The sequence below is a fragment of the Camelus bactrianus genome, chromosome 8 (genome assembly GCF_048773025.1).
Source record: "Camelus bactrianus isolate YW-2024 breed Bactrian camel chromosome 8, ASM4877302v1, whole genome shotgun sequence".
Lineage (NCBI taxonomy): Eukaryota > Metazoa > Chordata > Mammalia > Artiodactyla > Camelidae > Camelus > Camelus bactrianus.
In genome coordinates this window covers 59,839,042-59,960,937 of record NC_133546.1, presented here as the reverse complement: position 1 = coordinate 59,960,937, position 121,896 = coordinate 59,839,042, and the positions used below count along the sequence as shown (strand labels likewise).

Genomic DNA, 121,896 nt, shown 5'->3' with positions numbered 1-121,896 from the left:
AAAGACCTAGAATTGCCAAAGCATTACTGAAGAGAAAGGAAGAGGCTGGAGGAATAACCTCCCAGACTTCAGACAATACTATAGAGCTACAGTCATCAAGACAGCATGGTATTGGTACCAAAACAGACATATAGACCAATGGAACAGAATAGAGAGCTCAGAAATGAACCCACAAACTTTTGGTCAACTCATCTTTGACAAAGGAGGCAAGAATATACATTGGAATAAAGACAGTCTCTTCAGCAAATGGTGTTGGGAAAACTGGACAGCAGCACGTAAAACAATGAAGCTAGAACACTCCCTTACACCATATACAAAAATCAACTCAAAATGGATTAAAGACTTAAACATAAGACAAGGTACAATAAACCTCCTAGAGGGAAACATAGGCAAAACATTATCTGACATACATTTAAAAAATTTTCTCCTAGAAGAAATAAAAGCAAGAATAAACAAATGGGACCTAATGAAACTTACAAGCTTCTGCACAGCAAAGGAAACCAGAAGTAAAACAAGAAGAAAACCTACGGAATGGGAGAAAATTTTTGCAAGTGAAACCGACAAAGGCTTGATCTCCAGAATATATAAGCAGCTCATACAACTCAATAAGAAAAAAATAAACAACCCAATCCAAAAATGGGCAGAAGACCTAAACAAGCAATTCTCCAAGGAAGACATACGAATGATCAAAAAGCGCATGAAAAAATGCTCAATATCACTAATTATCAGAGAAATGCAAATCAAAACTACAATGAGGTATCACCTCACACCAGTCAGAATGGCCGTCATTCAAAAATCCACAAATGACAAATGCTGGAGAGGCTGTGGAGAAAGGGGAACCCTCCTACACTGCTGGTGGGAATGCAGTTTGGTGCAGCCACTATGGAAAACAGTGTGGAGATTCCTCAAAAGACGAGGAATAGACTTACCATATGACCCAGGAATCCCACTCCTGGGCTTGTATCCAGAAGGAAATCTACTTCAGGATGACACCTGCACCCCAATGTTCATAGCAGCACTATTTACAATAGCCAAAACATGGAAACAGCCTAAATGTCCATCAACAGATGACTGGATAAAGAAGCAGTGGTATATTTATACAATGGAATACTACTCAGCCATAAAAACCAACAACATAATGCCATTTGCAGCAACATGGATGCTCCTGGAGAATGTCATTCTAAGTGAAGTAAGCCAGAAAGAGAAAGAAAAATACCATATGAGATCGCTCATATGTGGAATCTAAAAACCAAAACCAAAAACAAAGAGTAAATAAAGGACAGAAATAGACTCACAGACAGAGAATACAGACTTGTGGTTACCAGGGGGGTGGAGGGTGGGAAGGGATAGACTGGGATTTCAAAATTGTAGAATAGACTACACTGTATAGCACAGGGAAATATACACAAAATGTTATGATAACTCACAGAGAAAAAAATGTGACAATGAGTGTGTATATGTCCATGAATAACTGAAAAACTGTGCTGAACACTGGAATTTGACACAACATTGTAAAATGATTATAAATCAATAAAAACTGTTAAAAAAAAAAAAAAAAAAAAAGAGGCTTTGGGGCCAGAAGTCCCAGTTTCAGTCCTGACCTGTAACTTGCCATCTTTACCTCTTATTGCCTGTAAACCCTACTTCACTGCGCTCTTGGAAGGATTAAAGGACCGGGTTCCTGTAAAAGTATCTGCTCAGAGCAGCTGAAGTATCCACTGTTGGTTTGCCCAAGATCAGGATGAACAAATTGCTGGGAAAAGAGGAAGGGTTCTCTTCCTTCTCACTGTCCCCTCCTGGCTGGGTCCACTGCCTTGTCCCCCACGCTCCATTCATTCCTGTCCTCCCATCTCCCACCCCTGGAGCTGACCCTAAAGCACCCCCAGAGAACCCCTTGGGTCCCAGGGAACACGGTGTGAAAACCACACAATACTCTCCCAGAGAAATTTATTTCAGACGTTAGTACCAGCCTTTTAAAAATAGTTGTGTTAACAACAACAACGAGCTGGGACTACCATGAAATCAGGAATTCTGGGCGAGGGGCTCAGGCGCTGAGTTTTTTTTTTCAAAAGCTCCCCAGGTGACTAAACCAGGGCTGGGAAGAGCAGATTAAGGAGAATAATCACAACATAAAGTGCTTTGGAAACACAGGTGAGTTAAACATGAATTATTCTTGGGAAGGGAGAGGATGTCAGAAAAAGCCACAGAGGGGAGGTGACATTTGAGCTCAACTTTAAATGCTAAGGGGTTGGCCTCTAGGGCTTTCCGATTTGAGGCCTGGTGAGCTGACCGACATCCCCTGGATGACTGTTAGAAATGCATACTCCCCCCCACCCCCCCCCCCCGTCCCCTCCCAAACCTGCTGAATCAGAATCTGCATTTCAACAAGATCCCCGGGTTATTAATCGGTTCCTTAAAGTCTGAGATGCCTTGGGGCTCAACGGACCAGGTGAAGAGCTTTCATCGTCATAAACTTGGCCAGTTTAAACAATGGTTTTCTACACCTGAGGTTTGCTTTTCAATTTATCTTTTAAAATAAATCCCAAACCTAATGTTCTCAAAGGCTGACCCAGATGTCGTTTCATAATGACATGTGCAGGTCTGAAGGTGAGGACTGAGTGTCTTAGTCAATTTGCTAATGGCAGGTGTTTTTATACACAGTGTGCACATGCTCCGATTGGTCTGCAGGTTACACAGGCTGGGACACAGGGCTTTTCTGGCATAGCATTTAGATCTCAGTGCAAATAGGCCAGCGTGCTAGCCCTCAGACCCATGTCGGGCACACCGTCTTCCTCGTGGGTACCATTCTAACTCATGTCACGTTTCTTCATGATTGGAGGGGGCTGGGGGTTGAGGGTGGGGAGAAGGCGGTCCCCAATGGCTGCTTGTCCCCAGGCCAGCTCCCAGCCTCAAGGAGCTAAACCCATATCCTAGTTTAACTCCGAGTTCCACCGGGTGTAGGGATAACTCCATGCCAACAAGTTTCATGCCAGACCAGCTTGGGTTTTCTTCTCAGCCTCCGTCCATCTAAGTAAGGGGAGAAATCACCCTTTTCCTGAAAATACTGTGAGAAATGAATTGTTCCATACAAAGCCTGCCTACCTAGACGTGTTGAACACAGCTATGGAAGGCAGCATGCTTCAGTGCGCCTGCAGTGAGGGAAATCCCTCCCACCTCGGCGGGGTTTACATGAGAACTGAGTTAGGACCCGTACATCCCACTCTCACCGTGATGCCAAGCACAGAGAACCCACTCGATATTCAGCCCTTTACACAACGCAGTTGCTTTAATGTCTGTCCTCCCATCTTCTGTGATGGCTGAGGCAGTGGCCACTCTCTCCTGTGTCCACCCCGTGTGTGCAGACGGAGGATGGCGCCTGGGTCCTCATGACTGCTGCTTCCCAGGAACCTGGTAACCAAGTTATGAACACTGTTCTTGGACCACTCCCCCAGATTCCAATAGAAGAGTTTGGGGAACCAACCACTGAGACCACAACCCTCAGCCAGGCCAGGTGTGCCATAGTGTTATTTTTAAATCCTCCAAGAAAACAAGAGTCTAAAATAGTCTTTCCACAGTAAATAGCAGTAGTTCTCAGTAGTTTTTCCTTCTGCCTACGTAAACCCCTTGTGCTTGAGAGAATGATCCCTGTTCTTTGCAAGGAAAGCCGTCTACCTGAGTGATCTATCCCACCAAACCTCCGGCCTCCAGTTCACCACGTCGGTTCACAGCCTTCGCCCTTCTCAGTTTGGGGGCCTGTAATTTGCCCCCAGCCCTACCCTCCTCCACATGAGAGTCTCCCTTCTTTCTGTATCTATGACATAGTCTTCTGGTTCTCCTTCTATTTCCCTCCTCAGCCCTTCTCTTCCCACCTAAATAAATACTCCCAAGCTCTGGGCTGCAGACCCCTTCTCCTCGGCTTTTCTCCTTCAGGAGTTTTGTCCACTTTGATAGCTCCATTGAGCACATTTGGGAGGGTAGTCCCAAAACTTTACCTTCCTCCAGCCTCGGACCAGCGTTTATAACTTTTTATTCGCCATCTCTATGTGCTAACCAAACTCAAACTCCTCCCCTTCCGCGTGGAATAGCTCCTCCCCTGGCCTCCCGGCCTCTGTTCCTGTCAGCGCGCAGGCTGCAGCTCTCACACATCACCGAGCTTAACACGAACTTTCTCCATTATTACAATCATTGTTGTCCTGCCTCGTTTGTTCCCTGAAACTAAGCAGCTTTCCATTTTTTGAATTCATGGTCTCCCTTCTACAGAGATTGACAGAAAGATTGAACCAAGTCAAAGTGGTTTTGAAGAGATCTGACTTTCTACATTTACACACAGCCCAGAGCTCTTATCATCTTTGACATACATGGGCCCAGACCAGACCAGTCCAGTTTCTTCCCCAGATTTACTCTAAGTGGAATGAACCTAGGACCCTTGACACCAAGGTCATAGAACCAGGATGAGAACCCAAGACTTCTGTGCATTTGGTAGGTGCCTGCTCACTGTTCCCTGAACACGCTCAAGCTTTCCTTCTGACGTGTTAACATCCCCTCCCCTCCTTTCTGCTAGTTGAAGTTATATCTAAACAGTGATCAAAAGTTACCATAAACAGAATTTACTCCTCAAATTCTGTGATCTCTCCCTCTTATGAACAATGCCTACTCCAGTGTGAGTTTCTTAATGAATGAAAGGTGTTTCCCATTCATTTCTTTAGCTGTCACCACCCCATCTCCAACCCAGGCACAAGGCCTGAAGACAAGTGCACAATAGATGTTGGCTCCTTGGTGTTAAAGAAATATGTCTGATCATCAGGTTTTGTATAATATCTATTTCTCTTATTCTAATATGTGCATTTTTCACAATTTAATATTGTCAGGATTCATCTTATCATCATTGGTGTGCTATAATTTAATTAGCAGCATTTTTTTTCTTAGATATGAGTACATAAGATACGGGTGCATCTTACATTTGATGGTGTCTTAGATTCAGTGAAATAAAGTATCATTCAAGCATCTCTGATAACAATTATGTTTACTCCTCTGTCCTCCTGTCTCTAAGGTGATTGTTCCATGTCTGCATTGCTCAAAAGTTCCTGTTTTCTACTCCTACTGCGTTGCCTCCTTACCTCATTTAATTTTCTATTTGTCTCGAGTAGAGTCAGATTATTACACTGCAGTAAGGCTGTGCTAAATCCTGGCGTCATTGCTTCATGGCCCCACATGATAAAATGCTGTTTACAATTCTGAATGTTTGCTATAGAGTGAACTCAAGCTCACTATACAAGCTAGTTAAATACATCTTTTTTTTTTTTTTTAGTATAAGTACACCATAATTTATGAGTCTCAATTTATGAAGACAATGCAGTTCAGAAGCAGAGTAGTGTTGGAATTAAATAAGACAACCAAAGCAATGTGATGTATTTAACAACACTGTAATTATCATTTTTTGAGCATCACTGTGGCCTAAGAGAGTCTCCAGACAGTTAAGGTTTCTAAACATGTCCAGATGCCTTGTGCCATCCCATTTCTTTGCTTACTTACTTTCATTCTTCATTTATTTATGAAGCTGGGAGATCCGCTGGTCTTGGGCCAGGCAACCCCATGGAAGGGAAGCTGTCCTCATTACCACTGGCATGGAGGGGAGGGGACCTGCCGTGACCCCCAGTGTGGTAGAAATAGCTGGACTGTTACCTCCTGTTCCTGTAGCCCAGGACCCAGCCAAAACCGATGGCTTGTCCTTCGAACTCTATACTCCGCAATCCTGACAGTCCCTGCCTCTTTTATGCCTTTGCTCAGGCCAGTCCTTTCATCCAGAGCAGCAGTGTCTAATAGGACTCTCTGTGGTTGTGGAAATGTTCTATAGATCCATGCTATCCACACTTGAGCTGTGTGTGGCCAGTGCAATGTGGCAAGAATGGAGTTTTAAATTTAATTTACTTTAACTAACCTAAATTTAAGTAGATACATGACCAGTGGCTACCGTATTGGACAGCACAAATCTAGCATGTACTTTTCTACATGTGCACCCAACATGAACATTTCTCCTCCAAATCTGTAACCTTCAAGGGGCAGCTCAGAGGCTCCAGGGGATCCAGTCATCCACTGAAAGTCATTCTTTCCTTCTTCAGAATTCCCTTTACACTTTGAACCATTTTTATTGCACTTAACGCCTTTCAATGTATAAATAATTGTATATCATATCCTCTACCAGTCCTTTCTCTGAGAGTTGTATAAGAATAAGACTATCTCCTTTTCTTAATTTGCACACCCCCATACCTAGTGCAGGGATGTTTTAAAATGTTTGTTGCATGAATCTTAACAGCAGCACAGTAATTAACATTAACAATGAGAAATTGACAAGGGTTGCTGGGCAGTAAAGGGTTAACTGTGCCAGAAGAAAGGTTTGGGCCTTCCTTGGCCACCAGCTCCTGGGAGGTAACTTCTAAACTCTTGGAATGCCCTATCTGATAGGAGGGTCTTTGTTTACCTGGGGGCTACAGCCGTGCCAGATGGTCTAGGCTAATGATTTATGATGATGGGGGCCTTGGGCTATGAGTTATCAGCTCAACCTCTGGAGGAGCTGGAGACTAAGGTCAGACATACTAGCAGTCAGCTGTGTCTAGATGACCAACCCCCAGTAAAAACTCTGTACACCTTGATGTGTTTGGGTGATGTTTCCCTGGTTGGCAATACTCAGTGCACATTGTCACACATCATTGCTGAGAAAAATAAGCACTGGCACAGGGTGGGTGCTCAATATTTAATGAATGGTTGAATGGATGGACGAATGATGTCCTCTAATATTGCAAAATCATGGGAGTTGCCAGACTCAGGTCAGATCAGATCAGACCCAGGCCGAATCATTTCCTGTCTGGGATCCAAGATTTTTTTCTTTCCTAGGTAGGCACTTAGTCCAGGTGTAGGGTTTACAGGTACTTTAATTCCTATTTTGAACCTAACTTCCTGTCTCCCATCCAGAATGCCCTAAGCTTGCCGTTCATTTTCCCCTTCCCTTTACAACTGAATCTTAGGCTTCATACAGGTCTCAGAATGTTCGTCTGGGAGGTATTTGAGTCTTTTTTTTTTTTTTTTAATTGGAGAGGGGCTCTCGTGAAGCTATTCACACCCAGGAACAGAAGAAGACAGTCCCAGAGAGGCATGAAGTGGGACACAACACAGCATGAATGATCATCAAGCCCATGAGGTCTGGGGAAGGGCAGCTGGGGGGCTCCTGGGCTCCTCCAGGAGCGAGGATGCTGCTCCACTTGGTCCCGGAGCTGCTGCTCTGTCTGTGAGGGAACACAGTCAGCAGTTCCTTGTGTGGGCGGCTGGCCAGACCTCATCGATGTCTAGGCCCTTTCCCAGGCACAGCCTCAGAACCCCTAGGCAAACACTGACCAATAAATTAAGTTGAAAAATATGTAAGAGGCCGGGAATATCAACCGGGAGTATTTGTCAATGGCGTGGGTGTTCTGGAAGATGCGACGACCCATCTGGCCCTTCAGAAGCCCCTTCTTCCTGGAGGAGTTGGATTCATTGCTCAGGGCCAGGTGGACCACTATTTTGTCTTGCCTTTCTTCTTCTGTGAGAATGTGGCTTCGTGGGTACCCTGCCAGGCTGTTGGCCTCAGACTCACTGTAGCTTCCATCCAGCGTCATGGTTCTTGAGGGAAGCATTCCACACATGCAAGGGAACTGCAGGTGACAAACACAAGCGGGCATGTCAGGTAGGTTCAGTCCTGTGAGGGGGCAGAGGAGGCAGCCTGGGCTGAGAGTAAAGCCCGTGGCTACTCAGAACCAGCCAAAGGCAGGACTTAGAAGCATCTCCAAAGATCACTTTGTCCAACGAGTCTTCACCCCGGCTGCATAGTAAAAATCACTTGGGGGGCTCTTTAAATGGCCATGCCCAGGTGATTAATTTATTAATTAATCTAAGGCTCCCAGGTGATTCTACTACACAGCCAGGGTCCAGAACCACTGATTTAGTTCAAATGTCCTCAAATGCAGAGGCAAAGACTAAGACCAAGACAGAGGATATACAATCATCCTGAGAGCACACAGCTAGTGTCAGAGTCAGGACTTTAAACCCACGCATTCTGGAATCTAAAAAAAAAAGACAAATGAACTTATTTACAAAACAGAAACAGACTCACAGTCATAGAAAACAAACTTACGGTTACCGGCAGGGAAGGGGGTGGGAAGGAATAAATTAGGAGTTTAAGATTTGCAGATATTAAAATACAAAAAATAGATAAACAACAAGTTCATGCTGTATAGCACAGGGAACTATATTCTATATCTTGAAGTAACTTAAGGTGAAAAAGAATATGAAAATGAATGTATGTATGTTCATGTATGACTGAAGCATTGTGCTGTACACCAGAAACTGACTATACCTCAATAAAAATACATTAAAAATAAATAAATAAAAATAAATAAATAAACCCACGCAGTCTGAGTCCAGTCACGGGCCCCCACTTCTGTGTGTATGAATCCAAAGCTGATTAGGGAAGAGCATGTCCTTACTCTAAAGAGTTACATTTAAGAATAAAGGGCATGGTGCCTGTCATGTATTTTTAAATGGTTCAACTGTGCCATCAAAAATATGTTTCTATGAGAAAAAGCTCACACAAAAATGGCAAAATGGTAACAATGTTGGATGGAGGGGCGAGGTGTATGAATATGCATTATTCTATTTTTTTCAACTGTTTCTGCAAGTCTGAAAATGTTTATAAGAAATTATAAGTTGGAGGGAAGGAAATGGTTTTGCTTAACTCCTCCTCACAATTTGAGTCAGCAAAGCTGGCGCCGGTTTACAGTTGGTTCATGAGCTCATATTTGTTGGATGAAGGCTTTGCTATATTTTGAACGACTCTATACAGGAAAGTCCAATGGATGATAAATCCAAAGTATTTAAAGATAATCCAAAGGCATTTGATCAACATAGCAGATTAGTGAAAACTTAAACAAGAATTCACAGGTTTGTGTTTGGTCGGTGTTGGCCAAAAGCGTGACGCCTGCCTGATCCAGCCAGCTGAACTTGGGTTTATTCTTCTCAACCTTTTGGCTTTAATATGTTCCTAACCTGGCTCTCAGCCCCGCAGTGCTTCTGTTTTTCCATCTGGGAAAGTGAAATAATGATATTTCACACCCTGTCTCTTTCACACCCTACTGTCATGGGTCTTGAAATACGCAGATGGATACCAGGAAACTTTAGAATGCAAAAACAGATGAATGATTTTACGTCAAATCAGAATTAATTGAAGTATTTTTACGTATGAAAGAATCTTCTGTGGCTTGGGGAGCTATTGTTTTTTAAATCAGGCATGATTGTTTCATTATTATTTCTATGTCTTGTCCCATCAGCCACAATAATTAAGTAGCACATTAATACATTCCTAGAATAATTAACTCATGGATTTTAAGGATAAAAGGTCAGTAAGAGGTCATCTATTCAAGTCTTTGCATCTAGATATAATCACACCCAAACTTTGATGAAATGGGAGAGATTGGTATATTATTCAGGAATTTTTTTTTAAGACACTGGTCTCTACTTCTTTTCCTTGCTCTAAACTGAAATTTTTTCTGCTAAAATGAAAACAAATTTTTCTCTTAAGGTTTTGAGTTAGAATCAGGAAATGCCAAAAATTATGAAAAATCTCTAATTTTCACATCAACTTGTTTCTAAGAAAAGTTGAGTGGCTCCTGGCACACTGGACAGGTCTGGATAGACAGCCAGAGAATTCGAGCACATGCAGGCGAAGCAGACCCCGTGTTCCCAAACTCCCCCTGCAGCTTCAACCCAAAGCAGTGCGGGCACCACATCTGAGCCAGGATAAACGAGCAGGCTGTTCGGCAGAGCAGAAGTCCAACTTCAGTGAGCATCAGTATCGCCTGGGAGCTGGCCAGCAATGCCAGTGCCAGGGTACCATCTCCAGAGATTCTGAATTAGTAGGTCTGGGGTGCAGCCCCAGAATCTTCATCTTTAGTAGGCTGAGAAGGTGAAGCTAGGCCAGGAACCTCTGGTCTCCCACTTTAGGAACCTCAGCTCCACTGGGGGCTACAAAAATGGTCCTGAATAGTGGTTTCTCTGTGGGGCAATGCAAGAGAGATTTTGTGTCTTCCCACTAGTCCATCCTCCAGCCACCACACCTTCTCAGACTTAAATCGTCTGGTGACAGGTTAATGAACTGCCCAAGTACAAGTTATGCATGGTCAATGGTTCACGGGCCCGTATTTGCCAGATGAAGGCATTGCTATTTTTTGAACAGCTCTACATAGGAGAATCTAACAGATTATAAATCAAAAATGTTTAACTATAATCCAACGGCATTTGCTGATGGTCAACGTATAGATTATTGAAAATTTGAATGAATACTCAAATGCTGAAACAAAGAAGTTTTGAAGATAATTTAAAATATAAATTCTTAAAACAATCTAGCATACTTGAAGATAATGTGGAAATATTTAACAGGTACAATGTGGGCATTAAAAGACTATTTTGGGAGGTCGGTAGCTCAAGTGGTAGAGCGCATGCTTAGCATGCACGAGGTCCTGGGTTCAATCTCCAGCACCTCCATTAAAATAAATAAAGAGAAATCCTAATTACCCCCCCCAAAATTTAAAAGACTACCTTTGAAAAGGCAACATATCCTCTATTCCTAAAATTTAAAGCTCCCTTATGCTAAGCAGCTCTCAGCCACCTAGACGTGCATAAATATGGGGTTTTCATGTGCCCTGATCTCTACCCTTGTTAGAGCACTCATTTTGATTAGTGCAATGATTAGCAAGGATTTGGTAACAAGTTGGCATTTTATTTCTTAACTATATTAAAACGAGCCTGCATAGGAATAGAATAGACTTTCCCTCTCCACCCAGGCACACTGGCCTGAATTCCCCATTTGCTTTCTACGCCACAGTACAGTTCAGTAAAGAGCAGTACGGTATAGATTGCATACTATTTCCAGTGAGTCTAAAGGCTAAAGTTGTGCGTGCCTAGATTTTTCACTGATAAACACAGGAACTTTTTATTCTGGAACTTTCCCCTCATCTGCTCATAAGACATGGAAGCAATTTCCCTAGACATATTCAGTAATAAGTGATACTTCATGTGTGCCTGGAACCACACAGTTTCAAAACAACTTCCATATACATTATCTCATCTGACCCTTACAATAACCCTGGGAGGGAGGGGGCGGGGGCCGGAGTCAGAGTTTGGTTATACTTTTTTTTTTTAACAGATGAGGAAACATCAGTGGCAGAGTTGGGTCTAAGAACCCAAGTCATCCTGCTGTTTGTCCCGAGACTTACTACTTTCTGGGATCCTTTGTGGTAGAAGCTGGAACCTACTCTAAAATCAGTCTCCTCCTTTTGCACAAATACCTCTTTTTCCTCCATGCAGCCCCCTCCCCGACTCTCATCCAACCAGCAGCACTGGCTCCGACAAGGATGTGAATGAAACTTCTCTCACCTTCTCCTGCAGCTTCCTCTCCTTCCTCTCCTGCACAGTGGTCAGGTAGTTGACGGCTGCGTACTCCAGCACCGAGAGGAACACGAACACGAAGCTGACCCAGAGGTAGATGTCCACCGCCTTGATGTAGGAGACGCGGGGCATGGAGGCGTTCACGCCGGTGATGATGGTGGACATGGTCAGCACCGTGGTGATCCCTGCAACATCCAGCTCTCGTTCAGCCACTGACAAGGATACACAGCTGCCCCACGTTTCACCAGGTCATCATTTTACATTCTCTCCCTCAAATCTAACAAGAAGTCCCCAAGGCACATTGCCACTTCGTAGAGGTGTGAGGATCTGGCGAGCGAGCCACCTGTCTCCTTTCACTCCAGCCCCATTGGGGGCCTGGGTGTCTGTGATGTGGCTGCCCAGATCAGGGGTGCTTCACAAAGGACCTGCTCAGACGTGGAATATAAAACTGCAACTAAAGGATACCTCAAAAGGAACCTGCTCAAACCTCAAGGAAAGAACACATACCCCCCCCCCATCTAAGTCAGGGAAGACTGGAAATTCCATGGTGTCTTTCATGTTCCTTATTCTCCGTGCCTTGCTGGTTAAATCCTCATGTCTCAGGGCCCAGCCTGATTTTGTCCAAACTGACAATGATGTGTTGCAAACACTCACTCTGGAATTCAGGGTCTGCAAAGGACTAGACCACAGCTCCGGGGAGTGCAGCCCTCTCCTTCTCAGAAATTATGAAATATGAGCCCTGCTCCCAAACTCTGTGTCTAAATAAGGCCAACAAACAAAGTTTTTGTATTTACAGAGTAAGTTTGGGCACTTGTAGAATTGTCTTATTTATCAAAGCACTGAGCTCTGGTACTGCCGGTGGTGGGAGTAATGCCCCAAACAGACACTGTCTTTCTGAAATGGTTCCAGCAAAGTTGATGTAGTTGGAGCTCCCTGTGGCTTTCACAGTGAGTCTGGGAAACAGATGACAGCATGTGAATGGAAAGCAAGAGGCAGGAGGGAACTTAGCTCCTAGTGACTCTGACAGCCCTCAGTTGAGAACCCTGAATAATGATATCACTATTTCTTTTCAACTGAAAAGCTGAAAAACCACCCTGCCACACCTTATCCAATGCTTTTACCCAGTGAGACTCTGGCGGGCACGGCTCTGCGGTCGATCCAGAAGGACACCCAGGACAGCATGACCATCAGGGTGGCAGGGAAGTAGGTTTGGAGCAAGAAGAAGAAGATGTGGCGACGTAACGTGAAGTTAATGTACAGACGGTTGTACCAGCCTGGGGGGCACAGGAAGGAGAGAGAACACACATCATAGCCACTCAGCTCCTTCATAAAACACACTTTATTCAGGGAATCATAAATGCCTCAGGCATGCCCCTGGAACCTTACCATTCCTCTATTAAGTGGAAGTGAGAAAAACCATGGAAGAGAGTGATGCCGTGATAACCCACACTATGTGGATGCGTCCATCTCAAGACTCATCGGCCCCTGTCCTATACGTAACAGGAGCCCCTTGAGAAGGCCGTTTAAGACTCTCATTACTCAGACTGTGACACCGGGCCCAGAAGCATCGCCATGACTTGGTTGCTTGTTAGAAATGCAGACTCTTGGGCCCCACCCCAGATCTCCTGAATCAGAACTTCCATTTAACACTCCTCCCCACGTGGTTCATATACAGATTAAAGCTTGAGATGCATGGATTTAACAACTCCCTTTGGAGTTCTTTACGGGGGAGAGTGAGTGTGAAGTTAAAATACCAAGCTAAGCACAACACTGCATTTAGGAACAGAGGGAACCATCACAGGTTTATGATCAATGCTTTAGCTGCACCTTGGTGTTCTTTGTAAGGAAAAAGTATGCACGGAGGAGTTGAAAGGAAAGGGACAATGATGGAAGGAAAAGGAAAAGGCAGGATAAGCTTGCAACGACTAAGGCTGAAAGTAAAAGGTGGACTTGGCAACAGGAACTGGAACACTTGGCATGCAGGACAGTTACAGTGCGACAGTCATAACTGTTCCAGAAAGTGATTGCAGAGGAGCTGCAGACTGAATGTGTGTCCTCCCTAAATTTACATGTCAAAACCTCAGAATAGCATGTAAACTCTGACCCCACTTTTGTAAAATTACATAATTAAAGCAAAATGTCTGCAAGGCGTTTGCTGAATTGTTCAGAATGACTCCCTCTGGCCATGGGATTTCAGTGCTCAGCAACTTTTTAAAATCTCTGCTTTTAAGTGCTGTCTGTGTGTTGTTAGACTAGGCATTATCATAATGATAAAAAGTTATTTGGACTGAAAGAGGGAAAGCTTAAGGCTGAAGAATTCTAATGTGTTTTCTTCCACATTTGAATCAGACTGTGGCAAAAGTTAGGTACCAGTGCTGCTGTAGAAGGCCAGTCTGGACGTGGTGTGAAATTTCTGAATCAGAAACTGAGACAGGGAGATCTTCTCATCTGTTTTCAGGGATTCGTCCCCATTCTTCCAATACAGCATCAGATCTTCATCCGTGTATGCATCTTTGGGGGAGAGGAAAATAAGTTAATTTGACTCCTTTTCTTCTGAAGCAGGGTGGAGCCACAGGGCAATCCTGCACCAGCCTAGGAGTAAACAGGCCTTCACGCTGGCAGGCTGTGCCTGGTCTCATGGTTACTAAAATGGCACAAAGAGGAAATAAGGCAAAGATTTGCCGAAAGGAGTACGGATACTTACAGCTTTCCAGCTCCAAAGAACAGGTCTGGGAGTCCAGGGGAAAGTGGCTGAAGTCCATGTTGCACATGGCAGTGACCGTAATCCTAGAACCCACAAAACATGTCAGCTGGTGCAGTGAGTTATTGGCTCACATGCCTGCCTGGAGTAAGAACGCAGATACAACCAAGAGCGGCTGCCTCCTCACATCTGCTTCAGAAGTTTGGAAACCCAGGTATCTATCTAAGTTGCGGAACCTTAACTTTTAGAGTTTCGTCTTCTGTAGATGAAGCTGTTTGCTCAGCCCAGATCCCAGCTACCGGGGCTGTCAGCTGTGAATGGCCCACACCTGCCCCCTTACCTGGGCATTGCCCTCAGCCAACAAGCCGCCTTCCCCAGAGATGCCTGGAGGTTATGCCCCACCTCCCCAGCCCCCGCTCAAAGCAGTTAACATCTCATTCTGGCAGACTGCACAAACAGGCCTGGGGGCTGTGGCGTAAGACTGCGTCATCACGCACATGAGCTCGGAAGCCAGTCTGCACTGGCACTCAAGAAACAGTAGTTATTGTTATTGTCTTGATGTTTATTACCAGTAAGCTTGGGTCATAGTCTCTCAGGGGTGGAGGGTACAAAGAAGGTCATTGTCTCTCTCAATTCATTCGGGCTCAATTAGTCTCCCAACCCAAGCTTAAGATCCTCGATGACAGGGAAGTCATGACCACTACGGTGGCCGTTTCATCTTTAGAGAAATCTAATTATCATCAGAAGGTTCAGACCTTCCCAGGTAGCCCACAGACCCAACTCCAGTGACAGAGTCTTCAGGGCCAAAGGAACAGAGCATGCATAGACTTTTTTTTTTTTTTAATAGAGGGTTTTTTTTGTTGTGGTTTTTAAAACAAGACTTGACTAGCTAATTCATTCAGCAAATACTGTTTTCTCACCTCCTGAGAAAATCACAGTTCAGCTCTGACGATCCAGTGGTACATCATTAAAACCATGCCCGGCATAGTCCACACACATGAGAATGGCACTGGACACAGGGACAGTGGCCCCATGGACAGTTACCTCATGCTGTACAGCACCTGCCCATCCGGGAACACCCTCAGCATGATGTTGTCTGTGGTGGTGTCGTGGATGAATGACCTTTTGGAGTGAACAAAGAAGACATCGGGGACCCAGATCTTCTTCACCAGCCGGCCGTCAAAGGTCATGCTCTTGTTGCTGGTGCTGGGGAAGGCCAGCCGCTCATCCTTCCAGTAATGCCGCAGGTACAAGGTCATGGTGAAGTCCTGGGAGAACCAGGGTGAGACCGGACAGAATCAGCATACAGAGCTCTCTTCCTTACAGTAGACCCTCCATCCCCCACTGTGATGGACACTGCAGGCTCAGCCTCCAGAGTCAGAGGTGACAGTTTTGCAGCCCTGCAGGACCACGGGCGAGGCACTGATGCTATTGCCCCAGGAAAGAGAATGGTGAGGGGAGGGTATAGGTCAGCGGTAGAGCGCATGCTTAGCATACACAAGGTCCTGGGTTCAATCCCCAGTACCTCCTCTAAAAATAAACAGACATAATGACCTTCACCCACCAAAAAAAAGAAGGAAAGAAAGAAAGAGAATGGCTCGTTTTCATGCCTCGTGAGGTTGGAGCCTGGGCTGTTGCGCAGCCCGTCCTTCAGGCTCTGCACATGAACCACTGCTGTGATGCCCACTGCCTGGCCAGGGGGTCAGCAGGGTAGGATTTCCCCAAAGCCCTTCTTTCTCTCATTTAGACCTTTGCACACATTTGGCTAACCATTCAATTCAACTTAGCAGATGCTTCTAGAAACCCAGATAATCAAGTGTCCCATGTAGGAGGGTTTCTACCATCAGACTTATAAGATCTTTGAAGGCAGAATTGTACCCTGTCCACCATCAAAGCTCCGGACCCTAGTTTAGTCTGGCAAGGCACAATAGTAGATGCTCGATAAATATTTGCAGGTTGGGAAAATGGGGGGAATGAACGATGAGATGACGGGCAGCTGCATACCTAGGATAATTTCAGCCTGAAGGCTTGTCCTGTTAAAAAGCTCCTTAACCCAAGAGTGTAGCCCTTATGCTGTAGCCAGGGCTAAGACACAAGTGCACATGAGTAAGTCCCTTCCCAAAGAGCTTCTGCTGGGAGCCGGTGAAGGAAGGATGGAAGGATGCAAGCGGTGGCAGGTTCAGAGCGTAGTGCCCGCCTCGAGCCTACCAACCACACCCAGACACCCCTGTTGTCCTGCAGGGTCCGCCTGTGGAGGGGAGCACTGCCCCACCCGCCCACCTCTTCCAGCCCCCTTCCCTCCATTTTGGATGCTTCTCTTTCAGTTTGCAAACTCCCTGTTTCTTCTGCCTCAGAGACCCACATACACACTCTTGCTCGGCCCTCCCATGGCTGTCAAGTCTCAGCTGAAACGATGGTTCTTTGGAGAACCTTTCATCCACCTGAACTTGCTGGGCCTTGCCAGACAATGAGAAGGGAGCTTTGCTCCCAGCAGGCATTGGTGATCAGAGACCTGCAGAATTTCCAAGTGAACAGGTCCACCTTCTGTGCTCCTCCAAGTGGGGTTCATCCGACCCCTCACATCACTTGAGGAGTGTGTTGAAAATGGAAGGGACTAAGCCTCACTCCCAGAGACTGAATCAGGAAGCCTGGGATGCGGGTCTGCAGTTCACCAACCCCTCAGGTTACTTTTACCCACGAAGCTTGGGAATCCCTGTTCTAGATTTTACTGCACCTGGGCCAACCTCTAAGTCCCAGTTTTAGCCCCTCCAGTTCCTGGCTCCGCCCACCTGCCTTGCCCAACCTGACCGACCCAAGATATCACAGGACCTCAGCCACACAATCCCACGCTGGAGCTGCCCACCAAGGGCACCACGTACCATGTCCACCTCTGAGATGCTGTCCAGGCTCTCCACCTGCACATCCATGCCCACCGGGATAGCAGGGCCTGCAGAAGGGCGAAGACAGCTAGTTAAGGTGCATTCCTCTCTAGCACTGGGCTGGGAGACAGCCCCAGCCCCCTTCCCCGGGGAGCCTGAGTGGAGCAGGGCTGAGGCAGTGGCTTAGAATTCCATGAGGGTTTTCTTGCCACTTCCTGACATATTGGGTGTCTGAACTTTCTCCATGAGGGCAGGGACTGTGTCTACCTCAAGTGCATTTCCTAAGGCAATGTGGGTGGTTTTATCCATGCTTGTTGCACGAGTGGACGAGCTGGATTGCTACTTTCTATATTCCAGGGCTGTCTCCACAGGGCAGAGGAACATTAGTTGCTCTAGTGCTGGAGTGTAGGCCCTGGTCATTCGTTCTAGAAAGGACAGAAAGAGCCTCTGACGCAGGGTTGGTGCACCAGCACACCCAGGGTGGATTCATTCATCATTTGAACTATACCTAAGGTACCTAACAGACAGCTGGGGTACTGCCCTCTAGAAGACTTCAACCTGGTATAAGACAAGATCTTCTGTGTACACGCTTAGATCACAGAGAAAGCAACAGTGTATGAGATTCTGAAATCCTTTCAGGACGTGTCAGATGAGAAGTACCAGAATACATAGCACAGAAGCTTGGCACTCAATTTTATCTGACCCACAACAAGGTTTCTAATACTGTGTTTATCTGTGGGTCCTGTTTTACTTCTTGGGCTGGGTGACAACCATTGATAAATTCACTTTGTGATAACTTTGTGGGCTGAAAACTTATGCAGTTGACCCTTGAACATCACAAGTTTGAACTGCACAAGTCCAATTAGACATGGATTTTTTTCCAATAAATATGTTGGAAACATTTTTGGAGATTTACAACAATTTGAAAAAACTCATGGATGAACCACAGAGCCTAGAAATATTAAAAAAAATTTTAAGTTAGGTTCATCATAAATGCATAAAATATACATAGATACTAGTCGATCATCACATAGGCAGAAGGTGAGTGGTATTTCATACAAAAGTAATGATGTGTTAGTTTTCCTACTGGTTAATAACTTTGCATCCAAAGAATTACAATACCATAAAAGATGCCTGTCTCCTAACCGGAGTAACTATATATCAGATTATCATCGCAGGTAAGTGGCTTTTAAAAAATATAAGAACATTTCCAATGCTGTATTATGAAATGACTGTGATACAGTATGCACGATTTCTCCTCACAAACAGAGGGGAAACCTCAGGCCTCTAGATGCTCTCCTAACCGGGACACACCACCGAACCAGGCAGCTGGGAGCTTAGACAAGATATTTTTGTTTCAACTGATCCCTGGGATTATTAGGGAGCTGCTAAATTTTTAATCTTTTCTTTTTCCAGACTGAAAAGGTCATCCAAGGGGTATACCATCTTAGGCAAATTCCTCTCTATCGATTATTTTAACATGTGAGTTCACAGGGAAGCCCCTCTTTGAGAAACAAGTTAGGAAGAGAAGACAGAGATGGGAACACATACCCCACAAGTGTTGAGGGACAGCTCGTTCGCAAGGCCTGCTGAGTGTGCAGGGGTGGGAAGGAGGGGATGTAAGCCTGGGTCAGGGGCCTGGCATACAGCTGCCTCCTCCGAGGACAGCGGGCTCTGTTATTCACACAGGGTCACCTATGTGCTGTCTGCCAGCCTCCTTCCTCAGAGGCACATCCACCCCCTGGCCAGTGCCCCCTATCCAAGAATGAGGTGCTGGGCAGAGTGGAGACCATCCGGAGCACCTGCCAAGAAGACTTCTTGGCTTTAAACCATCTCCAGATGCTCCCAGGGGTGAGGGATTATACCAACCATTGGACCCCAGGTGGTGAGAAGCCTCCTCCTGTGATGGTCCCATCTGGCCTGCCAGGACTCTGGGATTTGCAAAGCTTCTTCCATGTATGTACCTCACCGTGTGCTCTCCTTGCCCTATTTCATCCAAGTGACTTCTAGACATCCAGGAAAGTCCTGCAAGGGCAAAAAGGTGCCCAGAGGACCAACCGCCCTAGGGGAGGAGGTTAGAAAGAAGGAAGAGCACCCCCACCCTTTGCTTTGGTGACTGAGATCTTGACAGCTGATGTGTAAGAGTCTCGGATCTTATTGTGCCTGCTGGAGGTGACACCTCCTTCGCCTGCAATCAGGGCTCTTCCCTGCCTCAGAAGCTTACTCAGGCAGAATCAGGGGACTGTCCTGATCTCCCACACTCTGGGGGACCTTGCTGATGGGCTCAGCAGCTGGAGAGATCAGGGTACAGGAAGTCTAGTTCGCTCCCCCTAGACCCCAGGCTCTTCTGTAAACTGAAGGTCCTGACCAGGTGATTGATTGCTCGGGCTCCTGCCAGCAACAGCAGACTCCGTTAGAAAGTTACAATGGGGCAGGGGGAGGGGGAGGGTACAGCTTAGTGGTAGAGTGTATGCTCAGCATGTGTGAGGCCCTGGGTTCAATCCCCAGTACCTCCATTAAAAATAATAATAATAAACTTAATTACCCACCCCTCAAAAAAGAAAATTACAATGCATTATTCAGAGGATCACCCAGATAAACACAGCTGCCCCACAAAACTGTTCATTGAGGCAGGGCGATGTTACTTTTGAGGGCCCTGGGTACTTTTGCCCTCCTGGGCCCTTCCACCATAAAAAATTATACACAGATGTAGAAAACAAACTTCTGGTGCCAGGGAGAAGAAGGGTGGGGAGGGATATATTGGGAGTTCGGGATTTGCAAATACTAACTACTATATATAAAATAGATAAACAACAAATCCTACTGTATAATGCAGGGAACTATATTCAATACCTTGTAGTAACATATAATGAAAAAAGATATGAAAAGGAATATGCGTATGTTCATGTGTGACTGAAACATTATGCTGTACACCAGAAACTGAGACAGCATTGTAAACCAACTGTATTTCAATCAAAAGGGGAAGAAATCATATTTTACAAGTGTGTTGGTCTAAAGATGAATATGTTAATATTATCTATTAACATTTCTTCTACCTAAAATTTTGGTTTTTTCTTCTGACTTTAAATTAGATTAAAATATTTTCAGCGTATTGGTTGTGAATCCTACTCTACCTAATGATTATGTGGGCCGTGCACTGGGGGATGTGTGGGTCAAGGGGGCAGAAGGGAAACCCAGCTAGGAGGCAGGGCCGACTCAGCAGCTGTGTGACCTAGGCCACTCACCTTACCTCTCTGTGCCTCAGTTTCCCCATCAGGGCCTCACGCTAGTATCTACTTCACGGAGTTGTTGTGAGGACTGAAGTGAGATTGTGTCTGTAAGGACCCCAATTAGAATGGTGCCTGGCACAGAAATCACTAGAAAAGTGTTCGTGGTCCTTGGTGCTATTGTTTGTCATCCTTGCTCTGGCCACCTCGCTGACTCTCTGCATCTTACCTGACCCTCTACAAGAAAAGCAAAGGGGGACTTCCTGCTTACAGGACGTTTGCTTGGACCTCCTGGAGCACGTAAAGCTATTTTAGAGCAGCTTATCCAGGCAAACATTATTGAATTTCAGAAAATTCCTCGGTGGCATTACCCAAAACGAGGCCTCCAGGACGCCAGAACTCCCAGGGAGATGGTGGCCTCCTGGCCTGAGCTCCTGGTGAGCAAGTCTCTGGGCAGGAAAAAGAGGTGGAGACTGTCATCTGTCACCTGCTTTCTCCTCCTCCTCAGCAGGTGTCAGAGCTCAGGGAACTGAGTGGGAGGTTTTGAGTCCTTTTAAAAAAGGGAAGGCCTCTGGGATAAATTAATGTCTTAATTCCCTCTCAGTCACACAAGAGGGAGGCCTGACAGCTGGATTTTTCTAAGGGACCGTGAACCCATATGTGCCAGGGGCTTTACATACATTATCTCGTCTAATCCGGACAGCCACCCCAGATGGATGGATTACTATCCTCATTTCACCAACCAGCAAGCAGAGGCTCAGAGAGGGTCAGTGACTAGCGCACAAGTCACCCCTACTCCTTCCTGCCGCCGCAGGCACCTCAGAGAAGTTCAAGAGCAGAGGTAAAGGGGACACGATAGCCTGCCTGGGTCTCTCTGGCCAGGGCCCATCGGCGGCCGCGCTCCCAGCTTCAGTGCCCCACATGCACAAGGGGGCCATCAGCCCCGTGCCTCATGCATTCTGCTCTTTTCTTCCCTCTCCCTGCCTGGTGGGAGCAGATGGCAGGCTCCTTTCCTGCCCCACTACCCCCACCCCATGGCATTTCTCCAGTTCCTGAAAGGGACATCCACTGGCATGCCACCCCTCCCTGACCCCCAAACACGGAGGCTCCTTTGGCAGCAAATCTGCAAGGGGGCTTTGTAATGGGTTAAACTGATGCTACGTTGGCAAGCAGGTGGCACCCTCAGAACCCCCTAATTCCCAGCCAGGCAGAGGCCAGCAGAGCAGGGGAGCCGGCTTCTGTGGGAGACACCCCACCCCCCTAGCTTGCTCTTATTTTTTTAGGAAAGGACAGTTGGCAGCTGCAGGGCTGGTCCTTCCTGAGTGTAAACGCTGTCAGCTCCTTTTCAGCTCACAGCCCCTCCACTGACTGCCTTCCAGCTCTTTTCTCCTGGGGAGGATTAGTGACTCCGAGCAAGCGGGGCTTCTCTGGGTGTGAGTGGGAAAATCAGGGCCCCCCAAGGAGGGCTGTGCCTGAGGGACCTGACGGAACAGCAGCAGCAGGCAGCCCCGGGGCCAGGTCCCAGAGGGCCGAGGGGAGGACACAGTCCTACCTCCAAAGGCGGGCCTCATAGTGAAGTCATGGTCATCCACTCTGAGAAGCGGCTGAGGTTTTCCATTTGGGATTTTGGTCATGTCGAAGTTCTTCTTATGTAGGTGACTGCAAAGGCAGCAAGAAACAGTTTTCATCAGCCCACCGCAGCCTTGTGCAAGACGATTTGGGGAGATTGCTCCCTGAAGGACCTACCCACTGGGCACCTTTTCCCCATCCTACCATCTCCTCCCCTGAAGGGAGGTCGAGATATAGGATTCCCTCTACTTGCCCTCACCACGCAGGCCTTTGCAAGCAGGCTGACCTGAGGACCTGGCCCTTCCAGAAGTAGATCCCTCCCGTCAGGGCACCATTCTACCTTGGCAATAATTTTTTCTCTAATGGAGGTACTGAGGATTGAACCCAGGATCTCGTGCATGCTAAGCAGGCACTCTACCACTGAGCTATGCCCACCCCGCTACCTTGGCAAGTTTTTAATTGTCTTGCCAAAAGTTATGATTGGATGACCAAGGGTTGGGCTGAATGGTGGAGAATTACAATGACTGTTTTTTCTTTCCTTTTTAAATATTTCTTTGATGTTGTTATAATATTGGGTTTGTGATAAATAAAATGTCTGAGACAAATGTAGTTAAAGTTTTAAAATGCTGGCTTTATCCTAGCTGGACCTGTGCTCCATCCAGTTGGCAGCAGTCTGCAGAGTCCACCTTGGTGGGGAAAGCCTCAACCCCTGGGAGAACAGGTCACAGCCAGTGGGTGTCAAGGCCACAGTGGGGCTCAGAGGTGCTCTGACATCCAGCCAGGTGGTAGCCCAGCCGGAGCCCAAGTCAGCAGACGTGGTTCCCTCTCCTTTAACCCAGAGGACACAGGAGTCATTTTCCCTTCCTTCTCGTTCACACTCGTCTTTCCAGATTGTTTTCTTTTTCCCCACCAAACCATACATCATCTTAAAGCAGTCAAATTCAAAGCATTCTAAAGCAATATTCTACTGACAGGATTATCACTAAACAAGAATAAGAAAGAGGGGAGGGTGAAAGAGAGGGAGAGGAAGGAAGGAAGAAGGCAGGCAGGCTTTTTGAACATTAGCGTCTGACAGGATGTGAGCTCTAATTCTTGACAGAAGAAAATAACCTTATAAGAAGTCAGTGTTACTATAGTATCTGTCACATGTAGGCTGTTGAAAGTTTTAGAAACAAATGAAGATTTGGTTTTTCAAGTGTTGTTTGGTTGTTTATATATACGCCTATTTACTCTCCGTATTCTTACCACACTTCATTTATTTTTTAGAAAAACAAGCATATTTCCTGTTTAAACTCTGAAAGAGGAAAGTGACGTATTTCCTGTCTTGAAGACCTGTTCTTTGAGACATCTTCCTCTGAAATCCTTCTTAACTTTCATTCTCTACCAGCTCTGCCCAGATGGTATCGTCTGATGGGAGCTCTAAAGCTGTGCTGATCAAGAAATTACTCACTAGGCACATGGGGCTGTTTCAATTTAAGATAATCAAGATTAAGTAAAATTAGTATTCAGTTCCTCAGTTACGCGAGCCATACTTATGTGCTCAAGGGCCATGTGTGGCTGGTGGTTACTACACTGGACAGTGCAGATATATGACATTTCTACAACTGTAAAAAGTTGTGTTATTAGGGCTGGTCTAAAGGTTAACCTGGGGGAAGGGTATAGCTCAGTGGCAGAGCTCGTGCTTAACTCTTAGAGCTCATGGTTCAATCCCCAGGACCTCCACTAAAAAAAAAGATAAAATAAATTAAAAAAAATTTTTTTTAAATAAATAAATAAAGGTTGACCTGTCCCTTCAACCACCCTCCCTACCCAAGGAGCAGATTCCCCGGTGAGCTGGGCCTTCCCACCTTACAGCCTGACTCCTGGAGCCCCCTGGCCCAGCTCCTCACAGCTCCAGACCCTCCTGCTTCTGGGAGGCCTCTGGCATCACCTATCTTTCTCTCTGTTCAGTTCCTCCAGTCAGTCTTGGGGATGTCAGCATCCACACTATAGGGGAGCAGAACTAGCCACCCTAAAACGTGTCTCTTTGGCATGTGGATTATTTCCAGCTGAAATAACCAAGGTCCAAAAGACCCAGGAAGAAACTTTGACCTCCTTCCTAACCGCTTAAAAGAATTTCTGTAGCGGGCCTATTCTGGAATAGAGCCATCCCCAGAGTTATCTGCAAAGAGTAGGGGCCAGGTATGGTGGAGGAGACTCTCCACATGGCCTAGAGATCAGTACTCTACGTCCCACTGTTTCTGCTAGTGGGTAGGGGGAGAGGGGCAGCGGCAAACCACTGGTTTACCAAACATCTGCATGTGAATTGCCTTCCTCCCCTTTGAAGTCCTAAACCACTCCTCCCAACATCCTCTTTTGTCTCTAGTGGAAGATGGTATTTAAGGTGAGGGTTTCACCGTTTGGGTGAATTCCTCAGTTTTCCTAGGTCTCTCCCATGGATACAGGTTATTAAACTTTTGTTTGATTTTTCTCCTGTTAATCTGGCTCATGTCAATTTCATTCTTAGAGCAGCCAGAAGAACTTAGCAGGACAGAGGAAAATTTCTTCCACCCAGACAGTATGGGCAGCCATCCTGCACTCTGGTTGCACAAGTCTTCAATTCCTGGACTCAAATTTATTTGCTCAACACATCTCTACGGGGCACCTACTCTGACCAAACATGGCTCACTCAAGTCATGGGGAAACATATATTCACTGCCCCTATAGAGTTGATAACCTAGGGCGGGAGCTAGATGATAAACAAGTGCATAGGTAAATAATGTAATTTCAGAAAGTGCTAAGTGCCAATAAAAATATAACAAAGCAGAGTAAGGAATAAGAGAGAGATGAGTTGGTGTGGAAGGTGGTCAGGGAAGCCTTCTGAGCCCTGGAGAGGGTGTGGGAGCCATGAGAAGGTCTGAAGAAAGTGTTCTGAGAATGGAATAGCAAGTGCAAATGTCCTGAGGTGAGTCTGGCTTGCTTGAGGAACAGTAAGAAAACCAATGAGCGTAGAATAAGGAAAAGGAAAGCAGTAAGAAAGGAGGTGGGAGACAAGGCCAGGGACTAGATAATGAGACCCTCGGAGGAATTCTGAGCAGGGGAGTCACAAGGTCTGATTTGGGACCTGAGAAGTACTCTTGGCTCCTGTGTGGAGGAGACTGAGGAGGACAGAGCAGAAACAGGAAACCATTAGGAGACTTGGTGAGGCAGTGTGTGGGGGTGTGCATAGAGAAGTGATCAGATCTGAGGGAGGTGGAAAGGCCTTGCTGATGGGTCAGGTGAGGGGTATGAGGGGAACAGAGAGGCAAGATGGCCCAGGTTTATGACTTCAGCGCCTGGATGAATGGTGAGGACGTTCACTGAGATGGTAACGGGGGAGTGGCATGTTTGTGGGGAGGATGGTACCTCAGCTTCTGAAGAGCCATCTTGATTTCCCGATGCCTGAGAGACACCAGGCGAGACACCAGGTAGAAAGTGCAGACAGGGTGGGGGCAACTCAGAAGGCAGTAGCAGTAGCAGAATTTTCACTTCCCTCAGTCTTATAGGGGGTCACGGGGCTCTCAACAGAGGTGCCTGACCCTCCTCCTCCCTCTGACCTCTGCCCTCAAGCACCCTCGCCCGGCTTCCTCAGCCTCTCTGCTTCCCACCACTCACTCTCAGCGGCGTTCAAACTGGAGTCGAGGCCCCGTCACCTTGAACCAAAACTAAGCAGAAAATCTGTCTACACCTCACACCCCCCCTCACATAAAATTCAGTGGAAAGTGCTAGTGGGACCGTGCTGGTAGTTATACTCTTCTTTGACCTTTTCCTTTTTAATAAAACATCTCTCCTCCTTCCCCCATAAAGAAATAACTTTCCCAAAATGCTGCTGCCATGTCCTCACTCCCAAGTTCTCCCTGACCTACTTGTGCCTGAGCCGAGGCCCCACAGGTGCTCTTGCTGAGGGTCAGGGAGGACCAACTGTTAGAGCAGGCAGATAGCTAGATATGAACGGAGAAAGGGGACGCAGGCCAAACAGCAGGAACTGGGTAGAAAAGAGGGGCACGGGGCCAAATACAGGAAACCATACATCATGTAAGCACCAGGGGTCCCTGGGCAGAGAAAGTAAAGCAAGAACCTCTGGGCTGATAAGTGGTCACAACTTTTGGGGTGATGAGTGGCCCGGAGGTTGATAAAGAAGGGTGGGAAAAGGCAGGAACCTCCAGTGTCCGAATGTAGCCTTTTGCTCATTATGCTCTCTTTTCAATAAATCGCCCTTGCAGGTTAGAAGGACCCATCGTGCACCAACACCATGACACTTCTGATCCAGACTAAATAAGGACAAAAATCCCTCCTCCCTTCAAGAAGGTGGAGTTGGGAAGAAAATCTGGGAATAGACCCCAAACTCTTCCCTCCCCAATGAATATTCTCCCCATTCATTTTTACACTCTATGTAACCAACTTGCTAAAAAAACTCAAGGCAGCCGCTCACCTGAGCCTGCCCGCTCTCCCCTTGAGAGTGTACTATCCGTCCCTTAATAAATCTCCACTTTACTTTCTTAACCTCTGTTTTGTCTCTGAATTGTTTCTGGGTTGGGGCAAGAACCTACATCTACCAGCAACACAGCCTCTGCTGGAAACTTCGTCTTCCAGGACAGGGCCCTGGTCCTCCCCAGCCTCCACTAAAGCCTCATCCTCCTTCTCAGCCTGACTCTTTTTTTTTTTTTAATTGAGGTATAGTCAAGTTTACAATGTTGTGTTAATTTCTGGTGTACATTTAGTACATATATTAATTTTCATATTACTTTTCACCATAAGCTACTACAAGCTATTGAATATATTTCCCTGTGCTACATAGTATAAACTTGTTTATCTATTTTATATATACCAGTAAGTATCTGCAAATCTCAAACTCCCAGTTTATCCCTTCCCACCCTGCTCCCCCGGGCAACCACAAGTCTGCATTCTATGTGAGTCTGTTCCTGTTTTATGTATAAGTTCATTTGCCTTTTTTTTTTTTTTTTTTTTTTTTTTTAGATTCCACATATGAGTGATATATGGTATTTTTCTTTCTCTTTCTGGCTTACTTCACTTAGAATGACATTCTCCAGAGCCATCCATGTTGCTGCAAATGGCATTATTCTATCATTTTTTATGTCAGCCTGACTCTTAAATGCCAGTGTCCCCAGGACTCTGTCTCAGATGCCTTCTCTTCCCTCTCCATGCGTTCCTGGGCAGTGGCTCCAATTGTCAGTCACTTGCTTACAGTTCCTGAATCTATGCCCCCTGCTCTAGACCTTTATATCCAATCGTCTAACTGAGTGTCCCCAGCTGGGGATCCTATAGGCATTTAAACGCCAGATGTCCATTGTTTGGGGACCCGCTGAGTGTGAGATGACCCAGCTGAAGGACGGGTGGGCGTTAGCGGAAACCGGAGGGAGGCAGGAGGGGTCCGGCGGAAACAGACAGACCGAGGCTACAGGGGCAAGCAGAGCCCGGACAGGCAGAGCCTTGCAGATCGTGTTAAAACTTTTATCCTTATCCAAAGGCAAAGGGAAAACACAGAGGGTGTGGGGCAATCGGAGGAAAAAGCCATGATGAGATTTGCTTTTGGACAACCCTGCTGCAGCCACACACTCCGAGGAGGAAAGGCCAATCCATGGCTTCTTCCCCTTCAGCTGGAAGGCGGGACCTAAGTCAGCTCCCTAGAAGCACGTGTGGTCATGGAGCGGCCCCTCAGAGGAGCTTCTGCCCTCTCCGGCCTCTTGCCCAAGAAGTGAAGGGTGGGCCGCCCGGCATCCTGCACAGCGGCTGCTGATGGAGCGGTGTTCAGAAGCCCCAGCAGAGACACGCCGGGAACGCGGAGGCAGAGCTCAGCCTGAGGACTTGGCAGATCACAGACTTTAAGTAGTGAGTACAGCCGGCTCGTTCCCGGCCACCCCCACCGCCGCCACCACGCGCTGCCCAGGGAGCAAATCCCTCCGCGTCAGCAGTTTCTCCATTTAGAGGGGAGGATTGGGGAGCAGAAGTGCCAGAGTGCCAGGACCCTAGCAGGAGGGAGGGGACTGAGGTCCCAGTGCCAACACCAAGGCCCCGGAATTTTTCTTAAGAGCCCAGTTACTGGATAACTCAGGCCACTGAAATCCTGAGCTTGGGCTATTTGTGCGAACTGGATGCCCTTTGTCCATCCTTCACAGGAGATGCCTGGCGCTGTCCGCATGCCTCAGCCCTCGGACCGCAGATTCCGGGGGCCATATGTGGAGCCCAGCCCCACAGTGGGGCCACCAGAACCTCCACAGAACCTCAGACCCATCCTTGTCGAGGTGAGGGGTTTAGAGAGAAGGAAAATGTGTTCCCTGTGCCTTTGAGAAGCAGGGCTGGTGCCACCGTATTGAGGGTTATTTGGCCGCAGTAAGAACAGCAACTGTAATGACCTCGCCCCTGTAAATCGCTCCTCACTGCACAGGTCCCACGCTGCGGTCACCTCATCCTCCAGTGAGGACGGTCTCAACACCTCCCCTTCTCAATTGGAGAAATGAGATTCAGAAAGATCGGGAAACACAACCACGCGGCCCGGGAGCATTAGAAGCAAGGTCTGAACCTGTTTCCCTGACTTTCCGACCCCTACTTCTTTTCCCAGACCCTCTGAAATGTGGGGGTCCCTGGGTCCCGCACAACTGGGGCCTTGATGCAGACAGAGGATGGCCAAGGCCAGGCAGAACCAAGGGGGCAGCAAATCAGAAGGGAAAGATGAAACGGGACCCCAGGCTCAGGACCAGCAGTGGAGAGACAGTGTTATCAGGGAAGAGCCCTGGCTCCCAGCGCCCAGAGCTTGGTGTATTTTCAGATCTCAAGGGAGAAGGGCCACTCTTGGCAGGAAAGCAATCACGTGGTCAGGAGGCTGACTTAGGCAGCAGTGCGGGGAGGAGTTGAAATAAAGCTGGGAGGCTAGGCTGAGAGGCAGGAAGAACAGAACAAAAGAGAGCCAAGAGCAAACAGGCTCACTTGGCAGCGATTCAATAAAGAGGGACACAAAGGATCAGAAAAGCGGAAGCAGTTTTGAAAAAGCAGCTGCTGGGCAGAATAACTGCTTTGTGAGGGTGTGCTGGCCAGCATGATGCAGACAGTTTACAGGTTAGAAGAGGTCCTATCAGTGTGTATGAGTATGTGTGTGACTGTGAGAAACCCTATGTGGTATATGGTGTGTGTGTGTATGACCGTCTGAGAAAAGAAGTTACTCTACAGAGAAGATAAGCTCTAAGACTGTAATGAGAAAAGGTCTGGACATTTTCTATCTATTTATTAGTATAGCTTAACTCTTGTGTCAATAATGAATGTACTTTTTAGTCAGATGCTTGGCTGAAATTTTTCACAGACAGACGCATGTAGCTCTATGATTGTCTGAGCATGTGCACTTTCTGGAACCATGTTCCCTGATGTGACATTTTCTCTATCCTTCCCCCAGCTTCTGTTCAATAATTATTTTATATTCTTTGAATGTGCATGTTTATCTTTCCATCCACTTTAACACCTCATGGGATAGACTTCAAGAAATTCTCCTCACCCCTAAGGGTAAAATTCAGTCTGTTCATAAACAGTGTGGAGTTTCCTCAAAGAACTAAAAATAGAACTATCATATGACCCAGCAATTCCACTCCTGGGTATATATCAGAAGAAAATGAAAACACTAATTAGAAACGATACATGCACCCCAAGGTTCATAGAAGCATTATTTACAATTGTAAAGATACAGAAACAAAGTGTCCATCAACAGATGAATGGATAAAGAAGATGTGGTCTATATATACAATGGAATACTACTCAGCCATAAAAAAGAATGAAATTTTGCCATTTGCAACAACATGCTAAGTGAAATAGGATATTATGCTAAGTGAAATAAATTGGACAGAGAAAGGCAAATAGATGATATTACTTCTATGTGGAATCTAAAGAATACAACAAACTAGTGACTATAACAAAAAAAAAAAAAAAAAAAAAAAAGCAGACTCACAGATATAGAGAAGAAACTAGTGGTTACCAGTGGGGAGAAGGAAGGGTGGAGGGGGAAGGTAGGTAGGGGTAGGGAATTAAGAAATACAAACTACTATGTATAAAATAAATAAGCTCAAGGATGTATTGTACAGCACAGGGAATGTAGCCAATATTTCATAATAACTGTAAATGGAGTATAATCTATAAAAATTTGAATTGCTATGCTATACAGCTGAAACTAATATAACATTGTAAATCAACTATACTGCAATTAAAAATTTTTTTAAATAAATTCAATCTGTCCACCAGCTCACGCAGGTGTCTGGGAATGGGACTGTGGGTCTTCTGAGGAGTGACAGACATGCTATAACTGCCCAGGCTGCCGAGTGGAATCCCTGAGGGGCCCTGAGGGGCCCTTCCTGAAGTCCAGCACCACTGTTAGAGCATAGTCAAGTTCAGACAACTCTTTTCCTCCAGCCTGAGTAAATCAGGAGCCTACGTTCTGGTCCTGTCAAGCCACTAGAGAGCTGTGCAAATTCCTTGTGCCTTTGAGCCCACATTTTGGCATCTGTGAAATGAGTCAGTGTTTCCCCATGTGTGCTCTGTGGCATATGAATCCCACAAGGTAGTCCAAAAAAAGTTCTTTTTTTTCTTTCTTTATTATTATATTTTTTTTGGAGAAACACTGCATAATTTATCCCCCTCTTCAATTCAAGATTCACAATGTCTATTTGCTTAATAAAGTTCTATACATTCTGTTATAAAATCATCTATTTAGAATGGTCCAAAACAGGATTTCCTAAGCTTCTTTAACTCTGGAGCCCCCTTTTCACACACCAGCTACTCACAGTTCACAGTATTAGAACTCATGGGACTTGCTGATGATCTCTGAGGTTCAACAGCCTACGATTCTGATAGCATAACCAGGATGAGTCTTCAGAAAAGTGCCTCCTTCTGGTCATCCTGGACGATTTGTATCTGTTTGCTTTCTGACCGAGTAGAGTTAGACCCACCTGATATTCACATCTCTCAGAGCAGCAGTCTCCAAACTAGGGGCACTCCCCAGAGGGCTCAAGATGGTCTACTGGGGTGCAGGAAGTAGAGATAGTAACTCTTATCTATAGTTAGTTTATGTATAAAAATAAGGAAGCTATTAAGCTTTAATGTATTTATTTTTTTAATTTATTTTTTTCCTTTAATTAAAAAAATTTTTTTTACTTTATTACATTTTTGTTTGTTTTTGGAGGGTTTTGGGGGGGCAGTAATCAGGATTTTTTTTTTTTAATGGAGGTATTGGGGATTGAACCAAGGACCTTGCGCATGCTAAGCACACACTCTACCACTGCACTATCTATACCCTCCCCCAGGCTTTAATTTAATATACATATTTATAATAGTACATGGATGTAATTTGTGTGTGGGGGGTATATATATATATATATATAGGAGGTACAGTTTCAAAAAATTGTCGCTGATAGTGGTGCTGATTAAAAAGGGAAACCAGTGACCTAGAAACTGTGCCTCAAGATGTTAGTTTATATTCCAAATCACTAGTTCATGCAATGCCTAGTAGAACGGAAAACAGACATCTCACTTAGAGTGTTGATATCTCAGCTGCTTGCTCTTTTCTTCATGCTGAACAGTCCTCATGTCTACATCAGGTCTAGAGTACCATGCTTGGCACATTGGTTCAAAACAAACATGTTAAGGAACTTCAGTTTGTGATGTAAATGATACTGAGTGCAAATTCTGGGCCTAACCAGTATCTCATCATGATATGTCATTCACTGTTATCCACTGGTCTATTTCTGATAACCAAGCAAATTTCAAACACCTTTCCTAAGATTCAAAAAATGAAACCCGATACCATTATAAAAATTGTTCCCAATCAAACCATTTAAAGAAGACAACTCCCAGTTACGTTTTTTCTTAATAGTTCAAACAAAATTCCTATGTACAGTTCCCCTCCAAAAAAAAAAAAAGTCAGTGTAATTACTTAGCAGGCCATCTGTGGTCCCTACAGGACATAATCCTGAGAAACAATAGCACAATCTGAGAAGCACAGAGATGCTCTACCCACTGTCTTCAACTACCTGCCTTAAATGAAAATGCTTTGGCCGAATACAGACATCAGAATGAAGGGCTCAAACTAGTCGAGCTTTGCTTTCTCACTGCTGATGACACAACAGCCTATCTGTACCCAGAGAGAGGCTGTTTTCAGTGAAGTCAAGGTCCTGTCTACCTCCGGCTGGAAAGCAGATTCCGACAGGACGATCTAACCCCAGGTCTCCCGGGAGCTGTCCCACTGGGTGATGCTGCCGCTGCTGCCACGGTGAGTGACCTCTCTCCCCCCACCCCACCCATGACTTTACCTTGGCTTGGACGTTTCCAGCTGCCCTGTCCATCTCCTCTTCTTGGGCTTTCTGCTCTCCACGAGAACCATCAGGCAAAACAAGAACAAAATGAGTCTTGTAAAATAAGGCATTCTGTGAATGTCCGTGATGCCCCAAGCTGCTTTCCAGGAAGCTGCAGCAGGGCAGATCCCCTCCAGGCTTAACCATTGGTTCAGTATGCTGCCTCGGGCTGGGGCTGCAAGGGTGCAGCTGGCCAGGCTGAGGTTCCCAATTGAATATTTGATACTGTTGCTTGTCCCACCCCACTCCCCACCCCCAGGCCGTGACACAAACACCAAGGCTTTACCCTCCCCGCTACTTAGTGATTGGCTATTAGTCAATAAGTTTGTCCTGTGAAACTCAGCTTCCACTGAGTCCTAGAACAGCTTTGGCTAAAACTGTTATATATAAAAAAAAAAAAAATTAAATCTCTTGGACATGCCAGCTTTTTGCTGAGATCGTTAATCCATCTCTCTGGCTGCATAAAGCCAGTCTGTCACACCCGCCAGGGAGCAGGTTGGATTCTGAGTGGATTTACAGGGAAGACTTGGTGGACATGGGGATGAGCCCATGGATGTGCTCAGGAAATGCTGAGTAAACACACAAATGGCCTCTTTCACAGCGCTGCTTCATTTCTTGCTCTGTGCTGTACCTGTGGCCAAGGGTACTTGCTTTTCCCCCAAATATGCATCTTTTTTTTCCCCAATGAAAACACACCTTAAAACACATTTTGATATTGAAGGAAAGCATAAACCAAAGGAGAATTCATGATTACACAAGCTCTTCTTCCTAGCACGAGCATGAGATTAATTTTCGTCTTTAATCCTAAAATATATAATGTCATCATAAATTAGGCTTGATTCCCTTCCTGGGCTGTGGAATTATGAACATTAGAAGTGAAAAGATACATGTGGTTATGTTCGACTCGACAGAAAAAAATGTTTAAAATGTTTTCTTCTAAGAGTTTTTGCTCTTACATTAAGGCCTTAGATTCATTTTGAGTTAATTTTGTCTGTGGTGTGAGGCAGTGATGTATTAACATTAACATTTGTTTATTTCTATTGATTTTTTTTCTTACACAAGAAGCTCTTCTGATCCCTTTAAGAAAAGCGGAATGACACTTTTTTAAAAGGACTTCCCAACTAGGATCAGTTGGGTCAGAGAAGTTATAATTATAGAAGAGGATAAGGTCTTGCCCTAGGGGAGGGAAAGAGAGGGAAGATGGAAGAATGAGAGAGTCAAGGTATCACTGAAGTAGAATCTCCATGGTGACTGAATAGAGTAGGAGGTAGGAGAAGTCAGTGATATCTCAGATTCTACTTTGAAGGTATCTCTGGTTGGTACCACCATTTTCTGACATCCCTTAGAGGTGGACAAGTTTGGTGGAGGGATGAGATAAATTTCAACTTGTGGAGTCTGAGGTGTCATGGGACATTCAGATGCCCAGCAGACAGCTGAAGTATGAGCCTGGAGCTCAGGAGAAAGGTGTGGATTGAAGAAATAGATCTGGAGTCATCATTGTAATGGTAGTGTTTTAACCACAGGAAAAGTGAGATCTTTCTGGGGAACAGAAGAGGTCAGAGTCTAAGCACAGAATCCTGGAGAATATATTCTCTTAAAAGATGGATGGGCAGTCAGAACACAGGCATAGGAGACCTAGCAGAGAGGTTGACTACAGACTTTTGGGAGGAGGGTAGTCAACAGTCAGTACTGGGAAGAAGTAAGGGCACAAAACAGGTTCCTGGACCTGGGGACCGGAACACTGCCCCTCACTTCAGTGAACTGTAGCCAGAGTTGCGAGATGTGGCAAGAAGCCAAATTACAGTGGGTTAAATAGGAATTTGGGAGTCTGAATAATTTAGTCTGGGGACTGATTCAGTGGTTACCAAATCTGGCCACTCCTCAGAATTATCCAGGTAATTTGTTTAGAAGTCCCACTCCTGCTGAGGACTGAGCAGGGAAGAGATGAGACCTGTTAAAGTTCTTTTCCATAAATTTTGTTCAAAAGATCTCTTTTCTTTTCTTCCATTTGGATTAGGCCCATCAAGGGCTGACTGACTGCAACCCTAGAATTGTGCACGGATGTTGCTGGTTTTTAAAAAAAAATACTTGTTTTGTTGCATTCTAGATGCAACTTAAGGTCCTACCAATTTTTTTTAATCTTATTTTTAGTAGTTCAATTATTGTGATTATAGTAGGGAGAAAAGCCAGTTGGAGATAAGTGTAACTTTTTTTAAAATAACAATTTTATTGAAATGTCATTCACATACCATAAATTTCCCCCTTTAAAATGAGGTTTTTAGTTTTTGTGCAATTATCACTACCACCTAATTTTAGAATGTTTTCATCTCCCTCAAAAGAAAATTCACCCAGTAGCAGTCACTCTCCATTCCCCATTCCCTTCAGCCCCTGGAAATCAGTCTACTTTCCATCTCTATGGATTTGCCTCTGCTGGATATTTCATATAAATGGAATCATGCAATATGTAGCCTTTTGTGTCTGGCTTCACTCAGTATGTTTTCAAGATTCATTCATGTTGAAGCATGTATTATAACTTCATTCTTTTTATTGCCAAGTAATATTCCACTCTATAGATATAACACATCATGTTTATCCACTTATCAGTTGATGGATATTTGCATTTCCAATTGGGGGCTCTTACAATAATGCTATGAATATTCATGTACAAGTTTGAGTGAACATGTTTTCATTTGTCTTGAATATATACCTAGGTGTGAAATTATTGGGTCATATGGTAACTCTATGTTTAACTTTTTGAAGGACTACTGAATGGTTTTTCTAAGTGGCTGCACCATTTTGTATTCCTATTAAAAATGTATGAGGGTTCCAATTTCTTCACTTCCTCTAGCCATCATAGTGGGTGTGAAATATCTCACTGTAGTTCTTTTTCTTTTTAGGATTTTTAAAAAATTTATTTTAATTGAAATAGTTGATTTACATTGACTATAGTTTTCATATGCATTTCCCTAATGACTAATGATCCATGTATCTTCTTTGTACCAATGTCTGTTCAAATCCTTTGCCACGGTCAACCAGGTCATTTGCCTTTATTATTGAGTTATAAGAGTTCTTTAGACATTCTCAATACAACTCTCATTCAGATATATGATCTGCAAATATTTTCTCCCATTGTTTTCATTTATTAATGCTGTTCTCTGAAACACAAAGGGTTTTTTTTATTTTGATGAAGTGTAATTTATCTTTTTCTTTGGTTGCTTGTACTTTTGACCTTGTATCTAAGAAACCACTGCTTAACCCACAGTCACAAAGATTTACTATGTTTTCTTCTAAGAGTTTTTGCTCCTACATTAAGGTCTTAGATCCATTTTGAGTTAATTTTGTATGTGGTGTGAGGCAGTGGATTTATGTTAAAATTTATTTCTCAGGACAGAGGATGGGCCCCAGTGGCTCAAGCTGAGAGTTGTGAAAAGGCCCCAGTAAGCATTTGCTACCAGATTAGGCCACAGAGCTATGTGGGACTCTGGTTATACACAGCCATGTGTCTTACACTGAGGGTTTAGACCTATCTTAAGAGCAATGGGAGAGAAGGGACGAGATCTGTACTATGCACTGGAGAAGACTCTCGCAGCAGTGTGCAGAATGCGGCAAGAATGGAGACTTCTCTAACTCAGAGAAGATTGGTGGCTAATTAGGGTAGTGGCAGTGAGCATGAAGAGAAGTGGAAAAATGCAAGAGAATATTCAAGGAGGTAAAATGAACAGGAGATAAGACCAAATGACGTAAAGAATTCAAAACAAGGTACAAATAAATAAAGTCATGGGTTTTATTGAGCAGCTCAAACTAGTTCTGAAGGCAACTGTTAAAAAGAGGAATTCCAAACAGCTTTTGAGTATTTACAGCCTCCCACAAAGGCTGTAATAGTACGCCTTAATGTACACATTATTCTTTGTTAAGGTTCACTAAATGCATTCACCTTTCATTACTTCTTTGCAAGTAATAAAACAATAGAGGCCTTTCAATACTTCAGCCTAGGTTTCTGCACAAGTCCAATTGTGTGAGGTTTGCTTGTTTACTGATTCTGCTCTATAAAAATGGGAGGTTGCAAGGTACCAGAAAGTTATTCATAGCCAAAAGTAACAAAAAGATTTCTTATTCTCCCAAAACAGGAAATTTTATGTTTTCATAATCAAAATAATAATTTTTAGAAGTTTTTTTAAAAAATTAGTTGAGAATTTTGCAGGAATTCATTTATTTCAGTAGAATAAAACAATAAGCAGCATGAAAATGTAAAGTGCTACATTAAAAGCCCCATGATACATAAAATTTGAAGTTCCATTTGCTTAGACAGTTACACGTGAAACAGACATTATGTGTTTTTCCAAGCATGCTATTTTAACTACCTTGATATGTCTTTATGTGCTATGTTGGTCAAAGAAGAAGCCATGAGTTACCTAAATGTGAGGATTGGGGGAAGGAGCTCTAAGCCTTTACCTGCCGGATCCCACATCTGGTGTCAGCCTCATGCTGTAAATAAGGGGTTAAAGTGGGGCTTGAAAAATAATAGTTTTCTGAAGAGACCCTTCAAGTGGGATGAGTAAAAATGCCAAAGACCACTTTTGCTCATTAACTCAACAATGGGGGGTCAGATAAACAACTTAAGGATTTTTAGGGAGCAACAGGAGCTGAAAAGGGAGGAACAAAAAAGATATGCCACTTTCAGATACATGTATCAGGTGCTCAACAAACAAGAAGATGGCCCAGCCGCTGATGGGTGAGGGAAGAGAGGCAACTCAGAGGAGGGTCTGTACAATGCAAAATCTTCTTGGCTTGATCAGTTTTAAAGTATAGGTGCATCCTATGGAAACAGGTAACAAGATCACATCAATCAAGAAGCTGGCTCAGCGTGACTGAGAGGAAAAGGAGGGAAGATTGTTCCAAGCACACGATTAATCTCAGCACAGAAGGGATTTCCTTTTTCTCAGGTAATAACATTACCTGGTCTCCCCAGGTGAGTTGGTGACCTTTTGCTAGGAGACCACCGACCACTGAACCAATATTTCTAAATATCTTACATTCCAAACCAAGACTTCAGAATGTATTTTCTCATGGCAATAAAGTTATAAAATGGTAACTTGTAATTTTCCTGACACATGAGGTCATCATAAAGTCCTTGAGCTTTTTAGACTTTACCAACTTCAGCTGTAGATATAACAGAAACAATCTGTAAACACTTTTAAAATGCTAATTTATTAAAATTTAATAAAACCAGGTATTATTTAATAGTATACAATATGTTCTTATTTTAGATGCAGACATAAACTGGCTATCAAATGAAAATAGAAATTGTGTCTGATAATTAACAGAACCAAAGTCCTATCATAGCAGGAGTAAAAATTAAATTTGCCTTTAAAATCATTTTACAAATTGCCTCTGTCTTGCCCATAATTTCAGTTAGTTAAAACCACATAAGGACTTTATAAATAATATCCCCCAAATTATTCAAGATACATCATGGACTAACTTTTGTGGCCTTGTCTAGAACCTAAAGACCATTTTACAACACTGGGTTGTAAAAAAAAATTAACTTACAAATGCACTTTTAGAGCATAACCTGTTTGAAAGCTGGGGATTGCCTGTATTTAAAAATGAAATTTTCATTAACAGTACTCTCAAGAGTGCCCTCAATGCTGCTACTGAACATGCTGAAGACAGTATTTCTCTGTGATTATATGTTCTCACCAGGCATTACTTATGATAATAAAATTATCTACTAGTCTGTGGAGCTAGCTAGCACTAAGTTATATATTGATTTTGCACTGAAAATTCCCTCTTGGGCTTTGATTAGGTGGACAATCCTAAGGGAGGCTTTTCTAATTTCTATTACTGTTCCTTGGGCCCTGAGTTTTCTATTAAAATGGTACATGAAATATTTCAATATTATGCACATTCCTGGAATAATTAAATTTATAATTATAAAGCAAGGCATATAATACATCTCAAAAGATATACAATTCAAAGCTGAGCAAACATTCAAATCTTAAGATCCTCCTATTTAACTCCTGGAAGAAAATCAAGTGACTTCCTGGCTCGGATGCTTCCTTCCTTAAAACACAGATCTATGGAGGACTGTTTTCCCTCTTTCTTTTTTAAATCTTGCGTGTGAACTGTAGAGAAGGGGATAACAGCATATCAAAGTGGTTACAAAGCATCATTCCCTTTTCAAGTAACATCCAATAATACAGATGTAATCTCATTTCCCTGGAAATGTTAGACCGAAATAGTTACTTTCACTGAAGAATGTTTAGGACACAAAGTCAGCCATAAATTGGGCAATCCCAGTATGTCTCATATGAATCCATTTTAAGCAACCTATTTGAGGGGTTTTATTTTCCCCTTTCAACTCTAATCCCTGTATCATTCTACATAAGTAGAAGCAGAGTACTCAATAAATGGCATTGAGTAACTAGTAATACTCAATGGAACTTAAAACACCATCTTTTCAAGGGCTATACAGAAAAGTATCATAAATTTACATAAAAAGAAGCTGAGGCATGAAAAACAATAAGTTATCTCCCTGTAAAGCAGGTCATGTAGAGACAAGGGACTTTTGACTTCCAGTCCCTAAAACTAAGCAAGACAGAGTCTGAATGTCTAGCTATATTTATACTGAATTTATAAGGATCAAAAAAGGAATGAAGGATAAATACAAAATAATCTTTTTTGTAAACAATTCTTAGATTATACCCAATGCAGAATGTTTAATGAAGCAGTTGAGTCACAGCTCTTAAGACACAAAACAGTATTACAACTCAAAGTCAAATATGTACTCATTGGCTAGATATATTCGTCGGAATATAAGAGCTGCCAATGCCAAAGTCAAGATGACAATCAATACAGCGGATCCACCATGATCAGTGTGGTTGTCTCTTGGCTGCTGGGCCTGGATTACATCTGGTGACACAGACGACCTTCTCTGACTCTGCTGCTGGGCCCGGCGCTGTCGAGGGCTCATGGAGGTATTCTTAGCTACAGGCTGGGCAGGTTGCTGAAGGGGTGCTGTTGTGGGGTTCTGAACTCCATACTATGAAATTTAAAGAAATTTTGTTTGAAATTGGCAAAGAAAACTTACATACATACAGGCTATCTATTCAATAGTACACAGAATCTCAGAGCACTAAATATGACTAAGGGCAGAACTACCGAGAATTCTCTGAATGCTGAGATGAATAACTCACCCTCCTGAATAAGCCAGCAGCACAACTTATCTAGTGCTCATCACGTGGAGGAGGAACTTATCAGCAACAAATAAGAAAAGGACAGAGTTTATCCATATTCTCCAGAGATGGCTTTCTACTCTCCTCCAGCTGCAACTCCAACAGTATCTGTGAGGCATCTAGGTACCTCCCTTCTTTTGGGAGAGTCAATGTGGGAAGCAATTTGATTTCCACCTTCTACTTAACAGTCTGCCATTGTAAATGGCAAAAAAGGGGCAACTCTCAACAGTGTTCTTCCTCCAATATTATCTAACTACATCAACAATCACACAGGACAGGAAATAATTTCAAACCATGTTTTTCACAGTAATATTGTTATAAATATTAGATACAGTTTTCAAACGAGGCTTATCCTTTCTCACAACTCCTGTCAACTGAACTGAGCACAAGTCTAGAAGAACCCTTTACTGTGTTTTGGAACTGTGTTACTTTATGTATGTAAAGCATGACCTATTGTCAAGAGTTCCCTAGGTATGTGCTGAGAAGAAAGTGGAGGCGGTTATAGCAGATCCAATGTATCCTCTACTTTGGCACACCTGAAAAGCACTGGACGTCAACTGCTTCCTATCCTTTCAATGAACGCTTGGTCAAAGCATTACCACGATGTGGCACCAAGTGATTCAAAATCGTAAATGTGGTTTATAGACAAGAAAGCGCTACAAAATATGAATTTCACTTCATTTATATAGACACTTTAACTCTACCTGTAATAACCCAATAGCCTTTCTTGTATTGAACACAACTTTATACTGATTATAATAGTATCAGTATACATTCTTTCAAATTAAAAATAAGAATGCATGTTTTATTCGGAATAACTTTTTAAATAGAGTAAATACAAAAGATTTAAAATACTTTTCATTATAGAAGATTTCAATATTTAGAAGAAAAAAGAACATAATAATGTAATTCAACTACTTCTTACAAAGGTAAAAGAATGCGCTACATCCTGGCAACAATATAACATTAGGGGAAAAACTACTCATCTAAATTACCTGCAGAAGAAATTACATTTTAAATCTGACATCACCTCAACATTAAATGGTTTAAATAATCTGAGTTTCTTAAAACTATCCTTTAGAACACTCAAATGTAGTGACCCCTAATACAAAGGTAGAAAGTTAGAAGTAAAAGTTAGTGCTGATACTGAATTAGAGTAGCATGAACTTGGACTTCCAAACTCCAGGGCAGGAACAGTGTGCTCACTGAAGAGCAGATACACCAAGCAGATGCATTTTACGAGGTCTTAGGTGTCACAGGTGTCATACCCATGGAGTGGAACAGAATTACAGTAGCCAGTTCAGCAGCAACATTCCATTTGAAATCTCCCATTCTTCCAACTGTTCTGCCAGAGAAGATAGAAGTGTCTGACAGAGCAAAAGCACTCAAGACTTATAGGGAAATGCGTTTTTAAGGAAAATAAAAAACAAGATGGTATTATCAATCCAGAAATTAGCACAAGAGATTGACTTATCTTAAAGCTTTTATTTTATACATGTTGTTTTTTCCATGAGCTTGAGGGGAGAACACTGCCCTGCCCACATACCTGACTAAAACAGGGAGCCTTAGCCTCACTAGGCTGGCTTCACCCCTTTGTAGATGTGTGACCCTAAGCAAGCTATTTAACCTAAGACTCAATTCCCTCACCTGTACAAGGATGTACTAATATTACTATCACTATATCCCTTTGAAGACCCTAGATTTAGGTCAAAAAAAGTCATGACTTTATTTAGGACTGCTTTTCAGACCTTCATTAGTATGGTTAGTATATTTAGAACAAAAATCCTTGAAAACATTGACTTTAGATGACATTTTAGTATGTGTACTTAATGGAAATATTTATATAGATATACTGCTTTAAATAGGATCCTATGTTTCAATGCCTTTTGGATGATATATCCCTGACTAAAATTTAGTGCTGTGATATTATAAAATTATAAAATGCTTCCTATTTAAAACAATTACATCAAGAGAAAACTGTATGACCCCAAGGTTATAGACCCAGAGGAACCAGGATTATCTGGAGGTGAAGGACTAGCTGGGCTAAATTTTGGCAGTTCATATTGAACTGCACATGGAGAATCGAGTTGGTGTCAGCATCTGCAAACCGCTGTAGGTTTGGTGGTAGGATGTTTACATCTTTGCTATTTGCCTAAACTTGTCCAACACACATACTGCAGAATGAAGACTTAAGTCGTAACAGTTTCCATTTCCTTCGTTAAGATCATGAAGATGATTTCCTTCATTAAGATCATTTCTGGGAATGTAAAAGTATGTAACATTTGTATTTAATTATGTATATAAGTATGTGTGTGTGTGTATATATATATAAATCACAGTCACAGATAATTCCCTTGTAATACATATAAATTTTTCTTTAATAACCTAGAATAACAAGCAACTCTGAGGGAGTTTTGTGTCTGTGTTTTAATACAAAATGGAATGGTTTATTCAGAACCTCAATCCCTGGGAAGAAGGAAAAATCTAATAGACTGGAAGAACATCAAACAACCATCAGTATTGTTCCAGTTTCTACACAGCTAAAAAATCTGCATCAAAAGCAACAGATGGCCTGATGTTATCTGCTATATTTAGACTTTGGGCAATCTCTCGCCCCCTCAAGGCTAAAAAAACATAGCTGATCTGGGATTTAACGTATAACATCTTAGTGAATTTACTACACTTGCACATAAAGCAGTTACCTCTAACCAAAACCAGGTTTTAGTTAATTCCATAGTGATCAAATTATATAATCATACTCAGATAATTTACATATAAATGTAATTAACAGCTTAACTTGCAATTCTATGCAACTTATTACTTGTCAGTATTTTAATCAGAATTGATATCAACTAATTACCTGTATCTACGGAAAAGAATTCTGTTTTATGTACTTTAAAATCAAAATGGGTGGTGATCATTCTCTAATGTATAGAAATATCGAATCACTATGTTTTGTACCAGAAACTAACATAATGTTATAGGTCAATTGTACTTCAAACAACAAACTCATAGAAAAAGAGACCAGATATGTGGTTACCAGAGGCAGTGCGGTGGAGGGAGGGGAACTGGATGAAGGTGGCCAAAAGGTACAAACCTCCAGTTATAAGGTAAATAAGTACTAGAGATGTAATGTACAATAAGCTTAATATAATTAACACCGTGTTTGTTATAAATGAAAGTTGTTAAGAGAGTAAATCCTAAGAGTTCTCATCACAAGGAAGAAATATTTTCCTTTTTTCTTTTATTTGTATCTATGAGATATTAGATGTTCACTAAACTTGTGGTAATTATTTTGTGGTTATGTAACCCAGATCATTATGCTCTACACCTTAAACTTACACAGTGCTGTATGTCAACTATATTGCAATAAAACTGGAAGAAAAAGTAAGAAAAAAATCAAAATGGAAAAGACTATTGTAATAACAAAACTACTGTTTGTGCAATGTAACTTACTAAACTCCTTGATTTCTTTGCCTGTATTCCTAGTATTTTTTAATAGTGCCAATCCTAAGATTCATTTATTCAACCAACAAATGTAAACTGACTATCTATTATAAACAAGGCACTATGTCAGGCACTGAGGAGACAGTGCAGGACAAAGAGCGTGCTGATCCTCATGGAACTTACATTCTGGGAAGTGAGACAGATAATAAATAACTAATTATAAGCTAAATTACAACTGGAGTAAGTTTAACTGGAATATGCAACAGAGAACTTGACATAGATTTAAAAGGGACTGAAGACAGATTTAAATACATCACAAATATTAGGAGACTATCCTTACAGGTGAAAGAAGATTACTACCCTCCTCTTTAACAGGATGGTTCTACTTTTTAAAAACTACTTATGATATAAAAACCAATTAGAATTCTAAAACAAAAAGAATTTGAAAAGTAATCTAAATATGCTTTTAATATTTCAAGCTAAAACATATACTGACTAAAATTAATTCAATATATCCCTCTATAATTCATAAAATTACATGGGGAACACATGAAAATGATTTAACTCTTAACATACACTTTTTTCTTATACCTCCCTCTCCAGTCCTCCAAGAACTTCCTTTAGAGCACCCCGTCCCCTGCTTTCTTCAACTTACTTCTTTCTGCCCATCTCACTCTCTGCATGAAAAAGGACTACTCAGTCCAACTTTTTAATGAGTTATTCGTGAGTAAAAAGCAAATCTGTATTTGCCCAGCCTCTATTTCCATTTTCCTGACCCTTTAAAATCTTCTACAAACTAGAAGGCCTCCCTGGGGTGTTGAGTGGGGGGAGGGAGATATAGCTACTCAACCAAACTATCTGTTATGAAAAAGACAGTTCGTGACTTATACATAGAAAGGAAAGTCAATGTTTTCCCTCATAATCATAATCCTAATGATTTAGCAACAATCCAGTCACATTTTCTTAATCAGTCTCTCCAACAACCAAGGCCCACCAGCGTTTAAACAACAGGTCAGGGCACAACTAACAAGACCCACAGCACCCATGTAATCTTTCATTCAAAATTTATTAGACACAACGTACAATGGAGCATTGTCCAACAGAAGTTTTTGAGATGATGATAATGTCTGGTATCTATGCTGTCCAAAATGGTAGCCACTAGCCACATGTGGCTATTGATTACTTAAAATGTGGCCAGTATGACTAAGGAATTGAATGTTTAATTTAGTTTAATTATGAATAATTTCAATATAAATTTAGATAGCCACATGTGGCTTGTGCTACTGTATTGCACAGAGATGGTCTAAGGCAAATCTTTGATTCCAGGCCTTTTAGGTCAGTGCCTTAATGCAGCTTAACTAACCTGCCAAAGACAGAGTGCCTATTTAGAAAGTAGCTAATGTATGTATATTTTATATTATTCAGAGTCTAGCACTATATTGAAACTAACTTTTTTAGAAAAGTCATAGAATTCTGCAAGGACAACAGAACATAAAATTTATTTAGTCAGCCTCATTTAACAAAAAAGAAGGCTCAGAAAATATGAATACCTTGCTTAAGACACTATAATTCATTAGCGAGAGAGGTAGGCTAGAATCCAACTGTTAGGAGAACCAAGATACTTAGATATTTCATCACGAGATCTCCTCTTCTATTGCAAATAATGACAACGGCACAGATACAGATATAGATGTAAAAGACAAGACCCATACCGATGTACTTGCTGTAGCACCCTGGAATGTTGTAGGTATATCATCCTGTAAATCATTTAGGGAAAAAGAGTGGTTTACGTCCGACTCAGCGATAGTCTTTCCAGATGAACTGACTTCTGCCTATATAAAAAAGATACACCCAGGAGCAGTGTTACAAGAGGAGATGTACAGAATAACCCATAACCTACTAAGTCCTCTCTTGGATTTATTTTAATTGCTACTTTAATATCAACTATCAATCAGTTAAGTACTGATTACTCATGTGTCTAAAGCTGTGCTAGGTACTTTAGGGAGAGGAGTAGACAATACATATTCTCAGGGAGCTGGTACTTGGCGAGGGGACAAAACTAACACCCGTGGTTCACAACCCACTCCAAAGAGCTCTAAAAACTTGTAATTTTCAGGCAAAGTCTGATATGTGAGGCTATTAATAGTCTTTATTGAACATTACTGTAAATATTCCCAGGTTTGTTGATGAAATAGTAACAGATTTGATTATGGGGTGCTGCTCCAGGTCCCACTACAGGGATTAGTATAGGGTCAATATTTTCTGATATCTGAAATTCTGATGTACAAAAGACATCTGACCCTACCTAAGATTTTCAGAGAAGTAATGTTAAGTACAATAGGAATCCTCAGAAGAAAATAACCAACATATTCAGCAGCTCCTCTTCCAGGAACCACAATAAAATAGAAGGAAAAATTTCTCCCAAGAACTGGAAATGGAAGGATATTCAGGATGTAGGGAGGTGGAGAAAAGGGAGGAGGCGGCATATCGTCTAATGCAAGTTGACACTTTTTTATGGAGCTAATTAAATTCCAGAAGTAATCATATGTTTGGGTAAAACATGCAGAACAAAAGGATATGAGAGATATATCAAAATATTAACAGCATAGGGGAGGGTGTAGCTCAGTGGTAGAGCACACGCTTTGCATGTACAAGGTTCTGGGTTCAATCCCCAGTACCTCCATTAAAACAACAACAACAAAATATTAACAGCAGCTATTTCTTGGGGATGGGATTATGTATGATTGTTGTTTTCTTCCTATTGCTTATCTATGTTTTCTACAATAATAGTTAATTTTTTTTAATGGAAACAAGTCTTTATAAAGTCACTTTTAATATCAGAAAAATAAAACTCCTATAATTCTCTTTATAGCAAATATATAATATCAGTGCTTTGGCTATCTTAAGTTAAAGGCTCTTTATCCTAAAATATATGATCTTAAACTTTACTCAAATTGAATTTATAATCCCCATCACTTCCCTCCATATACATAACAAAAGAATGTAGTAAAATTAGCAAATAATTAAACTAATAGTTCAAATTTATTAAGCACCAGGGACAGTTCTAAATGCAATACATTTAAGTGAGTATTACTAACTCAATCCTCCTAAGAATCCTACAGGTTAAGTAGCATTATTATTTACAGATGAGGAAAAGGTACAGTGTAAGTAACGTCTGGTGTCCTACTACTAACAAGCAGCAAAGCTGAGCTCTGACCTGGCGTTGTACACCAGAGTCTGAGCTTCTAAACACTGCTAGGATATAGTGCTTCTTCTATGAATATATATTATTAGTTTGTAATAAAAAAAAATTATTTATAAAAACCTCAGTGCAACAGGACTATATTGCTTTACTTTCCATCCAGAAGTTGGCAATAAATAAAAGGTCTACATAATTAGAATTTATCTATAAATTTAGAGTACCTTAAAACTGATTTGTCTAGCCAGTTCCTTGGCTTCTTGGTCAGCCTGGCTTGAATCGCTTCCAGATTTTAAAGGCAACAGGACATCCTTCATGGCAAAGCCACATCCGTCACAACAGAAATCTTGTGATCTGGTTGGAAATAATTTTTTTTTCGATGGGTATAAACCAAATACTTGAAAGTTAATTCAAGACACTCAAATACTGAATGATTAAATTTAAAAGAAAAGAACACTGGACAACTATATATCATATTCATCTACACGTAAATTAGAACATTTTGGTAACAATTATAGTTCTGAGACAAATACACAAGTTAGGTTGGTTTAAAAAAAAATCCATGTCACTTATATCTCAATTTAAAAAATCTAAAATTAAAAAAAAAATCCAGAGCTTAGAATTCATTTTTTCCCCAATATACTATCTAAAGATAAATAAGCTTTAGATCTATGAAACAAAACATACAAACTGTCTAACTGCATTGTCCTTAAGATCACACAAAATAAGCCTACGTTAAGTCTGTGGAAAAAAAGTCCATTTCAAAGCTCAGGTCATCTTCAGCAGAAACATATAAAACAGAAAGAAAGAAGCCAATTTAAAATATAATTTACAGGTTATTTCCAGGGAAAAATCTCACAAACCCTACTCATCTAAACAGTAGTAGTTATCATCATCATTTATAATAAGTAGTAGTACAACTTGAAAGATAGAGAACGCGTGTGAAATCCAAAGACACTGCAATCTATCATTATCATTTATAGTAAGTAGAGGTTCAAGATTAGCCTGTTAGCTAGATTATTTCCTAAGACTGATTTGTTTTTCTGTTTTCATTTTCTCCTCTGTATGACTGGAAGTAAATATGTATAATGTGTAAAAATATATATTGTTATATTGCTGAACTTCTTAAAAACCTATTTATTTTGTCATACATCTAGTTCAACATAAAAAAAGACTGAGACCTTGAAGATCATATTATTTATAAATTCATGTAAACAAAATACATGTAAAGTTGTACTAATTTAGAATCAACTATACTTCAATAAAAAAGTTATATTAATTTAGTATTTATTGATGAATATTTTTTATCTCACCAGAAGTTGCACATTGCTGTCTATGTCCTTTTGAAAATCAGTTGTATCCAAATTATTTGCCTTAAAATATATTCACTTTTAACTGAGCAGCCAGATGAAACTCAGAGGAGAAAGTTTATTTTTAATATATTAGTTTATCCACAAGGATAGTATGCTACCATGGTTGAATGCAAAATCATGTTTTCAGAAAGCCTCTAGACTATGAATCTAGAATATACACAGTGAGAAGTCTAAACAAAAAAAGTTTTTGTTTTTTTTAACCTGTACATGAACTGGATAGAAAGTCAACATAGAAAATGAAATAAAAACAAATGCTATGTATTCAAAGTACATATTATAGTTTATGAAAAGTAGTTGAAAGTAACGTATATCCTGAATTTAGGAATAAGAAAAGTTGTTGATAAAACAAGGAGCCTATCAAATCTTCCAGACACTAAAACCTATCTGATTCGACAAAAATCTATGGAGGGCCAATTCTGGGCTGTGCTAGTGTAAGATAAACTATAATTTATTAATGTAATATGTCTGAAGGGTGGCAGGCAGCAGAGTCCAGAACAGGACAATGATCAAAATCAAGAACTAGTCTTAGCACTACTCAAAGGAGAGACTACTCTGAGTCTAATGGCAAGTCTGGGTTACACAGACAGAAGATAGGTACTTGAAAAAGTCAAAAAGGCAATACCACGGGAAACTATGATTTGATAAAGAAAATCTCCCTTGGTTTCTTCCAGATCATTTATTGAGCACTTGCTATGAAGCAGATGCTACAGACACAAAGGTGACAAAGTGGATTCCCTCCCTGCCTTCAAGGAGTTTTTAAAACTTCCATGGAAAGCTTCATCTGTATCATTGTTCTGGCTCTTTTCCATCTATAATACTGCCCAAGTGGAGATAAGTGACCAGTACTGTTTTCTAGAAGATACTTCCCACTGTAGGTTGATACCATCAACTACTTTTTAAAACTAGATAGCACAAAATCAATTCTTCATAGTCTGGTTGCCCTTGGAAAAATTGATCAACCGAATTTCTAAGACAGCAAAACTAAGACTAGATCTGTAGAGACAAGGTAAGTCACAAAGAGACAGAGCCCATCTCCTGATAGCCATTATCCAGAACAGTATTCAGATCTTAACAAATAATGAAATGCAAAACTTACTTTTTGGCAAGCGCTCTTCTTTCCTCAGGTGTGTAATCTAGAGAACCTATGGCTCCCTCTCCTTTTGTTGGCATAAACCCAATGATGGCTAATAATGCTGTTCTTACTGAAATAAAAAGTAAACATCAATCTAAGCTGCTTTGTAAAGAACTGGGTTTACTCTGGAAAGAGAAAGAAAAAAGACTCATAGGGTTTCACTGAAGAGGTACATGTAGGGGTATATGTATTAAAATGATGCAAAAATCTAGATAAGGAAAAGCATATTTATTATTTATTTATTCAGTGATATCAAATTACTTGTCCAAAACAGCTTCAATCTCAAGAGAGTCTTATACTTTATGACTATGAACTGACTAAAGTTACGTACGATTTATATTCACTTTAAATACTCACTACTCCATGAAGGCTGCCAAGTTTCAGGATGATGTCCTGAGATGCTCAAACAGATTTTCTTGCCTACTTCAAATCGTCCATTTGCCTTAGGAATAAATAAGGTATTTTAGAAATTTTATATGTGCGTGTTTACTGTTTTACACATTATAAATATAAATATATTTTATATATAAATAACTTTTAAAGATAGTTTTTAGTGAACTTTAAAAGAATGGAATCTCCAAGAGGACACAGATTTTTGTCCTCTTATAGATACTCTACAAATATATTTGTTGGATTCTGAATGAATATAAAAGCTGTTTTTAGAAGTTGTAGCACCTTTTAAAAACTGAGTTGCACAACTGAAATCTATTGATCTATAAAGATGTCCTGATATCTGCCTCTGTGCCTAGTACGGTCCTAGGCTCTGGGAAGGATCTAAAAGAGGAGACACGCAGAAACGTGGATAAAACCTAAGTACCTAGTGTCCCCAACTAGATTTGGAGAGGAAGGCTCTGAGATGAGAGTGATTCTCAGAAGGATGATGGAATTTCATATAGGAACACAGAAGTGAAAGATGAGAAAGAATGATTTCAATTTTGTCTTGGTAGAAGAGCTACTGATGATATCCAGTAGGCAGGTAGAAATTTAGACATGCTGATGTTAGAAGAAGATAATACATTTTTGGTACCTGACTTCACAAAGGTGATCGTTGAAACCATTTCATAGAAATAAGAGAGAACAGCTGTAATCTGAACTTACAGAATATATTCATACTTAGGGGAAAGGTAAGGAAGAAGAAGTAGGAAGTTAGAATATAAGCTCCACATGGGCTAAGAATTTGACTTCTCTGCCACACCCACAGGGTGTGTGATATGTGTTTAATAAATATTTGCTGAATGAAGGTTTGAGAAGACTTTCAAAGGAGAGGAAGTGAACCAGAAAGAGCAAATACTAAAAATCAATGTATATGACCGCACCATTGGTGAACAGCTGTTGCCCCAACTTCCCCCACCAGTCTCCCCATGCGCCAGCCCCCGCTTCAGACCACTCAGCTCTCCCCATTATTTAACAACTAAAAGAAGAGATCCCTAACCCTGCAGGGCCTCTCCAGGGCCTCCAGCTCCAGACCCGCCGCCAGCATTCACAACTCTCAACAGCACCTAGTGTTTATTAAGCAGCTCTATGTACCAGGAACTGTATGGTGTAATTATGTTTACCACACCACACACATCCCTTTTGACAAATGAGAAAACTGAATTTCAAAGGGATTATGTAACCTGCCTGTGGTGTAATGGAAACAGCACTGGCCAGAATCAAGGTTTATTGGTTCCAAAACTAGTGCTCTTTCCACTGCACCAAACACTATATACAAAAGTAACCTTAACTTGGTAATGATGGATACCTTTATCTTCACCATTTGCTACCTCATGTGTCAGATGTTTAACTTAGGTGAATAGGATGAAGACTGAGAAGAGGGAGTGGGATTTCTCAAACTGGCTTCTGAGATTGGTGAAGTAAGCATGTTTCAGCAGGGTGCTATGTGTGGGAACCAGAATGCAAGAGGTTAAACCAGAATAAGGATGTCCTGAAGGTGACCAAAGAGAAAAATGGGACAGAAGCTCAAAGTGGTAGCAGAGCTACAGAAAGGTTTTTGTGTTTTGTTTTTTGCTTCTTGCAAGGTTACAGGATAATTATAAACACATAAATGAAAGGAAAGGAAAGCTTAACAAGTAGGAGAAGAATTTACTGATGGAATAATATCCCAGGAAAGATAAGAGAAAACTGGGTCAATAGTTTTCCTTCACATGGAGATAAAATATGTGAAGATGGAGAGAAATTCTGAAATATAAACAGTAATAACGCAGCTAACATTTATTAAGGACTCTGTGTCAGTTCTTATTCTAAGAGCTATAGGCAAAGATGAGGAAGTTGAAGAGCAGAGAGCATAAGAAAGGTGAGAAGCTGAAGAAGATGATGTGATTAAGAGGTACAATAACAGTAACTCCCCTTTACTGTGTACTCACCACATGCCAGGCACTGTGCCTAGCATATTGTGTGCATTAATTCATTGAATCCTAACAACCACACTATGGCAATTAGCATCACTAGTACTTCTCAGATGCTTCAACTTCCTAGAAATTTTTTTTTCCAGAAAAAAATATAGTCCAAGGTCTGGTCTCTAAAGACAAAATAATAATAATGGTCCACTTTATTTCTTTCTTTTTCACTTTATTTCTTAACGAAAATGAGTCTGCAGACTATACTTTACAGCCACCATGAAGAGTTAAACCAGAAGCATTCGAAAAAGCCAAGAATTCTTACCGTTAGGAGAATAATGCTTGGTGGTTTCATGGGATACTCTGGTGGTAGTACTATTCGTCCATGATACACTCCTCCATCAAAATCAGAATCTGGGGGCCCTCTAACTGTGAAGTGCCATTCAAAAAGGTTATCCTGAACAAAAATAATAACCAGCAAAAATCAGTAACATTAAAAATCTGGATCATTTTTATCAGTGAGTATTAGAAATATTCGGTGAGAAAAATTCACATTTTATATTATTGCTAGAACAGTTTCTAATGCACCAAATGCCTCACGTATAAAAGTTATAAATAAAAGCTATTTAGGGAGGAAGGTATAGCTCAAGTGGTAGGGCACATGCTTAGCATGAATAAGGTTCTGGGTTCAATCCCGGTACCTCCTCTAAAAATAAGTAAATAAATAGACCTAATTACCTCCCTCCACCCCCCAAAAAAACTATTTAATCTAGCTTTCATGTCCCATAAGGGCTAAAATCTTTTTTAAACAAATGTATTTTAAAATGTCTGAGGGTTGTTATATAGTAATAAATAAGATTATAGATTTATGTATTTCCTATTACATTAGTTCCATTTATTTTCTCTGAAAAATCTCTTTTGGAGCCCTGAAGTTTTAATCTAGACTAATTGCTTTCTTGACACATTCCAAAATTCTTGAGTGTCTTCTGGGTTTACTGGAATCTCAGTCTTCCTCTGTGTTTTTTGGTTTGTTTGGTTAGTTGGTTTTTGCATTATTTTGTTGTAGTTTATTGTCAACTATCTTCCTCTGAATGGGCTATAAGGAAGAAAATCTGTGTTCTTGCATGTCTGAAACTATTTATTTCGACGTCACACTTGATTGTTTTTTGATGGGGACAAAATAAATGAATAACATTATTGAAAGTCACTTAATCTTAGAACAGATTACAGATTTAATTAAACTGGAAACTAATCCTTGAATCTCAATTAGTGATAATTACTATTTATATAATCAAATAATTTACTATAAATTTGGATTATTTTAACAAACTTTTAAAACTATCCCTCCTAGATGCCTAAAAGCTTATTAGTAAGTGGTCAGTAATATTAACACATACACTGTTAACATCATCTTACAGTTCCCAGTAGTTCATCATTTACAATATTTGCACACAAATTACTATATTTTATTCTATTACCGAGAAAGCCAGACTGGGCACATTTAACTAACTTCCTTTCACAGATGAGAAGACTGAATGAAGAGAGGCAGAGATGTTTGTACCAAAAGCCCAGAGACGAGCTGTAGAGACCCCTCGAAGGGCTAAGTCTTCCAAACTGTAGTCTGGGGTTCCTTCCACTTTTCCTCACTCATACTTAAGACCTAAAACAAATTTAGTATCTGAGGCCCATTTTATAGAGATCAGAAATGTGTTTCTTCTAAACTATCTGATCTGAGTGCCTAATAGAATTATTCAGGAAATATAGGGAATAAAATACATCAATAAACCATATCAAACACATCTGTAATGACTCAAAGCAGTGCAAAAACAATTTTAAGGAACTTCTTTAAAATAGTTAAGAATTAAAATTCCATATGTAGAAGACAGAGATAGAGACTGACCTCTAAAGGCTGTGCATGGTAATGATCTGTTGGATCTTTCAATTCTGCTGCTTCTTTCATTAAACGTTTAACAGCTAAAATAAAATTCATAAGATAGATTCATTTAAAATATGCTTTTCCAAGTGATTTACAGCACAGATTTACAAACCTAATGAAAAAGTTTCTACTTCAACAAAACGTATAGAGGACTAGTTCAACAAAGCATATGATTTAATTATAGGATAATAGTAATAATGGAGGGGAGGAAATGGTAGCTAGGCATTAGAAGAGTTACATATTAAATTAAACATATAGGGAAGTCTCATAAAGACAGTGTTTTTATTTAGTAAGTACTTATATACATTTCCTATATGGTAGCACTCAAATTATTAGTTCATGTAATCCTCAAAGCAACTCTATGAGATAGGTGCTATTTTTACTCCCATTTTCCAGATGAAGAAACTGAGACATGGAGAGATTATATAGCATATCCAAGGTCACACAGCTGGTAAATGGCAGAGCTAGGATTCCAACACAGGCAGTCCAACTCGACCTTGATAAAATATCTATATTAACAAAAACGTGCCCTCTGGAATTTGTGCTCATGAACTCCTTATATCCTCAGTCTCTTGGGACTTTCTACTCACTATCTTGCGTTAACTTAATGGCACTGTCCCCTGAGGTCACTGAAATCTCCACAGTCCTAATCCTTTTTGAAATGATTCTTCGCTTAATTTAAACCTCCAATCCACTGACGCCATAACTTTCTTCACCCCACCTCTACCTATACCTATATTAACTTCCCTCTTTATCCACACTCTTGGCTCTTGGGAGTTCCTCTTTCACACTTCCCTAATAAAATTCAATTCTGGCTGACCCAACCCAATTATCTTCTTATTTGGAGTCTATATCCAAACAGCTGAGCATTACTCAAGGGGGTTTAAAAATCACAGCGACAGGCACACTGATGCTATAATAGAGTTATTATCTCAGCTTCCATTGGGACACAATGCCACCCAGGTCAGAAATGGACTGGGATATAAGGCCCTTTCAGTGATTCTCCCTGATTCAAAACCAGGCCTTGAGCATATGAAGTTGGCCACATGGCATAGCTCTCTGGTTCCCAGAAAGAAATATCACTGTTATGGAATAGTCAAGATTCAAAGTACTGCCTGGACCTAGGGCTAGAGCACAGTCTGCCCCTCCTGCTACTCCATTTCTTGCTACCACAGGGCTAGTGAGAAACTTTTTCCACTCCAGCTCTTCTCTTATCTCTGCAAGGTTACAATGGAACTCTCCAACCACGGTAAGATAAGTGTGCCAGGGAAGGGAAGGAGGGTGGGGAGCGCCTGCACTCCTACTCCCATTCTTCCTTTTCATGGAGGCCACATGATCACTCTGGATCCCAGCTCTAGGCTCCATGGGCCTCCACATTAGCATTCTTCACATGCTCAGGTAGCTCACTGGACTTTGGAGACAAAGCTCCAGCTAAAAGGATCTTTTACAGGTCACTGTCTCATGCATCTGTTTCTCTTGGAAAGCAAGTATCTTGATATTATCAATCTCCAAAGCATCAGTAAAATGCAGGAGACAGGTATATTGGAGGATGTGAATCCACTGTCATGCTCCCCAGCCGCCCCTTCCTACTCCCATAGTGAAGGCATTTAAGCAAATATTTAAAGACTAATGTTTCTGCCTAGGAAGACCCTGCAAAGGTATCCATTCAACAAATATTTAAAGAACATCTGAGCCATGGAGATAGAAGAATGACCAAGACCTGCTTCTAGCCTTCAAAAATCTTGCAGTGAGAAAGACATGAAAACAATTACAATATAAATAATGGCCAAGTATGTACAAATATAGGGACTATTAGTCTGCCTAGGGGAGCTGGACAAGGCAGAACCTTAAAGAAACTGGAAGGATTAATAGGAATTTCAGATGGGAAGGCATTCCAAGCAGAGGTTCCAACAGGGACCACGGCATAGAAGTGAGAAGAACTGCTCCACCTGGAGATTAACTTGGGCAAAATGGATAGATGGTGAAAATGCAAAGGAGCGTAGGAGTGGTGGGAGATGAGGCCGGGGAGGAAGGCAAGGATCAAATCATGTGCTGCCCTGTAGACCAAGCTAAACAGCTTACTTTCAACTTTATCCATAGCTCCTGCAGTTTTTTCAGTTTGAAGAGTGACCTAATCAGCTTTTAATTTGTTTTATCTGATCTCGTGACAATAGTAACTGATTAGATATATGTATGACTGTGTGTAGTGGCGCCCACATACAAATGCACGTGTGTGCGTGTGTGCTTCAGGGTAGAGGACGGAGTAAAGGAGTAGACCAAGAGACCAAAGATGACTCCCATGGGTTCCTGAGTGGCTATAAATTCCTGGGATAAGAAATATTAGTTTGAGGGAGGAGAGAAAACTGATTAGTTTGATTTGGTGTTTTCATATCTTGGAGAGATGTTTTCAATCTGTGGGCAATTCGGGTAAACATATTAAATCACCAGTAAGTTCCAGGTATCTACAGCCTAGGAGAAGGGTCTGAATTAGACGTGAAAGCTTGAGAATGATCAGCATGAAGGGGCAGTGGACGCCTTGGGCATGGATAGGATAACTCCTAGGTTTCTGAAGGAGGCAGTGGGTGCCTTTGCACCCAGCCTTCATATGCCAATCACCTGCTGAACATGCCCAGAGGCCCTTCTGAAGAAATCTGCCACAGGAGGTCTCCCTACTTGTACTCTGAGACCTTACTACCTTGGCCGGAAGAGACTCAAAAGGAGATCAGAGAGCTTGATCCAAAGGCAACTACTGATGGACTAGTCAGAGGCTTAGGAGGTGCCCCCACATAGAGGTCTGCCCACAACCACAGGTCCATTCCAGAAAAATCATAAAGAAATGTTTTCCTATCTATAAAACGGACAAACTTACTAACCATTTGCTAACACACTGGCCCCTAACCAGTTATTTGTATTGTCTTAACTTAATTTTCCCATCCATACCTCTAAGACAACTCCACATCAGATAAGGAGAAAAAGGGTTCTATCTCTTACATTGCGCAGTGTTTTTAACCACCTCCTTTTACACAAGCATTACTCTAGAAATGCAAGACTGAGAATAAAACGAAGGAAACGTTTTCACTATGCCTCCTAGCACTCTGAAAAAGTCCCATATCTCATCTCATTCACCTTCTTCATGAACTCCAAATGATCTGCATAATAACCAAAAAAGGTTTTAAAAAATTCTTTTTCAGAATAGCAACACTCCCTTAGAGGAAATGAAACCAAAAGGAGGAAGCAATTTATTACATAGCTAGAAGCACGTCTACCAAAGCTTAGCCAGCTGTCAGCAGGTCATTGAATCTAGAAACGTACAAAATTCTGCAGCATTTTTAAATACGTATCACAATCTCAGGTATGATAACTTATCAAAACTGAGCAATGTCCTCTGACAACAATCTCTTGGGACCTACCAATCCTCCATTCCAAACTGCACTGTTACTCAAATTTTCATTTATTCTCTGAATATTCCACTAAGGAACTTGGTATCATGTGACAAGCAGTCATTCTACATTTTTACCTACACAGATTTATTAAAATCTAGCACAATCTTAACAATTTAATCATCTGACCATCTAACCACCTTAAAATCAAGCTTTTCTTTTCCTCTCTTCCTTTGATCTCCCTTTTCACCCTCCAGGTGTTCTGTAGGAGATGAGCTGGGGGCAGGGGTCATAAATCCACTGAAACGGAATCATATAAATGTATTTCTTGGAGAGTCCACAGGCTTCATCACATTTTTAAAAGAGTCTGTGGCCTCTCAAATGTTATGACAGATTGTACAACACTTGGTTACCTAGAATGTTTCTTAGCCTGAGAGCACTCAAGTTAACACAGCTCTGTTCAATCAGTACCCTCAGGCTTTCCTGGAATCTTTGCATATTTTTAAGTTATTTAAAAATCAAGGATTCACAACATCAATTCTTTCCATGAGCATGCTAATCTTACTGATTCTTAATGAGAAGTTGCTTCTTTGGAAATAAAAAAAAAAAAAAAAGCAGCAGCTGCAAGAGTTGGCCAAACCATTACTAACATCCTAGGACCACCTCTTAGAGCAGAAAAGTGGGATTTCTCCCTCCTAACAAATTTATCAAGGTACAGATAAATACCATTTGTAGAACCCAATGATTTGTTTCAAGCTTGCCTTAATCTGAGAGAGCTGATTATTTCCTTGCACCCTTAAATACACCAGAAAAGAATTTGAGGCTAAGACTGTTCGGCTGCTTCTGTGCATGAAGCAGGGGCACTAAATATAGGAAAAGAAGTCTCTATGATTGATCACAGATAATACACCACATTAGTCAGTATAGCAAAACTCACGGTTAGCTCTAAAGTATACGGCTCAACTAGTTTTCTCAGCTTTTTGATTAAATGGCTTAGTCCGGAACATTTCCTTTGTGTTTGTAATTCCGTACGCCGCAAATGCTACAAACCGGACATTTACACAACTAAATCGTCAGATGCCAGTAGGTCAAACAGCTTCTAAAAGTCCGGTGGCGGCGACGGGGTAGGGCTAACGACCGTGTCCAGGGCGCAGGTAAGGCGAGGGGCTGTTAACTATTACCCACCGACATCACTACACCTGTTCTCGGGAGGCGTTGAAAACCCAGCTCTACGCGACGAAAAGGAGGAAAGGGCAGTCGGGGTGCGGCGGGACGACGGCCAGTTCCCAGCTTTGGCAGCCGGTGCCCGGCCCGCCGCCCTGCCCCGCGGCCTGCACCACCTCGGCAGGCGGCGGTCTCGCGTAGAGCGCGAAACCGGGAGCGCAGCCGCAAGTGGCGGCGGACGCGAGCGGACCGCGGCGCGGGCCCCGAGGTCCGAGCCACTCCTCCCTCCCTGTCCCGGTGCAGCGCCGCCCCCCGCTCGCAGCCCCGCTCACCCGGACTCTTCAGGTTGTAGCGGGTCTCCATGGCGGGTCGCTGGCCCGGCTCCGGCCTCCCGGCCCGCCGCCGCCTCCTTTCCGCGCCGCCGCCGCCCGGGTCTGACCGCAGCTCGGGCCGACCGAGCCCGGCAGAGGAGCCTCCGCGGAAACCGCCCAGCCCTGGCTGGGATTGCGGGAGGGACGGGAGGCTGCGGGTGAGGCGCAGGCTTCGCGGTGGCGCCGCCTCCTCCGCTTCTCCCCCGCCTCCCTGAGGGCTGGGCAGGCGCCGGCGCCGGCCGGGGTGTCGCTGAAGCGGGGGCCCGGGCTGCAGGTCACCCTCCTCGTCTGGCCGCGAGCCCAAGCCCGCCGCGGCCGCCTGGCCTGCGTCACCCGCCCTCGCCTGGGTTTTGTGAAGTTGCCCTGACGTGGCAGTCGCTTCGTGGCCGGCGGTCGGCGCGCCCGCGGGTCAGTTCGCCGGGCCCGCGAAGCCCGCCCCAAGATCTGCAAGAGCGGGCGGCGTCCAGATTCTCTCGCTGCGGCTCCCCGGGGGCCGCCCTTCTGCCCGGCGCATCCGGGGACCCCTGGCGCTCGCGGGTCTCACCGCGGAGCCGCGGGGTCGGAAGCACCCGGCCCCACTCGCGGCGGGCGGAGTCCGGCGCGGGCCCTGGAGATCGGGTTGCCAGCGGCGTCTGCCAAGTGCTTTGTTTTCAGTAGCTGTTTGGGTGAAAGCAGTTCAGTCAGGAAGGGAGAATCTGGTGATAAGGAAAAGGGATTCTATAGCATTTTCCCCCCTGACACAAGTGCTTAGGTGAAGGCACTTAAGCGTTTGAGGGACTTTTAATGAAATAATTGAATTGGGGGAAGCATACAAATATGAAAGGTTTAAACTCAAAGAACACTCTTCATGCTTCATTGTCTAAAGAATGGGATAGAGAAAAAAGGACAGGACTGGATTCTGAAGTCTTAAAGGAAGAGCAAAGACTTGGGAAAACAGGGAGGGATTGGGGTGGTGCAGAGAATGAAAAGGAAGGAAAGAATTCTAGCCGGGATGACGAGGGTTAATCAGATTGGGCAAGTTTTATTTTGTTATGTAAAAACAGAAAATTTTATTTTTGAAAGGTAGCAGAATATACCACCCCAAAATATGCCTCTTTGGTATAAGGAGTATTTTAAACTGATTATTTTTGAGAAAGAGCAGGCTCAGAAGCTCTGAAAACGGAGTAGAGGTTACCCTTTTGTAAGGAAAATTTACATTTGTGTCTCCCTCTCTGTACCTGGAAGAGAAGGTTGATTAACTTGCAAGAGAATCTCAATGGAGAAGGCACTGACACCTGTGCAAAACCTCCATTTCCCCTTCAGCTTTCTTTTGTTTTTAGTTGAAGGTGGTATTTAAGGTGGTGGCTTTTGGAGTTACTCCATTTACTGAGGTATTCGTCTTAACGTGGCTTGTTTTTCTTTTGTTCATCTATTACAAGGGATTTCAGACAAGAACTAATAAGGTAGAGGGAAAATTATTTTTCCTCCCCTACATTTTGTTGTTAAAACTAAGAATCTAAAGTAAATTGAGGTCTTAGTATCTGATTGTATCAGCCCTTTATGAAAAGTGAAATTTGGAGGGTATGGGGGGAGGAAGTGGAGGATATTGAAAATAAAACTAGATAGTATCTTTTAAACTGTTCTGTGATGCTGTTTTCTGAAAAGTAAATTGATAACCTGATTGGCCCAGATATGCATCCAAAACCAAACCCTAGTGTTATGCTTCACTCACTCTGTGTTGAATCTTCAAATTGTCTAACACTTGACACGTTTACCATACCACAGCTCTGCAAAAGCTGGTGTTTGTGCGATAGTCCTCACAATAAAAAGGCTTCTGAAGCAGGTACTGTCATTCCCATCTTGTAGAACCCAAGTTTGTGTGCCTGGCGCACAGTGAACAAACTAAAATGGAGTTTGGAGCAGAGACAGGTTTATCACAGGGCCAAGCAAGGAGAACAGACCGCTCATGCTCAAAAGACTCAAAACACTCTGATGGCTTTCAGGGAGGAGTTTTTAAAGGCAACATTTGGGGTGAGGGCTGCTGGGTGTAGGGCTTTCTTCTGATTGGTTGGTGGTGACGTAACTGGGTGGTTGGTGTTCCAGGAATCTCAGTCTTCAACCTTCTGGTTCTGGCCAGTCTGGGCTCTCAGCAGCTAGTTACTAACTTCCACCTGGTTGGGAGCCTTAGTTCCCAGAGAACGGCTCAAAGATCTGTATCAGATTATTATGTATATCTTTTGAGGAGGAACTAGGACTCTGTTTTATTACTGCTTTTCCTTTGTTTCTGCATTCCCTCACTCCCCTAATTAGTAACTGAATCTACAGTTTGGAACTCAGAGAAGGTCTAGGAGGCTGAAGCCTCTTTCCTACAAACAAGATAACGGGAGACACAGCAAGGCTTTTGTACCCAGGAGGGCCCCACGGGAACTTGCTTAGTTTCAACCTGAGAACAGAGTTCTGGAAGCACTAGGAACCCCTTTGGTTACTCAGCCTCCAGGCTCATCAGTCAAGTTCTGGATACAACAGTCCTGTACAGCTCTCATTTCTCTCCTCTCCACAGATAGGGACATTTTGCTTTTCTTTCATTTTAAAAGTCGCCACCGGCTAGTCTGCTCCTTGGGGCCCTTCTCCCCCTAAGTCTGACTCAGTAGGGTTTGTTACTGAGACAGGAAAGAAGGGGACAGGGCACGGCCATTCAAAGAATGACACAGCAATTAACACCAAGATGGAGACAAATTCAACTCCCAGTAGGGCTTGAGGCCCAGGATGGAGGGAGATTTGACTTCTAGTAGACCTTGAGCGTCATTATACACTCTTTGTAATTTACTAACATGGTGAATGACACTCCCACAGGTGCCATGACAGTTCCGAGGCTGCCCGTAAAAGGTCCAAAAGTGGGCAGTGGCCCAATTCCTGGGAATTGCCACCCATTCCCCAAAGTAGTTGGAATAATCCTCCCACTTGTTAGTATATGAAGTTACCAGGCCCATGAAAACTAACAACCCCCACACCTCCTGGCCATCTCCCTTCTGAGTGAGACGGCCCGCACTCTGTCTATGGAGTAACTACTTTTACTTTAAACTAAGCACCCAACCCCTACACGTTGTGGCCTTTCTCTTGCCTTCTGTAACAGCCTGCACTCTGTGTAAGGAGTATGTATCTCTGAATAAATCTACCTTTACTCAGCTGTGGCTTGCTCTTGACTTCTTTCCTGCATGCAGTCAAGGACCCACACTTGGAGGGGCACATCCCAGGGACTCAACAGAGACCTGAGACACGACCATCCTCTCGCCCCACATTTTTCCTGTGTCATAATCTCTCCTTTCTTGGTTAAAAACAAACTAAAAATCTACTCTGACAATTTGGTTGTGGGCACATGTTAAACTTTATTACAATCTTGCTACAGGAGCTAAGACCTTAAGTAAGCCAATTCAGATCTCTCCCATCAGAGACATTTATAGAGGAAAAGAGTATTGAGGGGTGCAGAATTTGCCACTCTAGAATGTATTTCTTTGGAATATTAAGCTGGTTATTTTCTAAGAAACAGCAGACATGTGAAAAACTCTAAATCAAGTAGGAGTTACCCTTTCTGTAAGGAACATTTACATTTATAAAGGAAATGTCCATTGGTGTCTCCCTGCAGTAAACCTTTCTTTGCTCCAAACCCCAACAGTTCGGTTTCTTTGGCCTCACTGCATCGGGTACACGATCTTGTGTTGGGCAACAACACCACAATCCTTGACCTATTTAGTTCCTGTTTTGTTTAGATAGTCACCAGAAGCCCTCTGAAGGATAGATCCCTCTCCATTATCATTTGCACCCTGGAGGGGACTATAGTTTTTGAGCATTTACTGTGTGTTGGCTCCTGTATTGGACACTTAACTTACATCAACTCTTCACAACAGCCCTGGCAGTGCCATAGGTTATTTGTACCAATTTTATGGATAAAGAGAGCTGAGATCACAGAGAAATTGAGCCATTTCCTTAAACTCTCGGTTCTTTCAACTACATTACAAGTTCTTATCTGTGGACCCAAAAAATGTTGCCTACCGTTTCAGTAAACAAAGAATGTTGCAGCCATCAAGCCATCAGCCACTGCAGCTGCCCCCGAAGGTGAGCCCTGAGGGGATTCAGGATGAAGAAAAACAGGATCCTGGCCCTAGGTAGTTAAGAATCACATCAAAAGAGTAATTTCAATAAGCTCAGACTCTTGCATCTTCCTGTACATAGAAAAGCACTAAAATCATTGACTTGAGATGTCTGGTTTTTTGTGATTAGCAGTAATCTTTTATGTTTGACTACATGTTTTTTACATTTTTTAAAACTCCTGTATACCTTGGCTCCTCCCTTACCTCTTTGGAACAGCCCTTCAGAGCTATCTGAGAGGCTGTCTCCAGGGCTATAGTTCTCAGTAAGGCCACCAAGTAAAACAATTCTCAACTTTTAGATTGTGTGTTTTTTTCAGTTGACATATCTTTTTGACATAGTCCTTTTTTTTTTATTATATTGATGAAAGGGAATCTTTCTACATTTTCATTAATTTCTTGATTTGAATACTTTGAAATCCAATTTAGAGGTTCTGAAAGTTTCATTGACTTATTCAAGGCTAGTTACCTAGAAAGGGGAAGAACTCTGATTCAGGTCCAGGTCTTTTGACTCTGAAACTGGGATTGTTTTCGCTACACTAAAAAGGAATCAGGCTGCCTTGTGTCCTACAAGGCCTTATTTCCCTACCGTTTGAAAGCAGGGACATGCTTCTTAGAACCTCAGTGTATTACTTTACTGTTGTCAAATGCAAGTTCCAGTGCCTGACACACAGTGAGGCCAACAAACCAAAATGCCAGAGTTTAGACCAGAGAACAGTTTATTCCAAGCAAGGAGCGAGCTCTTGTTTTAAAAAAACCTGAATTCCCCTGCTGGTTTTTAGGGGAGAGTTTTAGGGCTGCAGACTGTATGACTTTCTTCTGATTGGTTGGTGGTGAGGTAACAGGGTGGTGTTCCAGGAATTTTGTGCTCAGCCTGAAGTTACCATCTTCCACCTGAATGGGGACTTTAGTTCCAAAAGAACTCAAAGATACTGTTCCTTCTGGAGGAACCAGGACCTTACCGCATAGTTGCACTGTTTTTTCTTGACTGCTCCTTCTTTGTTTCTGCATTCCCTCCCTTCCCTGATTAGCAACTGTTTGAATCTGCCCTTTTTGGAACTCAGGGAAAGTCTAGGAAGCTGAAGCCCCTTTTCTACAAACAAGAAACTGAGGACACAGAGAGGCTTTTGTACGCAAGAGGGCCCCACAGGGTCCTGCTCAGTTTTAAGACCATGTACTTTAAGATAATTTTTCTTCAGCATTAAAAACTTTTCTTATTTTTTAAAATGATTTTTTTCTTGATCATAGAAGTAATGCACGATTATTGTTCAACATTTTGAATATGAACAAAATGCAAACCTTCCATGGTTCTGCTCAGAAATGGCCATGATTAACATTTTAATGTATTTACCTTTGTTACTCCAAAAGGGAAAGGGAAAAGAGCCCAGTTCTTGTCATACCCAAAAGATAAGAATACAGACCAGAAATGATGCATTGTGTAGCAGAAGATTTTAAAGGATTTATTTAGAAAAGGAAAAGTATACCTCCAAGAATGGGAGGTGGGCTGATCCAAGGGAGGAAAAAAGCAGCGGTCTTTGCCCTTTTTTTTTTATACTCTCACTTAGAGGGGGTCTTTTGATTGATTGACAGCTTATGCCCCTGGAATGCTTAGTCACGTTTGTCCCCTTTGTGCATATCCTTACCCATGATGCACATAGAAAAACCCATGGTAGGGGGAGCTAAACTGCAATGTTAATTATATTGCAGTGAGCACTGGGTCACGTCCAATTGAGTCCTTGCTGCTGTGCAGTTGCGGCTGTTGGGTTCTAACCGGCTTCTTGCTGGCACTCATTTAGAAGAAGTAAAGTCCCTTTGTGCTGGAGGCTACATAATGCCATCTTCCAGACCATCCTCCCTCTCCTCCACCTACCTGCCCGGTGCCCCGACTTATCTGTCTGACACCTTGGGCCTTTGTTTCCAAAGCATAGGTATTTTAACAAGGTTGAAATTCTATTGTTTATACTTTTTTAGACTAAAAATATCTGCCATCAGCTAACTGGTTTACTTATTTTGCAACTAGCAGTGCTATTATGACTTGTATTGTTAAAAAAGAAATGACAGTCCCAAAATGGAGTCACTTCTACTAAGACACACGTCATTAAACCAAGACTTACTACCTAACCTAATTGCAGTTACAACCTCCTCTGGGAATGTATCCTTAAATGGCTAGTCTGGAATATTCCGGTCAGTGCCGATGAGGTATTCTGCCACATAGCTCCCTGCCATCCCAGGAGGTAGATTATCTAAAACTGAAACCATCCACTCTTTTCCCCTCTTCTGCCTCTAAATCCTTCCATTTTGTACAACTTCTTGCAACTCTTTTCTGTTTGCTAGGTGGGATCCATGAATCATTCAGTAAAGCCAATTAGATCCTTAAAATTAACTCCAGTGAATTTTGGTTTTTTTTTTTTTTCAGTTTGAATTGACAAATTTTAGGTCGTCTTCCTAGAGTATAATTCAAAGTGAAAAACACCTTGGAAAGCCATATATGAACTTTATTGTAAACATTTTATGAATTACTTTGAGTATTTCATGAGCTTTTTATTTTTTATTAAAAAAAAATGCCACAGTTTTCCTGTTGTCCCCCCCACCCCACCCCCGGATTTCCCCTTTGGGACCGTTAATAAGAAAGATGGTACTAATTTCCCCATGGGGATGCAGCTGGCTGGTATTAATGTTCAGAGATGTTGGTGATTATTAGGGACACAAGTTTAAACTCTGGTTACCTAAACAGCAAAAGTCAGCCAGGAAGGAGCTCTTTGTAGTTTGTACGCCACACCTCACTGCATCGCAGGTCGAATAGCTCTGCTTTTGTCTACCATCTGCTGGCCAGCTGAGACATGCAGAGAGAAACTGCCTCTTCATTTTTTTCTTTTTCAGTTTCTGCTGTATTTAAGATAGTCTTTCCTGCTCATTCTGTTTGAACACTTTCCTAAGACTCTATTCCAGAAAAAAAATATCATGGAGAGATAGCAAGTGAGTTTATTTGAAACCCTGTGGAGTGCTTACAGTACTAGGGTAGTGGGGTTCTTCCACCAGATGACTTGTATGTACCTCATTTTAAAAGGTTTTTCCCTGTTAATAAGCAAAGGAGCATTTTCTAAATACAGTACTTAATAGTCGTTTGCAACATTATTAAAACCATTTTTACTGTGGTTTTTAAAAAAATCTTGTCTTTTCTTGGAGACCTAATTTGCTACCATAGCTTTGAATTATCTGTGACATCTCCCCCGAAATTACAGCCCGTTGGTATTAGGGATGAGGAAAAGGAAACCTGTGCTTTTGCTTTATTTGTATGGATTGCATTTCTGTTTTGTTTTTTTTTTTCCATAATAAATGTGCTTTTAGAATTAGCAACAAAAATTACAATGCTCCTATTCCTTACTCCTTAGCTCTAGTGAACCTGAGTTTGACAAGGAAGCTTTCATTTGCTAAACTTAGCTCTGAAGGAAACACCTGCAACTAAGATAAAACTGTTGTTCATGGGTGAAAGAACAGGTATTTCATGATGCTCCAGCAGAGAGCCCTGCACAGCTGCGTCTTCTCCTTCCTGCCTTCTGAGTCCTCTCCTTATAGCTCTGCTGGGCACTGTCCCTCTGCCAGTCTGTCTATGCCTTTTTTCTTTCTTGTGTCCCTACATCCTGTCACCCCAACCTGTCATTCTCTGGACCCCTTCTAGCCACTTGCTGATGGAGGAAACTTAGCTACGAACCAGCCAGAATAGAACAGAAAAACTCTACCTTCCGAGCAGTTTCAGTTTCTGTTCATTGGGAAAATGCAAAATGACACAAAATTACTCTGAGTTCAGTACTTTTAAACAAGCTTGTATTTTATTTATCACTATAGCATCCACAAACTTCCAAAAAAAAAATAGTTCATAGACATGTGAAGCATTCTAGTCTACAGTCGATGCTCAGGGCACAGAGGAATAGAGTAATTGTGCAGCCACAGAGCATTTAGGTAATATTATTCACGTCTCTAGAACAAAAGTTACTTCCTGGTTACTATCTGGTTGATGAAGTTGGAGCACTCCGGGGTGAGCTATCCACAGGCCGGAGGCAGAGAGAACTGGTCAGCAGCCAAAGGGACTTGGGTAATAATAGAAGTGGGAAGCAAAGAGAAATAGCTTGTAGGAATGGAATTCTCCACAGTGGTGGAGGGGGTTAGCATGGAAAAGGCCAGGTCTTAATTGCTCTACTGTAGTTGTCCATTCAGGGGAAGGGCCTTAGTTTTTTGACTCTCAGTTTGGGGACTAGAAGGATCCCCGTTGCCCCAGCAGCTTAATAGTACAGATAGAGACATCAGGGTGGTCAAGGTCTCAGGCAGTTGGATGGTTGAAAGTCCCCTTTCATCCCCTCCTCCTCCACCCTGAGTGCAGTGGCTAGATCAGCTCCCTTTCACTGGCAAGGGCCTTGGCCACCTGGTTCTTGGGAGAGTCAAAATAGCACAAAGAGGGCCAAACTCATGGATTCTTGATTCTTGCATGAAACCAATGTCCTCTGAATCAAAAAAGGACCCCATAGAAGTTAAATGAGTCACTCACTTCCAAGTTAATTATTTATACTAGTCAAGGATAGCGTCTATAGTAAAAGATGATCCTCTAGAGACTGCAGCCCCCAGCACCCCGACTCCTAATACAACACAACGTACAAAAACATCCAAGGGATGCCAGTGAAAAGTGCTCTGGTAGACACAGCAGAAAGCCTGGGTCAAATGAGAGAAAAATTCAAGAACTTCCTCAGAATTTCCCCATGTTTTGTAAAATCTTAAAATTAACACAGAGTAAAGGAAAATCTTTTAGATTAAAAAGAAAATCCTCAGGTGTCTCTGATCTGGCCAGTGGGTTCCCTCTAGCAGTGCTTACAAATTGCAGGTCATAATCCATTAATGGATTGTGAGATCTTTTTAAAAGAGGAAAGGAAAGAGAAAAATACTAGTGTGCATTACATGTAGAAAGGATAGTACTTCATGAAATTTTTTTTAAAGTAATATTTTCAAGTACAAGTGTGTGACAGTTTGCAGTGTGAATTGTATTTATTGTGACTCACAACAAAAAGTTTAAAATGGATTTCATAAAGGGTTAACTCCTACAGTTCTGTCCTAGGGCAGTTTTAAGCATCCTGTTCAAACTTTGCTTTGGGTAGACGCTCACATCATCATTTTACTTTTTAAGATGGTTTATTTTTTCAAGATTGAATACTGAGGATCAGACCTAGCTCGGCTTTACCTGTAGATCATTTATTGAAACTAAAAATGTATTCTATAAAGAAAGACTAATGACTGTTATCTACTAGATTAGTCTTAAAGATCTTATTTTGGATTCTGTTTTTTATTTATTTACTTTTATTTAGTTTTTTTTAATAATTTTACTTATTTTATATATAATATAAATTTAAATTTATTTGTTTTCATGAAATTGAATTGTTCCTTGGAATTACATGATACCAGTTGAAGTATCTTTGAAATGATGACAGGGACCATTAAAACCCATATTTTCACTTTACCATGTCTATTATAAAAAAAAATTGCAAAGATACTAACAGGACAACTGAAATAAGATCACTGCCTGAACTTAACTTGCATTTTTGATATAAGTAGATAGTCTGGAGGACCTGCCAGGCCAAATTTGGCACTTCTTAAAGTATCATCGAACCTTCCAAAATCCTAAACGAGCTTTTAAAAAGCTCTGCATTAGCCCTATTTTCTGCCGTCAGATTCTGCCCACATCTTCCACTGCTCCTCATATCAGCATATCAAGAGGCCATGAACAATACCTACCTTGGGAGCACTCAGAGTTCCCTGGTACAAACAGATTGAAAAGAGGAGTAACATTAAAATAAGTTTTTGATTAAATCTATTTTGGGAAATGATATTGACTTCATACATGGATTAAGTTAGAAAAGTATGAACATCAACATTTAAAACATCTTTTTACACTTGATCTTAGCCAAAAGGCCGAGAAGCGATTAAAACATCTTTTTAAGATAATTCACTTCTTAATTATAAGGAAAGGCACTACTTCAATAAACATTTCTACTTTGATAGCCTACTTCTTATATTTACAGTGAATTAATAGTATAGTCAATATGGCTAGTGATTCGCTCTTGATGGAACAACTCAGCTTCTCAGATGCTGTTTATGGGTCCCATGGTTCCTGCTGGTGGGTTTAAGACCCTCTACGACTGTGGTTGTAAAAATTGACCTCTAGAGGGCCTATCCAACACTAGTTTATTTTCTATTATTTTTAGTATATGTGCTGCTAAAGTGAGCACTATTTTCTATTATTTTTAGATTTTAAAATCCTTCCATGTCTATTGTCTTTCAGCTATTTTACTAAGCATAAAGTCTGGCATATAAAAAATGTCTTATCAATAACTGTTGAATGAAAGAAAATTATGTTTTAACTCAGAAAATGACTGACAAAAGAATGGGCTACCATTCCAGCTCTGCTGAGAATGAATCAAGGCTGGAGACAAGGGTCAGGACTGGGAGGCAGAGTCTTGAAACTTTTTTGAGGAGTTGAACTGATATCTGTAGTGGAAACCTACTAAAGGTGTTAAGCAAGTAAGTGATGTGGTTAGAAAGTATGGTTTAGAAGGTCACTCTGGGTCTTGTGTGGAGGATGGAGCAGATGAATGGATGAGGCAGAGAGACACTGGTTAAGAGGTCACTGAGATCCAAATACGAGGAGACGGTGGTCTAAACTAGGAAAAATAGCAGGAGAGGAGAGAAGACATTCAGTGACCTTTGTAAGGCTGAGCTACGGTGATTGCTTGGAGCGGGTGAGCAGGAGGGAAGAGTCACAAATGAGGCCCAGGTTTCTGGCGGGGATGCTAGGGAGGATGGTCACACGATCACATGCAGAGAACTTAGCAAGAAGGGTGCCAGTTCCATCTTGGACATCTTAGATTTGAGCCTCCTCTTATTGAAGAGTCCAACAAAGGGGCAATTTTAAATATAGGTCTGAGGATTAAAATTGAAATGTGTGTTTTTGAATTTTAATCCAGATCTGTGTTTTGTTTTCTACAAGTTATTGTTACAGATACTAAAAAATCAAGGTAAAGGTTGAATACGCCTTAGATCAAAGGCTTGTTCTTTCTTGATTTTCTTAGAGTTTGATATACTGTTGCTTCATTTATAGCCAAATAGGTATAAGTTATTTAAATTTTCTCCTGATATTTAAACACTGTTAATATTATTTTGGGAACTAGAGTTATTTAATGTATTAGGAAGGAAAAAGGAATGATCTTTGTTGACTTTCTTCTCCAAGTGAAGCACATTAGAAGACTGCTCCTATTGATTCTTGTGTAAGAAAAGGTATTTTAAATACCCCAGCATTTCAGCCTTCTTAAGCCCATGCAGCAGAAACTCTGAACTTCAAGTCCCCCTCTTCCTATTCATGAAAGGAGGGCATTTGAAGGGATATTTGGTGAGGCTGCTTAGAGCAGAAGTTGATAGGGTAGACTACTGGGTCAGACTCCAGGCCCTGTGTCTTACTAGTAATATGACCTTTTTTGAGGGGGGGGATTTTTTTTACTAATTTATTGGAGATCTTATATACATTACAAATATTTCCATCCCTTAGGGTGTCTAGTAATACGATCTTGACCAAGTTATTTCATCTCTTTGGCCTCAGCTGCCTCATGTAAAACAGGCATGATTAACAGTACCTACCTCTTGGGTTTATGAGGGAGGATAAGTTATGTAAAAACACTTAGGAGCAGTGCGTGGCATACTGAGTGCACTCAACATCTATTAGTATTAAATGATGCTGTTAAAGACAGTGTTTTCTTTCTCCTAAACTCAACATCACTACAGATTAAAAATCTTGGAAATACATTATTTTAGATCAAGTTTTCCAGTCAGAAACAAGACTTCACATACAGGATATAACATCTAATGCTGGCCCTTCCTGAGAACTCCAGCAGGTTGTGTAAAAGTCATCATAGAGTGAAATCTTACTAAGCAAGTAAGGCTGCAAAAATGGACAGTTAGGAAAAGAATTTTCAGACGGCTAGGAATTAGGGCCAGAGCAGCAAGAATCAGTATCTTAAGTTTGCTGAAATAACAGTTTTATAGTCCAAATAGGCCCAAAATATGCAGGGATTACAGAGTTTTAAAAAATGAAAGTAAAAATGTAAATCCAACTCAGAGTGATTTATCCTCATTTCCATAAAATGAGAGCTGGTTAATCAGGACAAACACATTTTACCAAAAGAACCCAATAGGGCCAATGAAGCCACTGTACACGTGTATGGTAGACAACCTGGCACACAGGAAAGACCAGGCTTCCTTTTCACCAGAGAGACCATTCTGCTTCCAGAAAGATTAGTTATGAATATGCCTGAAATTAAATGAGAGCCCTACCAAATCACGAGCTTATGACGTAGGCTTTTAAATCGGCAGTTAACATTCTTGAACGTGGTGGTTTAACAATGGTTATAAATGATGTACTGCTTAAAGGAAAACATAATACTGAATAAAATACTTGATGACAAATTACATCCAGTCTGTATAAGTTGAACGCATACCATACTTTAATCAAGACAGTTCAGCCGTTTTTCTCAAGTGTGTTTCAAACAGTTAGCATATAACCCGTATATAACAATATTGCTGTGTTTTAGGTCATTTTATATTGAAGGGTCCAAAATATATCATGTTCACAAAATATCACTGTCCATGAATGTCAACCAGTTTTTGATTTATAGTCCTTCAGAAACACGCTACCCTGGTCATACACACTAATCTAATCTACATCACTGAAAATAACCAAAGATGACAGTTCACAGAGTCTCACCCCCATATAGAAGTTCTAATTGCCCTAGAAACCTGCGGGTCAAGTTCTCAACCTTTGAAAATAAGCAGAAATGTTCCAGAGCAGTCACTGTAGCCATGTATTTGGGCTTCGTATTTATACAATATTTTGTATATTTATATATATTTATAGCATTAGATTTGAGACCTGAAGGTGGCCACACATATTGCAGGAAGCTAAGTTCCATGTCAAAAATAAAATGCAAAAGGAACTGAAGAGGTTTTGTAATTCCAATAGCACAGATTTCAGAAATTGAGCGCTTAGACATAACTCCTACATCTCTCTTTAACTGAGAGGTCATTGCCATGCTTACAGCTTTGAGGCAGTAGTCTATATATCAATGTGTGATTAATCAGAGTGCATTTACTACCATGAACTTGGGTCCTAGACCATAGCATGAACTTTGCCCTCCCCCCAAAGAATCATTTGCTCTTGAATTAATAGGCTTTTAAGGCACATTTGAACAAAAACCCATCATAGACCCAGCTTAAAAATGGAAGCTCCACCTGCTTACAATAATATATCTACCTAAGTAATGGGTGATGTACCAGACAGGCAAATGCCTCTATTTTGATGATAAACTCGTTTTAGAAAAGTGATTCTTTATTTGCTTATTCAGAAAGAAACATTGTGTAAAAAGTATCAAAAGAATTAGGTTTATAAGAATAACCTACAGTTACCATGTCGGCAAAGGTCCAACAGGTTATATAGGTCTGGAAATTAGGAAAAAGACTTCCCTGGAGCCCTGGGTTCCTACGCAGCCGTGTTTTTGAGTAGGAATCATGGGGAAGGGAGTCAGGGCACCTTCGTGATTTTTAGAAATTTCCTTCCAAAATGCATAGACCCTTGGGAGGGCTCATACGTTAAACCCCAATTAGCTACCATCTTAAATTGCAGTTACCAGCCTCAAAAGGATAGGATTTGGGGAGGTGGAAAGAAGCCACAGAGAGCAGTGGGATCGTTTCAAGGACAAGTTGCTTTAGGAACTTGATACATTTTTGCTAGGATCAGCTTTGATACCCCTGTGAGGCTCTACTTAAAAAAAATTTTTTTTCCTAATACCTGCCAACATGCTTTAGGGCACTAACCTTTGGGATGGACCTAGAATTATCTGCTTGGAATGGTTTGGGATGAGGGTAGACATAAAATCTCTTAACTTGCTGTTGGTCTAAAGTAAACATAAATGGAGGAACTTCAGAGAAACAGACACAGAGCTAAGTGTAACGCCTCACCCAGCCATCCTTTCCCACTGACCTTTAGGGGTTTTCAGGATGGCTTTTTAGCTGTGCAGAGTATGCCGCTAACAAGATAAGCTCTAGTTCAATCACAAAGTGGGAAGAGGCAGAAGCCACAAGGCACACTGTCACTGACAAAGAGATTCAGAGGTGACAAATGCACCCACCAGGACTCAGCTCTATGGTGGTGGAGATATGAGATGCAGCCTGTAGTCGTGGGGCAATGAAAAAAACTGGTCCTAAACAAACATTCTAAATGTTGCACACGAAGAGGCCCATTATCAGAGGCCAAACACACATAATTGTAAGGGATATATTTTTAAACCTGCAGTTGCCAATCACCTACATTGGGGAGACCACGTGGCCTCTGGTGTGACATCAGCCTGGGCGGCAGGTACAGAAAAGCTTCCAGAAACCCTGCAATTTAGCGACACTCTGATTTCTCTCCAGTGATCGGCACCATTTTGGAAATCTGGTCCCAAAGGTTCTAAAGAACAGTAACGCAGTAAAAAGAAATAACCTCTTTGTATAAAATGATGAGACAGGTGTGTTGAGGTAAAGAGCTCTGTAAAAAATGTTGAGTAGGGAAGCACTGCCATGGCTGGAGAAATTTGGAGATAAGTTTGGTGCTAATACTATTCTACAAAATTTCTATTTATTCCAGTTATAAACAGGGGACAGTTCTTATTGCTCCTGGAGCTTTCCGCCCCAATCTGAAAAATGTTCCTCCATTGAAAAATGATTTTTCTCAACAATTGGTAGCAAAGATTCCCAAATTTATAGAAAGTCACTGCCAATGCATCACTTTCTGATGAATTTCCAACTGCCCTATAGCTATGGACTCAGTATGCATGTCCTAGACATCAAGTACAGAAAAAAGCTTAGAAAAGTTGTTTTTATCAAAGTGTAGTTCAATGAGGGAAAAAACCATGAAAAAGTGCAAAATATATACAGTTCCTGGCAGTTCTCACACAGGATTTTTCTGACTGCGGACCATAAAAGTTTACATTTGTGTAATGAAATTACAGTGGATTTCACTCCATTGTTAATATACAAGTTTTTGCTTCAAAGTGCTTACTTTATTTAAAAAAGAGAGGATCAAGAGGGTGGCAGGATTTTTTTTTTTTTTACAACAAATATATGTCATATGTCCCAATCTCCTTCTTTCTCTTCCTTTAGAGCAACACAGCGCAGCAGCCTCATTGAAACGTCTAATTTCAAAAGATGTTCCTGAAACCTCACCTACAGCAGCACCCTAGGCGTCCCATTGGGGGTGGCTCCTTTTTTCTTCTGTAGCCGATTCTGAACCTTTCGTGATTTCACCACTCTCATTCTCACCTCAAAAACTTCATGGATGGCTTTCCGGAAACAATGAAAATTATAATCAATAAGCCCTAGAGAAGAAAATAAAAATATTTAGAAATATCACCTAGATTTTTTTTTTTTTGGTCAGCCATAGCGAGGATACGCCAGTAGGGGGCAGTAGAGGAATGGGCGTAGCATAAGGTCCACAGATTTCCCTAGGTCTGCAGCTGGGCGTCAGGAACTGCAGTAAACCTCTAGCAATTACAGGCAAAGTTTCGTAAATATACATTTTTACCAAAGAAAGGTTCCAGAGTATATACATTTTCAAAGGTGTCTATGACCCAAAAGATATGAAGAACAAATTGAACTGCCCTTTTAAAATCATTTAGAATTAAAGATTTCTTACAATTAAGATATGTCTTCAGTGAAGTATTATTTTTCCCCAAAAGGCAGTATTAAGTTGACTCTGAATGGAGGCAGATCCTGACTTGGAGTGTAGCTGAGATCTCAAAGTCATGGACTCAATCAATCAATCTTTACTGAATAGATATTCAGGAAATATTTAAGCCACTGTCTTATGGAAAAAACAAAGTCCTCGATTTTAGAGTGCTTATTGTCACCTCAGGTCAACTCTGAGGTCAGGAATCCAACAACCAATGACACTCTCAGTTTGTTAACATTAAGTAAATTTTAATGGAGAATTAGTAGGGGAGAATCTTGTGTTTTCAGAAATTAAACAGTGGTACAAAAATAGAATAAACGATAATCCAAGCCTTGAGTGCCTTTCTCATCATCACCACTAGTTTGTAAAGGTGTTGAGAGCAGTTTTAAGTTTATATCAGTTAGATAAGGTGACGGTCCATTCGTTATCTTTAAACTTATAAAAATAATTACCCAAAAAGTTATTTCCCTCCACTCAGGTGATTCCAGAGTCCCATTTAAAAAAAAAAAAAAAAAGAATTGGGATTCCAGCCAAGAAGAGAAATTCTTCAAAGCAGTCATAAAACTAACTGCAAGTGCAGTGGAGGGAACACCAGCGCAGCTTCCAGGAGCAGGAAACAGTCTGAATGGCGCCCTCTGCTGCTTCTGCAGTGATAGTGACCACAGTCAACAGGGAGAAGGGAATAAGAAATAAGCCAGCCCAGGTATGAGCATCTCTTCTCTGCCTGAGGCTTTCTTTGGCACCAGAGGGCTTCCTCCACCACACAGACAGGTACCAGGCTATGGGCATAAAAGTTTCTGACAGCACTCCTCACACAGTGGGGCGTGGGAGTCTGTGGACAAATGCAGTCTTGCAAGCTCAACTAGGGTGATGCTGAGTTTCTTGCGTGCAGCTTCTCAGAGACTCCCCCAGCAGGATGGCTTTTCTACCTTCCTTGCTGATTTCCCCAATTCTTCACTTTTATTTCTTGGAACCATCTTCCATATAAAGCATGTAATTAAAAAAAAAAAACAAGGAGCAAAGAAATGATTTTATGTAGTGGGAGTTTGGATAAGAGATTCAAGAACAACCTCAAATTTTTCTGCTTATGTGTGCAATCAAGTACCTTATGAATAAAGCTTAGCTAAATAGGCCTTTGGCTCAATGAGGACTCAACTTGGGAAATTTCAGAGACAGCCTACTGATGACTCCTAAAAAATCTTAACTTACTCGTCTTTGCACATTTAAAATGTAAGAGTAATCTTGTTTCCTTTGGAGTTTTGAAAGTGAAAATTCACAACTGAGGTGTTTAAAGGATGTAAGCGTGCCTACAAAGAGTTTGCTGTTTATTCCAACTTTCATAAAAGGCAGTTGAAAATACAAGAACAGAGACATGACTAGAATAAGCATGACCTTCAGCATCACACACAGTCCTTCTCTTGCTCAGTGGTTCTCAATCGTAGCTGCACAATAAAAGCATCCAGGGAACTTTTTAAAAATTAACAAGCCCCAAGCCCCTCTCCCAAGAACCTATTCTAATTGGTGGCGGGCTCAGATGTCCCTATTTTTTAGCCACCTCCCTCCCCAAGGTGCCTGTGATGTGCAGTGAAGGCCAAGAATCCCACCTCTGCTTTTACTCCTTTATGCCAAAGCAGTCTCAGAAATCACCCACAAAAACGCAGGAGACCAACAGGAGGATAGGCTAACCAGTAAGTGTTGATATCAGCACCAACAGCCCTCAACACTTGAGATTAAAGCAACAAAACAGATCGAACTACTCCCTGTGTATGCAAAGCATTTAAGTTCTTTTTAAAGCTCGGGTGGCCAACTCACCCCATTTGCCTGGGACTTCCCCAGTTTGGGCACTGGAGGTCCCCTCTGTCCCAGGCAAATGGAGACAGTTGTTCACCCTAAAAAGCAAACAAGTTTAACATGATGGGGTTAAACCTTGTCTACCTATTTGTTTATATCTCTTAGTTATAACATTAAAATGAATACCCAGGTTCCTAGTTAGTTTATAAATTCTACAAAATCTGCCCATCCTCAGAGATGATCCTACCAAGGTGATTTAGCAATAATTTAACAGAGACCCACATGATAAATTTCCTGCTTGAATTTACTCCTGCAACCGTAGATGGATGTGAAAATTAGTGGGCAAAAGTGTGAGGAGAAAGAAGATTTACATAGTTTGAAAGTATCTATTCACTACGAAGGGAAAGATCGGAACTTTGCAGGGGAAAGACCTGGTAGACACTACCTTAACTAAATCAGTGTCAGCATCATTGTAATAAGACCTCATGGACCTCTTGATACAACACACTGAGAAGGACAGATCATCATTCTGGGGTGGCATTCTTGCCAAATTGCATGATCTGATTCCAACTGTGTGGAAACATCAGGCAAACTCAATTTGGGGGACACTGTCCAAAATAACTGATGAACACACTTCAAAACTGTCAAGGTGATGAAAGACTGTCCCCGATTAGAGAAGACTAGGAGAAATAACGACTAAACCAATTTGGGATCCTGGAACAGAAAAAAAAAAGGTATTTTTGGAAAAACTGGTGAAATTAGAATATGGTCTGTAAGCTTCATTAATAAGTGTTCTACCAATGTTAGCCCCTAGTTTTGGTAACTGTACTACAGTATGTAAGATGTTACCAGTTGGGGAAACTAGATGAGGAGTATATATAAACTCTATACTATTTTGGCAACTTTTCTGTTAAGTCTAAAATTAATTCAAAATAAACAAGCTGTCAAGGCTGATTCTAATGTACCCTAAATTTTAGGATCTGTTACCACCCTCGAAGGTTTGGGGATTATAGTTGTACTATATGCATTACTTTTATTTTCCTTAGGTCTAAAATCAACATGAAATATTAATCCCCAAATATAAATTCTGCAAATATTTTTAACCAAGGGAGTATATGTATAATGATTTACAACACAGTCCACACAACTGATTCTATATAGGGAGAAGCCTAGAAATCTTTAGCCCCGACTGTCAGACACTGGTGGTGTGACCTTGGGAGAAAGTCATTTCTATTTCCTGGGTCCAGGTAAAGTCATCTGTAATTGAGAGGGTGAAACAAGGGATGGTCCTGTCCAGCTTCAAAATTCCATGAACTTATTAATATCTGTCCTGACTTTCAGCAAGATGAAAATAAGAAGTAAAAGGTTAACACCACTTAATTAAAAGTTTTGAGGGCCAAGGACACAAAAGGCAATTTGGTTGGTCAGAGTCAGTAAATACAGAAAAAATACACAACTTCATTAAAAAGCAGAAAAAAGGTAAATTTGTTTTCAATTATCATTTTAATGCTAATGTCCAATATTAATAAGAATATAGCAAAATGGACACATGCATATTCTCAGTAGCATAAAACCATAAAATCGTTCTGAACGACATTTTGGTAATATGCATCAGAAGCCACCAAAATGCATTGAACTAAGTCATTCCATTTGTTGAAGTTTTTCCTGAGGAAATAACCAAAGATGTACACAAATATTTAGTGCAAAGAAGGTCATTATAGATTATTAACAGCATCAAAATCTAGAAACAACACACATTTCTAACAATAAAAGAAACTAATTAAAATGATGTGGTTAAAAAAAATTAGTGAATTGGAAAAACGTCTATAATAATTTAAGTGAAAGTCATAAAGTAGTATTTATCATATAATCTCATATAGAAAGAGATCTAGAGATCCATGAAAAAGACTAAGAGATATGTGAGTGAGACGCTTATCAATAATTATGTCTTGTTGCTTATTATTTTTAAACTTTGTAAATAAAAGCTATTACTTTTGTAACAAAAAGAAATAGTAAAAAATCTAAATTATGCTTTCATGCTCAATGAATTAAGAAAGTGTTCACAATATAAATAAGTGAAAACAGTAGGATAAAAAACTACATAGCAGGGTGGGTACAGCTCAGTGGTAGAGTTGATGCTTTCCATGCACGAGGTCTTGGGTTCAATCCCCAGTACCTTCTCTAAAAAAAATAAATAAATAAACCTAGTTACCTCCCCTCCCTGCCAAAATAAAAATAAATAATACAATTTTTAAAAACTGTATAGACAATATAGCACCACTTTTGTTGGAAGGAAGAAGAGGAGGGATGAAGGAAGGGAGGAGGAGGGGAAGGGGGAGGGAGGGAGAAAAGGAAGGAGATAAAAAATCCCAGAAAGTTAACATGGGGCTTGCTCTAGATGGTAGAACTGAGCGATTTTATTTTGTTCTTTATACTTTCCTAAGTTTTCAAAGTATTTTTATAGGGAACTTGTATTGCTTATAAGGAAAAAAAAGCTATTCCAGAAAAATGTTACTACTGCCACTTTATTGGGAATTCAGGGTAAATCATCCCCTAATTACTAGCAAAAATCCCTAGCTACATCATTAAGCTGGTATTTCCCAGTTTAGATAGTAAGGGGAATATGAGTATCTTTATGAGGTTAATTGCTTTTGTTTTAAAATAAAACTAAATTTGGCAATGTTATTAAGTATATTCATGTCTTCCCTTTTTGGGAATCACGATGCCATCTCTGTGGGTTTAGGACTAAAGAATGTACAAGGGCTGAACAGAAGTGAAATACTGTCTAGCTTTAAGGGTGTATGAGCTTCCTCCTTTCTACGGGAGGACAAGTGGTCACAAGGTCCCTAAGACCTTCTACAGGTGTGGACCGAGAGGGAGGGCTTGGCCCCAGGGGAAGACACATTACAGCCTGGCAACAGCGCCCCAGCTAGCTTTGCTCCCAGAGAAGCAAGGGCCTCTGGGAGGATGGTCTGGCTCCATTTTCACCTCATGGCCACTGTATCACTAGAGGGCAGGCTGGCTCACGGATCCCAAAATCCCGAGTGATGTGGGCAGGAGCCAAGGGGGCCCGTGACTAAAGTCTGGAAGCCTCCAGAGGCACGTTGTCCACCCACACTCAACAAACAGGAAAGGCAGTATTCATCTGAATTACAATGCTTCATTGAAATCACACAAAAAAAATTACCTTTTCTTTCAAAGCTTTCCTCTCTGACAAAGCAAACAAGAGCCAGGAACTTTGTCACCTCTTTTAAATAAAGAACGGTTGTATTATTCAGCTTTATAATGGCTGTTGATTCCTTGTCATAGGGGGTTCCTGCTCCATCTTCTTTGAGACTAAATGGGGACAGAAACCAAAACATATTTGAACCATTAAGAACTGCAATTTGTAACCCAGTGACGGAGACTGGCTTTCACATGGAGAATGATAATCACAGTGATAAATAGTTCATACTGTTAGTACCTTTCGGCTAAAGCGCTCAGAGACACCCAATCACAAGAATATACACAGTATACGACAGTCACCTCCTATGGACACAGCTGGGCCACTCTCCAGGCACCTGAGGAACACAGGTGAGGGATGGAGGTTCAGTCTTCTTCCCTCCATGGCCCACAAAGGCTTCCTGCTTCCTTGGGACAGAATAACCAGGCTGTCAAAAGCACAGCCCCATAAAAGACCAAGAAGGGGTGAAGAACTGAGCCAAAATAAAGCAGCCTGAAGAGACATGGCAGCCAAATGCTGGGCTAGATCCTGGGTCACGGGAAAAACTACTATTGAAGAGAATTAGGACCACTGGTAAAATTTGAAAAGGGACTCTATATGAAATACTAGAGTAATGTAGCCCTGTGAAATACGCTTACTTTGAAAATTACTCTGTGGTCCTATAAGAAAATGTCCTTGTTATTGAGAGACAGATGCTCAAGTAGCTAGGATCAAAGAATCATGATTCTGGCAACTTACTCCCAAATGATCCACCAGAAGCAAACACCTAACAGTCCTCCCTCAGTATGGGGGGCTGGGGGGGGGGCGGTTCCAGGACCCTGCCAGCAGATACCAAAATTCTCAGATGCTCAAAATGTCATGGTATTTGCATATAACCTATGGACATCCTCTCATGTACTTTTTTTTTAATTGAAGTACAGTCAGTTCATAATGTTGTGTTAGTTTCTGGTGTACAGCATAGTGATTTCGTTATACATGTATATACTTTTTCATTATAAGCTTTTACCAAGATACTGAATGTAGTTCCCTATGCTGTACAGTAGGACCTTGTTCTTTTCCTCCCATATACTTTTAATCATCTTTTAATTACTTATAATGCCTAATACAATGCAAATGCTATGTAAGTAGTTGCCAGAGTGCAACCAATTCAAATTCGCTTTTTGGAACTTTTTGGAATTTTTCTTCTGAATATTTTAAATCTGCTGGTTGGTTGAATCTGCAGGTGTGGAACCCACACGGAGGGCCGACTGTATTAGAAAAAGAAAGAGCAAATATGGCAAATTAATAAAAATGGGTGAATCCCAATGAAGGGTATATAGGAGTTCACTGTACTATTCTTGCACATTTTCTACAGATTTGAAATTTTTCCAAAAAAAATGTTTAACTATATTGGTCTATTTAAGAAAAGGTGTGGCCTACAAACTCAGATGACTTGGGTTTGAATCCCAGCTCTCTTATTTCCTGTATAAGCTTGGGCAAATTGAGTAACTTCTTAAAGCCTCAGTTTCCTCATCTGTATAATAACCATAATTACCTCAAAGTTTCCTAACCCAATGAAATTATACATTTATAGCACTAAGCACAGTGCTGAGCACATATAGAATGTTAACTGCTATTCTCATTATTAATATGGCCTAATGGTCAAAACTGGGTGCTCGGAAGACACTGATGTAATCAGAGTTCTGTATCCTATCCTCATAAGCAAAGGAGTACGCCCTGTACCTTCTCCTTTATCTGAAACGGTGTATACGGTTTCAGAATCTCAGCTGTGATTCCTGAGCAGCCTGAGGAGGCACCAGGTCACCTGCTTCTAGGGGTTGCTGGCCTCCTCAGAGCAGCTTGGAACCAGTAGCAAGACCTCCCAGGACAGGGCCACCTGCCCGCTTCCTGGCCAGCCCACCCTCTGCCGGTGACATGAGCTGGCTCATTGCCACTCCTGCAAACAGTCTCAAGAAACCCCAGAACCCACGCCCCATTTGTGACCCAGACTGGTTCTTACTGAACTGGGCGGGTTCCCAGGAACGCTGTACTCCACCGTGGAAAAACAATCTGATCGCCAGGCCCTGCTCCCTCCTCCTCCCGGCCTTTCCCTCCCCATGCTTGTTTTAGCTGGATAAAAGTAACTCTGATTAACATCATTTATACCAACAACTTACCACTTATATCTAATTACCATGTGGCAAAACAATGATCATGCATATCATTGAATATGTGCCAGATTAATTGTGTTGTTCATCATATTTGAGTACGACAGCCATCCAGACTGTAATCAGGGTACTTTCAGCTTCCAAGACTATTTCAAGGTCATCCACTTACAGTTTAAAAACAAGAGAATACTGCAGGGCAGCAGTCTTGGGAAATAAGGTCTCTTTCTAAAGCTGTATGGCAGTGTTTAATAGTAGTAGTAGTAATAGTAGTAATAGTCGTAGTCATAGTCATAGTAATAATAATAATAATAATAATAATAATAATGTCATAATAATAATAAGTCATAATAATAATAATAAATAATGGCAGCTACTTTTATCCAGGGTCCACAGGGGAAGCCTAATGATATTTCATCCTCACTACAGGTAGTGAGGTAAGAATCACTTTCCCTATTTCACAATGGAAGGGACTGTGTGAGTGCATGTGTGTAACAGTTGGAAGAAGTCTGAACTCTGAGAAATGGTAAGACAGACTCTGACAGAAGCCAGACACAATGAGTAAAGAGGAAGGTGAAGAAAAGCTTTACCTCATGAACAACTGTATGAGATATGAAATCCAATATAAACAGCAGCAACAACCTGATGTCTTATTAAGACAGACATACTAGTTCACATTCACTCTGTAGACACCCATTCAAGAAGATTCACAATTATGTGAAATACTTTCTGTGTCTGGTAACAAATTCAATTTTCCTCATTCCTTGTTTGTTTTATTTTAAATGCATAAGAAGTTCTGTTTTCTAAGAATGTAAGACCATAATAATAAGCAGGTAATGTTGTCTGCTTAATTTTATGGTTTTCTGCTGCCCACAATAGAAGACAATCAAAAGTATATTGGAAAAAAAACTTGGCAGTTACTTTCTGTCACAAAGAAGATAGTAGAACTGTAGTTAACATGAGATACTTACGCAGAATTCAAGGATTCTAGTAGTCTCCCTCAACTATATGTGACATTATGATATGAGGACAGATTTTTTAATAGAGGAACCAGAACTCAGACTTGAATTCAAATCCTAGTTCCATTCCTTATTGGTAGTGTGAGCAGGGGTTCAAAACTTAACCACTCTGAACCGGTTTCCCCACCCGTAAAAAGGGGATAGTAATTCTTACCTCGTGGAATAGTGGAGAATTCAGTGCTATAATGTAGACAGTGAAATTATTAACGTAATACCAGGTATTTACTTAATAATTTTTGTTATATTATTGCATACTAAATGGTATATTTGTTTATAGAGCTCAGAACCAAAGTATTAAGGTCAAATAAGTAAATGTAAAATGTCTCAAACATTATGAAAGAGAAGTATGGCTCGACATAGCCTTTCAGCATGTTTTACTCACCCATAAATACAAGAAATGTCAATGACCACATCGATCATATCACAGCAGAGTTCATAGGTTTGCATATCTACTGGGGTACTATCAGTTGCAATATAAATTTTACTGACCACATCAAAGAGAAACGCCTTTTCAATTCCAGAATTCTGAAACAAAAAGAAGATGCCATAAAGTGACAGCTGCTTTCAGAGCATGTCATGGTTACATAAAATTATATGCCATCCTCAGTGTAAAAGATAAATAAGCCAAAGTTTAGGTGGTTCCATTTTATTGCAGTCTAAACCCCATGGTCATAAACTTCTTTTTTTTATTTTTTTGGGGAGGGAGGTAATTAGGTTTATTTATTTATTTTTGATGGAGGTACCGGGGATTGAACCCAGGACCTCATGCATGCTAGGCATGCACTCTACCACTGAGCTATTCCCTCTCCCCATTAATTTCTTTATAACAGACTTGCACATGAAATGAAAACTGGAATTGTCACAAATTATTTATTTTTGGTAAATAAATTAGGCAGTGTTTCCTGACTCCTAGAGATGTTAACTGCAGTGAGGAAAAAGGAAAAGTAAAAATACAAATTTTACTAATTTTAAGTGAAAAAATAGATATTTAAAAAATCTAAACAAACTCAAAATTGTGCAGCGAAAATCAGTGTGAATACAACCAAAGGTCTGCCTTAATTCTACTCTCTGGAGCCTGCCTTGAGCTGCTGGTTTCTAGGACTCACTCAGCCAGCACATTATTCATAGTGTTAAACTTATTTTTAAAAATTCAACAGTATATATTTTATTAGCCAAAACCAACTTTTATGCTCTCTACCTCTGGTAGGACTCTATTAAAATTGAATGACTGCCTACCACTTGAATAAACATTCCGATTATACCAGTGAAATACAGGAATTGTTTTGGGAGTAAAATTTTAAAGGACCTAAAAGCAATATGTAGGCCCAGTCTTCGAAAGTAGTATTTCAGTGACCTTGAAATGTTGTGAGAACAAGTAGCAATAAGATTGTTTTCACTCTTGCAATGTTATTCTTAAATTCTGCAAATGACTCTAACAGGAGGATATTATTTACTTACTGAGATAAAGATGTTTAGCAAATTCTCCAGGGTGGGGAGTTGTGGAATCAGTTTCTGAACCACTTTGCTAAAAGCTTCAAATATTGAGTGATCATATATGCTTGTCAGATAAAAGCTGAAAGACAAAACAATATTTCGTCATGTTTTACCTTTGAGGAATAGACTGTTTAGACTGCCATAACCCTAGTACCATCCCTCCTGAATTTACTACAGTTCTCATGCACACATGCTAGCCCCCTTCAGAATTCCAAACAACCTTGGTTAAAAAAAGGGAACATTTAATAAGCCATTCCTCCCCAACTACCCAAAAGCAAGAACTGTGCCCATTCTCATCTGCTGACTGGCTGGACCAACAGACTTAAAAATGCAGGAGTATGTACTCATATCAGTTGATTCTGCAAGAGAATCCACACCAGATCATCTTTACACATCTCAGGTTAGTAACAGTTATCTTATTGATATGGAAGCACCTAATCTTCCAATTTGCAAAATGAATGATGCATGTACATACTATCCCACAAAAAATAATAGAGAAGTGGTTTTCCTTTGTCATTATTTCTAATTGAATTATTTTCAGAGTAGTCCTTTACTTATGATTAGATACTATCACATTTATCAAGAACTGTAATTTACCAAGAACTTCAGCATCAATTAACTTCCAGGATTAAGTACATAAGTTTTATGTTATATGTTTTTCATAAGGGGAAAGAATCTTAGTTTTGATCTTTGGTCAGAAAAAAATTTTTTAAACCCCACCACTTTCCCCAAGGAGTAGAGTTGGCATGTACAAAAGTTGCTTTTGCCAAATACTATCCCAAGTCCTCAGCACAAAGCAGGGTACACAGGTAAGGTACTGCCCATACTAAAGCACTGTGGGTGACTTTGGACTCCTGTGATCCCTGAGGGGTTTCTGTTCTCACCTGAGGTGAATTTTTTCTAATCCAGCATCTGCAAGGTCATCATTTGCCCTCTGGTGAATATCTCTTTGGGTTTCAATTTTGTGGTCATCGGAAAGACCATCCACTTTATGAATAAACACCTCGAAGTTGATGTCGGTGTTCACTTTGTAGGCCCTGGTCACCGTGAGGTGGAGCCTGGCCAGGGCTTCCATGTAATCATCCTAGGAACAGAGAACACTCCTGTCAGGGAGGCTGTTCTGCTTCCTGAACCATTCCAAGCTGCCTTCCACAGTCTTTGTCTCCCAGATTTACTGAGGTACAATTGACAAAGAACCATTGCATGTAATAAGGTGTGCAAGGCAATGTTTTGATATACATACCTGCTGTGAAATGATCTTCCCAGTCAAGCTACTTAACCAACCCATCACCTCACCTCACAGGTACTTTTTTTTCCTCTTCCACATAAATGTTTTTTTTTTTTTTTTTTTTTGTGGTGAATTTGCTATACTTTTTTCATGTATTTTTTTAAGTTGAAGTTTACAATGTTGTATCAATTTCTGGTGTACAGCATAATGCTTCAGTCATACATGAACATACATCCACATTCACTCTTAATCTGGAAACCATATGGGTACAACCCCTCCCAAATATTTTACAAAAGCCCAAATGAAAGCTCGTTCATAGCATTCAAGATTGAAAACTTAAGTTTTGTTAACCAAAAAAAGGAAAAAGAAAGGCCAGAAAAATACAGTTACTATTTAGCCTGATGACAGTCATAAAGCTCAGAGTTGTAGTTTTATGAATTGAAAATGACCCCAGCACCACCCAGGACCTTCCCTGGGATACTGTTCCTCCAAGATTGAGTCTCTTGGTGAACTGTAGTGAACAATTAGAGATAAAGCAGGATACAAGTCACTGGGAGGGTGGGGAAGGAGGCAGGAAGAGAACTTTAGAACCACTAGTCTAGAGCAGAGATCAGCAAACCGCAGCCTTCGGGCCAAACTGGGCCCACATACTGTTTGTAAGTAAAGTTTTACTGGAACAGAGTCACACTCATTTGTTTACATATAGTCACAAAGCCTAAAATAATGACCATCTGGCCCTTTACAGAAAAAGTTTGCTGACCCCTGGTCTAGAGTAATTGCCCCAAATAACACAACAGTCTTTTCTCCTCCTTCCTATAGATGATACCTATGTAATAATATAATGAAGGCCTGTGTATGCATCTCTCTAAGAAATCAAACTTAAGACACTGAAGCCTTCTGTGTTTTTCCCCATCTTCCCAGCCCGCCCCATCACTCTACCCCCACACCCTTTGGAGGTAACCACTATCCTGGCTTCAGTGTTTATCATCACACATCTCTCTATACATTACATACATACATATCCCAAAGCAACATATAGAGTCCATTTACATTATTTGGAAATTTACAGAAACACAACTTCCACCTGTATCACAGTTTGCCTTCTTCACTCACATTATGTCAGTGAGACTCCCCTAGGTTGAAGCATGAAACTCTAGTGCATAATTCTGATTAATGGTGCTGTAAAATTGCATAGTGTGGATGGTGTATAATGTATCATGTATTGCCCGCTTACAGATATTCAGAATGTGCTAGTTCAGACAGTGATAATGTGGACAGTCTCATGTACATATCTTTGTGTCTATTTGTGAGCTTCTTAGGGCTTCCCCTGAAGGCAAGCTTGTCAGATCACAGGAAGGGGCAGCTTAAACTTAATGAAATAATGTCTAAGAGCCCCTAAACACCTCCAGACTCTCACCAACACATGTTCTCAGATCTCATTATTGTCAATTTGAAGGGTGTGAATAGGCCTTGTTTTTATAGCAAGAAAAGGAAAGGGCTCTTCAGGACAGAATTTAAAGGACTTTTCACCTCCCCATTCTGACTCTACACCTGGACAAATACAGAAAGCCAATCAAACAGGGGATTTTTTTTTTGGCATCCTTGTGTTCCCCAAACTAAATTAATAAAAATGTATCCTTCATCTTTAAAGTATTAAGTTAAAGTATTAAAGATACTAATAGGAAACCATGAAGAGAGAAAAACAGCAAGCACAGTCTTTCTCACCCTTTATACTCCAAGGAGTTACTTTAAATGAAAAACAAAGGTTGGACACTGAGCTAGCAGATTAAGAATTTTGGAAAAATTCTAGATTAATAATTTGTGACACTTTTTAAATAACTTAAAATATCTCAAATAAAAACTAAAGTCATTACTGTACAGAAATTCTAGAAAAGGCAAATTACTCTTTAGTGACGGAAAACATATCAGCAGTTGCCTAGGGCTGGGGTTTGGGGGCCAGCTGAGAAAGAACACAAAGGAAGCTTTCAGAGTGGGGGAAATATTCTCTATCTTGATTGTGAGGTGGTGAGAAGGTGTGTTTGTCAAATTCGTTGACTGGTAGGGATACTTAAAATGAGTGCATTTTATTGTATGTAAATTACACTTCAAAGGGTGTTACTGCTTATGTCTTTAACTGAAGAGAGGGGTTAAGGGGACATGTCTATGAGCAAAACTAGCCAAAGTTGGGGGAAAGGGATAAATTAGGAGTTTGAGATTAACATATACACACTACTATATATAAAACAGATAAACAACAAGGACCTCCTGTATAGCACAGGGAACTATATTCAGTATCTTGTAATAACCCTACAATGGAAAAGAATCTGAAAAAGAACATATATATATGTATATATACATGAATATATATATATACACACACACACACATGAATATATACATGAATATATATACACACACACATATATATACATATATATATATATCTCTCTGAATCACTTTGCTGTACACCTGGAACTAAGACAACATTGTAAATCAACTATACTTCAATAAAAACAAATTTTAAAAAACTAGTCAAGGTCAAGAGAGTATCACAATCTCAAAAGATCAGAAATCGCTCCTTTAACCTCCCTGCCAAGCATATAAAATGGTCTGATTACCAACAAACTGATGAAGTCGTACAGATCTACAAGGGCTAAAAATGTAGAAATGACACTGAAAAGGAGAAAATGAAGGGGAGGGGAGGGTATAGCTCAGTGGTAGAGCACGTGCTTAGCATGCATGAGGCCCTGGGTTCAATCCTCAGTACCTCCATTAAAATAAATCAATAAATAAATCTAAAAATGAATAAGTAAATCTAATTACCTCCCCCCAAAACAAAACAAAACAAAAGGAAGAAGATGCTTGATTTATTAGAGCAGAGGGATTGTAAATGATTTTTTTTTCCTACTGTGTTCATTATTATCTTCTACAATACACTGCCTGGTTTCTATTCCAAAACCAGATCTAGGAATTACAAGCCAGTCACAATCACCAATGAGGGTCAAGCTGACAGTCTCATTTGGGATCCCAAGCACCTGTGAAATGGCTTCCCGGGGACAGAGGGTGGCCCTGGAGATGTGATACATTCTGTGGGCTGTGCTGGGGGACTGGCGGTGTCACACATGGACCTCATGGAAAACCAGTCCTGATGCTTTCCTTCTCTTTTAGTTTACCACATTCTGTGAGGACACATTTTCTCCTTGGTGATATATTTATCTGGCACTCCTGTGATTGTGAGGAATTCACAAGCAAAAAATAAAAATACGAGGTGTCAGACAAACAGAGCACTGCTTAGAAATAAAGGCAGGGACATTCAAGTGCTCCTGAGACACCTCCTTCAAGTGTGGTTTTCTGTTGAGTGCCTGCAAGCACATCAAGTAAAGATTCCACAAACATGATTTTCAGTCCGCTGCTGAAGGAAAAGTACATTAGACAGACTCTGAAACTGCTTATTTAACTATTAAAAATAGGGAGCTATTTTTAGTAAATGACATTTCTCAACAATGTTTTTTCCTACCTTTTTTAAAGTGTAACTTAAACAAATGTTCTTCTCAAACATTCTTCTACCTTTCTCTGCCCTACAGCGAAAACAAAACTCAACAAACCAAGAAACAAAACAAAGAACACATTTACCCATTCAAATTAAAGTTCCACTTTTCATGTTCAGGTAAAATTTAAACCAAATTATAGCTGCAATTTAAAAACAGGCAAGTGAAGACATAGAAACAACTTAAATGTTCATTAACAGATGACTGGATAAGGAAGCTGTGGTAATATTTACACAATAGAATACTACTCAGCCATAAAAAATAATAAAATAATGCCATTTGTAGCAACATGGAATGGCCTAGAGATTATCATACTAAATGAAGTAAGTCAGGCAAAGACAAATATCATATGATATCACATATGTGGAATCTAAAAAATGACACAAATGAACTTGTTTATAAAACAGAAAGAGACTCACAGACACAGAAAACAAACTTATGGTTACCAAAGGGGAAGAGGGGTGGGGAAGGGATAAATTAGGACTTCAGGATTAGCAGATACAAAGTACTATCCCTAAAATAGATAAAAAACAAGGTCCTACTGTATAGCACAGGGAACTATATTTAATATCTGTAATAACCTATAATGAAAAAGAATATGAAAAAGAATATATATTTGTATGACTGAATCACTATGCTGTACACCAGAAAGTAACACAACATTGTAAACTGACTATACTTCAATTAAAAAAAAATAGGGCAGTGTACCTATTTTAGCCACATTAAAGCCATATCACAAACACTTGAGATAGTTGTGTTGGCAATTCAAATTTCATAAATGTAAATTGTACTGTGAGCACAATATGGTACTGAAGTAAGTACTTACCAAGCCACTGTCCTGAAATGATGAGTCAGGCCTGAAATCTACTTAGCCACGGGTAGGGCTACTACTGCTGCTACTTAGTTCAACTACAGAAACAGCGGCCTCGTGACTCAGGGAGGAAAGGAAGCTTAGAGGAGACAGACAGGCGTGACATCCCTGGAGTCTCCCCTCCTAGCGGCTTGTTCACACCCTGGCCGCTCCTTTGGGGCTCCAAGCTCCCTGATTTATGGTGCTGGCAGACCTGAAGCAGGAAGGCAGGGGACACTGCCAAAGCCACAGATGGGCCAGGACATAGGTCAGTACAAGCGGGACAGCCAGGGAAGTGCAACTCACAGCAGGTCCCAGACCTGATGCAGGTGCCACAAGTGTGCATTTCTGGATGGGCCCATGGGAAGACCGCACTGCTGTTCACGGATCAGACACTGGCATATAATGCCTCCCCTCTCCCCACTCCACCAGAAAAGGAAGAAAGAACTCCCTCTAACCATATGGCCACGCCCCTGCAGCTACACAAACAGTTCCCAGTGCAGTCACTCGGAACTAAAAGGCTTAGTTGAAAATTTCATTATTATATTAAACAGGCATCTCATTCCATGAATGAATTTATGATGCTCTCAGGCCTGAGTAGTCTTCTCCAAGAATTGTTCTCTAAGCATGGGCTTGGAACCATTATTACTAATAGTCTTCACAGCCCTTCCTCCCTGACACCACCGGGGCTCCTGAGGGGCTGGGGGGTGCTCCACCCGATTTGTCTGATCGTAGGCCCAGAGTTTCAGAGAAACATTGAAACTTGAGGTTAGAGTTGATTTAGTGCATTCCGATAAGACTTGTTACCTTTCATTCCCCAAAAGCTGCAGAAGAGAGCCCCTGGGAGGGCCTTCAGGCTGGGCTACCCATCAAGGACACTTTCTAAGAGTACCTGGATGTGGGGAGTTTGAAGAGCATAAATGTCCCCATCCTGCTCCCTGGGTTCTTTCCCAAGACTAACCTGCCTGAGATGCACCTGTGTTTCTGCTGTCTCCCTTCCCTCAACCCCTTAAACCACTAGCCCTGCTCCCACTTCACAGGAGGAAGGCGCAGGGCATTAAAAACCCAGGGTACCAAAGAGACCATTCAGAAGGTGGGTCTGAATACTGAATTAAGTGAGTGACTCTCTAAAGCCTAGGGAATAAGGCTCTTTGCCAGCAAAGGGGCTCTCAATTCTTTGCTTTTAGCGAAGTTAAGGAAGGACACAATCAGGTACTGATAAACCACTAAAAATAAATTTTGTGTGATAAGAGAATTGGGTAATTCAGGGCCTGTAACTTGGAAGGAGTTTAAATAATCGAGTGAATGCTTTAACAAAACTCGCCCCATATCCACCTAAATACTTATGTGAACAAGCTTCCTTCTTGTTTCTATACAAACCTACAGTTATACAAACAAGCAAAAAAATAGAATTGATGCCAGAGCCTGTCTTATTCAAGCATAGATACATGAATTAAGTGGGAAATAATATATATGTCAAATTTTACTTTTTGTATTTAGTTACGTATAAAATACACACTCATTATGTTGTCTTAATCAATGGTGCACTAGCAATAATTACAATAATTTGATTCAGAAGAAAAATGTTCACACTAAGAACTTCACAGGAAATAGTAAACATTTTAAAATGTAGATACACACATAGTTTTTGTTGTAGAGGACCTGTGATCTTCTATAGATGTCTGCCAAGCATACCAGAAAGCGGGCACACAGTTGCTGTCATTGGTCTGAACGGTGGTCTATTCCATCTGTGGGGTTTCCTCTATGGTTTGCTGAGACCTAGGCAGCCCCCTACCATCCCTGGATGGTCAGGCTGTGTGAAAGGAGCCTTTTCCCCTTTGCAAAGCCTGAGAGCCCCAACGGAGAAGCGCTAGTCTGGTAGAAAGGCCTATTTCTGACTCTAAACCCCAAACCAAAACGACCGCAAAGTAATGTGTCTGAACGTGGGGGAGGAGGGGCTGCCTTTGCAGGGGGGGGGGGGGAGGTGTATTGCCACCAGACCCCAAGACTGAGCTTTACCTGGGAGTCTATGACAAATATCAGCGCTCCTGTTCCCCGGAAGATCATCTCATAGTCAAAGGTAGGGTCAAAAAAGTCAATCTGTCCTGGGAAGTCCCAGATCTGAAAATTAACAAAGGAGCTGTTGGAAACGTCTTCCCGGCAGATCTTGTTCGTACTCTCCAAGAACAGGGTTTCGTTGGGAGACATCTTATGAAAGACAACTTTCTGAATGGATGACTTGCCGCTTCTCCTCAGGCCCATGAGCAGGATCCTGGGCTTCACCTCAGTGCTGAAGGGGTCGCTGAAGTCCAGAACTGGAGAAACCACAAAACGAGAACGAGGGTGAGACACTGTCACAGCGGTTAACGAGGCCGGTTTCACTTCCGCCTCGGACGTGATTTATGCTCCACAGGCAACAGAGCGCTAATTGCATCACCCCGTTAGTTGAAGGGCCAGGTTTTAGTAAGTGCAAAAGCCTGGGTAAAAAATGCTGCTTTACCACCTCTCACACAATCCTGGAGGGCCACAAAACCTGGACAATTCCCCATCACGAGTAGGGATGCTGGAGTGTGAAGAGGAGAGATTTCCTGGAGCAGAATATCAAGGGAAAGAGTCTAGTCCTAGCATTCCAGAGCAAGGTCCTTCATTGCCTAGATCTTCAGTCTCTGCACCAAAGGGATGCTTGTTTATCTGAGTTATGCCTCAGAGAAACAATTTTGGACTCCATTAAAATTTAAAACTTCGGTGCTTCAAAGGACACTATCAAGAAAGTAAAGCTGGTGGGGGGAGGGGAAGAGGAGGGGAGCAGGGGGAAAAGGAGTCAATAGCCATCCATGAAATAAATCAAGTTCCAGCACGTTAAAAAAGAAAGAAAGAAAAGAAAGTGAAGACAAACCACAGAATGGGAGAAAACATCTGCAAATCGTGTATGTGATAAGGATCTAGTATCCAGAATATATAAAGAACTCTCACAATTCAACAATAAAAAGACAACCCAATAAGAAAATGGCAAAGAATGTAAGTAGACATCTCTCCTTCTCCTGGCCAATGCTCTCACATACCACAAACGTCTGGCAAATAGGCTTGTACTCAGACTGTGTCAGGAGCAGACACACTTCGTGAGAGGCACACCTCTCCCAGGCCCAAACTGGCTCTAGGCCTGCACTGTCCAGTAATGTAGCCACTAGCCCTGTGTGACTATGTAAATTTTTGGGGTTTTTTTACATTTTTATACTAATTAAAAAAATTTTTAGGAGGAGAAGGTAATCAGGTTTATTTATTTTTTATGTTTTAATGGCAGTACTGGGGATTGAACCCAGGACCTCGTGCATACTAGGTATACACTCTACCACTGAGCTGTACCCTCCCTCCCCCCTTTTTAAAAAAAAATTTTATACTATAAATTTAAATTAATTAAAATAAAAAATTCAGTTCCTCCTTATGAGAAGTTTCTAGAATAGTCAAATTCATAGCCACAGAGGGTAGACTGATGGTTTCCAGGGACTGAGGGGAATGAGAGTGAGTATAGAGCTTCAACTGGGGAACATGAATGGGTTCTGAGGATAGATGGTGGTGACAGTTGCACAACAATGTGAATGAATTTAATGTCACTGAACTGTATACTTAAGAAGGTTAAAGTGGTAAATTTTATGTTATATATGTTTCACCACTATCAAAAAAAAAAAAAAATTCAGTCCTTCAGTTGCACTAGCCATACTCCAAGTGTTCAAAAGCCATACCTGGTAAGTGGCTAATGTACTGGACACTGCTGACATAGTACATCGTCATTATCACAGAAAATTCTAAAGGTCAGTGTTACTCTAGTCCCTGGTAACAAGAATTCAATCCTAAAATCCTTTGCCCAGGGTCCTAGAGGGATTAGGCGTCACTTGATAAAAGTAGGAATTGGTATAAAATCTCAAAACCCTGTAGGGCTCTCTTTTCTTTGTCATAGTTCCACAATGTTCTTTAGACAACCACTTAATTTCTGAGCAATGTTCCTAGTTGACCAGGAGTGTGAATATGTCACAGATTCAAAGGTAGTGTCACCTAGTGGCTAAGTGTTAGGGCTCTGAAGTCAACAAGCCCTGGGGTATGAGCTATGAGGCTTTGAACAAGACATTTAGCTTTTGAGACTGAGTTTCAAAACCTGTAAGATGGAGTTGATAATGACAATAAAAATCTCATAGGGCTGTTATGATAATTAAATGAGATCAAGGGCCTAAAGTAATTATTAAAAAATAAGACCCATTCAGCAACTGGTACTGGGACAAACTGCATATCTACAAGCAAAAGAATGAATTTGAACCCTTATTCCTCACCACATACAAAAATTAACTCAAAATGGATGAAACACCTAAATTTAAGAGCTAAAATTATAAAACTCTTTTTGTTATATAATCTCTTTGAAAGAATTTCTCAAGGATGTACTCCTGAAAGAAAATACACTCAAATATAGTGTAATACAATAAACAGTGGAAGACAAATTTTATTGAAACCTCTTAGTTTAAAATAAGTATTGATTTTAAATTTTTGAATAAAAATTAGAAACTAGAATTCCAGACAATGTAGACAAGGGAGATTGGTGAGGGAGAAGTAGGCAAAAGGTAAGTAGAAGAATTTTATGGTTCTTGTTAGAAAGGCAGTTATGTATCAATTTTTTTAAATATAAGAATAAGCATCTCAAACCAGTAGAAAATATAAAATATGTGCAAAAATGCATTAGATAAGGTTCTAGGAGGATGCAAGACAAACAGCAAAAAGTATGCGGGGTAAGAATTTAGGGGACTCATTAAAAGAATTTGGATTTTAATTTTACAAAGGAAACACATTCACATACAATATGATTAAAATTAGTTTTGAAAAAGAACAAGAACAAATGTTTAATGTATAGGGAGTCATGAAGGACACAGACCTGAGAGGATTAAGAGACAACAACTGACACACTGTTTTATGTTTTAATTTACAAAGCTCAGACTTTTAAGTTAAATTTCAAAGATACACAAGCTCACTGAAAACTTGTTATTTTTTGCCTTTATATGTCAAACACAAACATTTCAAAATATTAAATAGTCCTTAAATTGTGATTTCAACTCTACATATTCTTTTTAAATGGTTGTCTTAAGGCTTCTTTTTTCCCCCAATACAATAAATATATTGGTTAATGTACCCAAAGTAGCTGATCGGTAAATGCTGGTTGGACAAAAAGATATGTAAACATGTTGCCTATCTTGGAGAAACGTAAAATCCAGTCTAGAGGGGTATACATAGAATAGATAAACAAGTTTATGCTGTGTAGCACAGGGAAATATATTCAAGATCTTGCAGTAGCTCACAGGGAAAAAGAATATGAAAATGAATATACATATATATTCATGTATGACTGAAAAATTGTGCTGTACGCCAGAAATTGACACAGCATCGTACACTGACTATAACTCAATTATAAATAAATTAATTAAATAAAATCCAGTCTAGACAATGTGGTTTTGGAACAAAGACAGATCACTGGAACAGAATAGGGAGTCCAGAAATAACCCCACACACACACACCCCAGACAATTGATTTTTGACAAAGATGCAAAGCCAACTCCATTGAGAAAGGACAGGCATTTTCACCAAATGGTGCTAGAACAACTGGATAGCCATATGCACCCCCAAGCAAAAAAGAATTTTAATCCAGTTTTCACACCATACAAAAAATGAATTCAAAATAGACCATAGGCCTAATTGTAAAGTCTGAAACTCTGTAACTTCTAGGAGAAAATATTCATGATGCTAGGTCATGCAAAGATTTCTCAGATATGATGCCCTCTCCTCTAAATTGACCAGCTGGATTTCATTAAAATAAAAACTTCTTCTCTTCAAATGGCACTGTTAAAATAATAATAATAAAAAATAGGCAAGCCACAGTCTGGGAGAAAGTATTTGCAAATCATATATCTGATTTGTAGCTAGAATATATACAGAACTCTAAAAACTCATTAAGAAGAAAACAAAACCCAATGTTTTTTAAAAAGAGGGAGCAAAGATTTGAACTATTTATAAAAAATTTACAGAAGGTAAGTAGGGACATGAATAAATGCTAAACACATCATAGTCATCAGGAAAATGTAAATCAAAACCACAATAAAACAACATTGCATACCTACTAAGATGGCTAAAATTAAGAAGACAGTAACAAGTGTTGATGAGGATGTGGCAGTAGTAGAACTCTCATACACAGCTTGTAGAAAGGTGATTTATTTGTAATAGTCAAAAATTGGAAACAACCCAAATGGCCATCAATGGTGAATGGATAAACAAACTGTGGTGCATCTCAGCAATGAAAAGAAATGAACTACTGATACATATAATGTGGATAAATCTCAAAATATTATACTGAGTGAAGGAAGCCCGTTGAAAAAGGACATACCATGTAATTCCACTTACAGAAAGCTCTAAAAACTAAACTAATCTACAGTGACAAATAGCAGATCAGTGGCTGCCTGGGAAATGGAAGAGGTAGTAAGGAGGGGTCGGGGGAGGAACTACAAAGGGGTACAGGAAAACTTTTGGAGCTCATGAATATGTTCATATTGACTGTGGTGATGGCTTCACAGCTGTACAAATATGTAGGTGTAATTTATATGATGTCCATTATACCTACGTACAGTTGTTTTTAAAACGTAATCTCAAGGACAAGAATGGAAACCTAAAGAACTATAGCTGCTCATGTATCACCTGCCAAACAGCATGTGCTAGATCAATGCAAAGAAGGGGGGAAATGCCCATGGGCTGGTGGGGAAGGAGCCCAGTGGATTACAAGGGCTTTGAATATAGATTTAAAGCAGTGTAGGATTTGGATGGGGTTGAGGTGGGTGGAGGGGGAGGCGAAGAGAAGGAAGCCCAAATGTAAGCAAAAGTATAATGCCTTGCATGGAACAGGAAAATATGCATGCACTAAAAACTCAAAATAACCATGTATGAAGATGCCCTTTACAGGCCAATTCCTGCGGTAGGCTCCGCACACTTCATCCCATTCACACTCCTTCAGGAGTAGATATTATTATCCCCATTTCACAGGTGAAGAATCTCAGGCTCGGGAAGGTCAAGTAACATTCAAACTGAGGGCTGGCCCATCCAAAGCCTGCCTTTTCTCTTTCTGCTGTGCAACACTGCTTCCAGTCATTGAAGGCAAAACTCCACATTAAATTATGTACAACCACAAAAGTACTTCAGTGCTTATCAATGTCTTTATCTCTTCCCAATGTATGCTGCTGGAGGTGGGTGCAGAGTTTAACTTATCCTCAGCAGGGTCTGCAAGTCTCTATATGGCATTATCATCCACACTGGTGCCCAGGACTGAGAAAAGGGACAAGAGTGTGTACGCACGTTTACATACATAGTGTGGCTGGGAAGTTAAATATGCATACAGCCATGAAATTCACAAACAGTTGGAAGTATTTCCTTTTCTCTGCCAAATTCAAGACTGGGCCATCAACTATAAGCAGCTGGGAAATGGTGGGCCCGATCAGCATGAGTACCATCAACTGCAGAGAATGCTTACACCCATGCAGGTGCCTTTTATCATATTTAGCTGGTACGTACAGAAATACACTGTGTGCCAGGGATCTCGCTAGCCATTTCTACAAACTTTCCCCACCCAATGAGAAGGTAAAAGTCTGTTTTACACCTGAGGAATCTAGGGGGAGGAACTTGCCCAAGGTCACAGGACTGGTATGTTGCTGGAGCTCTCACCCCAGCTGACATTAAGCTAAAACTGCAACCAAGACAAAAGAGACTAGGAAACATCAGTGTGCATTGTGCATAGAAGTAAATACTACTAATGAAACTCTTTTAAATTTACTTATACATAGGTGGGTGCTGGTTCACAATATAAATGTATTTTTTATTGTGGACCCACAGTCAAAAATTTTGTAAGCCAGTGCTGTTGATCTGGGAAGGTTTCTTACATCAGAAAAGCCTGCTGACAAAAATCTCCCTTCTAATCCTCTCCTCCTCTCTCAAATATACCTGCTTCTGAAACCCTCTGGGGTTTCTCAGAGGATCTCATTCCACTCTGGGAGTGGTAATAGGGAGTTTCCATCAGGAAAGGAAACACCTTGGCCTCCTGCAGAGGGCTGCCCCCCCCCCATTACACTTCCCTGAGCATCACATTTACTCAAGTTTGATAAGAACCACCTGAGAACAGTGACAGCATTAAAGAGAATGAAGGATGAAAGCACCTTTGAAAGGGGCAATAAAAGGGCTAGCACTTTATTATTTTTTTAAAAGGGAAATCAGAAAGGAACTACAGGAGAATTTGTGACTAGAAATGGAAACCCAGAGAGGGCTCTTTAAAAGTGTCGGTGGGGTTTGGAGGAAGTTGCCAGAGTGAGGTGAAATTTACAAGAGGGCAGTTTGTTCCCGTTTCAGAAAGGTTCCCTGACTGTCTGCCAAGTGTTCTGTTCGACAGGGCTGAGCCAGGGGCTGCAGACACAAAGAAAAGATTCATTCCTTAGCGATTAGAGGGGAAAAGAGACAAGAAAAGCTGACAACTACAATGCACTGCTATCTAGGTGTTATGGGGTCAGCGAGAAGGCTCCCTGGAGAAATAACATCTGAGTCTTAAAGAAAAGGAGGCATAAAAGAGATGAATGCGGGAAAGGTTAAGCCAGGAAGAGATTCGGCTTTTCTGAAGCTTAGGGAATGTAGTTTAAAGAAAAGCCTGTGCACTGTCCAGTGGCTTCCCACGACATTTAGAATAAAATCCAAATGCCTTCTTCCCCCAAAAGGTCCTAAGCGGGCTGCATTCTCATGCCATGCCTGGTTCATCTTCCCCACCAGTTCCCTGCCCTGCAGCCACCCTGGCCTTCTGCTTCTTCATCTTAGGATCTGGACTCACTCCTCCCTTTGCCTGGCAGGCTTTCCCCAGGTCTCCCCTAGCTCCTCCTCCCACTCAGCCCTGTGGCAACTTTACTTCCTCTCACCTCAAAAGGGTCCCATCACTTCCTAATATCCCTGTCTTCTTCATAGTGCTTATCACTATACAAAATTATCTTTTTACTTTATATGTTCATCTTCTTATCTGTTTGTTTATTGTCTGTCTCACATATACACAAGCTAAATACACTGCAGCATGTGGTGTGAGCCCAATAAATATCTTTGACTAAATTAGTTGACAGAGATGTAACGGGCTAGTTTATGAATGAGATGCTGGCAAGTTTGGATTTTACTCTGAAAGCCACGAGGAGATCACTAAGGATTTTAAGGGGAAACTACCATGATCAGATTTACACTTCAGGAAGCTCACTCCAGAAACAGAATCCCTAGAGGGGGTCAGTGTGGGGACAGTGCAGGGGTCTAGAATAAGCTGCTGTGGCATAAAAATTATTTTGAGCTGAGGGCACTGGAGTTCCTGAAATCCCTTAAGCGCCTGAAGCAGAGCCTCCCAAAAGAACTCAGTTGTCAAAAATCTCCCCAGGAGCAACTCTAATCTCTTCTTGGAGACTAGGACAGAGCAGTCAGCACTACAACCCAGACAGACATTGTCACAAAACTATCATATCTCCCCTCTACTCTTATGTACCCATATATCTTTCCAGTGACTTGTTTTTCCATAAGTGCCCCTTCTCCTATCCCCTTCAAAGTCATTTTTTTCTCCCAGAAGTGCTTCTCAGTCCCCATTTCTAACCACCTCCTTGAGTCCAATGTTTTTTGTGAACTCTCAGGCATTAGCACTTAATTAGACCTATTTTTCACTTGTTAATGTCATTTGTCAGTTAATTTGCAGGACTCCAACTCTGAACCTAAGAGTTTTTTCCTCCCTGACAATAATTAGGAGGAACACAAATGAGAAGCCTGTGGAAATGGGCGAAAGGAATGGATTCATGAGAAGCTCAAATCAACTCAATAGTACTTGATGATCTTCTGAATGTAGGGGACAAGGGAGAAGGAAGCCCCAAGTTCCTGACCTGGAAGACCAAGTGAAAAGGGGCCCAAGGTCATAAAGGGGAAGAGGGTGAACAGGTATTTGAAGTGGCTGGGTCTGGGGTTACTGTCAGGCATGGGCTGCCTCAGCAACCTGTACTGACACCTCAAACCCATGCCCATGCCTTGTCAGTCCTTTTTCCTTCATCTTGTTGGCTGAGGGTGAGGGCACACTGAGAAACAGCTCAAACCAACCTGCTCCAATCTTCTTACGACCAGCAGTTACCATTTACTGACCACCTGCATAACGTGCAGTGTCATCGCTAATCCCCCAAACCTCATACCATTTATCCTTCACAGATGTGACAACTGAGGCCTCAGAGCTCAATAAACACTCAATAGACGTTTGCTGGTTGGGATGCTTAAATGAAAGTGATTGAGCAGAATTTGAAGCTAAATTATCCGAATCTTTAGAAAGGAACTCCACATCTGTTGTTGGTCCAGACCAGCACTTAAGTATCAAGAGGATGAGCTTTATGCCCAGGTAAAGTTCATCCATTGTGGTCAGGAGAACTGAGCACACCTATCTTCCACTGGGTCCTGTCAGTACCAAGACTTCCCAAATAGTGCAGCTTTGTATCTAGACTGCTGGAGATCCCAGGGAAACTCAGTTAGCCAAGGAGCAGCAGCATGGGAAGGGTGCTCCAACTGGGCCGTTATCAGCCTTTAACACCTGCAAGCTCATGACTTAATCCAGAATTGGCAGAGCCCTGTCAAAAACTACCAGGTCTGGAAAACACAGAAGGAAGGGAGAAAGAGGACAGGACTGCATGGGGGCCATGCCTGACTGATCTGTGGGTGGGCATGTTCACCACAAAGAAGGAATCAGAAATAAGGAAAATGGGAATTGAAGGCCAGTGTGCACCTCCTGACAGTTCGGATGCAGCTGGCCCTGGCTTCCCAGGGAGAATGAGACATCGTATGAAACACCCTTCATCAGTTCTGATGTATCAGACAATTGAGAGCTGTTATAATTAAGGAAAGTTCCCCAAGAGATGACACCTTTGATCAGACCCCAAAATGGGTTATAAAACAAAGACTTAATGAGAGTTAGGAGAACGTGGTGGCAAATGGAATGGTTGAAAAAGTACTGAGTTAGTGCCAGACTGGGGTTCAAATCCCAGCTCAGCCACTTACCCACATTTGTCCCAGAGCCCACAGGCCTTTATGTCATCTGTCAGCCTGTCATCATGTATACACGAACACACACACACACACACACACACATCTTCCTTTCCCCCCAAAACCCCAGCCCAAGCCTAGGTAATAAGAGGGCCTTTTGTGGAATGTGACCACAGTGATAGGCTCGCTCAGCCCTAAGGGAAAGTTAGAATTTCTTTGCTATTATTAGTATTCTCTGGGGGTCCACAAGTGCTTAAGGTTCTATATACTCACAGTTTTAGGAAGAAGACTGATTTGTTTCTATTTGCAACATTATCTCTAGTTCTTAACAATTTTGATCAATGGAACTACTTACACATTCAAGACCCGGGAGTCCAGTTAGAAATTCCAACCTAAGTGGAAATTAAATATATGAATAATAACAGTACCATTAATAAGAGAATATGCAAAAATCATGAAGATTCACTGTTTGATTAACTACTTGGTAAGGAAAATTGAATGTAATCAGAACATGTATTTTCAAAGGCATAAAGGTATTTGAAGGTGATTTTTATTTAATTGTGAAAATCAAATCTTTTTCTATGAAATCCTCCCACATCACACTGGCAGATAATTAAAAAGCATGATTCTATATGCAAATATTTCCCTTACATGTGTGTTCAACAACATTTCTTATGTGTTCTGATTTATCAATGCTCCTGAAGAAGAGAAAAGTGCTCTTGTGAGTTTTTTTTAAACAATCACTCAGAGTGATCAAGGTTGGTTTTACACACTGAGAAATGCAGCTTGAGTCTTCCCCAGAGGTGCTCAAGAGGAGAAGGTCGACCAGCTCCCTGGGTGCTTTAGGCCAGGAGTGAAAAACCTGTTTTGTGTGTCACAGCCGAACCAGGGAAAGCCACTGTCACAAGAGAGCTTTGAAGCCCTGTTTAAGAGAGAATTTAAGAGTTGCCTTTCTCTTTTTTTTAAAGTAAGGAATAAGAATAAAGGAGGTAGAGCAGACATGAGACACATGAGCAGAAGTGACTGTGGCAGGAAGTGAAATCGTGTCACCAGCAGCTATGGGCGTTGAAGGGACTGAACAAAGCAGAGTGAACTGAGACACGGCACCCAGAACTGAAAAAGATAATCCTTCAAACTTAGAGCCACACCTTATCTAGAACTCCAGAACTTGCTGTTCCTGCCTCCTTTTCCCGTTAAACTACCCCATGTCTGCTCTAACACTAAAATGGGAGAGGGGGGAGGATATAGCTCAAGTGGTAGAGTGCACGCTTAATATGCACAAGGTCCTGTGTTCAATCCCTAGTACCTCCTCTAAAAATAAATTAATAAATAAACCTAATTACCAACTCCCCCCCAAAGAAAAGGGGGTAAAAAGTTTTTAAAAAATGGGAGAGACTTCTGATAAAAGTAGAGAATCAAGATTCCGTGATACCCGGAATCACCAAAACATGTTTACAAACATCTGATATAAAAATATGCTAACTATATATACTTGAATAAGCTCTGTGCCTAAGGTGTGACCTTGGTCACATCATTTTTAACTATTCTGTTTCCATCTATTCCAACATTTATCTATCACTGTATTTCCAGGGCCAGATGGAAACCCAAGAGATTATCTATAGCCAGGGCTATAGTCAACCCAACTCTTTTTGGACAAGGCAGAGTGACAAGAGAAGGGACTTACATTTACCTGAACTTGACCCTCTCCTAAACCTTGCGCAGTTCTAACTCATGTTGTGGCTGCAGAAAAGTCCCCTGGCACCTCTGGGCCACAGTTTCAGTATCAGGAAAACAATTTTCTCTACTTACTCTTAAGAAACAATGAGAAGATAAATTCACTAATAATTTTTTAAAGTATTTTAAGAAAAAAAAGCTGACACTTATGATTAATAGAAGTGAACTGCCAGACTCATCGCATTTACACCCATCAGGGAAGTGTATCACCTGCTGACCCTGGATTTTTCATGTCTCCAGTAACCACCTAAATTGTCACTTCCTCAGATCCTAAGAGAGTGCACAGGCTGCTATGGAAATAAGACCACACTTAGCTGGACTGTGTGTGAGCAGCTGCCTTAGCCAAATTTCCCCTAAAAATTGGGAGGGACTTTGGGAAAAAATAATTTCATTTTCTGATTAAATATGATCTTTGGTTTTCCTTGTTATCACAGTTTTTAAAGCACTGTAATTTATTAAAGACTTTAAGTCCATGTGTCTAAAAACAATCATTTTTTTTTTGGTGCAATTGAGTTTTTTAAATTATCTTTCTTTTTTTTTTTTTTTTACAGTTTTGTTTTTGTGGGGGTTTTTTTTTGGTGGGGGAGGTAAAGAGGCTTATTTATATTTTTAAATGAAGGGGATTGGACCCAGGACCTTGTACATGCTAAGCAAGCACTCTGTCACTGAACTATATCCTCCCTGCTTTGGTGCAACTGTTTTTAATGGCTTAATTATTGCCTCTGTCTCTGGAGTTTTATCTGGAGCAGTGGGGTTGAAGGGGAGATTCATCTTCTTTTTTTTTTTTTGAGAGTTTGTAATTATTTATTAGGATTGAAAGTTGTTTGCTCTTCTATCCCAGGAGCATCCATTCAGCTGCCTCTCAAGTGGTAAGCTGCATTTGACTGCTGCTGTCATAAATGCCCTTAAATTTTAGGATAACAGAAGGTCTGCCTTTGCTTAAAACTTCTTCCATGCCTTGCAGCAACCCATCTCTTCACACCTTTATACAAAAGGTCGGGGAGATTCATCTTATCTCTGATTAACTATCCTGAAAGCGGGGTTGAGTGGTGTCCAAATCTTTCCTTACCAGAACTAAAGGGAACACTCTTGCTGTTCAGGAATCAAATATGCATTGTAAGCCAGAGAAGTGCAATTTCAGTCTCACCTTAGCTGCACTAAATTTTCAAACTTAGCACAATGTGGTAAAACTTACAAGGCACTCAGTTTTAAAATAAGATCAGAGGTTCCCTGGAAGACTACGGGAAATAAAAATCACACTGTTCACCTTCAGTCACATTCTTTTGCACAGCAATACTGGTCAGGTCTGCATCCCACTTGCCAGGGTAGATTTCTGAACCTCATGGAAAAAACCCCAGGTCTCCACGAAGCTCAGGCACTTAACCAAGTCCATTAGGAAGGTGAAGGGGGAGGAATTCATTAGGGAAATACTGCTCACAGTTCAAAGTGCACCCTCTTCATCTTTTCTCAGAGTAAATAAGTCCTCTTCCCCACCCCCCACTTTCCATTTCTTGAGTTTGAGAGTAGATAAGTGTAAATTTTATCAGAAATAACACAGGGTTATAATGCAACATGTGCCCAGGGCCCTTTAGAAACTGGGATGACCATTTGGTGGCACCATGAGGTCTCAGGAACAGAAGGCCACAGGAACTGAAGTCCCAATTCACAGCCTCCACCCCATCTCGACTCCCCAGGACCACATCAGCTGGCATGACAATTGTCAGGGCCCATCCTTGCTAGAACTGTTGACTGAGGGGCTATCTGCTACTTCAGAAAGCGAATGTTCTGATAGATTCTGCATTCAGGCCTAAACCCCCAAAATCAAAGCCAGTGATACGTGGAAAGAACAGGAGCCCGCGAGAGTGGAGGAAATTTTCTGAGAACAGACCACCAATCCACAGCAGGCCAGGCTTCACTGATGTTGGCTCCTCTCACCACACAAGTGTACTTAGTGCTTCAAGATTCTAGTTTGATCCCAGGAACTCAAGAGAGAGGATTTTATTACTGAAGTAATCAAAAGCATCAGTTACAGGCAAGTGTGCCTTTGGTTAGGGGCAGTGGGGAGCATCCAATACCAGCTTTGGGGAAGCCCTATGTTCAGGAAATCCCGGCCTTTCAGGCAAAGCATTAATTTCAAGTCCCCAAATCAAAATTTTAAAGTGCCCCCTTAAAGAACTGCCAAATAAACACACAGGTGCAGTGCTTTCCCTGGAACCCAGCCTCTGGCCCCCAGGACAATATAAAATTACAGGATTTTTCTTCCCAGATATAGCCTCTTTTATTTCTTTTCTTGTTTTAAAAAAAAAGAGGATCACACATGCCCCCAGTTGTCTACATTTCAAATACCTTGCAAATCCATCCCCATTCTGAATTTCTCTGGAGCCTCCTAAGAATCTAGGAGGAGCTAACAAATGCAATTTGAATAATAATGAGGCGACTGAACAATTTAATTACCAAAGGTAGCCCCAGAGACTCCAACAAAAGGGTTGAAAGCCTTTATCTACAAAAATGTGGCCACGTGCTCAACTGTGGGACCAATTACCGGGAGTGCAGGAGAGAGAGGCGCGCACAGGTGCAACACGAGTTTAAGCAAATGGGGATTTAGCACAAATCCTCCCTGGGGACCGGACACTATGAAAAAGGGTGACTAGGAAAGCTCCTTTCTCATCTATCAGGCTCAAGATTTAGTTAACGTTCTTCCTTTTCTGATTAATTGAAAGTAGCACCTACCGTACGCAAAATAATGAAAACTGCCCACCCCCATCCCCCTACCGCGGGCTTTGTTTGTATGAAGAATTTGAAATAAGTTCAATGAATTTCCAATGAAAGTTCTTGAAAATCAAGTTACTAAGGTACTTTTTAGCCCTCATACAATTTCTTCAAAGTGAACATTTTAAAAGTTAGTTCCTTCTCTAGGATGCAGACAGCTTCACCTAGATGTTATGGTTACCAGGCTCATTCTACTGACCTTTCCAAATGACCTTACAATAAAGAAAATTTTCCTTGCTTTGGAGGGAAACAAAAAAGATGAACCCTTCTGGAATCCTAAAAAGTTCTCGACTTCCTTAGGCCTTAACAATTAAATGCAGGAATCCCCAACAAGGCTGAACAATTACTAAATCCCGCTTCTTGAACAGGAAACAGAGTTTGCTTCTGAGTGGCCATGTATTCCCCCACCCTGTGATCACTCTAAGGCAGGCGCTGTATGCCCAGGTGGTGACACTGAGCAGAAAGATAGATGTCCTAACAACCGTATTTGCCTGTATCTCCGGAAATCTGCGGCCACTCAACGACTTCTTTATCACCTGGGCGCATCCCCCGCCGCTCCACCGGCGCCCCTACTCCGCGGACTTGGGCGGCCCCAGGACCCCTCCCGCGGCGACACAGGGCAAGACTGACACCCGCAGCTGGCGACGACCCTTGCCAGTCATGCTGCCGCCGGCTGCCTTTTTTAGCCACGACATCTGACCCCGGCTTTGATAGAAGCATTCAGGGAGAGGTCCCGGGGAGCGCCTGGAGGTCCCCTCCCCGTGCCCTGCGGAGAGCTCAGGATGAGGGGTGGGGGAGGCACTGGTCCTAGAACTGCCAGAGAGCGCGCGTTCCTACAGCCCAGTCGCTTCTCTGCGCTGCAAACCCATCCCGGTCGCCCCAACGCTGCCTGCCTCCGGGCTCCCCCATTTTGCAGTTCGTGGTGGCTCCTCTGGCGCCCCTCCCCACCCCCACCCTGCAACTCCGCTCTCCTGGACCCACTCCAAGTCGGCGGCCCGCGCGCCTGGCCAGGCAGGGGTGCGAGCTGATGGAAGCTCGAGGCAGGGGGCCAGGCAGGGGACCCGGCGCTCACCTCCCTCTTCTGCCCCGCTGTCCGGCTCGGCGTCCGAGGAGTCGGGCCCGTCCCCGTAGTCCGCTAGCCCCACCAGCTCATCCTCCTCGTCGTCGTCCTCGTCCTCCGGCTGCGGCTTCCCCAGCACCTGGCTCATCGCGCCCACGGCCAGCCGTCCCGGGGGTGGAGGGGGTCCCTGATGGTGGTGGGGGGGCGAACCTCCTGGCCTGATGCCCGCAACCTATTTCTGAATTGGGGTTTGTCCGGAGGTTCGCGGGAGCCGGCGGGGGCGGCGCTTCCCCCGCGGCGGTCGGCGTCCGGGTCTGGGTCCCGCGGTTCCCTGCGCGCCCGGAGCCCCCTGCCCCGCCCCGCCCCGCCCGGCCGCCTGCCGGCGGAGGAGTCAGCCGGAGCGCGGCAGTTCCTCCCTCGAGGAGGGAGAGAGAGATTGCGTGACCCAAGTCACCTGACACACACTGTCACACACTCACACACACACACACACACACACACCCCGCACGGGCGCGCACGGGCGCGCGCGCGCGCTTTCCCGGGCGCAAGCACAGCTTGTTGGGGCGCTGAGCCGAGGCCGCTCACACACACTCAAGGGTCAGCAGGGCGGCGAGGGGCCCTCCACCCACCCAGAAGCGCACACAGACACACGCCGGCACCCAGGGCCCCGGGACGCTGCGCAGTCACCCACCGCGGCTGCGCGCGCCGGGGCCCCCACGCGCCCCTCCTGCACGTGGTCCCTGCACAGGCTGCAAGCTGGGGGCTGTACACCCTGAGAACCTCCCCCACCCACCCCTGACACACACACCCTACCTTGGGCGGCCTTCTCTGGCTTTCAGTTCTGGGCGAAGGTTCCAGTCCCAAGTGGGCTGCCCCTACAACACTGCTGCCCCCAGGCCCCCTCTCAGAGTGGCGTGCCTAGGACACCCCGTGGATGCTGAAGCGCCCCAAGAAGAAAACTCATGAGAAATGCACGTCAGAGGCGGCGCGGTCTCCATAGCAATTGCCTTTTAGTGCGCGTTTATGGTTCAAAGTGCTTCCCACCAAGAAAACGCATGTATTCGCTAATCTGGCCTACCCAGCTGTAAATATTTCTGAAAAAATAACAAGCCTCGTGGCTGCCTAGCCTGAATAATAATTCCTCTGCAGTGTTTTGGAAAAGATCTTAGGTGTAGAAACTCTAAGGGTTTATTCATGGCCACCTCCTCCTGTCTCATTGTTGCATAGGCTGTAATCCCACATCTCAAAATAAAATATTTCAGGCGGGAAGAGGAGGGGTGATGGTGAGGGGAGACAATTCTCGCATAGGAATAGCAGCAATGTGGGGGTGAGACTAAATCCTGCATTCCTCCACAAGCTTTTCTCCACAGGACATACTGTACCCACCCTTTCTGGATGCTGCAAAAAAAAAAAAAAAAATCACGTGGATGAACTTCCTTCTGTCAAGCACAATGAGAAATAAACCAGCTGGCCAGCATGGTGATCCAGCTCCTACAGGTGCCAGCAACTCAGCAGGTGGTGTAGGGGAGAAGAGGAGGGGGTAGGGAGCTGAGACTGGAGGCTCTTGAGGCCCAGGATGCTGCCTCAGTAGGGAATTTGTATTGAGAACCTACTATGTGCCAGGGTGCTGGGCTAAGAAGTGGGAATGTGTGCTCAGGATAATGTTCCTGCCCAAAAGAAGCTCTCAGTCTAGCAAATCATGACTCATGTCCTGGATTTTGCAGTAGCTTTGGGTGTTGAAGTTTGATGCAGACAACTTCTAGGAGGTGGCTGCTTCTAATTGGGAAGGTCTTGGGATTTTCCAGGTGGAGGCAGTATAACATGTATGGCTGTATGGGTCAAGGTCCTTCCCAGAAGGAAAACAGATGGCACTGCAAAGATTTTAACTTAAAAGACTTTAAGTGAAGGGATGTGGGCAGAGTTTAGTAATCAGCACAGGGATTAACAACAGTGGGAAGAGATGATGGGAAGAGATACATTAATAGGAGTAAAGGAAGGGAGCTAGAGTCCTGAACGGAGACCACAAAACAGGAGCCATAGCTGATGAGGAAGCAGTCATTGCCAGGACCACCTCTTGTCAAGGAGACAGCAATAGGAAGGAATACCTGACTTCTCTCTCCTCCCACCCTCCATTCTCCTGGAAGAGCTTCCCATTGGCCAAACCCCACTGCATACCAGAGGGCAAGAGAGCCTGGAACCTAGTCCAGGACACAGAATTCAGGCAGGGAGGGCCGAGTGTGGGTTCCAGTGGTGAGGTGGGGTAGAGGGCAAGTAGTATAACCAGCATAATAAGGTTCTACTTGTTCTTAATCAGACGAAGTTATTCTAGGGATGACTTTCCTGGTCCATTTTCATCCATTCTATTTAAAGAAGTACCTGGGAGGAAGGTGCCCCTGAAGTGAGTTTAAGATTTTCAGCTATCCCAGAACAAACCTACCAGCCCAGGAAACCTAGAGCTGGCCTGATTCAAACTGCAGAATGGTATGTATGTATGAGGCCCTAGAAGTCAGTCCAAGGTCAGCCCAGACTGTCAGGGCCGGTTGCTGAGTGTTTATGCTGCAGAGACCCAGGGGCTCAGGTAGGACAACTCCTAAGCCGAAAGCTCCTCTGTGCCTGAGACCCAGAAAGAATGGAGATATCTGATGGTCCTTTGCCTTCCCCCAAAAAAGAGATCCTGCAGGAGGACACCAGCAGTGAGTGGAGCACACCCTAAGATATTTGAGAATTAGGCCATTCTTGAGGGGAAAAAAAGGAACAAATTCACCAAAAAAAAATCAACAAAAGCCAAATCCTCAATTATGCTCCATCCCAAAATAGATAAGAGTCCTATACAGGTTTAAGAGATTCTGATTCACTGTCATTTCAGAAATATGCAGTATTGATAAAGTCTGAGTGAACAGAGCAGGAAAAATCTTGATTGCTTTCATTCTTTTCTGTTATCATTCCAATACCATTAGCTTTCAAATAAGGAATGTGTTGAAAATTATCTTAGAAGTTCTTACATTTAAAAAGTCGTGTGTGGATTCTTTCAGAATTTAAAGTAGAAAGACACTGAAAATTGAGTCTTTGCAAAATTCAGTGTGGGATCTGCTCAGTGAATTGGCCACTGCCTTGACCAGTCTGGTCTTGAGCTCAGGCTCTGTCTGTGACATCTCCCTAGGAGGGCATTCTCAAGAATGTGAGGGTTTGTCTCTGGGCTACTCAGTTTTTGCTGTTGTATGTAACCACGGCAGGTTGCCATATACGTGATAGGTGCTTGATAAATGTCTATGAAATGAATGAAAGAAAAGAAGGGAGGAAGTTACACAGTACATGGCCAGGTCTTTACACAGACCTGGCATGTTTTTGAAAGAAACTTCAGGAAGAAACAGAACCCAAGTTTCATACTTACTCTAAACTCTGGGAAACACAATAGTGAGGTAAATATGAACTCTGCACTATAAGTGCAACCAGAATGAGCTGACATGCGAGAATTGATGACTCTTAGGCCTTGATCCCTTCAGGACTGCCTGAAGATTGGAAGGAATTACAGTATAAAGACTACTGAATGCTTATTTTTACTAACTCTTCCTTCTAAAAAAACTCTTAACTTTCAGAGACATTTTGTAACATCATGAAAGATAAACTTTATCTATTGCCCATTAAAATTTACCAACTAATATTTATTGAGATTCTTCATGAATAAGGCACTGTTCCAAAATCATATTACCTTCAAAATATTCCCATTAAGTAATATTGTTGTCCTTACTTTATAGATAGGAAAACTGAGATTAAACAATTCGCCCCAGGTAACATGTGGGGTGGATGGTGGAACTATTTTGGAACTCAGCCAGACACGAAACCTTATTCTTATTTAATGACCTAAAACTAAAGTCAATTACATTATGGCCTGAAACTGAAAAGGCGGGAGGGGAAGGGAAGAGCTGGTTCCCAATCTCCAAGGTAAAGAAGCAAAACACACTGACACTCAAAAATAGGTCTGTTGTCTCAGGCTATTAACTTATGGGATTCACTGAAAGGAAGGGAAAAAAAAAAAAAACTGAAAAAGCTTCCTCACCAACAAAAGTTAGAAAACTACTTGTCATAATAACATTCTTGATCAGCATCACTCCGTTTATCAGGAATACAAATAGCAAGTGATTTAGTACCCTTTCTGACTTATATGGCTCTATTGTACTAGATGCTAAGCCAAAGTATAACATCTAAGAGTATTTTTGTTTAAAATTTGAACTTTAGAGGCCAGAAGTTTGTGCCCTTATTTTAATGAATTATCTTGCTGCTACCAATTAGATGCCTTGTGACAAGGAACATGAGAGCTATTTAAAAGAGACCTGAATAGGACAAGCAATTAAATACAGCCTGCATCCTGCATCTTAGGGTATTTTGAGGCATCTGATGGCATTGTGCCTGGTTCCTGGGATTCACATGTTGAAAGCCTTTCAGATTTTAAAAAAAAAAAATGTATTTAAGGCCATTAATTCCCTCTTGAAACAAACAAAGGAAAGAGCCTTTTATAGAATCTTGCTGGACTCCTGCTAATAACCTAAGGAAGCCAACCAAATTTTTCAAGAGGGCAGCTCAGAATCTCTAGATCTTCTAAGATAGTTGATAACCTGATGAAATCATTTTAAAAAATCATTAGCTCATTTCCACTGAGACAAACCATCATTAAAGAAATTTTATTAAAATAATGTTTTGATATTTTAAAAACGTGTTTATCGTATAGTAGTCAAACACCATAAAAGAACATCCAATGAAATGTTAGTGTCTCTCCCTCCCCTAACCTACAATGTTCTGGTTCCCCTCCATAGAGAGAGATTCTCTACTTTTAAATGTGCAAACATATTTGTAGCCATTATAGACACTTGCGTTTGATAACTTCATCTCTGTAACAGTCTACAGAAATTTTTTTTTAATGAACATGAAGACAATTAGATTTTTAGGGCTGTGCTTTGAAGGAGATAAATAGGGAGATGAGAGAGTAACTGGGGATGAGAGAAGCAGCCTGATTTAAATAGGGTCACTTCAAAGACCTCTCCAAGGTGGTGACATTTGAATTGACCCTAAGGAGGAGACAGCAAAGTGAAAGTCCAAGTGAGAGAGTTCCCCTGGAAGGTATCTCTGTAGTTGGAAAAACCAAGGAGAAGGAAGGGGGCTTGGTGTTGGAGGAACAAAATGTCAGTGTGATGAGAGAGGGGGAGGGTGGTAGGCACAAGGGTCAAGTAGTCTTTTCAGCAGGATGAGGAGTTTGGATTTTATTCCAAACGCCACTGGAGCATTGAAGAATTTTAAAGACAGAGGTGAAATGTGTGGTTTACATTTTCTAAAAGCTCATGCTAGTAGATTGTTTCCAAAGATGGCCTGCCTATTTTCTTCCTCTTAAATGTGGGTAGGCCCTGTGACTTCCTTTAACCAATAGAATGTGGCAGAGTCACAGTGACACTGCAATATCTGAGACTGGGCCGTAAAATGCCTTACTGCTTTTTCACTTTCTTGGAAACTTGAGCTACCATGCAAAGAAGTCTGAATGAGCTTGCTGGAGAGGCCCCATGGACAGAAAGTTCCTGAAGGATGCCAGAGCACAGGAGTAGAGAGGCCTTAGCATTCCAGCCATCTGAAAAGGGCCAGATATAAGAGTGACACCATCTTGGACTCTCCAGCCCAAATTGCAGCCACACGAGCAAGTCCAGCCCACACTGCATGAAACACAGACTTGCTGTTCCAGTTGAACCCCTGTAGCCAGCCCACAGAATCATGAACAAATAAAATGGCTGGGGTTTTTTTTTTTAACCATTTTAAACCATTAAGACTTGGGGTGGTTTGTTACATAGCACAGATAACTGACGTACCTATTTTGGCTGATGTGGGGAAAATGGATTGTAGATTTTGGGGTAGAAGCATCAGTATCAGTTAGGAGATCACTTCAGTAGTCCATAAGTAAAATGAATGGAGACAGTGGAAATTGAAAGAAGTGGATAGATTTGATATAAATTTTTGGAGGTAGATCAGATTTATTAATAGCTTAATTAACATGGATGTTCAGGGAAAGGACTCCTACGAGCCATTTGGTTTGAGCAACTAGATGTATGGTAATGCCATTTATTAAACTAAGTAAGACCCAGATAGGAACAGGATTAGGGGTTGGGAGGTGAATCAAGCTCCTTGATTTCTAACATTCTAGTTACTATATATTGCCACAGGGTGATCTACCTTAATCCTGTAATTTTGGCCATTTCTTAGATATCTGTCATGTTGTCTTTGGCATAATAATGAATTTTTGCAACTACAAGCCATAAATGAACTAAAGATAACATTTACAAAAGTTCCAAATTAGTGGGATGTAATTGTTACATATGGACTTCCATAAAAAAAATTAAATTTTTATTCCTGTGGACTTTTAAGGACAAGCTTCTGACATAAGTGGTGCCGTAACATGAGAACAGAAAGCTCTTGATGGTAGTCAGCCAAAAAGAGATACTAACAGCTCCACATGCGTCTGTAGATCAGTTTGGACTTGGCAACCCCTTCCTTGGCTGGGAGAGTTACACGAACCTCAATGATACAAGAAAGCAGATTCTTCAAGATAAATGACCTCATTAAAAATCTACGAGAACAAGAGAGTTTCCAAGATGGTGGAGTCGGAAGACCCGGAGCGCATCTTCTCTCATGGGCACACCAAAGTTACAGCTGTTCACAGGGATACTGTTGATGAGGAAGACCGGAACCAAAAAAGACCTTCCATAACTAGAGTTATAAAGAAGGAACCACAACAAGACAGGTAGAAGGGGCTAAGTCCCAGTACAATTAAGACCCATACTGCCGGGTGGGCAACCCACAAACGGGAGAATAATTACAATTGTAGAGTTTTCCCAAGAAGCAATGGATCTGAGCCCTACATGGGACTTCCCAGCCAGAGAGTCCTGCACTGGGAAGATGAGCCCACAGAAAGTTTGGCTTTGAAGGCCAGTGGGGTTTAATTTTGGGAGAGGCCGAGGGCTATGGGAAACAGAGACTCTACTCTGAAAGGCTCACATAAAATCTCACATGCTCCAGGACCCAGGGCAGAAGCAGCAATTTGAAAGGAGCCTGCAGACCCACCTGCTGATCTTGGATAGTCTCCCGGAGAGGGAGAAGGCAACTGGAGCTGACCCTGGGCACATAGACACTGGCGGCAGCCATTTTTGGGAGCTCATTTTACCATGTGGATGCTGGTGCTGGCAAGCACCATTTTGGAATCCTCCTCTTTTGGAATTCCTACCCACCAGCCTGTAGGCACCAGTACTGGGATGCCTCAGGCCAAGCAACTAGTTGGGCAGGGACACAGTCCCACCCACCAGCAGGCATGATCAAGTGGGATTTATCCCAGTGGTGCAAGGATAATTCAACATCTGCAAATCAATCAATGTGATACACCACATTGACAAACTGAAGAATAAAAATCATATGATTGTCTCAAAAGATACCGAAAAAGCTGTTGGCAAAATTCAACATCCATTTATAATAAAAACTCTCCAGAGAGTGAGTATAGAGGGAACATACCTCAACATAATAAAGGCTATTTATGATAAGCCCATAGCTAATGTCATACTCAATGGTGAAAGGCTGACAGCATTTCCTTTAAAATCAGCAACAAAACAAGGATGTCCACTCTCATCACTTTTATTCAACATAGTTTTGGAAGTCCTAGCCACAGCAGTTAGAGAGGAAAAAGAAAAGAACCCAAACTGGAAGGGAGGAAGTAGAACTGTCACTGTTTGCAAATGACAAGATACTATATAGAGAAAATCCTAAAGATACCACCAAAAAACTACTAGAGTTCATTGATGAATTCAGTAAAGTTGCAGGATACAAAATTAATATACAGAAATCAGTTGCATTTCTACACACTAACAACAACTATCACAAAAATAAATTAGGTAAACAATCCCATTTACAATCGCATCAAAAAGAATAAAGCACCAAGGAATAAAACTAACCAAGGAAGGTAAAAGACCTATACTTGGAAAACTATAAGGCACTGATGAAAGTAATTAAAGACAACACAAACAGATGGAAAGATATACCACATTCATAGAGTAAAAGAACTAATATTGTTAAAATGACCACACTACCCAAGGCAATGTACAGATTCAATATACTCCCTACAAAAATACCAATGACATTTTTCACAGAACTAGAACAAATGATTCTAAAATTTGTAAAGAAACACAAAAGACCCTGAATAACCAAAACAATCTTAAGAAGGAAGAACAGAGCTGGAGGTGTCATGGTCCTGATTTCAGACTATACTACAATGCTACAGTAATCAAAACAGTATGGTACTGGCACAAAAACAGACACATAGATCAATGGAACAGGATAGAGAACCCTAAAATATACCACATACTTACGTCAATTAATATATAACAAAGGAGGCAAGAATATACAGTGGAAAACAGACAGTAGTCAAAAATGGTGCTAGGAAAACTGATAGCTACATGTAAAACAATGAAATTCGAATATTTTCTAACACTATATGCAAAAATAAACTCAAAATAGATTAAAGACCTAAATGTGAGACCATAAGCCATAAAACTCCCAGAAGAAAATATAGGCAGAACACTGTTTAACATAAATCATAATAATATTTTTTTGGATCTGTCTCCTAAGGCAAAGGAAACAAAAGCAAAAATAAGCAAGTGGGACCTAATTAAGCTTAAAAGCTTTTGCACAGCAAAGGAAAACTATCAACCAAAGGCAAAGATAACCTACTGAATGGGAGAATATATTTGCAAATGGTATGAATGATAAGGAGTTAATATCCAAAATACATAAATAGCTCATACAACTCAATATTAAAAAAAAAAAAACCCTGTTTAAAAATGGGCAGAAGATCTAAATAGACATTTTTCAAAGAAAGATATACAAATGGTCAACAGGCCAATGAAAATATGCTCAACTTCGCTAATCACCAGAGAAATGCCAATGAAAACCACAATGAGATATCACCTCATACCTGTCAGAATGACTATCATCAAAAGGAACACAAAAAACAAATGTTGGCAAGGACGTGGAGAAAAAGGAAGCCCTTGTACACTGTTGGTGGGAATGTATATTGGTGTAGCCACTGTTAAAACCAGTATGGATGGTCTGCAAAAAACTAAAAATAGATCTACTATATGATCCAGCAATTCCATTGCTGGATATTTATCTGAAGAAAATGAAAACACTAATTTGAAATGATACATGAACACCAATGTTCATAGCAGCATTATTTACAATGGCCAAGATACGAAAGTAACCTAAGTGTCCATCAACAGATGAATGGATGAGGAAGATGTGATATATATATATGTATATGTATATATACATGTACACACAGTGGAATACTACTCAGCCATAAAAATTGAAAATTTTGCCATTTGCAACAACATGGATGGACCTGGAGGGTATTATGCTTAGAGAAATAAGTCAGACGAAGACAAATACTGTATGATATCACTTATATGTATAATTTAAAAAATACAACAAACTAGTGAATATAACAAAAAGAAGCAGATACAGAGAACAAATTAGTGGTTACCAGTGGAGAGAGGGAAGGGAGGCTGAGGGGATCAATAACTTGGCCCTATCAGTAATCCATTCATGGCACACAAGTGGTGGTGGCAAACCAGTTGGGAAGTTCTGTTTAACTGAAGTTGGGGTTTTCTAAAGTTTTCAGTAGAACATATCCTCATGGATACAATATACATAACCTTTCTAAGTGGAGGGAGGCATGGAGGGAAGGATGGATTAAGCCTGATCATACACCTATTGGTGAATTCAGAATTCTGTCATATTCAGAGCATCCTAGTAAAGGCATGTCAGGGTATCACAAGAGATAATCAAGGCTTCATTAGAAAGAGAACTTGGTTTTGCTTCTCTCTGTACTTCTTACTTCATTCTTCTCTCTGCATGAAAACTGGCTTTCTGTGCTTCTCCCACCAGATGGCAGGAGATGGCTGCCCCACCTTACCAGGCCCAGTGATAATGGACTCAGGTTCTGGAACTATGCTACCTGAGTTCAAATCCTAGCTTTACAACTAACTAGCTGTGTGACCTGGACCAGGAAACTTAACCCCTCTTGGGCCTTGATTTCCTCATCTCTAAACTGTTGATAATGTTTTGTACATCAATAGGGTTTGGGGAAGAATTAAATCCATTAAACTATGTAAAATCATTTTCAAAGGTGAGCACTATATAATTTTTAGCTATTACTATTTTTGATTCCCAGGCAAGAAAATCTGATTGGTTCCATTTGGGCCAGTGGTCCACTCCTGGACTGATCCCATGGTCATACTTTACATAGCTCCATATACTACTACTCCTTCAAGCTACATACCTCAGCTATCATTTAATATTTGACTGAGGACTGTATTCACCACTAGACTCCAGGACCATCTGCTTGTGCTCACCATTTTACTCTCAGGGCCTAACGCAGTGGTCAGAATCTCCGTGAAGCACAATTCTACGGCACACCATTGACATTATATTTTCTATGCAATATGATTGCTTGATGGTGGCCCAGTCCCAATAAATATGCTGAGTTAATGGTCCAACCCACTATGGCTGGGGGTACAGCTATAGGCTGCAATAGGCTGGGGGTACAGCTATAGGCTGCAACTAACCTAATGAGTGGGGAGGCAGCTCTTAACAAAAAGGGGATAAAGCTGAATAGAAACTTCCAAGTATATCTACTATGTGCCTCATGTGGCCAGGCACAGGGAATACAAAGTCAGACAAATATCAGGCAGACATTGTTGGCAGTATAACTTCCGCCTCACTTTGTCCTTAGTTTGGCATCTCTAACTGTTCGTGGGTATCAACATATGCAGGGAAGGAACCCCAGGCTCAGAGGTTGAATCATGATTGGCTTACACTGGGTATGGTAACCACTCTCTCACCTTTGTGGCCCAGTTGTGATCAATGACATGTAGGAAGAAATAGATTTAAGGGGCAACTGAGAAGACTTTGTTTCCAAATGTAAATTAACACAGTGAGAAACCCTGCCCCTTTCTCCTGACTAGATGTCAAACCCAAAATTTTTATGTTTAAAATTATTTATTCATTTAGAAGTATAATTGATCTCTCTACTATTTTTGGTAACTTGTTATGAATCTGTCATTATCTCAAAATAAACAAAAAATTTTAAAGATACAAGGGTTGGTAAATAAGAAATAAAATATTACTTTCAGGTACATAGTAAACTAAAGAATTGAGGGGTAAACTTAGTGGTAGAGTGCATACCTAACAAGCACAAGGTCCTGGGTTCAATCCCCGGTACCTCCATATTAAATAAATAAATATGTAAATAAACCTAATAACCTCCCCTGCCTCAAAAAAGATTTAAAAAAAAAAAAAAAGAAGAAGAAGAAAACTAAAGAATCTACAAATTACTTAAATTAATAACAGAATTTAGCAATGTTGCTGGGTATAAGCTCAATAAGCAAAGATATTTACATTTTTCTTATTGACAACAAACGTATTTTCAGAGGATATCACTTGCAATAGTAACAAACAAGATAATTAAGACTAAATCCCAGAAAATGAAAAACTGTAAACCTTTTGAAGTCACTAAAATTTGAAATAAATGGACAGACATGTCCAACATGTTCATAGATAGGAAGATTCAATAGTATAATACTCTCCAAACTTCAGTAGCAACAAACAGTTTAGTTTGTACTCCCCTTACATAAGGGCTGCAGACTCCCTGGGGCAGAACAGAATTGTAGGCTGGGAGCCTTCCTCGTATGCTGGGAGGTTTAGGGGTCTCCTTTCATTAGATGTCCAAAGACTGTGCCCACTTGGAGACGGGAAAGTGTGATCTCCAAGCAGCTCACCTACTGCCTGCTTTGACTCTCACGAGCCAACAGCTACTCATCCCACCCCCAACCCCCAGCCTCGCTGTGCCTGCCAGGAATTCCCATTAATTAAGGTCTGGGAACAAATGCAGACCGGTTAGCTCCCAGGAGCATTCACATGCCTTGCAGGCTGGCTTCTGTTCCTTTTGGCAGAATTAATGTACGATCAGCTCTGACTGCCCACGAATGTAACTTAAAACTCCAAGCACAAGGAGACATCTAGACTTTGTGGTGACATCATTAAAAGCCTCCCACAGGAATGGAGTGCTTTGTATCTTTGCAGGTTTATTCAAGGGCCTAGCTAGGAAAATTCTTTAATCTGGAAAAGAAGGAAGAGAAAAAAGAAGGAAGGAGGGAAGGAAGGAAGGAAAGAAAGAAAGAAAGAGAGAAAGAAAGGGAAAGGAAGGAAGAAAGAGAAAGGAAGGGAGGGAGGAAAGGAAAGGAAGGAAAGGAAAGGAAAGGAAAGGAAGGAAAGGAAAGGAAAGGAAAGGAAAGGAAAGGAAAGGAAAGGAAAGGAAAGGAAAGGAAAGGAAAGGAAAGGAAAGGAAAGGAAAGGAAAAAAAGAAAGAAAGGTTGCTTACCTTGACCTCGGGAGAAGGGAGGTTTCACCTAGAACTCGGTGGTGACCTGCCTGGAGAGAAATCCAGGGCTGATGGGCAGGGAAAGGGAATGTGTTCTTCTAACAGCTCCAGATGGGGCGTGACGGGGATGGGGACAAATCTGAAGACGGCCTAAGGACACTCAGAAGAGAGGTTTCACACTCTGCCAGGTAAAACTCTAGTTGTGACTATGGGGTTGGGAGAAGCCCCGATGTAGGTTAGGAAAATCAAGCACTTACCCTTCCCTGGTATGGAAAGAGCTGTTTGGATTTCTCCTGCCTAACGTTCCCTGAAGGAAAAAGGGAGACAAACATCTTAAGAACAAGAAGAAACTTATCAAGTTCCTTTCCCCCTGGAAACCAGGCCTATTTCAGAGGAGATCAGAAAAATCCAGTTGAAATAAACTCAGATAAGCCTGAAACTCCATTCTAGTGTTCCGCCCTTCCCTGCAGCTCTCCGTGTTCGGAGAGCAGACAACCTGTCAGGTTCTTCAAAAGGCTGAAAGAGGTCCCATTCACTCATTCATTCAGCAATAATTTACTGAGTGCTCGCCATGTTCAGGGGAACTCGTCTAGATACTGAAGAAATTGCTGTGAAAAACAGACAAAAACAAACCAAGTTAATGGTACGTACATAGAGTGTGATTTGAATATAGAAGTGAGGAACGTTCAGTGCTTTCGTCTGTTTCATACGGGATGCTTCCGACAAGCTACTAACAGACAAGCTGTTTGGAATACAGGCTTCCTTTCTTCTCTCCCGCTCTCTAATGAATCTGGATCATTCATCATTGTTCAGTTTCCATTGAGCCATCCCAGTTAAGAGACCTACGAATGTACTGAAATACTCACTTGGCCACAGGTTGAAGGATGGTTTCTCTCTCTTCCCGAACCCCTCCTCCCTCCCATAAACCTCCAGGCAACGCCTGCCCGGAAAATGCGACTGCGTCCCCCGTTCCCCTCACTCTTTCTAAGGAGGGCGCGGAAGGGGCAGCGGCCCAGCTGAGAGCGTGCTGCAGAAGGCGGCGGCCAGCCCCAGGGCCTTGGGGAGCCCACCTCCTCGCGGGCCGCCGCCGTGCCCTGGGCGACCGCTGCGGGGCGCTGCGGCCCCAGCCTAGGAGGACGGGCGGGGCGGGGCGGAGGGCTGAGCGGACGGCGGGCGCCGAGGGCTCTGCCACAGGTAACCTGAGGGAACGGGGAGCGCAACCCTGCGAGCGACGGCAGGAGGCGGCGGCGCTGAGCGGCGCCGAGGCCCAGGGGCCGCGGGAGCCAGCGGAGCCCGTCTCCATCGACTCCCCTTGCCCCTCGCCCTGTCGCCGGCATCGGTCCCTGCGGCACGGAGAGAAAGGTACGTGCGACCTCGCCGGGTCCTTTCGAGACCCTTCTTAACCTGAGGGCCGGCGCCCCCTACTCCTCGAGGAGGGGGTGGACCCTGATACGCAGAGGACGATGTCTGGGGTGAGGGCGCCCCCAGATTGCTGTCTGCTTGGGGAGGAGTCCCAGACGGAGCGCGCTGCCCCCTTTCCTGCGGCTTCCGGGAAAGCCGAGGCGGGAGCGGGGGTCCATCCCGGGGCACCTCCCCTGTCGCTTTCCTTTAGTTGCCTCCATAGAATATAGAACTTGGTGGGGGGCGGGGGGCAGGGCGCAGAGAACTTTCTCGTCTTTGCATGTCCCCATTCTCTTTCTCCAGTGAGCTCAAAGAGTTTGAAGAAAGTGGTGGTGGGGGCCGGAGGTCCCCAAGTATTTCTTCCGGACGTGGAGGCAGGCGGTCTTCGGGCGTAAAGGAGGGTCCTTTCTGGTCACCTAGCGTCCTCCGCTTTCCCCGGGCCTGCAGGCCGGCCTCAGAGTGACCGAGCTCGGCTTGGACGCGCCAGCAGCCTGCGCCCCTCCCTCAGCCCTTTGAGGACCGCCAAGGGGTGTAGGCGCCGGAGGGTGGGGGCTGTTCTGCCCTGGGGAGATCCGCTCTGGCTGGAATTAAGGTCTGTAAAGAGTTAGCAAGTGGCGTCTCCCCGGGCCCGAGGAAGCAAGCGCGTTGTCTGGCTTGAGTTCAGACATCAGCTTACCGACACTTGTCTTGGGAATTTCAGTGTGGTGCTTCCGGTAGATTTGAGGGGCGGGAGGGGAAGTGGAGCATTATTTGTGACCCGAGAGGAGCTTCAGTTTCCTAAAACTGGTCAAGAATGTTTTCCCTGAAGTGTGGTGAGATGGTTTAACTGGTGATTGAGATCCCCTTTGGGGCCAAGAGATTGAGTCTTAATGCCACTTGTTAGGTGTGTGACTCTGGAAAACCCATTTCTTTAAACCTAAGGTTTTAGAATTGTAAACTGTGTATAATATTGCTGTAGAAATTAAATGAAATGATTCAAGTAAAAAAAAAAAGGCTCGGCATCGCTCCTCTGAACGCTAAGGATCCTTTTTGTAAGCCTGTTGGGTGATGATATTCGTTTACATTTAGGTAATGTCTGTTAGACCAATGTAAGTGGAAAGAACTTGGACAATGAAGACAAACACATCTGGGTTCAGGATGGTGGTACAGGGTACTGATGGTGTCTGAGAGGAGATTTCCCATCCTTAAAACAGCAATAGCAACCTGTTGTTCTTGTGCTGTAGTAGGTGTGACTATACATGTTTATCATCCATCATCTCTAGCAGGTGCTTAGCATATGGTAAATGAAGAATTTTTTTTTAAATAGGGATATAAATTAAATTTGGAAGGTTTTCTGCACTCTAGGTCATAAATGAGGAGGGGAGAGTGGAAGAAAGGTGGAAAGGAATAAGAGGCCAGAAAACAACTAATTGCATATTGTTGGGAGGTATAAACAAAGGGTGATACTGAAATGCTAATTTGTTAACTCCTTGTTCCGTGTTGGCACCAAAAATGAACCTTAGCTTCCAACTCAAACTCATCAACCTCTCCAGAGCCCCTCCAGATAAGCATATACTCCAAGTAAAAGCAGATGGCTTGTGATCCAACTCTGCTTAGAAACAAGGCACACTTCCAACTGCCAAGGCCCTCCCACATGGAAATTCTGGTGCCACCACTGTGAAATATATCATACATTCAGAAAGTATCAAATGGAGAGGTACAAGTTAAAGAGCAAGAACAGAAGTACCCATGAAGTACCCATGAAGAACTAGAACATCCTCAGAACCTTGCAGCCTGGAACACTCCTCCACTTGGCATTCCACTTACTTTTCTTTCTCCTCCTGAGGAACCAACAGTCTGGATTTTGTGTTTATTTTCCCCTTGCTTTTCACACTTAGTGTCTTGTATGAGAAACTCTGTGGAAGGGAAGTTTCCAAACAAGCATTTCCACAATAACCTAGAGCATTCCTGTAGAACTTAAAAGCAGGCTATTGAGAGTGGGATGCAAACCGCAAAGGAGCTGAAAGTATCAAAGTGCTGGGATGGGGGCAGTCTCTCTGTCTAGGCTTTCCCCTGGTTTCCTTGGCACAGGCTCCTTGGGTGTGTTCTGTCTGTGTAGGGGAGGCCCAGTCTCTTCCAACATAGCTTGGAGGCTGTAATTTTAAAGGCTTTGCTTGAGTCTCTAAGAATTGGAAAAACAGTAATTTGTGTGCATGTGTTTTAGAAGTTTTTTTATTTTAAATACCAATTATCCAGGAGACATTGTATGGGATTTAAAGGATTAAGCCGAGAGTGACCTTTAAAAACGGTTTTAACCTAAATTCCTCTTTCTCTGCTTATGATGTTTGTGTTAGGGACTTTGTTTTAAGTTACTTCTTTGCACTGAATCACAGCTT

General features: G+C 41.9%; 4 protein-coding genes across 18 annotated transcripts in view; 1 reads left to right on the top strand and 3 right to left on the bottom strand.

Moving 5' to 3' along the window:
- Positions 1-7,058: 7,058 nt before the first annotated feature.
- Positions 7,059-37,263, bottom strand: GABRR2 (gamma-aminobutyric acid type A receptor subunit rho2). The gene is given in 10 exon segments (XM_010948941.3): positions 7,059-7,685; positions 11,461-11,657; positions 12,594-12,746; positions 13,843-13,983; positions 14,177-14,259; positions 15,218-15,441; positions 17,053-17,120; positions 21,832-21,938; positions 32,171-32,343; positions 32,345-37,263. Coding segments are annotated over 10 exon segments (1,473 nt in total). The 5' UTR covers positions 32,360-37,263; the 3' UTR covers positions 7,059-7,373.
- Positions 37,264-37,401: 138 nt separating this feature from the next.
- UBE2J1 (ubiquitin conjugating enzyme E2 J1) lies at positions 37,402-58,181 on the bottom strand. Its single transcript, XM_074368636.1, has 8 exons — positions 57,747-58,181; positions 52,835-52,908; positions 51,260-51,391; positions 48,956-49,040; positions 48,563-48,668; positions 46,318-46,447; positions 44,607-44,726; positions 37,402-39,254 (listed from the first exon to the last, which is right to left on the bottom strand). Exons 1-8 carry the CDS (start codon positions 57,775-57,777, stop codon positions 38,976-38,978), a joined length of 957 nt encoding a protein of 318 aa, XP_074224737.1. The 5' UTR covers positions 57,778-58,181; the 3' UTR covers positions 37,402-38,975.
- A 12,243-nt stretch (positions 58,182-70,424) lies between these two features.
- RRAGD (Ras related GTP binding D) lies at positions 70,425-106,091 on the bottom strand. Of its 3 annotated transcripts, XM_074368635.1 has the most exons (8): positions 105,673-105,791; positions 100,453-100,489; positions 91,023-91,318; positions 84,262-84,461; positions 83,342-83,456; positions 82,266-82,408; positions 78,685-78,833; positions 76,982-77,678 (listed from the first exon to the last, which is right to left on the bottom strand). In XM_074368635.1, exons 2-8 carry the CDS (start codon positions 100,454-100,456, stop codon positions 77,524-77,526), a joined length of 1,062 nt encoding a protein of 353 aa, XP_074224736.1. In that variant the 5' UTR covers positions 100,457-100,489; positions 105,673-105,791; the 3' UTR covers positions 76,982-77,523. The 3 variants fall into 3 exon arrangements, with proteins under 3 accessions (XP_074224735.1, XP_074224736.1, XP_074224734.1); XM_074368634.1 differs by lacking the exons at positions 76,982-77,678; positions 100,453-100,489 and adding an exon at positions 70,425-73,353 and having other exon boundaries at positions 105,673-106,087; XM_074368633.1 differs by lacking the exon at positions 100,453-100,489 and having other exon boundaries at positions 105,673-106,091.
- A 13,144-nt stretch (positions 106,092-119,235) lies between these two features.
- ANKRD6 (ankyrin repeat domain 6) overlaps positions 119,236-121,896 on the top strand; it is a 208,980-nt gene continuing 206,319 nt past the window's right edge. For 9 of the 13 annotated variants that reach the window (XM_074368623.1, XM_074368631.1, XM_074368627.1 and 6 more), the window contains exon 1: positions 119,237-119,482. The gene's annotated coding sequence lies outside the window, so the exon portion shown is untranslated. Of the gene's footprint in view, positions 119,483-121,896 lie in introns of all 13 variants that reach the window. The other 4 variants (XM_074368628.1, XM_074368629.1, XM_045512147.2 and 1 more) reach the window with 2 other exon arrangements.

What these genes read in the sequence shown, in the direction of transcription:
- UBE2J1 (XM_074368636.1), bottom strand. Translation starts at nt 57,777, where the DNA reads ATGGAGACCCGCTACAACCTGAAGAGTCCGG. An exon ending in CTACAACCTGAAGAGTCCGG is followed by an intron (nt 52,909 to 57,746) that starts GTGAGCGGGGCT and finishes ATTTTATTTTAG; the next exon opens with CTGTTAAACGTTTAATGAAA. An exon ending in ACCATGCACAGCCTTTAGAG is followed by an intron (nt 51,392 to 52,834) that starts GTCAGTCTCTAT and finishes ATTTTTGTTCAG; the next exon opens with GATAACCTTTTTGAATGGCA.
- RRAGD (XM_074368633.1), bottom strand. Translation starts at nt 105,808, where the DNA reads ATGAGCCAGGTGCTGGGGAAGCCGCAGCCGGAGGACGAGGACGACGAC. An exon ending in TGCTAAACATCTTTATCTCA is followed by an intron (nt 82,409 to 83,341) that starts GTAAGTAAATAA and finishes TTTTTGTTTCAG; the next exon opens with AATTCTGGAATTGAAAAGGC. An exon ending in GGAAAGCTTTGAAAGAAAAG is followed by an intron (nt 77,679 to 78,684) that starts GTAATTTTTTTT and finishes TATTTTTTTTAG; the next exon opens with AGAAGGTACTGGGGATTGAA.